The sequence below is a fragment of the Cupressus sempervirens genome, chromosome 9 (genome assembly GCF_028749045.1).
Source record: "Cupressus sempervirens isolate cs-2001-9-10 chromosome 9, ASM2874904v1, whole genome shotgun sequence".
NCBI lineage: Eukaryota > Viridiplantae > Streptophyta > Pinopsida > Cupressales > Cupressaceae > Cupressus > Cupressus sempervirens.
Window position 1 is genome coordinate 107386700 of NC_143126.1, and position 144179 is coordinate 107530878.

Below are 144179 nucleotides of genomic sequence, written 5' to 3' on the forward strand. Positions count from 1 at the left end.
GATCAAAGACTCCAAAATGGTTGAGTCAAAACATGTCACAACATGACATCATCAAGAAATAAATCAATATTTCAGTCCTTATCATGCCGACTAGAAGCAATCTGAGGATAACTAATTGATGACTCAAAAATGGTTAAGTCAAGTGTCTTAGATACATATAACTAAGCTTCGCTCAAGAAGACTGATGAGCAATAATAATTGAAAAATACAAACATCTCATAGAGAACACCGCCACATTACCATGGTTGGGTTTAGAAAGATCTATACCAAATAACATCAACATGCCATCACATTTACATAACTCCCAAGCCTCTGGTAGATGTCCTAACTGGTCAACACTCTAAGACCACCCCAAATCCCAAGATACAGGTAGCATGCAGAAACAAGATACAAATACATGTTTTAGTTTGCTTACACAATCACATGCAATGTGGGGTAAGTAACCAAAGGAAACACATATGATATTAACCACCTAATTAGTCATCATCAACATCTAAAATCACTAAATAATCATCAATAACTAAAAACACTAAGTATTCATCAATATATGAAACACTGAGTAATCATCAATTTACCTACATGAAATATAGAGTGCCAAATGATCCCATTATGTAACAAACTAAATGAGAACAATCATATCAATTTAAAACTCCATTATATTACTTACCTAACGATTGAATTTAATCAATTCTACAATAAAATCAATCAATAATTACATCACTATATTATTAATTGAATGATTATCAGTCACTCAATATATAACAATAACTTCATAAATTAAAAATCAACTTCTTTAAAAAAAAACCAAATGCCCATCTTTATTAACTCCATTCTCAAATAATCATTAGGCAAGTATTATTCATTTGTCTCATTCAATGATTAGATAATACCAATCCTAGACCATATCACAACATTTATACAATTCTCATGTAACTATATATGTCATCAATTTAATTAAAATTAACTGATGTTCACCCAAGTCCATATACTTATCTCAACAAATATTATTCACGAGTAATTAATAAAATTTACCTTTTAATTTTATTAATTGAAACTATAATAATGAAACTTCATTATCAATTATTAATAACTAATCATAGAATTCTTATCAAAGCAACTTATTAAATAATTATGGAATCAATATTGAGTTCATTTACCATAATAGGAAAACAATTTAAGATGTGAAAATATCTTCTTAACCCTCATTTAAATTTCAATTACTTAAATTGTCCAATGACTAATTATGCTCCTTCTATTATTGACTAATCTTAAACTAAATTTAATTTAACTAGATTAGTTAGTAAAACTAATACTTAACCATAGGGTCCCATTTTCCTAGGGGAAATACAATTTTTTATCCAATGAAATTTAACTCTTTCTTATTTACTAGATGAATTTAGAGTAGCAATTAAAAAGGATGGCTCACCAATCAACTTTTCTAAGTAATAATTTTGATTAACTTTGTTCAATGTTAGCAATCTTATTAATTAATAATTATTTCATAATTATTAATTAATGCTTCGACAACAATTACCAATTTCTTAAATGAACAATATACATATTTGTATCTTCAATTAAACCCTTTTCAAAGGAATGTTATAGACCTTATTGTTTATGTACTACATAATAATTATAAAATTATTATTAGTAATCCATTTTTCTAACCATTTTAGGTTGAGGGATCTGCAATGAGTTTCATCCCAAAAAATATATGACTTTGTTTGGATTGATTGGATATTATTAATGTTAGTAATAATACAGTTGTCATCTTGATCCGAAAATTGGATATTCTTGTTGGTATTGAACTCAACTGTTAACCGATGATTGTAGAAAAAGTCGATGTACTCCATTATTGGTGTTGGAGATCTCATACAAATTGATATGCATAGGTGTCAAAAAGAATGTGTGACCCATAGAAAAGTTGAAGTTTACTGGCAAACACTACGGAATCCATGATTGAGATAATATAAGGAAGCAGCGATAATTCGAAGCTCTCTCTTATGCCATAAACTAATGTGTAATCTACGGTAATCGATGATCAAATTTTCTATTGGGAATATAGTTACTATGAATAATATTTCAAACCTAATTACATAAGCTAGGTGATCAACAATCACTGCCCTTTTGCAAGAGGTTTGAACGCATTTGCATCATATTTTGTCCGTGTGAATGTGATTTCTTTTGTTAATGATTCACTGCACAAAATAACAATCCCAAAAGTACATAGTGGAAATAAGAATTGCGATTCATCTAGCTACAGATCATCGAGATTATTTGTTCTTCACAAGGATCCATCTATCGCTACTTGTGTGCGTCTGTACTTATTTATCTTTAAAAAGTAATCATGTGGACAAGATATATATAATATCTGCCATGGAAACCCTATTGCTGTAAAGAATAAGATTTTGCAATAGAGCACGCCCTGAGCATTGACTCGATCGAAAGTGCTCGTGAAAATTTAAATGTGATAATAATAAACAAACAACACGATCCAAGACCACCCATTTCTGCAAAACTCGATATGCGGCTATTCCATTATTCTGTACAAACCACACCAAGTAATCTATACTCTTGTTGCATATGTTCTCATTGAACTAGAAGACCCAAAGCACACAACCTACAAAATAAACACTTATTGACAAAATCTACCGAACTGGCTACAGTTTTATATAGATTCTTCACAAGATCCCCATGGATAGGCTTCAGGGTGATCGATCGATATATAAGAAGACAAGGAGAATAGATCCATTATCGAAAAACCAAAAGAACACAACAAAGAATACTAGGAAGAAAAATAGGTTCACATATCTAATGACCCATGCATTCAAAGGTAACGATGTGGCTAGTATGGTTTGAACAGTGTTAAGGGTTCGTCACAAGATGTGAGAGCATATAGTAAACATATACTTTGATCCCTCAAAAAAATAGTCTACATCTCGCCATGGAATGATTAGTGATGTGTAAGGGAAAACATAGATATCGAAGGCATCATTTATCAACCGCATACAAATTCTTACAGCAAAGGGAAAATTCAAGAGTATCATGTAAGAAAATAGTCATCTCCACATCTTTGAAAGTCCAACAATTGATTAGCTTAACATTGGGTTGTAGTGAGCTCACCTCCATAGCTGTTGCTCTACCTCTATACCCCTCTGTTCATCTCTCTCCTTCTTCAGCATTTTCCATTCCTCGAGCACTTCCACCTCACAGTGAGTAGGAGTGCTTGTAGAAGCATATCTTAATGTAGAGCTTTTCAAATCCATGTAAGCTTGACCAAAAACACTAGGAGAGCCTCTATTTAAAGGCCTCTAAGATGCATCTAGAGTGTCTCTAGAAACAACTAGAAGATAAGCATGACAACCAAGCATGGGTCTTCTCCAACCTTCTAGATAAGTCTTAAGGTTGTAGACACCATGTGCTCAAATAAAATGCTATCTCCTAAGTGTAGCCAACTTATGCATTCTTAGAGTTCAAACCCCTGTGTTGTCTACATGACAACTCTTGAGAATTTGCCAACTCCTATGTGAGAAAATATTAAAATAATGCACAATAATTAATTTAATATTTAATTTACTCTTTCCAATTTTATTTATTTATTTAATAAATCTCATGCACTACCTTTAATAATTCCACTTTTCAATCTTAATATATTTATATTTTAATCACATGAGATTTAGAATCTTTTAATAATTTTAATATATTTTCCACTTTTAAATTTCATTTTCCAAAACTTAATTTTCTAAAATATTTATTAGCTTAATAATAATATTATTTAGTCATTTATTTGAAAATGAACACTAAATATATTATTATTAAAATAAATATTGTCACATTCAAAATTTAAACTTTTAACTTTTATCTTCACATTTAATTATTTTATTTAATTAATTTCCCAATTAATTAAATAAATAAATATTCAAATATCATATTAATCTTCCATTAAATTAAACCATTAATTAAATATTTTAATTAGGCTTAATTAATAGAAAATACATCAAAGACTCACAATGTAAAAATATAAAAATCCATCATAGCCAAAATACATACAAAACCAAACCAAGGGTTAATATCATGAATTATGTCATCCAACATATTCGGAGGGTACTCAACTCAGATACTTGTCCTAATTTCCAATTAGAACAAATAGCTTAAAGGGTTGGGATTTGGACTTGAGAATTTATCTCCCCTCTCTTATCATTGAGATAATGTAATAGGGTAGGCTCATCTTGGCAATTCAGGGAAGTTGATACCTGGTACCTGCAACTTGCATAAAAACCATGCATGTACAAGCACAATATATACTAAACTAAACAGGAAATGGCAGGAAGTGGTGCATCGCATAGATCCCGACTAGTAGGTGACTATGACTCCCTTCCTTAACTACATCAGACACGCCATACAAAAGAAAACACGCAAAGCAAACAGACACACCATACACATGCAAGTATGGGGTAAGTATCCATAAGAAAACACATATAATAATGAATCATCTTACTAATTATCATTAATAACTACAAACACTGAAAATAATCATCATGCATACATGAAATGTAAAGTCTAAGTATCTCATCACATAATAAACTGAATCTATAGCACAATATCTAATAGTCTCAAAACAATGTTGCTAACCATCAACATGAGACTAGCCCCAAAAGAGCTCAACAATGACAGCAAAAATGTGACGTAGGGGCAGGAATTACACATATTACATTTAATAGATAAATTACAACTCTTCACTAAAACTTCGCATAAAGGTGTGAAATATAAATAGAACACAAATTATGATCAAAGCTTAACACATAACAAGAAGTATCTTATTAATTTGACAATACTAATGCCTCTCATTCATGGGAAACCATATATTGTGTACATCTCTATAATAGACTCATCTCTAGGTATCTTACGAGCTCATCAAGATAATAATAATAAGGAGAGATCGATTTAGTACCTTAGTGATACATTGGTCTTTTATAAGATGAATTACAAAATTATCAAGAAAGGTTTCTTGGGAGTTTTTTTCTTTCTTGAAAAGCTTAGACACTACATTCTCACTCACACTACATGACTGATTGCAAAGATTGAACCATTATAGTATTTTCTTAGCAAATCTACTCTAACAAGAAGGCTAGCTAGATGGGTCATGATCTTGAGTTAATTCAACATTGAATATATAGAATAGAAATCTATCAAAGGATAAGAGATCCTTGATTAACTAGTGGAGGCACCATTACAAAGACACCTACAACTAAATGTTAAATTTCTCGATGTGTTTATTTTGATAATGACACACCAAAAATGGGTTATGTTCTTTGATAGATCATTCACACAAAAAGGATATGGTGCTATACTTCTATTCACCACTCCTTGGAAATATTCTCTATCTAAGGTGTATAAGATTAATTTTCCTTCTACAAACAATCTTTCTAAATATGAAGCCTTGATCATTGGGATGAAAATCATCTTTGAATGGAGGGTAGAGAAATTGAACATCTTTGGTGACTCATAGTTGGTGATCAACTATGTTAATAATATTTATCAAACAAAAGATGAAAAACGGTTCCTTACAAGAGAATGGTTGATGATCTAAAAAAGTATTTTTGCACATGTTACTTTTTCGGAGACTCTAGAAGCAGATAGGAAAGTGGGCTATTGGTTTAGTTTTTCACATGTTAAAAATCCCTTAAAATTTGTTGTGAAAATTTTAGTTCTTTTAATTAGGGTTTATTATTCTTTTGATTTTTTTTCCCCTAGAAAATTCTTAATTACATTGCCCTAGTATCAATTGTTACCTAGGTTCTTTTTAAAAAACTTGTTATCATTGTTTACATTTTGAAATGTGCACAAGATTCCAATTTGAACCTTAATACCCTTTAAAAAAATTCTTATTGTATAGTTTTTATACAATGTTTTGAATATTTTTATGAAGTCTTACCTTTACCTTAGCAGATAACTCATCCTTAATCCTAGGTCATCTCATGGCTAGCTCACATATTATTTTTTCTTAGTTTAAAACCTTCCTGGTGACTTACTTTCATGATTATTAATTAGATGAAGATCGATGATCATCCCTTTCTCACATTTTCAAGATGTGCATAACCAAAGCAAGAATATGACATCTTGGCATATATCCTTGTAGGGCCACCTCTTTTTTTTCAAGCAATGTAAAATGAGAATTTTCCCAACCATGGATCAGATCAAGATCAATGCTTATTTCTTTCTTTTATTTTGAAGTATTCAAGGTTTAACAAAAGTGAGAATGATATGAGTTGACACATGGAAATTGTGGGATCAGACTAAGTTGTGGGCTGCAAAAAGGATATTGTTAGGATTGTTGTCCAAGTGACCTATTTTAATTGGTTATAGATGTTGACTACAACAAAAGATATTCATTTCAAGAAGCCTTCAGATCTTGTTTGATTGATAGCTCTTGCATTCTCATATTATGAAGTTGTGCAAAGTTTAGCCAAAATATAATGCAATGAGCCACCACGTGTCCATGTGGTCCTAGGCAAATATCTTAATTGTCCATTTAATAAGGATCAATAGATGTCTCTTTCTCACTTTATGAAGATGCATAATATTTATCCAAAGTGATAATGTGATGTATTGACACATGTCTCATTTGACCCAAATTTTAAAATGAATATAGTGACAGCTAGGATCTTTCATGATTGTTCATCAAATGAAGATTGGTAATCATTTCTTTGTCACATTTTGAAGTTTCTAAAACTTTAGCCAAAGTGAGAAAGAAATGAATTGACACATGTCCAACTTGCCAAAAAGGTAACACACTCGATATAGTTTAAAACAACATCATTTGATTGTTCCCAGATTGAAGGCCAAATTTCAAATTTTAGGTGTAACATTCATAATTTGAGAATTGGAGCATTGATAGTGAATCAAGGTGATTTCATGCAATGGAAATTTGCATAAAATTTATGATTCTATGAAGAATCAACTATAGAGAAAAAGGGAATCCAAGTATAGATAACCAAATCTTAGAGTGCAATTTTCTTGAATAGTGAATTGTTGTAGACAAAGTTTTTAGTTGAAGGAAGAAACTTGTGGGTAAGTACCAAAAAATTATGATCATTTGAGGAATTGCAATTTGAATTGAATTTTATTGATAAAATTCCTAGATGGGGAGATATTTCTCTATGAAAGTGGATTACTAGAAAAGGAATGTGCACAATGATTTTGTAGAGAAATTTCCCTTTTCAACCAATGAGATAGCCAAGGGGAAGGAGTTAGTCTTTAAAAAAACTCTGGATTATTGGCTAGTGAGGGGTTTTAGGATAAATAAATTTGGTTGAGAGATGATGAGACATCTATGGGTGGATTGGAATTATTTAGGAAATGGTTTTTAGAGAGGAAACATGATACTCTTTGAGTAATGAGTGGCAATTTGAAGTTAGAAAGTGAATAGATCCTAGTGTCTTCTTCGATGATGATGTGTTGACAATGATAGCCAAAAGGTATGATCTAGTGCTGAGGGTAGTAAAGAATCATGTGGGAGAAAACCTCTTTAGGGTTACACCTAAGGTAATTAGGGAGGTTTTTATGTTCAACCCTAACAACACACTATATGAAAAGATATACCTAGATGATCTCCATGTGTGATATGATGCTCAAAAGGGTTACTTCAAGAGAGGGCCACTACAAGAACATTTTGTGAAGATAAGGATTATGTTAATGGTAATAGATAAACCCTAGAAAGGTATGTGTAGGATCATCATGTGCCAAAAAGTGACAATCTAAAAAATATGTAGTTCTTAAATGAATCAAAGTATTTCAAAATCTATTCCAACATTTTTCCCACCCATCCTAGTACTAAATGAAAATAATTAATACCTTTATAAGGGATAATATATCTTTAGATACCAACCCTATATGTTCAACTATAAAAACATTCCAAAAATGTGTTTTTGGCATGTTCTTGTGTATTTTTTTCACAAAAAATTGATGAAATGAAAAGGGTTTCTTAAGAAATTTTCTAGCTTTCCAGAAATGCAAGGTTTGTCAAATTATGAGTTCAATAAGTAATTATTACTTATTTTATAATGGAGTTATGTATAAAGTGTTGACTGACACATTAATTAAAATATAACTATAACTTTCAAATGGTACAACATTTTTGAAATCAAAAAGATGTATCACATTTTATGTTTCTTCTACTATAAGAAAAAAAATTGTAGATTTTTTAATTAGTTAAGGTGGTCAAACACGAGAGCATTTATTCCAAAAATACTAAAACAAAAAATTAGTAATTAATTATTAATTTAGAATAAAAATACCCGAAAATATGTGTCACATCTAGGGAGGAGCCTACTTCTTATATCTAGAATATCATTAAAAAAATATTATCATTTTATTTTGATTAAGGTGGTCAAACATGCATCTACTTCTTATTTTTGTTCTAAAAGTTTTGTACTATTGCATTAAAATTCAAAATTTTGACCAATCAATTTTTATTTTTCTTAGATAAGGCCTAGTAGTTTAGAAAATAAATTCAATTTCCTAGAGATTCTTTTCTATCAATTTTTTGATATAAAGTTTATAACAAGTAGAATATTGCACATCAAGTTGACATAACCCCGATTTGCTGATTTTTAATAGCCATTTAAGAGCATAGTTTGGTTGACCATGATCCAAAACATATCCAAAACCATTGTTGAATAAATAATTCAATCCAAAGGCCCATGCACTTTGTTTCTCCCTTTGCAAACTATTTGGGATGGATGAGCAAGATCACATCCAAGGATCCCTAGTTTTTGTTATTTCTCAGACCCTATAGTATGGTATGAGTTCCATTTTTGAATTTAGAGGAAATCCATAATAGATTGATCTTCATTAGTAAGGCCAAAGTTGAGAAGCCCTTTTACTAGTACTCACTATGTTTGAACAAAGTGTTCTCTACTTTCTCTAAGGATATGAAGCTATAGTTGGACAAGGATGGAGAAAAACTATCAGTCCAAATGTAGAGTGCTGACATGATTTGGGAGGTCACTGATTCCAACTTTTATATATTTGATAGTTACAGTTTTTTTAAAAGGAAACAACCCTGAGATACCTTACTCCTTGCTAGAATTTATCACACCCAAGGATCATTCCAAGGTACTGAAAGTGAGCCATAACTCGGTGGAAATCATCCTATACTTCATTTCCACTATCTTCAAAGTGTATGGTTTCCAAGGGAAGCCCCATATCTTGCCATATCAAGTGACACTAAAAGTTGGAATTGCAAAATTCTTATGGAAAATAAGAGGGATTTAAGAGAAGTTTATGGGAAGATCTAGCAGTACAATTTTCCCTCATTTCAAAGTTATCCATAATTTTACATTCACCAAGGGAGGATGGAGGCATTTATGTAAGTTTTTGGATAGATACCATATGACCCAATCTCATTCAGATTTCATTGAGACTAAGGGTTTTTATGATATTTTTAAGGATAGGATTAAAAGAAATTCATATGAGCATTTTTCTTTTTCCTAAGGATATAATTAGGAATGAGTTTTCATTACAAGAGTAGAAAGCTAGAAAAGAGAAATGGAAAGTTTATATTAATAGAGTTCTTGATTTTATTAATGCATTAGATAAAAAGTATGATCTTCTAGACCATATAAAATATTAGGGAGATAAAATTAATAAAATTATGAAAACAATTTTGTTGGGTTCATACAAACCCTAAATTAGAAAAAGGCAATTTTGACACAAGACTACCTGGACTAGGTCATTGAAATTGAGAAGAGATTGCCAAGAGGAGACATCATAAGCCTAGGTCAGTATACATTGTAGAAGAAGGAAGGGTATGTTGTAGAAAAAAATGTAAGCCTACAACTTGTACCTCTATATAAAAGAAAACTCTTAGAAATCCCTGCTTCAACATCTGCTGCTAAGAAGCAGAAGTTATAACAGGGATTATCATCTATAGATGATGAGTACTCCCTCTTATAGACCCCCATTTGCATTGATGATGAAGACTCCTTGAGGGAGAAATTAAAACAAATGGGAGGCCAAGGGGATAGTATAATAACTACAACAAAGGTGGAGGAAGGAGTACCTAAAGACACCCTAATGCCACTTCTAGCTCTCATAGTAGAGGATTTCAAAGTGAATGAAAATGATCCTAATGTATAGTAGGAAACTAAAAAGATCCTAGATGATAATTGTTTTGTAAAATCTAGGGCATTTATTCAATTTTTTCGGAGGATCTAAACATTGAGATTTTTGAGGTGAAGTGCAAGTAAATAAAATATTGGCAACCTTCTAGACAAGACCTAGATATTGAATAGAAGGTTAAATCTAAACTCATTGAAGATTTTAATCAAATAACCCCTATAGGGGGAAGATAAATTTTGAAAGATTCAGGAGTCTTGATACTACTGGAGTGGGACATTGCTAATTCAATGATTTTTGATGCAATAAGGAAGGTGAAAGACACTAAATTTAGGACTAAAGAGGAAGTGATACAAGCCCATAAAGGGGTAAAGTATAGTGTTGACCATAAATCCCTAGTTATGTGGTCCATCCAAAAAAGAGACAAAGCCAGAATTCAAGAAATTCTAAACACACAAGGATCCTCAAGGTGTATAGAGTAGAGGAAGCGGATAGTGCAAAGGTGGCTTTGGTGAATAAGTAGAAAATTTTGGGCTGGTGGTTGCTACTGAAAATAAAATAAAAGTTCTTAGAATTGAATGAGAAATTTGAAAAGATGTTTGAGGCCTATGATGGAATGGGCAGGAATTTCTACCAATTGGAGAACAAAATTACAAATATGGAGAAACAATTTGGGAAGAGAAAAGTAGGCAGGCAATCTAGCCAGCTTAGAATTGTAGCTAGTCTTGTCTCCTTGCTATCTTTTAGTCCTATTCCTATTTTGGAGATTAGAAGCACACATCAACAAACACATTTCTGTACATTTGATGAGGTAAATGATTAGAAGGAAAAAATTTGGTCACCACATGTGGAATTAGGAATCCATCATGAAGATAACATTAGACAAACAATTTTTCTTTTAGTAGATAGTGTAGGTTGAGTCCTATTTCACCCAAAATTATCAAGGTTGGTGGAAATATGAAAAAATAATAATAATAGTAATGAATCCACCTTAAGGTCAATTTTGAGTGAATGGATCAACAAAGATGATGCCATCACTTCTCTTTGTTGCTCTATCATAGACAATTCTGATGATCAAATTGAAAAAACTTTTGATTAAGCACATGATTTGTTTAATTTTTATTATAAGAGGGGTGAACTATAGATAAAACTAAAAAAATTTCTCTTAAGGTATCTTAGTAAAGATTTTGATCTATTTCCCTATGCTAGCCTAGATTGTATAAATGACAAATACAGATGGGGTAATGATTTGAAGGAAATATTAAGTGTTAGGATGAATGAAGTAGTAAATAAAGAGAACTATATTTGGTTTGCAAGAACCATAGGAGAAATAGTTCTATGCCAATTATGCTTTGATTTTTTCATGTAGGATTTTGTTGAGCTAAAGAAATTGGGAAAAGATGTTTTGGAGAGAGATAAATAAATTGTGAGTTTTAACTAGCTAGAAAATACACTTTTCAACATGTGGATGATAGACTACTCTCTCAAAATATAGTTGTTATAGATGGAAGATGAAGAGAAAGTTGTGGACAAGGAAACAATCATAGAAAAATATAGTTGGCTAATGAAGCAATTCAAACATATGATAGAGAGAAACATCAACAAACTGCAACATTGGATATAGCCACCCAAATTGATGATTTGGTAGATAACCAACTATTCACAATAAATATCTTGATATTAGAGCCTAGCATAATAGACAAGGATTAAAAACCCGAAGAAAAGAAAAAGGAGAAAGATCAATCATCAGGTGTAATAGATGTGCAAGAAAATGCTACAACATAATTGACACCACCACAAGGTGACCAGTGAAGAAGCCATTCTATTACCAAGATAAAGATCACCAATTTTTTTCTCTTCTCATGCAAGTTTTGATTGTGAGAGTTTTTCTCTTTTATAAATATTTTTTTCTAAGGGAAAATGTCATTTTCCTTCTATGCTTGAAGATTTTCACAACTCAAACTATATAAGTGAGTTCCCAAGGCTAGAGGATGGTCTAATTATTTTTCATTGCATGAGTCTTTGTAATTTTTTTAGTTGACAGGTCTATGCATATTGTAAGTTTTAGAATTGAATATAAATATTATAGTTTCTGGTCTATGTTTGTTATTTTTTTTTCTAATAGAGATGATCACTAAATTGGATACACTTTCAAAGAAATTAATACAAATACAAAGAGTTGATTTCATCCTAGACCTTGTCTCTTTTCTTGTTTCTGTACTATTTTCTAAGATTTAATAGAAAAGTTTAGTAAAGTTTCTATTTTAATTCATTCTAAATTATATTTCAATTTTATTTTTCTGATAATATAATGGATTCTGTAATTACTTAATGTGAATTGGAAAATAAATTTGGTTTAAAAAACATATGATAAGTATGAGATCTGAAAATGAATATAGAGAAATGTTAGAAATATAAGGTAGGCTAGGTTATTGAGATGGGAGGGGTGAATCAAGAACCAATAATTTTTTATCTTACTACACCAATTAATCCTTCATATATTATTTTGATCTAATTGCATGCATGAAAGAATGAATGTAATACAACATCCATAACACTTTGACACATGATATGGTGACCTAGAAACCTTCTAATTAGAAAGTAAAATTAGGGTGGAGATGATGCACACAATCTTCAGTACTGTAGTATAAAGTTAACAATCTTAAGGTTTACAATTGATCACTTCTAGTGATTTTCCTAGTTAGGAGTAATAAGGACTATGAGGTCCACATTGTTAAAGGATTTCCAAACATATAATATAGTATGCACTTGGTTAAGAGAATTAGAAAAGGATTGTTAACTCTACCCTCTTAAAGGATTTGGCTAATGTACCTATTTTTGGTTTCACAATGCATGCCCCATTCGCATAGAAATGGGGACCCCTTAATTTTTAGCTTTTTGGATCCCTAGTGCAGGGTTTGAGCCTTTTTTAGGGTTTTCCCTAGTGTTTTCTCGCTAATCTAGGTCAGATGTCAAAAACCTTGTTTTGGAGATAGAAAATCAAATTTGTATAAGGGAAGGTGCACTAGTGCACCTAGAGCACCTCACTAGGTGGCTAGTGTGCTAAGTTTCTTAAGATAAAGTGCATTTTCTTGAAAATGTGCAACTATACACTTGCATAGCTATGCACCTCCAAGAGGTGCACTAAACCCTAGGCCTTCAAAATCCAAGACCCCACCCCCTTTCTTCATCATTTCTTTCCTCCCAACTTATCCTATGACACCTCTACACCTCTTGAGGTTCACAACTCCATGCCTTCCTACACACAAAGTAAAAAAAACATTAAATAGCAACACCTAAGGTAAAAGTGTACACCTTGCACACCTTTTTCATTAACTAAACAAAACTTAAACTTAAGATCCTCACCCAAGATAAAGGGGAGTAGTTGTGCACCTATTCAAGGTGTGAACTACACACCTTTACTAGAACAAAACTCTCATATCCAACCATGGAAAAGGGTGCACACCCCTTTTAACATTTCTCTGCCTTAAGTAAATTATAAGGGTGCACGCCTCATGCACACTCTTATATTTAAGAGTTTGGTATAAGGGAAAGGACTCACCTAGTGCATCTCAGAGGTATCCAATGTGCATCAAATTTTGTCTTCATGGTTTTTTAATAGGTTTTTTGGTGTTTTTTAGCAGTTTTGAGAATTAGGGATTTTGGGTTATTTTTTGTCATTATTAGGGTTTATGTTAAGTAGTTTTTCTCACCTCTAGATTAATGGATATTGATTTTGTGTAGATTCAATTTCTTCTTCATCATTTTCCCTCACTATAAAGATGGCCCCTATTGCATGAGTTTTTCACTAGGCATTCTTATTACAGTTCGTAGTGAAAGAATCATTAATCCCATGTCTTTAAAATTGAGAAATATATCAAAACCCTAGGTGAGATTATTAAAATTTCATCAAACCCTTGTTATGTTCCCTAGCATTTCAATTTTTTAGGAAATAAGTCTTATAAAAATTTTGCGGGAAGATCATTACCCTAAGGTTTAATCTTTTACCCTTTTCCCATTTTTATTTTAAGTCACTTTTTTGGAATTCATAAACCCTTCATTGTAAAACTTCCCTTAACCATGGCTTTATCTCTTTTACTTCCTTAATACTCTACAAAGTGTTTTAACCACTACTATTATTTTTGCTAATTGTTGATCTCCTCAAGATCAATGATGAAGCTTGACCACAACATGAATCTACTTGACCTTTAGCAAATGTAGGCAAGTGTCTGATTGCCACGTAACACTTGGTGATGTTGACCCTTTAATTCACTGTAAATGACTAAAGGATGTCAAATCTTTTTAGAGGTTTTCAAGTGTTGTCAAATCACATTGGAATTATCAGCTATCTCATTGGTCAAGTTGGGAAAAGGAATTACCATTTTTTTAATCATGACATTGCATAGTTGATCTTTGAAAAATCTATGGCATGTGTATTACCACTATATAAAGATGTGTGAACTTTAACCAAAGTTGTAAAGCACCCACTTTCCATGTGTACTACTAATGTCATGCCATGTAGTTGTAGAGGTGTTGGAATAATTGGTGACTATCAAAACACATTGGAAAAACCAATGCATTTTATTGGTTGACCTCACTGACTGGGTTAAACAAAAGTAAGATGTATGATATAGTCAATCTTTGAAAGATCAATAGAAGGCACTTCAACACAATATGAAAATTATTGAACTTTAACTAATGTGGTAAAGCACTTGCTTTCCATATGGACAAGTGGGGCTGGTTGTTCATATGGTTTCCTAATCATGCCAAGGTGTAAGGCCATGATTATATGGAACAAAAAGATAGGTGGGATGATCCATGTGTTTGCTGAGTTGGAAAGCAATTGTATCAATGTGCCCACATTTTTAAAGCTAGAGTTATGAAGATAGAATGATCTTGTACAATTATTGATCTTTGGAAGATAGACGATTGGTGCTTTATTGCTTCATGAAAGTGCTCAAACTTTATGAAATGCAGGAATGCACTATGTTGATGCATAACAAATTTCAAAAAGCATTAATGTAGCCATTTAGAATTCAAATTAGATTTTTTGATTCTTCATGATAAATGATGGGAATTTAAATTCATGGTGTGAAATAAAATATGAATGTTGAAGCATTAAAATCTTATCAATGTTATCTCCTATGGAGAAAAATATTGCTATATAATTCACAATTCTCCATTATCAAGCTATATAATTGTAGAATTCTCATAGTGTAGAGATTTCCAGAACTAAGGGCAAGATTTTCCAAGGTTTTCAGCACATTGCAAAGTGATTTACAAAGACAAAAAAGAAAGAAAAGATGGTTAAGTTGTCTAAAACCTTTGAGAATTGATAAATTGTAATTACATTAGGGTAACTTACAAAAAATACCTCCACACAAGGATTTTTTCTTGAAAAGTAGGTTACCTTAGGAGGGCAATGCACGATGATTTTTTGGAACAAATGTAACTATCAATGAATGAATTAGCTATGGGTAGAGAGTTGATTCTAAAAATCCCTAGGTTACTAGTTGATGAGGGTTTCTATGACAAAGTGAATTGGTTAAGAGACATAAAGATGTTTATGGGATGATTAGACCTTTTTAAAAAATGGTTTTTAGAAAGGAAATTGGATACGCTAGTAAGTAATGCCTAGAAATTTGACATAGGTAAATGGATTTCCCTTGTCTAGTACTCTTCTTCGATGATGATCTATTAGCAGACATGGCAAAGAAATATGATCTGATTGCTAGAGTGTTGAAGAAAAGATGGTTAAGTTGTTTACAACGTGATTTACAAAGACAAAAAAGCAAGAAAAGAAGGTTAAGTTGTCTAAAACCTTTGAGAATTGATAAATTTTAATTGCATTAGGGTAAATTACAAAAAATACCTCCACACAAGGATTTTTTCTTGAAAAGTAGATTACCTAAAGAGGGCAATACATGGTGATTTTTTGGAACAAATGTAACTATAAATGAATGAATTAGCTATGGGTAGAGAGTTGATTCTAAAAATCCCTAGGTTACTAGTTGATGAGGGTTTCTATGACAAAGTGAATTGGTTAAGAGACATAAATGTGTTTATGGGATGATTAGAACTTTTTAGGAAATGGTTTTTAGAAAGGAAATTGGATACTCTAGCAAGTAATGCATGGAAATTTGACATAGGTAAATGGATTGGCCTAGTCTAGTCTTCTTCGATGATGATCTATTGGCAGACATGGCAAAGAAATATGATCTAATTACTAGAGTGGTGAAGAACCATGTAGTAGATAACCTTTTTAGGGTTTAACATAACCTGACTAGAAAGGTTTTCAAGATAAACCCTAATCATGCTATTCATGATCAAATTGACATGGAAGACCTCCAAGACACATATGATTCATAGAGGACGTATCTAAGGGGAGGGCCATTATAGCAAAAAAAATTTTAAATGGGATTGTTTCCCTTGGTCACACAAAATATCCCTAAGCTCTTTTTGAAAAAATATTTTAACCCTATGGCATAGGCCTTGTACTTTTCTCTTTGCAAGATTTTTGGTATGGATGAACAAGATCACCTTCCAAGTTTTATTGTTCTCATTATTGATCAAAAAATTTAGTATGGAATGAGTTCAATCCTTGATCTTTCTACTTTTTTAACTAAGGAAATTCATAATGGTTTGATTGGAATAGAAAAGGCTAAAGTTGACAAGGCCTTCTCCTGGTATTCAATGTATCCAATGTTGATGTATATATGTTTATACAAAGGAGTTACCTTTTTATCCATGGAGATGAAGATGGAATTAGAAAGAGATGGAGAGAGACTCCCTATGTAATTATGGAGTGTAGAAATGGCATGGGGGGTAATTGATACCAACTTTGTCAGATTTGAAAGATACTTTGCCTCTAGGCTCAGAATGTTTTAGCAGGGGATAGCCTTAGGATACCATAGTCTCTATTAGAGCTAATAAGACCCAAATACCATGTTAAAGGACTATTGGTGAGACATAATTGGGGTGATATTATTCTATAACTTGTTTCCACTATCTTAAAAGTTTATGGCTTTTTGGTAAAAACATGTGCATTGCCTTACCAAGTGCCTTTGAAAGTAGGAATTGTTGAATTGTTATGGCAAATTAGATCAGTTGAGGAGAGGGATTTTCTTGGTAAATCTAAAGGTAATTTCTTTCCAATGATTACTATTATTCATAATTTATTTTAGTCAAAAGGGATGGTGGAATTTGGGAAACTTCTTAGACAAGTATCAGATGGCTCAATCCCATTCTTGCTTTGTTGACTTAGAAGGATTTTATAACCTCCTTAGAGAAAGGAGTAAAGAAAAAGCTCAAAAGAAAAAAAAATATTTTCCTAAGGACATAATTCAAAATAGCTTCTCATTGTAAGAAAGAGATCTCAAGAAGGAAAATTTGATAGTTTACAAATAAAGTCCTAGACTTTATAAATGCTTTTGAGCCTAATTATTATCCCCTATCACATAGAAAGTATTGGGGGATGAAAATAACATCAATGTGCTAATGGATAATTTTTTGGGGGATTATGCAAACACTAAATGAAAAGAAAGAAATCATAAAAAAATCATACCTAGATAGGGCTATTGAGGTAGAAAGGAAGATGGCCAGTAGAATGATTATGACCTCAAGGTAGTATACATTACAAAAATGAGCCTGATATGTGGTGGCCAAGAATATATAGAATGGTCCCCCATACAAGAGGCAAAGGTCTGAAATTCTGCCAGACATGCACACTCCCAAGAAGCAAAGGTTAGAACAAGGGTCATCTTCTCATGTGGAAGAATACTCACCTACCGAGACTCCATTCAGAATAGATGATGAAGTATCTCTGAGAGAACAACTGAGGAAAATTTGAGGGGAAAGGGACATTATGGTCACAACTACTGACATTCAAGGAGGAGCACCTAAAGAGTCTCTTGTATCATCTTTTGATCTTACTATTGCAAATTATAGAGGTAAGGAAATAAACCCTATGATAGCAAAAGCTAACCAAAAATTCATTGATGATGAAAATTGTGTAAAGAATAGAGCTTTTGCCCAATTTTTGTGGAGAAGAAATATTGGTAATTTTGAAAATAAGTATAAATTGATAAAAGTAGAGAAACCTAAAAGGTTGGAATCTAAAATTGAAGAGGAAGTTAAATCTTACTTCATGGAGAAATTTTCACAATTAACCCCTAAAGGGGGAAGACAATTACAAAAAAACATAGGAGTCTTAATCTTTCCTGAATGGGACATAGCCAATGCTATGATTTTTTATTTTGTTAGGAAGGAAAATGATACTTAGTTTAGAATTGAGGAAGAAAACCTACAGGCACATAGAGGTTTAAAATACAACAAGGATCACTGAGCATTGATGATATGGTCTATTAAAAAAAGGGACAAAACTAGGTTACAAGAAATTTCAAGTGTTGAGCATACATGAAGCCTCATGGTATATAAAGTAGATGAGGTAGATAGTGAAAAAGTGTCTAAAATAACTAGGGAGATGATGGACTTTAGGGTGGTGGTTGTTAAAAAAGATAAAAATAAATTCCTAGAGCTCAATTCCAAGTTTGAAGAAATACAAAAGGCATGTGAGGAGAGTGGAAACAAAATACATCAATTGGAGGCTCAAGTAGCTCAAATGGATAACCAATTAGGAAAAGTAAAAGTGGGAGAATCAAGCCAGCCTCAAATTACTTATCCTCACCCTATAGTTGAACCATTCAAGTTGACTCCCTTGGTAGAATTGCCTAATTCCCCATAAAGGCCAAAATTCTATACTGCTAAAGAACTTGATGAAGAAAATAATAAACTTTGGGCCTTACATGTTGAGCTGAATGATTTGTATAAAGATAAAATTAGGAAAACAATCTTATATTTGGTAGATAAGATTGATTTGCCAACATTTCATGAACAATTGGTGAAAATAACAAACATGGGATGAAGATGCTTTAAAATCCATCATGGGTAAGTGGGGAAACAAGAATAAAGATGTTACCCTTTTGATGATTTCGTTTATTAGTTCATCTTGTCCATATAGAGAAAAGACTTTTGATGTGGCAAGTGATTTATCTGATTTTGATGAAAAAAGAGTTATAGTTCAAAAGAAAATAATAATTTGTTTTTCAAAATATTTTGTTGATAATTTTGAATTCTTTCCCCATGCACTTAAAAAGATGGATAAATTGAAAGAAAATGAAGAATGGAGCAAAGAATTAGATGATTTATTATGTCATAGAATAAATGGAGTTATATGTGAAAAGGGGAATTTTCTATGGGCAATGACAACTGAGGAGATTGTTAAGGTGCAACTATTTTATAACTCCATTATAGCATATTTTGCTAAATGTGATAAGCTAGGAGTTTTGCGATTAAGAAATAGTGTGAGGTTCTGAATTTTGATTGGTTAGATGATACAATTTTCAATAAATAGATGGAAGATTTTGTACATTCAAAGAAATTAGTAATTGAAGAAACTAATGATGAGGAAATAGGCCATGATGAAATACAAATAACTAATACATTTGTTTAGGCCAAAGAAGAAAAATAAGAGAAAAAAACTATAGTAATAGGCATGATGGTCCAAAATGATGACATGGCCACAGAAAAAATAGATATAATTATTGTTTTAACTATACATGATGATGTGGATGGAGATTCTCAACTTGAAGTAACTTTATAGACATTTAAATCAGGTCCACCATGTGCAACTTCATTGGCTACACCATCCCAAGAGAGCCAACATCTTTGAAACCAATCATGAACCTCTTAGAATGAAAAGTGTATCAGAAAATGCCCCCCACAAGAGAATATTTTGTAAACTCTTTCTAGTGCATTGTTTTTTGTCTTTTATGGCAATAACATTGCATTTCCTTTTGTCTTAAGGAAAACTATCTATTTCTTGATGCATGAAGCTTGTTGCATCTCACATTATATAAGTGAGAGCCAAAGGCTAAAGCTTTGTTTAGTCTAGTCTTTCTTGATATCAACTCTTTGATGTATTTTCTCTGCAAATTCTGAGAATACATTGATTGTTCATGATCATGGTATCTTGTTTTGAATTGTTTTGAGTATTATCCATTTTTATACAATTCCCAAAGAATATTAATGCAAAGAGGAACTATCCCTATTATTATTTCTCTTTAAATCTTGTCTCTTATTTTAGTGGTTGGTTATTTTGAGATTGTATGAGAAAAGCTTGTTTAGTTTAATGCAACTAGGATAAGTTATATGTCAACTCATTATTGCTTTTTATTCAATGAATTAAGTAAATGCTTCAATGAATGTGACACGATATCTAGGCATTAGGAAGGATTTATGCAAGAAGAGTTGTAGAGAAAATTGTTGATTCTATTGGTTGTAATGTAGTCAATTGGGTCAAGAAAATTGGATAGGATCAATCAACTATTTTAGTTAGCACATGAAAGATCTTAGATATATGTCAAGTAAACATCTAAAAATCAATATCAATCTTGCTTTAAATGTATGAAGAATTTCATAGCTAGCCAATACTTGTTTACATTTAAGCTTAGAATCTTAGTTAGTTGCTAATGCCTAGACTTATTTGTAGATCTAAGAAGAATTGTAACCTATTTTCTATAAAGGATGAATATTTTTATAAAATTTAATGAATTGAATAATATGTGAATATAATATCATGTTGTAAATCTATTTATCACTTAGCTGAACTTGCCTTGGTTTTGCAGAGCCAAAAGAATAGGAAATCTCTTAAGATTTCATTGAAGTTAGGTCTAGAGCTAAAGGTCATCTAGCTGATTATGGGAAATAGCTAATCCTTAGGTTATTTTGATCTTTACTATCTTTGTATTAGGTATTTTGTTTCTTAATAGTGTAAAAACACCAATAGTCCCAAAACCAATAGTTTTTAGATTTTAAGGTTTTCTAGCAAAGTCATGCTTTCAAGATGAATAATCAAAGATCTAGGACATTGAGCTTGGCCATTTTGACTGGAACACATTCCTAGTTTTATGGAAAAAACCTACCAAGAGGTATCCAATGATATATTTTCTCATTAGATCAGGGCTAGTCAACCCAGTGTCTCACCTGGTATCATTACAATCTTCAAAATTCATCATGGCATTGGCAAAAAATTATGTCTTAGAAGAAAGGGTTCTGAAAAGTATATCAAGAGAGATCAAGCTAGATCTAATACCTAAGAACATAGAGAAGTTATTTCATCTTCTAAGAGTAGATCAGTATATTAGATTGACATATCACTAGATAAAAAGATGGTATTGAGAGCATGGAGAGAAAGCATCATAAATCATCCAATCCTTATATCTTATTGATAAAACTCCTATAAGATGCAAAGTAGCTAATGTGGATATGACAAGGGGCTATATGAAAAATGATATCAAATATTCTATGATATGTTTGAGTAGATTCATGGGCTTACCAGCATTAGGACACCTGAATATATGGATGGTACACTTTATTGAGACCATCAGAGTAATGAAGATGGCAATTGATTGGGCTACAATTCTTGGTGAGAATTTGGATGAGGAATTGGTGAAAATCAAGTACAATAAAAATCCTATTTGGTGTGCCTCTTAGTTGCAAGAGCAATAGACTATCCAAGATTGTTGAAAAAGGGCAACATGCAAGATGTAAATGCATGGTCTTATATGGTATACCCCCAGTTGGTGTAGAAAAATATTTTAGAGCACAATCAGGAGTAAAAAATAGTGAAAAATACCTTCATTTTTAAAATCATTTGGTTCATTGAAGGAAAATATGTGAAAATCATGTCAGATGAGGTAGCAACAAAGATTACAAAAATTGGCACCTACTACATCCAATATAAGAAATTCACCTATTTAAGGGTAGTGGGTACAACTGTTAATCCTAAGAAGATCCCCAGGTCTCCAAGTGATAGGCTCATATTTTTGGAAATTGCATGACAACTCTTGTTTTCATATGAGAGAGTAAGGAAGCAACACAAGAAAACCTAGGTTTGACCCATTTCTATAAGGTCATTTATTGTGGTCCAGAAATAGGATATTTTTACTTGTGATCCTGAGTGGGAACAACATCCCTTTAAGGAATATAACTCTCCTTGTCCCTATTTTATAACATTGGAAGAGTTTAGTACTTAGCAGGGAAATAATTCTAACATGAAGATGCCATAGAGGATCATTACAAGAATGTAGTGGATGACTACAAAATCTATATAAGGGATTATTATACGATGACTATCTATTGTATAGATAGTGCTTTGAAGATCAAGGTCATTTTAAAGATAGTAGAACAAGATACCAAAGAGGTCTTAGATCAATTATAATATAGAGATAAGATTTTTGATTGACCTATTATGAATGTGAAGATCAATAAAGAAGAAGATTCAGATATTAATCATAAGGTGAGGCACATCATCCAATTGACTAAGGATTGGATCAAAAGACCATTCAAGCTGGATCCAATTCCTTAAACTCTAGTTTTCCAAGTTACAACCCATGTAGTGAAAGGTAGAGGAGAAAAGGTGACAATGCCCACTTTTAGAACTCAGTCCCCATTGAGGCTAGAAACTGTGCAACAACTTGACAAAGAAGTTGTATACTATAGGGCTCAGAAGGGTAAAGACAAGAGAAAAAGAACTTCCCCCCAATAAGCTAAGCCTAAAGAAGAGTCAACTCGAGCACCAGAACAACATGGGGTAGAGAATGTACAAGGAGTAGAGAATGTAGAAGTCATGCAGACTCAAGATAATCCTTAAGTGCCACCACTAGAATAAGGGCAAGGAGTTGAGATAGAAGTATAAGAAGTTTCTCTTCTTGAATAAGAGGTAGAATCCTCCCCATCATCTCCCAAGAGAAGAATGATCAAAACTCTAGTTAAAAAGACAAAAGGTAATAAGAAAGGTTATTCTTTTTCCATCAATTTTAGAAGTTATTCCAGAAGAGGAAGAAGAGGACGATGGAGACAAAGAAGATAACCTTCCCTTGAGTCAGAAAACTCATCTTGCTAGGGTAAGAGTTATAATATAGAAGAAGCTTCACCATTACACCACCATCCATTCCCACATAGCATATTTAGTCTATAACTTTTGAGGATGAGCTACAACAATGGATTGATGAATAGGAGGATGAAGGGACTAATGTCATTCAAATGTTAGATTTTTATTTCATGCTAGTAGGCACTAAGTTGGTAGGCGATTAAATAAGGGATACTCTAAAAAATCAACCTCCATCAGAGGCCTAGAGATAATTACCACCTCAATCACTAGGACCTTCAAGTGTTCCACCATCATTAAGTTAAGATTTATCTTTCTTGGATAAAGGTTTAGCTACTCCTCTCCCTCCAGGTGATGAAGAACAAGTGCAACTTGAACAAGAAGAAGAGCCACAACAAATACTCACTAATCAAGTTAAAGAGGAATAAAAAATATGCAAGGAGCCTCAACATACTTCCCATGATACAAAGGTGAGGACTATGGATTCAATAGAAACAAGGATGCCCAATGTGGATCTCTCACAAAAGGAGAAGACTTTGAAGAGGAGTTATAAGGGAAAAAGCCTAGTGGAAAAAAATCCTTCTTCTTCTAAAGGTAAATCTCTAATGATAATTACTCTGAGATGATTGAGGAAAGAAGTGATGGTTAGAAACAATAGGCAAAAATATTCTATTGAGGAAGAGGGAATATGAGAATTAATTGAAGCTCTTAAGAAGCTTGAGTCACTTGTAGGAGATGCATGAACACTAGCCTTTGTCATGAATGATCAGAATCAAAAAATTTTCTTCCATGTTTCTATCCCTCCTTTGCATGTAGATATTGAGGATTTGACCCAAAAATGTTATCAAATTAGTTAGGTCATGCTTGGAAAACCCACTATGGATACTGCCAAATTAAAGGTTATAATGTGAATCAAAGAGTGTTTAGGCACTTAGAATAGGATTAATATGAATTGACAACCCTTCAAAAGCAAAATAAGATCCTAAGAGGATATCTAAATGAAGTAGTTGGTCTATTGGATCCTTAAAATCCCAAGGAGACTCTAAATGTGGCACTTGAGAAGAAGGATAAGGAGACTATACAACTTGATCCATTTTTGAAGGCTTATTAGTAATGGTAGGAAAGTTATGAAGAGAAAGGTGTGCAGATCATACAAGGAAATCTTAAACTACTACACCATATTTAGAATAATGTAGATAAGCTAGTTGCTATATTAAAATAAGATTTTGGGTTAATGGATGAAGTACATACTTGGGGTAAAGACCTGCAAGTGTTACAGTCAATAAAGGGTCAGCGGTATCAGATGTTGATGGATGTATATACTATGGATGAGTTAGATGAAATAGATGATTGGATAGAGAAGATTGAAAATAGAAATAAAGCAATGGAAATATTATGTGTAGATATTCATAAGTTCAATGATCAAACCCAAGAGTAAATTTTGGAGGCAGAGAGACATTACAGTGATGCTTGGTTAAACATTTTTGAAGATGATTCAAGGGATAAAATGATGAATTTAGAAGTATTTGTTGAATAGTTTTAGAATAATTTTGAAGAAGCTTCCACTAATGATGATGCTATATAGGCATTTAAGACTGAAGAGACATTGCTAGATATGGATGCGAAATTGGGAAATTTCATAGAAACTCACATTGAGGTGGGAAACTATAGGAAAAAAGTGAAGGATAAATATGAAGCCTTAGATTCATTGGATGTAACTCAAGTCATCAATATTATAGAGAAATTCAAGAACAAATACCCAGAGATAGCTTTGGTATAAAGGGGAACAAAACCCAAAAGCTACAATTTCAGTTTTGACACATGGTAAAATTTTAAAAAAATTTGGACCTACTTCCAAGGTATACAAGCTTCTAAGGTGCATAGGTGCACAAGGTGTGCAAGGTGCATTGCTTCTAAGGTGCACTTCTTCTAAGATGTGCTAGAAGTTTTTGAAGAAGTTAAAGCTGCATTGATAGTTAATTACTAGTTCTAAATTTAGAGCTTTCCATGCACTAGAAATGCATTCTAACAATAGTTTAAATCCTACAAACATCTAGTAAACATTGAGCTTCTATTTTTGGCACCTCCAAAGACTCCCACATCATCTAATGGCTTTCTTCTTCTTATTTTATCATGATTTCTTTGTTTTAAGACATGTAAAGACTCATGCATCCATTTAATGATATAAATAAGGATGAAGTCCTACTAAGCACTAGTTAGAGGGTCAGTTTGTACATAAATATAATTTTTTATTAGTTTAGAAGAACATGTTTTCATAAAGAGATCTCTCACTCTCAACAAAAATTAAGGATAAGATTTCTTATAAATGTAGGAATGTAATATGTATTCTAGGCCATAGTTATAGTTATTCTTGCTTGAATGTCTTAAATTTTTTGAATGTATGTTCATGGAATATAATGGAGCCAAAAGTTTTATTGTGTTATTTTGAATGAGAAATCTTTTAACTTTGGTGTTTGCTATGGGTTTACAAATTTTGATAGTATACTTAGTTTGAGAAGAGATCACCTTATTGTTCCTGCATAGCTTTTTGTCTCACATTAGTGCACTCTCTATGGCCTTATGATTTGATGAAAAGTAAAACATATTATGGTTATTGAATTCTCAGTGATGATTGCATTAGTGGAATTAAGGAAGCAATGCTTCTATTTTCATTGGTTACCTACTGATCTTTTCAAAGGCTTAACTCATAGATGTATTTTTTTCATAGCTTATGTCCATTAGGAATTTAATTTTCAAGTCATTTTCTTTAACTTCTTGTTACCCTACCTTCATTATTTTCTTCTACAAAGACTTAGTTAAATCAGGAATTCATATAAATGCATTTTTAGATTACATTCATTAGAAAATAGAAAAATACAAAACTGTCTTTCTTTTGTATGATTTTTTCTTTTGAGATAGTAAGAAAATTCAAAATCTTATCCAAAATTGGTTGGAACTAGCAAAGGCCTCCCTATGAACAAATACATTTATCTTCAATTGAGTTGATTCTAGTAGGTCATAGGATTTCCCAAAACCTTAGAGTTGATCCCAAATTAGCTTTCCAAGAGAGGAGTTTGAAAGGATTCCTACCATCAAGTATCGTGCAAAATGAAAATTTAACAATATCTATTAGGATGAATTAGTGGATAATCTCTAATCTACAACTATGATTTTTTGAATGAGATTCCTTATATTAAAATGATCCTATGACTATGATGGATAAATCTCAGTTGTCCCTTATACTACTTTTAGGCTTCTTTGATTCACACTCATGTACTTCATAATCTTCTTTCATGACATAGCTAGATATGATACAATGCATTACATATATACCAATCCAAATAAAAACTTATTAGAGTCAAATAAAATATCAATTTCATCGTGATTCACAAAGTCTATCCAACTATTGTAACTTGGGTTCTAGAGAAAAACTTGATGATGTTCTAATACATAGAAAACATTGTCAACACTAAGAAAATTTTGGCATTCACTTAAAATTGAAGCTTGGTCAATACATATCACTTCCATGTATCTTAAACTTGGTCATCATTGTGGAATTTGATGAACACTAAGAAACTTGGTAGCTATTCAATTGCTTGGTTGACATGGCACAACTCAATCAACTCTAGATTCACATTGTTAAGATTGTGAGCTTAGTAGATATAGTAAAACTTGGTTAACATACTAGAGCTCAGTTAATACTATGATCTTCTTCACTTTTACTAAATAACTTGGTAGCCTCTTCTACATTTGGTTTGTAATATATATAGTCTTTGAAGCTGGGTAAACACTATAAGCTGATTCAAGTTCTTGGTAGAAATTGCATTATGACTACTTGGCCTGAGAGCAACTAAAACACTTTGTTAACATTGCAAGATAAATGATAAGCTTAGTAACAACTATAGACCTTGGTGGCAATGCAACCATTTGAATAAGTGTTGAGTCATTGATAGATAAATTGACCTAAATATCAAAAATCTCCCCCTTTGGAATTAATGACAAAAAAACTTATGAAACCAAAAACTTGACTACTCAAATTTACAAGTCAAAAACCATATTGTGCTTTCAACATAGTTTAGGCTTCTTGTAGTTGTAGCTAAGTAATATACTCTATTTTTTTAATTTTTTAAAATTTATTTTGTAAAGACATTTTATACTTATCTATACAAGTATCTACATAATACTATACTACTCCATCATACATATATCTCTCCTATATACATACATCAATCTCTCCTATATACATACATCAAGAGTATAGTAATATTTTTTGTCTTTGGAAATATCTTCTCCATCTTTATGAAATAATACAATATATAATTTCTTCTCTCACATTTTGACATAAAAGAAAAAGGCCTATAATATTTATAAGTTAATACCAAAATGTGACAATAAATTAGAATGTACCTTCAAAATTAGTATCATAGTCTTGTCCCAATTCTCTTGTAATAATTTACTTGTATGCAAGGCAATTTGAAATTCTATTGATAATTCCATCATGTGGTTAGCTATGGAGAGGTTGGTGTCATGGATGAGAGAATGAAAGCAATAAAACATTCATAACACTTTGAAACAAGATATGGTGACCCAGAAACCTTCCAATTAGAAAGTAAAAATAGGGTGGGGATGACACCCAAAATCTATAGTACTGTAGCATAAAGTTCATCTATTAGGGTTTACAATTGACTTCTGCTAATCTTCCCTATTAGGTGCAATAAGGACTATAAGGTCCACCTTGTTAAAGGGTTTAAACACATACAATGAAGTATGTACTTGGTTAAGAGATTTATCAAAAGATTGTTAAGTGTACATTGTTAAAGGATTTGACTGATGCACATGTTAGGATGAATCAATGGTTAATCTTAGATCTATATTTCTTATTTGTTGAATGAGATTATTTGTATTAAAATAATCACCTAACTATGATAGATAAATCTTTGTTGTCCCTTATTCTACTTGTAGCCTTCTTCAATTCGCACTCATGTACTTCATAATCTTCTTCAATGACATATTTGGATATGATACAATGCAATACATTAATACCAATCCAAATAATAACTTATATGAGTTAGCTACAATAAAAATTTCATCATAGTTCACAAAGTTAGCCCAACTACTGTAACTTGGTTTCTGAAGACAAACTCAATGATGTTCTGATACATGACAAACATTGTCAATGCTAAAATTACTTTGGCACTTGGTTGAACTTGACACTTGGTCCATACTAATCACTACAAAGTAGCTTGAACTTGGTCAATATTTTGTGACTCTGTGAAAACTAAGAAACTCAATAGCTATGGAATCACTCAGTTGACACTACATGACTTGGTCAACACTAGATTCACATTGTTAACACTTTGAGTTTAGCAGATATAATAGAACTTGGTTAACATACCAGAGCTCGATTAACAGTATGATTTTCTTCACTTCTATTGAATAGATCAATAGCCTTTACTACACTTGGTTTACACTATATATAGTCTTTGAAGCTTGGTAAAAACTATAAATTGAATTAGGTGCTTAGTAGACACTGCCTTCTAACTAGTTGGTTAGGGAGCAACTAAAACACTTGGTTAACATTTCAGGATGAATGACAAGCTTGGTAGCAACTATAGATCTTAGTAGAAATGTAACCATTTGACTAAGTGTTGAGTCAATGATAGAAAAATTGACCTAAATGTCAAAAATAAACCCTTACATAATGTGTTAAGGTAAGATCCATAAGTAAGTGTGTGATCTCTGTGAATTATAGCCCAAATAGATAAGGCACTAGACATCCTTATAAATTAATCTAATTGGAATGTTTTAGATAATGGATAAAACTTATAATCAATCAATATTTTAATGTTTTAATTTTTGAGTAATAATTGTCAGCTACTACTTGATTCATGGTGTCTAGGGTTTGGTAAAATAGCTAGTTATCATTTTTTTACCACCAAATTAGAAGAAAGAAGGATAAATAATTTTTTATTCTTGGATTTCATGTTGTAAACATTAGTTTTGAAGTAAGATTAAATTCCCAAGGTAAACCTACCTAAATCTTACAAAGTTCAAAGTGGAGAAGACTCTAATGTCTTATTAGTTGGTCCTTTTATCATGTTTTTAGAACACCCCCCAAGTTTCTAGCTAATTCCTAGGTTTTGCGATATCTTAAAAGGTAGTTTAAATTCTACTAAATTAGGAACCAATACGACCAATGCAATAGCTACTCTAGCTTCTATGTTACACACAACAAAAACTTACTTTGGATATGAGTTGCTAGTGAAGACATTATCCTAGCCTTCCTATGATTCTCTTGAATCCTAAATGATATTTTTTTTCATAGGACATGATTCATCTTGCCACCACCACATATAAGACTAGATTACTCTAGATACTTTGACCTAGAATGAGAAATGTCACCTTATTTGAAAGTCATCATAGTGTATCATCATCACTAATAACTTATTTAGGAGACCTCTCAATAGTACACTCCTTACGTTTCTAGAAACCAAAGAGTCAAAATATGCATTAGGTGAAGTATACAAAGGCATTTGTGGATCACACTCAAAAGTCTTGACACTAACTCACAACCTTATTAGGTATTGTTACTATTGGTAGAAATAGAGAAAAAGGTAATCAAATATACCAAGTCTTGCAAATAGTACAAGATTCACAAAAATATGATTCACGCTCTAGCTAGGGAGTTAATTACTTTCATCATAGTTTGGCCATTCCAACAATGGGCCTTTGATTTAGTGGGTTAGATTCATCCATCTTCTTTGAATGGACACAAATTCATCATAATAGCTACAAACTACTTTAAGAAGTGGATAGAGGTAGTCCTCCTTTCCAAGACTAATGTAAAAATTGTAACTCAACTCATTCTCAACTACATCATTTGTAGTTATGGTGTACCATCATCCATTATTATTGACGATGGAGGTAAATTCAAAAACAAAGATCTTAAAGAGGTATGTTTAAAAATAAAAATCATGCAACATTGGGTTTTGATATTCTATACCCATGGTAATGGACAAGTAGATGGATCCAATAAGGCTCTTCTCAAAATCTTACATCACACAGTTAAGAAATCTAGAAGGGATTGGCATCTTCAAATCAATCTAACTCTACGGGCTTATAGAACAAGTATTAGAACTCCTATGAGAAAAACATGCTTTACTTAGTATATGGAGTAGATGTTATTGTTCCAAATGAGGTCAATATTCTCACTCTATGAGTCTCTCTAAAGGGCTTAATTAGTGATAATTACTATAGAAGATCTCAACTACAAGAGGTAGAAATTAATGATGAATGTTAGCAAGTGACATTTGATCATCTTTGAGCTTACAAGGAGTGGATATCCAATAGTTACAATAAGTAAAACCATGATACTTCCAAATGGATAACCTCATTCTAAGGGTAACCCCTAAGAATTAGCAACATCTAGTATATAAGGGAAAGTTTTAGTCTAAGTGGCTTGATCCATACATCATCACTAGTTTAGATTAGGTGCTAATCATCTCTTCACTACTAATGGAGAATTTCTCAAGGAGTTGATCAATACCGTTCATCTAAAAACTTTCTACAATTGATATGTTTTTTACTCTCTTTGTACATATCTAAATGTCTTTAAAAAAAGTCTAAAATTTGGCAAATGTCCTAAAAAAATATGTTATCTTGGTGAAAACCTATCAATATGCACCTTGGTAATACCAAAATAGATGAAACAATACAAAATACATAAACATTGAAAAAATGAAAAGATTTTATTTTTAAAAACAAGAAAAGTTCCATTGATGAAAACTTTGCAAACATGCATCATGGTAGGAAAAATAGAATCTTTGCCAAGAAGGTGAAAACTTGGTAAATAAGAACCTCTTGTTTCAAATGCTACACCTTGCAACACATATTTTGGCTCTTGTATAGTTGTATACACTCTTAGTTATCTTCAAGACTCTACTTGAACCTACATGGATTGAAATTGGTCATAGTATAGGGGGAAATACCCTATGGTTTTATAGAATCTCCTTCTTGCATTAGTCACTAGTTGTCCTTACTATGTATGTCTACTATCACTTAGTCTATTGATGAGATCCCTCTAGCAGGAGATCTCTTTTGTGTTAGTCACCGGTTGTCTTAACTGTGTCTATCTACTATTGCTTTGTCTATTGATGATATTCATCTCATAGAATATCTCTCTAATGTTAGTCACTAGTTTTCCTAAATATATCTAGCTACTATCATTAATCTACTAAAGATATTTCTTATCAACATTTTGAACATCAATATTTGACATCAATCCCCTAACACTTAAATTGAATTGAGAAAACTGAAATTTTTTGAGCTATGCTAATATTTAATTTTTGTGTTTTCTTTCATTTTGTTTTTCTATTTGAGCAACTCAAGGATGTCTAATTTGACTATAAAGATGCAAGGAATGGGGACATGATCTTTTCTTTACTTTTTGTTCGATGGTTTAGTTCCAATGATCTAAATGATCTAAATAAAAGGGTATCCTTTATAAGAGCTTCTATCTTGTGTTGAATGGCCATGTGTACCCTGACTCATTTTATATGGAAACTTTAGTGAGGTTGGTATTTTCCATTGACTGTTTGAGTGAATTTTATATGCTATAGTAAAATACTGATACTCAACCTATGAACTAAGTGAATGCGTCATTAGATTATACTAAGAAACCTTCTATCTCAAGTTATGAATGCAAGGGACATTATTGAAATGATGTTTAATTATTACTTATCATGAGAAGGATATCTTATGTTTTTGGTGTTCTTGTGTGCAAGAAACACCCTAGTCATCCTAGATTTTATGCTCTAATGCTTATGTTCACTTTCTACATTAACATGAAAATATGTTCTAGTCATCCTAGTTTCTTGTTCCTTAATGCTTACATCTAATTATGAAAAAAATAATTCTCATACCATATTCATATTCTCATGATTGTGATGTCAATGGGGATTGTACAAAATTTTGTGGCCTTAATCAAATACTTTGTGATGAAAACTATATCTTACGAGTTTAGTAACTAGTCCTAGGATTTGCATCCAACATAGGCCTTCATTTCATATTAAAATTACATTAAGACATAATCTTGGCTATTTATTTGATTGTATTCTTTAACTGAGAGGTCAAAAATTTCTTATATGTATCTTTTGTATTCTTGATTGCACAAGTGTTCAATCCCCTAGTTGATCTTTTTGAATTTCATAGAACACCTATCATGAGAAACAACTATGAAACTTGCATGAGGTGTTAGTATATATTCATTTTTTATCATCATACCATTCATTTACATTTCCACATTTCAAAATCATGTCATACATATACATTACATATCTATAACTTAGCCATCATAGATACATCATAAATTACCTCTCATCTACACAATGAATTCATACATCATAACCATCAACATCAATCAAAATTATCTAGGGAAACATCTCATGTATGGACATCTTAGAGCATGAAAGTTGACACATGCAATGATATTGAAAAAGATCAATCATACACACACACATAAGTTCAAATGTGCAGTGATGAAAAAATGATTTCTATTCAAGTATTGTTTATCTCAAAATGATACAAAATGATATTGATAAATAGCATATATATTATCAAAAATAAAAAATGGATAGAAAATATTGAGCTAAATATAGCCTTTACCTTCATCCCTTGGTAGAGGAGGAGGAGCATCTCATCTAGTAGCAGAGGTGCACCCTTTGAAGCTTTGGCATACTCGAGGAAACTTGGCACCTTCTCTACTACCACTTGTACAACTCTGATGTATGCAGCATTGTGTTGTCTAAATATAGGCCTCCTCAAATTGTTTCTCTATTTGATATCAGAGCTCCTAGATCTCCTAATCATAGTCCACCAACCATGCATCTAGTACCACCACCTAGATATATAGCTTTCCAAGCTACCACTATGCTATCTGGACTCTATGCCATGACAATCATAGAACATCCCATGTATGTGCTAGTAGGTCTTTTCCCTTTCCCTAGGAGTAGGGTGATCTTGCATGATCACCTTGCTCTACCTATTTTTTCTATTAGTCCTCCACTCTCTATTTATGAGTGTCATTGTAGATGGAACTTAGGGTTCCCAAATCTCCCTATTGTCTCTTGTGAGAAAGCACACTCCAACTAGCACCTAGATCTACCCTCATCTACTAAAGTGGAACAAAAATTTGAGTAGTCCTTTGTCAAGGTTTCTTCTATTGTAGTGCCTATTATGTAGCCTATACTAGCTATATTGGTAGAACCATACCAAATGTTTCTATAAATTGAGGAAAATGATGACTGCCAAAATGGTCCCTAAACTTGGGAGTCATCCCTCCATCAACTACCTTGGGAGAATAATCTCATCCCACCATTACTAATATCTACACATTTATCATGGATCATGTAGGATCTAACCTTGCTAACCAACCATTCTTCATCACCTCAATGAAGTGGGCATATGTGTAATACTAATAAAAGATATTCTATGGTTGACCATAGTGCTATCATGCCCAAAAATTACATGGAAAAACAAAATTATTATTTCTTTTTAATTTTTTCTTTTGATAAAACTTAGAGAATCACACATTAACATATGCATCTCACAACTAGGTGATCAAACAAGTAGGATTTTAGAATGCTTAATAGTAGTGGTTATAAGGTTGCAACATACTAACCAAAGTGATCCCTAAATAGGTTGGTTGAATGTTTAATTCTAGTTGGCATGATGAATCAAAAGAGGAAACTTGATAATACAAAATCTATGAGTTAGTGGATGAAAACCTAATAAAGAAAGCCTTCAATACTAGCATTTATTAGGGTTCTAGGTTGTAAGTTATGCCATATAGGCTAGGAAATGATCCTTCTAGACATACATTCATTGTAGCATTGTTAAGGGAGTATACATATTTGAATTTTTAGACACATATGATTTTGAATTATGCATCAAGGATGTGTTTATGATATATGATATCCTTGTTATCAATGTATATAGTTTATCATCTCATGGTATGAACTATGGGTTATTCTCATTGCCAATCGAACCATGGTATAAGGATGAAAGTCTCACTAAGATATTTCAACTTGAGCATATGTGGTATAGTTAAAATATAACAATTCGATACATAACTATTACTACACTCCCCTGTGACAAGTGACTTAATAATGACCACTACAAAAGTTCCTAACCTTTAAATACACAATTAAAGTAACATACATCTATTTGTTTATCTACCAATCCTTAAAATAGTTATCTCTCAACAATTTTACTAGTAGCTTATATTTTAACCAAATAAATATATCTATCATCTAACATTGTTATTTCACTAAATTCAAACTATTTTATTTCTCTATAATTAGGTAGTGGAATAAGGTCTCACTCCCCATACATTTTCTAGAGAGCTTCTTGCACTCCCCCAAACTATTGTTTTGGGCTCACATAATTTAGTTTTCCATTTATCTTCTCATGTGTAATAACCTAATTCATTTTAATCTCTAGTAGGATGCTAGGATTTTTAGTTAAATGCCTTAAAATAACATTCAGTCAAGTGGCTAAGTGTATTATTTAGTTATTTATGAGAGCATATTGAGATGACATAGATTAGCCTAGGATGTATATTTTGGAATTTATATCTGCATAAGTTAAGAGATCTATATGAGATGTGTAAATTAAAAATTTAAGGGGCACACTATCTCATTTCAACATAAGTTCATTCATTGTAACTATGGACTTATTTACTTATTGAACCAAATGCATTATGAATATCCTCCACAAAATCAAACATACTTGAATGCACTTCCTCTTGACATTACATGAATCTATATTAAAATATTAATAATTATGAAACTACATTCTTTTCAATGAAAATGAATACAATGGAATAACTTTCTTAAATTTATTTCATGATGCATTGCAACTACACCTATCAATGATAGTTCAATACCTCACTTCATGGACATGAAAATGTAATACTCAATGACATAAATGAAGGTTTCATCTTTCAAATGCACTACACAAATGGCATATCCCTTACTTTCTACTATGCAATCAGTCATTGTAAAAACATGAATAAGATGGAGAAGGATTCTCCAATACATGTGTTAGAAATGTAATATAGCATAGGTGCCTAAGTGAGGGGGAGGGGGGTGAATTAGGAACCAATTAAATGTATATTTTAATACAGCTATTAAACCTTTGTGGTATAATATGATCTAATTTCATCCATCAAAGACTGAAAGCAATTAAACCTTTGTATCATATGACATTATTCGATAACCCAGAAACCCTCCAAATAGAAAGTAAAAGTGGGGTGGGGATGATACCCACAAGCTTTATTACTGCAATATAAAGTGATACTATTAAAGCTTACAATAGATCACTTTTGGTGATCTTCCATGTTAGGAGAAATAAGGACTATTAGGTCTACATTGTGAAAGGATTTACAACATACAATGAACTATGCACTCTATTAGGAGATTTAGAAAAGATTGTTAAGTCCACCTTCTTAGAGGATTTGACTGATGCACCTACTAGGATGAATCTATTTTTGATCACTGATCTACAACTTGATTTTCTAAATGAGATTCATTTGAAATTCAATGATCACCTTTCTATGATAGATAAGACTTTTCTTTTCCTTCTACTTCTTGCAGCCTTCTTAATTGACAATCATATTGCTTCTTGTTTGATTAACTTTTATATATTGGATATGATAAGACACATTATAGATATACCAATGCAATAAATTACCTTATGGAGTTGGCTATAATACCTAATTCAAATAATCTTCACTAAGTCAACTTATTGATGTTACTCGGGTTTTGAAAACCACTCAAGTGATATTTTGACACTAAAAAATATTGCCAACTTGGAAAAATGTGGCATTCATTTGATATTTGTACTCTAGCCACATTGATCACTCTAGAGTAGTAGGAGCTTGATTAGTATTGGATGACTCGATGAATATTGAAGAACTCAGTAGACTCAATTGACATTGAAGCTCGGTCAACACTACCTTCATTCTACTTCATTAATAAATTGTAGCTTGGTAGATGTTGATAAAATCAGTAGACACTATAGATCTCAATTTACACTAAAACCTTCATTGATTACACTAATGAACTTAGTATATTCTATGAATCTTGGTAGCAACTGATACTACTTATGGAGCTTAGTAGACTCTATTAAGATGGGTTTACATTGTACACTAATTGTGATGCTTGGTAGCAACAATCAATAGCTAAGCACTAAGTCACTAATTCACAAATGATTTTACCTTAATGTCAACAATCTACCCCTTTGGGATTAGTGAAAAAAATACTTATCATACCAAAAATTTGAATACTCAAAATATAAGTCAAAACTCCCCCTATCATCATGTTTGGGTCTACAATTTAGTTTTATTTGTTTTATGTTGTTGTTGATGTGTGATAAGCTCTAATTCTATTATTTCATTTTATTTTTCAAAATTAAAATTTTAAACATATTTTTTTCTATGTATATACATCTCTCTTACTTTACATATATTTCCATCTTGTATATATACATTCCCCTTGACTTTATTTATGATATACATATGATATACATTATACATTATACCTTGACTAGAGACAAATGCCAAAATTACATAACTACAAGGTAATGTAAAAATGTGAAAGGTAATCACTATGTACCTTCAAAAGTATGTACATTTTCTTGTCCTAATTCTCTTTCAAAAAATTTCAACTATGAAAAGCTATCTACACCTCTATTGATAGTTCCATCATGTGATCAACTATAGAGAAATAGCTGTCATGGATCAATGTTTTTGCATGTCCAATACATTTTTTCATTCCATCCATTTTCGAAAGTATCATGCCATATATTTCTTCTAGTGTGGCCCTTGTCTTGGCTTCTTCCCTCAACAACTTTACTTGAAGATCTATTAGATACCTAATTTTCACAAAATTTGCAAAAAACACTACTAGGATCAATTGACAACTTATGTGCACTTTCCTTCATATCAACATCTATCTTAGATAACTTATATTTTATTTTATTATAAATTTTTTATGTGGAACTCAACTTCACAAATAAAGTAACATTATTTACAGAATCTTCAAATTTAACAAGAATGATATATGATTCTACTTGATCCATGACTATTTTTTGAGCCACCTCCTCCAAACCTTTATTTTAAATTTCCTTTCTGCCTTTCTGCCCTCTATAGAATTTTTTCTTGTCCAATCACTTCCTCATAATACTTGTGAACAATATCAAAAAGTTGATCCAAAATTAGTTTTTTTCATGAACCTCAATGTTTAATGCATCAATAAATATGCCCTTGATATCTACAAGACCTTTATTATTTTTCTTCTCTTTTCTAAGATTTTATTGTCTAGCCTTTTTATTCCATAGGTCACCCAGTGTATCCATTTGATCAAAGGTTGGATTGGGAAGATCCCAATCTAGTATTATAATATCTTCCTCCAGATCAATTTTCTCATTAGAGGCTTCTACCTATTTACCCATTTTAGTAGAAGGAATAATCTCTTTTCCTTTACCCAAATCCTTTGTACTTGGTTGAGGCTTAACCTCAATTGTCATTGCACTTATTGTAGATACACTCACGCTAAAGAAACAATGATGCTTAATACAAAAATAATAGCTATAATAGAAGAATTACTAATGTTGGCTATGACTTGTGGTTCCATAATGTACGCCCCATTTTGACTAGAAATAAGGACCCCCTACTTTATTTTTTGGGTTTTTGGAACCCTAATTTGGTGTCTAAGTCTTCTTTTGGGTTTTATCTATTGTCTTAGTTCATGTCTAGGTCCTAGATTGAAACTCTAGATTATGGAAATAGAGTTCTCAAAGAAGATATGTCTTTTGCAAAATTAAAAAGTGCACCAACGCACCTCAATAGGTGTGCTAGTGTGCCAAACTACTAAAGAGAGGCATATTCTTTTGTGATGCATAGATGTACAACTACACACCTATGCAACACCAAAGAAGTTTGGGATCCTTGGGTCTATAAAACCTAGGGGTCCCATTCAGTTCTCCACTTGGTTTTTTCCCTCTTTGAGCTTGGGCACCACATATATCCATTAGTCAAGGTGTGCCTTCCTGCCCTAAACTGACTACACAAAAACATAAAACAATGTTAATTAAGATGTGTAATAGAGCACCTAATCAAGTTCACTACCACATACCTTACTCTTTCTTGCAAAGCCTTTAAACCTTAAAAACAAGTGCAAAAACTTATTATAAGGTGTGCAGTAGTGTACCTAATTAGGTGCACTACTATGCATTACTATACCCCATGAGGTGCATTGATGCACACCCTATATAATAGAATTTACTTATAAAAGGTGCACTAGCTACAGATATCAAGTGCATGAGGTGTGCCCTTTTTTGTAAATAAGGGTCATAAATTAGATTTTTTTGGTGATTTTTGAGCAACTTGGTTTTAAGGTTTTGTTCATTTCAAATCTAGGGTTTGAATTTATTGATTTTTTTCTTCAACTCCAGACTGGTGGACATCCTTTTATGTAGATTTGATGGAACCTTCAACATCCTCCCTTATCAAGAAGATTGTTCCAAAGCTAGTGGTATTCATTTTTCAGGGTGTGTTGAAGAAATCATGATTTCAAGATGAGTACTCATAAATCTAAGACACCAAGTTGGGTCACACACATTTGGGCATATTTCTAGCATTGTGCAATAAACCTATAGAAAGAAAATTGATAATATCCACTCTGATTCACTCTGGACTAGTAAATGTAGCATCATATCCAATTTCATTGCAGTCCTCAAAATTGATCATGACACTAGTGGAGAAATATGTTCCTGAGGAAAGGGTCATCTTGTATCTCTAACCTAAAAATATAGAGAAGGTATTCCATCTACCAAGGGTGGATCAATTTATCATATTAACCTACCAGCAAGTAGAGAGATGTTATAGAGAACACATTGATGAAGCTTATGAGATCATACAATCATCATACCTCATTGAGAAGACTCCTCTAGGGTGGAAGGCATGAAAAGTGGATATGACATGAGGGTACATGAAGGGAGACATTGGATATTCGATCATATTATTGAGTAGAGACATGGGTTTGCTACCATTAGGGAATTTGAACATTTTGATGGTGCATTTTATTGAGGCCATCAAGATGACGAAGATGCCACTTGATTAGAGCTCCATTCTTACCAAGAACTTGGGTGAGCAATTGGTCGTAGTGCAAAATAATAGAAAATTTTACATTTCATCATACTTGGTGTACCTATTAGCCATGAGGGTGATAGATTATCCAGGGCTCTATAAGAAGGGTAGCATGCAAGATGCAAAGGCATGGCCTTACATTGTATATTCTCACATGGTAAAGAAGAAGCTTTCAGAGCAAAGTAAGAAATATAGTATTATAAATGATGCTTTCATATTTGCAATAATCTAGTTTATAGAGGGGGATTATGCAAAGAGAATGTTAGTAGAGGTAGCTACAAAGAGATTAGAAGTTGGAGCTTACTATATCTAGTTCCAAACATTTACATATTTGAGGGTAGCAAGTACAACTATCAACCTTAAGAAGCTTCCTAGGCATCCTAGTGATAAAATTATTCTCCTAGAGATATCTTCACAACTCTTGTCTCCATATTATAGAGTTAGAAAGAAACACAAAATAAGTTGGATATGGCCTATGACTATAGGACCTTTTAGGGTGGATCAAAGGTATGATATTACATATTTTGAGTGTGAATGGGATTAGTATCCCTTGGATGAGTATAATTCCCCTTGGCCCTATTTTGATAACACTGGGTGAGTGCAATCCTTAGTGGGTAAAACATTTTAGAATGTAGATGTCCTTAAATATCACTAGATGAATACAATAGATGATAATGATGTCCAAATAAGGGTTTATTGTAGGGTGATTTTGTATCTGGTAGAGAGTGCTTTGAAGATAAAGATTCCATTGAAGATTGTGAAACAAGATATAGAGGAACCTCTCAATTTGTTGTTCCATAGGGATAAGATTGGTGACTGGCCTATCATGAATGTCGAGATTGAAAAAGAAGAGATCTTAGACATTACTTGTAGGGTAATACATCCCATCAAATAGATAAATGATTGGATCAAGAGACCTTTAAAACTTGATCCATGTGCTGAAATAGTGATCTTCCATACTCAAGCCTACCCTACTAAAGGTCAAGGAGTAAAGTTCACAATGCATACATTCACAACCCAGTCACAAGTAAGACTAGAAATGATGCACCAACTTGATAGACCAATTGGTTATTATTAGGCTCAAAAAGGTAAAGGTAAAGGCAAGAGGAAGATGAATTCTCCTCAAAAGCTGAGCAAGAAGAGGGAGCAACTCAAGCAATCAAAGTGCCTCCACAAATAGGAGAAGAAGATGTACAAGAGATAAAGAATTCTGAAGTTGCACAAGCCCCAGAGGGTCCCCAACTATCACTAGCTAAACAAGGCCAAGGGGAAGTAGAAATTGAAGTATAAGAGGTATCTCCTCCTCAAAAAATAGAGCAAGCCTCTCGCTCTGCTACTAAGAAAAGAAAGATCAAGATTCCATTAAAAAGGGGAGGAAAGGTTATTAGGAGAGTAATTCCTTTCCCATCAATCCCAAAACCAATCCCTAAAGAAGTAGAAGAAGAGGTTAATGAGGACAAAGAGAAAAAATCTACCTTTAAACTGAAGGACTCAACTAGAAAGAGCTTCAGACTTAGAAAGCAAAAGAAGCTCCACAATTACACAGTCATCTATCCCTGATGAACCCATCCTGACTACAACCTCAAAAGATGAAATGTAGAAATAGTGGATAGAAGAGTAGGATGTGGAGGGTACTGATGTCTTATAGATATTAGATTTTGATTTCATGCCTATAGGTATGAAATTGGTTAGGGATAAGATAAGAGATACTCCAACCAATCAACCTCAATAGAAGATTCGAGTCCACAACCATTGAAAGCACAAGGACTCAACATAGCACCATCATCACCAATACAAATCACATTTTGTGTAGATAAGGGATTGGCTACCCCTCTTCCCATAGGCATAAAAGTAGAATAAGTCCAAATAAAGCAAGAGGAAGTACCATGACAAATGTCTACCAAGGAAGTGTCAAAGGAAGGGTAGATAAGTGAATAGCCTCAACAAACATCCCAAGACAATGTGGTAAGGACTGTGGACTCTATAGACACAAAGAATCCTAGTAAAAATCTCATACAAAAGGAAAAGAATCTAGAAAAGGGAGATAAGGGAAAGGGCATAGCAGAGAAGACTCCTTCATCCTCAAAAGAAAAATCTTCATTGGAGCATATCCCAAGGTAGCTAAGAAAAGAAGTAATAAGAAATAAGAGGCAAAAATTCACCACTGAAGAGTAGGATAGAATGGAATTTATTGAAGTGTTGAGGAAACCTAAGTCACCACCAAATGATGCATAGGCATTAGCCTTCATGATGAGCAATTAGAGCCATGGCTTATTTTCTCACATGGCTATCCCTCCTCCACATACAAATGCTAGAGAATTGACTCCATGAGATTATCAGATCAGAGAAGTCACACTTGGGAAACCAACTATAATGTCCCATTTTAGGACATTAGATATTTCCCTTTTGAATTGTGTAAATTTGGTAATATTCTATATGATATCAAGTCTTCAATGCTTGAAATTCTATCTATCTATCTATCTATCTATCTATATATATATATAGTATTTCATAGGGATGTGTCTTTTCATTAATTAGATTTAATAAGGTAGTTATATTATATTTTATTATATTAATGATTTATGGCATATAAATATCTAATTATATATATATATATATATTGTTGGATACAATTGATTAATTGTGTGTTGTGTTTGATGTTACACAAATGTCATATCAATTGACACTTAGTTCTTACCAAGCTCACTCAATTAACTAAGGGAAGGTTGGACAGAGTTAGTATTCACTGAGTTCACTCGGTTGCCAAAGGATTTCTACAAGTTTGTAGTGTTAATCGAGCTTCTATTGGTTAACATAGGAAATCATTTTGAAGTTAGTTTCTACTGAGTAGGGTTGGCTTATGAAGGATTTGTCTTATTTTGGCATATGAAGCTTAATTACTTTATGTATTGATTGTAGAAGACTATGATGATGAATATTGGTTATTGTAATTTGAATTTGGGCCAACTTGATAATCTAGAAAATATAAATAAAAGGTCAAGTTGAGATTTCTAGTGTGTGTGCAAGTGTGTTGATTGGATTGAAAAAGAAAAGAGAGGGAGCAAACTTGAAGGATAAGCAGGCATCCTTGTGGAGAAGAAAAGTAATATTTGATCATGAAGGATCAATTTTAGGCAAAAAAGAGATTTGGATTCAGCAATTTAGTTGCATCACAATTAGATCATTTCATCATTACTCTCTAACCATTGTAGTAGTGATCTAAAATCTCTAAATAGAGTTAATTTAACAACTAGTTGTAAATCCTCTAAGAAGGTGGCACTTTTAAGACCTCTTGCAAGGCCACTCCTAGTAGGGTAATTAAATCCTCTAACAAGGTCACACCTAATAGTGTGTTTTGTAACCTTTAATAGGGTTGGCTCCTAACAGGGCTCACTTCAGAAGAGTGAAAAACAATAACTAGTTACATTGGTGGTTTTTCCCAAATTGGGTTTCCATGTTAAATCTTGGTGTCTCATGCATTCATTTTATTTTTGTTATGCTTGCAAGTTAATTACTGATAGTTTTTTAAGATATGCTAAAAGTAAATCACTCTACATTTATCAAGTTATAGTGATTTTTGTTTGTTTATTGAGAATTAGTAGTAATCATTTTTCTCAGTCTAAATTTTATTACTGACATCTAAGGAATCTAGAAATTATTTTAGTGGTAACTAATTCATGCCCCCTCTCAATTACTCCTTTTGTATTTCCAACAACTAGTATCAGAGCTTTTGGTGCTTGTAGGAAAGGTTTCAAGGACCTAATCTAAAGATTAGGATGTCTTACAAGAAAGAGATTCCAAAGCTAAACAGAGACAACTTCTTAGCATGGTAGAGACTCATGACACTTCATCTGGCCACCATTAGCTATTCAAGCTACAAATACCTTAATGAAGATTACAAAACTCCTATTGGTACATTATCTCTTGGAGATCTTGCTGAGAAAAAGAACCATAACATCATGATATTGATATTGCATATACTCTGAGCTATGATGAATTTGATAAGATCAAAGACTATAAAACTACTTTTGGTATGGGGAACAAGCTAAAGGATATCTATGGTGGTGATGAAAATGTAAGAAGAGCACAAGCATAAAGCGTTAGAGGATAGTTTGATTACATGAGAATGAGAGAAGATGAAAATGTTTCCAAATATGTGGAAAGAATCAAAGCTAGTGTCAGCGCAATTAGAGGTTCTAGAGGAGAAATCAAGGAAGAAACTATTATAAGTAAAGTTCTTAGAACTTTACTTCCAATCTATGCAATCAAAGTGTCTTCTATTCAAGAAAAGAGATGTGATTCAAATAAAAAGTTAGGCTTGGATGCCCTAGTAGGAATATTAACAACTTTTGAGCTAGAAAATTTTGACAATTATGTTTCAACTTCCAAAAATGTTGAGTTCTCATTTGAAAAAAAAATTTCACTCAAAGAAAAGGCAAGAAAACAAAGGACAATCAATCAAAAAGTGAAAAGGAAACTAAGGGAAGTTCTAATAGTGATCCTGAAGTTGTTGAATCTTTACTAGCAAAGAAATATTCTAGAGGTAGAGGAAAGTACAAGGTTAAAATTCCTTTAATCTATTTTTCTTATGAAGAAATTGGTCATATTGTTGTCAGGTGTCCAAATAGAGAAAGAAAGGATGATAAGAGAAGCCACAAGTACAAAGGCAAGAAGGAATCCAAAAGTCACAAATCCTTCAAAGAAAAAGGTAAGAAGACTTGTTTTATGGCTAAAGATTTCGATGATAGTGAAGATGAAATAGTGTACATTGCTATAAAAAATGAATCTAATCAAGAAGAAGATAAGATGGCACTTATCTTTCATGTTAGTAAAAATGATACATGGATCATTGATAGTGGATGTTACTAGAGACAAAAAAAAATTGAACACTTTGAAGACTATGATGGAGGTAGTGTAAGGTTTGGAAACAATGAAACTTGTTGCATAAAAGGGAAAGGTTGAATATCATTAACCAATGAACATGTATGTGATAATGCCTATTGAGGTGAAGGATTGAAACATAACCTACTAAGTGTGGAACAACTAATCAACATTGGATTCAAGGTAGAATTCATGCATGACAAGGCAAGACTGCTAGATGACAAAGGAAATTTGATTGGATCAGGAAAACAAATAAGAGGTAACCTATTTAATCTTGATCTTGGTGATTTCTCATGTTTTATTTCTCAAATGGAAGAAAGCTAGTTATGGTACAAAAGACTATGTCATGTAAACTTTGATAATATGGTCAAGATAAGAAAATTCAGTAAAGTAAGAGGTATCCCTAGTTTGAAGAAACTAAATGTTGGCTTATGCAAAAAAATTTAGATTGGTGAAATGGGAAAGACTAGTTTTAAGAGAAAAACTATCAATCTAAATATCTCTTGGAAATTGTGCATATTGACTTATGTGGACCTATTGGAATAGAAATTTATAGTGGAGAATTTATTTATTTATTTTTGATTGATGACTACTCTAGAATGATGACTATTATGTATCTTAGAGAAGAGTCGAAAGAATTTGAGAAATTCAAATGTTATCTGGAAAGAGTAGAAAAAGAAACTAGAAAAATATTGAAATGCTTAAGATTAGAGAGAGGTGGTGAATTCATCTCCAATGAATTCAATAATTTTACATTGAAATAGGAATCAAGTATCAGCCCCTGACACTCCTAAGTAGAATGGAATAGTTGAAAGAAGAAACAAATCTATCATGGATTGTGCAAGGACTCTAATGATTGAAAAGAATGTTGCTATCAAATACTGGAAGGAAGCCATCATCATTGGAGTTCATGCTTTGAATCAAGTATAGTTGGACAAGGACTTAGATAAAACCCCCTATGAATTATGGTATGGCTACAAACCCAATGTAAGTTACCTGAAAGTATTTGGTAGTAAATGTTATATCTTGAAAGAGTCTAGAAATGGAAAATTTGATGTGAAAGGTGATGAAGGTATATTCTTAGGATATTCCTACAGAAGTAAGGCATATAAATGTTTGAAGTTGTCTACTCATAAAACCATGGAAAGTGCACATGTGAGAATTGATGAGTTTGCAAAAAAGACTGAAGAAGAAAGCAAAAAGGAACCAAAAGATTACAAAAGATTTGTTTACTTCAAACTTAATGCATTACCATGCATATCTAACAATAAGGAGACTTCACCTCCCAATTATTTCATAGTTACCAAGTTGTAAGAAGTAAAAATTGAGTCATAGGGACCCGGGTCACATTCTAAAGCTAACGAGTTTGAACAAACCAAGCCTAAAGTTGAAATTCAAAATGAAGATAGTGCAATTCATTCAAAATGAAAAGAACTTGTATTGGCCAAGTACGTCAAAAGTCATCATGCACTTGATTAGATTATTGGAGATAAATTAGATTGTACTATGACAAGAAGAAAATTAAAATGTACATGTTTATTTGTTGATTTTGAACCTAGAAGTATTAAGGATGCTCTAGAAAATGAAAGTTGGATTGAGGCCATGAACAAAGAAATAGAACAAATAGAAAAGAATAAAACTTGGACTCTTGTTCCTAGGCCTAAAGATAAAAATGTGATTGGAACAAAATAGGTATCTAGAAATAAGTTGAATGAAGATGGACAAGTATCAAGAAACAAAGCTAGATTAGTGTGTAAAGGATATTCTCAAGAAGAAGGAATTGATTATTGTGAGACTTTTTCTCCTATTATAGGATTAGAAGTTGTTAAGACCCTACTTGCATATGTAACTCATAGAGGATTCAAAATATATCAAATGGATGTTAAATCTGCATTCCTAAATGAAATTCTTGATTAAGTATACATTGAATAGCCAAAAGGTTTTGTTGATCCTAACAAAAGGGACATGGTTTGTAAATTACACAAAGCACTATATGGTCTCAAACAAGCTCCTAAAGCCTAGTATGAAAGACTATATAATTACTTGATACAGATTCATTTTTTAAAGAATAAATGATAATAGTAGTCTGTACATCAAGGAAGGACTAGATAACAAAATTGTGTTGGTAGAGATATTTTTGATGATACTCTATTTATAGGAAATGATGACCTATGCAAAGTATTTTTAGAACAAATGAAAAAAGAGTTTGAGATGTCCATGTTTGGTGAAATAAAATTCTTTGTTGGATTATAGATATAGTAGAACAAAACTGGTATCTTTATCACTCAATCCAAGTATATAAAAGAGACACTCAAGAATTTTGGAGTGGAAGATTCAAAACCAATTGTCCATCTGTACTGGACTCAGGCTTACAAAAGATGGTAACTCCAAAGAAGTAGATCAAACCTTATACAAATAAATGATGGGAAAATTATAGTATGTAGTTCATGCAAGGCCTAATATTTCCTAAGAAGTTGGGATAGTGGCAATATTCTCAGCTAAACCCAGAGAAAATCACATGATGTCAATCAAAAGAATCTTAAGATATCTGAAAGGTAATGAAGACTATGGTTTATGGTAAAAACTTGGAGGAAACCTAGACCTAAAGGTATTTACTAACTATGATTAGGTAGGAAATGTTGATGATCAAAAAATCAATAGTGGTGGAGCTTTCTTTCTTGGTAAAAGGTTGGTATCTTGGACAAGCAAGAAGAAAAATTGCACATCCCAATCCACAACAGAAGCAAAGTATATGGTAGTAGCAGTAAATTATTCTAACATTTTTTGTTTCAAATAGTTGTTGGAAGGAATGAAGGTTGAAATCAAAGAGCCAGTACTCATGTATTGTGATAACACCAGCACAATTAACATATCAAAGAACCCAGTAATGCATTCCAAAAAAAAGCACATTGCTATAAAATATCACTTTGTTAGAGAATTGGTGTAGGACAAAGAAATTAGTTTGGAATATGTCCATACAAAAGAACAAATTTGCAAATATATTCACCAAGCCATTACCTAAGGATGCATTCTTGTATCTAAGAAGTAAGCTAGGGGTCATTCCCCTATTTGAAGCTCACTAAATAAAGTTTAGTGATTTATCAACAAGAATCAAGTTAAAGATCACTTGATGTAGCATAATCAAGAGAATATTGCATATGAATCAGTACTCAAGGTACATTGATAAAAATTTGGCATGTGTTATCTATGGCATGTGTTGTCAAAGAGGGAGAAGTTTAATGTCATATCTTTATCTTCCTAAACTTTTGTAGAGGGAGAAGTTTGAAAAGAAGATTATGCAGTTCCTTCACAAAGGGAGAATACAACATAAAGAATAATTTCTTGTGTAAAATCAAAGAGGGAGAAGCTTTCTATCAAAGGGAGTCTTATTATAAAATTTCATTCTACTATGACATGTTGTGTTGCCATCAATGCCAAAGAGAGAGATTGTTGGATACAATTGATTAATTGTGTGTTATCTTTGATGTTACAAATTTCATATCAATTGACAGTCAGTACTTACTTAGCTCACTTGGTCAATGAAGATAGTTTTCCTTATCTATCAAGCATTCATAGGTTTACTCTAAATAGATGATAGTGTCTACCAAGCTCACTTGAGTGTCAAAGGAATTTAGGCAAGAAAGAGTGTTAATCAATTTCTCTCAATTAATGAAGAGAAAGTTGGATGGAGTTAGTATTTACTGAGTTCACTCAGTTGCCAAAGGATTTCTACAAGTTCATAGTGTTAACTAAGCTTCTATTGGTTAACAAAGGAAATTGTCCCAAAGTTAGTTTCTACTGAGTAAGGTTAGGTTATGAAGGATTTTTCTTATTTTGGCATATGAATCTTAATTAGTTTATGTATTCATTCTAGCCAATGATGATGATGAATATTGGTTATTGTAATTTGAATTTGGGCCAACTTGACAATCTAGAAGATATAAATAAAAGGTCAAGTTGAGATTTCTAGTGTGTGTGCAAGTGTGTTGATTGAATTGAAAAAGAAAAGAGAGGGAGAAAACATAAAGGATAAGCAGGTATCCTTGTGGAGTAGAAAAGTAATATTTGATCATGAAGGATCAAGTTTAGGTAGAAAAGTGATCTAGATTCAGCAATTCAGTTGGATATCAATTAGGTCATTTTATTGTTACTCTTTAACCATTGAAGCAGTGATCTAAAATCTCTTAATAGAGTTGGTTTAACAACCAATTGTAAATCCTCTAACAAGGTGGTAATTCAATTGAATTATTTTAAGACCTCTTGCAAGGAAAATTTTTTCTCCCCTTGGCCTCAATGGAAGACATCAATCATCCAATGAGGTTTCCTACTTGGCAATTTCTTAACTAAATTAAGTTGACATGATGTCAAATTTTCTTAACTTGACCAATCAAAGCTGAAGAGTGAAACTATAGTGCTCCTAGCCTTGATGAAAATATTCTACCATTCCATCAAGGTAATCTACTTAGAAGTCCATCTTAACATTCTTTTCCTAATCTAAGCCCAAGAGTGAAACTTTGGCCCTCTTGGCCTTGATGGGAACTCTTTGGCATCCATCAAGGTGATCTACTTAGATGGAAATTTCATTCTTCTTAATTATCCTACCTAAGACCAAGAGTGAAATTTTGGTCCTCTTAGCTTTGATGGAAACACTTGACATCCATCAAGGGAGTCTACTTAGGAGGTAATTGGATTCACTAATTATTATAAATTTTCCTTTAAAAATGCATACATAAATTGTACTTTTCTTCCCTTGTGAATTGTACCTTCTCTCATTGAATCACTATTAAAATTGTAGCTCATCTAGTTCTTGTTGGTCTTTTACATCTTTATTACTCTCTTGATTATGTTCAAGATTATGCTTAGATCTCTTCTTCATCCTTTCCTTTTCTTCCTTATCAAATGTGGCACCCATTCTTTGAGCTTGGCTTCTCTTTCCACATATATGACCTAGTTCTCAACTTTCCTTGCAATAAAAGAACATTTTATTTTTCTTTTTAGTTCATCACGGTAGCTTTTGAGCTCTTTTATGCATTTATGGCCACATTCCCATGGTTCCTTGCAATGGTAACATAACTCATTTTTTTGGGATTCCTTGGAGTGATTTCTTTTTTTTTTACAATGTCGAGAATGTTTGTAATGTCCCATACTAGGTTTTATTCTTAATCACCTTAAAATTCTTGGTTTGAGGTTCTATAGGTATTTCAAAAATATTCTATACTTGGAAATAAATGATTTTTTTTCTTGAATAATATATGCATACCCTTAGGCGGTGATAATTTCATATACGGGAATAAATATATTGAATATTAGAAACCTCTCTTATTATGTTCCACTCTTACTTTCCCTCTTTAACCATATCTATTATTTATCAATATATATTAGGCTTTATCCTCAATAATCATTCCTAGGGAATGTGGCCCGAGAAACACCCTTAGCAACATTTGGTTATTCTTGTATATGCATCGGCCTTTACATATGACTTAGCTTTCATTCACACTATTTGATATGCCCTTTTTATTTTTAGTCCATGCTTGCTCACACTAATTTGAACTTGGTAATAATGTGTCTATCACACACAAGTTTTCACCTTTTGTAGTCTTTGATATGCCTTAGAGCTTTTGCTTCGCATCTATTTTTATGTCAGTGGTGTTAGTGAACAGTTTTTCCCATGAAAGTTTATATATATAAATAGAGAAAAGAATGTAAGCTATCAAATGAATTCCTATCCGAGAGGCTTAGGAATTCTCTGCTTAATATTTCCTCAACAAAAATAGGCGTAGCTACCTTTATTGCAGTTGAAGTTTTTAGTTTAAAGGATTCAACAAAAAGATCTTTACAATAAAAATGATCCGTTGAAAGTGCTAAAACAACTTATTTCATTTCATCAATATGAAACAAACTTTAATTCAAAAGAACCACTTGATTTTAACTATCAAAATGATCCACATAATTGAGAATTAAAACATCAAGCAGACAATAAAACCACTAGTTTCTCACAGCATTCCCAATACTCAGAATTCACAAATTCAGAATCGATGATAAGCATAGCTAAAAGCTTTAACTAGAATTTATAGAAATACTAAATGAAATAAGTAGATAATAGTATCCACTCACAAAAAAACTTCAGCCAAGATTCAAACTATAGAGTTTCAATATGTCTACATAAATTCTGAGTTGCTACTTCTAAACTGGAAATAAAACCATAAACAAAAATAGTTTTTTCTATTGGTCTATTGGAGAAATTCTCACCACTAAAATAATACAAATGATTACATTTATAGGCATGGGGCTAGACCAAAGCCAAAATTACCCTACCAGGAGTTAATCATCTTTTTGCCAAGAAAACTGTCATTCTTGAAAAGTAACTGAAATTGAAAATGACAAAGGAAAGATAAAGAAAACACTATCAAGCGTAACTGCTTGTAGCGCTATCTCCACTGGCCATGCCTTTAGCCATTCTCCATGTTTCATACACAGCCAAAAAGGCCAACATAATTGACTGATGTGGCAAGCTGATGTAGGGGAATCTCTACTTCCAGACTTCCTTTATCTTCTTCAACTCGGTGACCTTTGCCTCATGCATCTCTAGGTGCTTTAAGTTAATGATCAACATTGCCTCAGTATGTGCCAGATTAGAGAAGTCCTACTTAGCCGACATCTTTTTATCCTACCACTCCAAAAATGTCCTTTGCACTTCTTTAATTATTTCTTTTGATTGGGCAATGGAGTCATTATCCTTTTCCATGAACTACTTGGCAAACCATTTGAGATCATTCTGAATAATCTACTGAATGACTCTGAGTTCTTGCAAAGCTTCTTTGATCTCAGATATTCCCTATGTAAGCACTTCATTTCTCCACTCAATACAATCTTTAATGGCATACAGGGCTTTTTCATCAAGACTGGCTACAGGGCATTCAGCCTAAAACTTTTGTAGACCGAGCTCCTACACGTCTTACAACCACATAACTATTTTGGACCAATTATTCCTTTCCTTTTCATACCCATCATTTCTTCTTTCCACCTTCTTGGAGATATTCAATATTTCTTTTGATGCCTGATCTAAGTGACCTATGTGTTTGATAGTGTTATGTAGAACATCCATCACCCACTCAACTGCTATTTTTGCCACCACCTTAAACTTGTGCAAATTTTCCAGTGACTACTGGTTGGTCAGGGAAGACATGTCAACGATCGCTGACATCTCACTGATTGGCTTAGCCTCTGGATGAAGGATAGCGTTGATATAATGAGCCATGCTTTTAATCATTTCCTTCATCTCTTGCTCATCTTGCCCATCTTTCCACACCCTTTCTGCAATCTTCCTATTGGATACTTCAAAGAATTTTATATCTGTCTCGCGATTTTCCTTTCCAAGGTCGACCTTGGTTATTTGTTAATCTGGAGGAGCTACAGAGTCATGAGCACTTCCATCAAGTGGTGTGGCTATCTCTACCACCCACCACCCTGAAGTTTTGTCAAAGTTGATCCTCGACTCTATTCTCACTTTCTTCACTTTAGGCATCTTACCAAGGTACTTGCTAACTAGGTCATCAATTGGCATGGATATGGGAACAATGCTTCTCTTATTTTCCATTGATGTCTCTAACCATTTGGGAATCGCCTGTTCTTTTTCTACAGTTGAGGAAATATTGACTAGAGTGAGGTTACCCTGTTGATTGATGGCAATTGTTGACAAGCTTTGTGGCTCTGGTAAATTGTCTACCATGGGTGGGTCTTTCACTACCTTGAGGTCCATATTTATGGTGCTCTTGCTTTTAGCGATCAGTGCCTTCTTCATACTTGAGTGAGTTATCCTTTAACTTTTTGGAGTCTCCTCTTGAACCTAAAGTTGAAGTGTTTTTGGAATTGCTTCAAGTTTGACTTCAAGTGGACCTGCAACAAATTCTGGGACACTTTGATTAGTTCACTTTTGGGCAACCTTTTTATCCCTGCTCCTTGAAGATTTCTCAGAAAAGCTTGGAGTAACTGCCGCCTTTGACTTTATCCATTTGGAAGTTCTGGCTATCACATCCTTGGTATGGGCATACACATCATTCTCTTCTCTTTTCTCCTAGTTGATCTCTGAAATAGGCATGCATTCAATTTGATCCATGTAAAATTGATAAACTATATCCTCAAAATCATCATCCTTTAGCCCATAAGTATCCAGCTCCACATTGAACATGATGACCTACTTAAGGGTTAAGCATGACCAATGTCTCTTCCTCACCTCGTATTCATTGTGGAAATTCATATAGAAATCCTCTAGCTATGGGAAGTGAAATAGAGAAAATGCATTTTTGACATTATTTCCAGTAAAGTCGGTGTAATCAAAATCTAGCCGAGAGGTGAAAGGTTTAAGACACAAGCAGGTCAATGACTTGGTTGACAATAGAGCTTCTTCCACACTAGGGCATCTATAATGTCCAATTTCAATCAGGAAGAATACTGAAGAGGATTTTTTAGAAATTTGAAAGGACTCAACAAGAGAGGAAAACTATCTACACATCTCTGATAACACCATAGAGTCTGAACAGTAGCTTTGTAATTTCAAGGGCTCACCAGGAAAACCACCTACTCTGATATAGGTAAATCTAGGAAACTGAATAAAATAGCAACCATAAATTTGAATAGCTTGCATGGCTTCCTCTAACATCTTATCATTCTCTTGATCTTGCAGTTCAAAAACCAATTTCCCTAAAAAGACACCATTGATTTTCTTAAACTCATTGCATATTGTGTCTTCTTGGAGATCTCCGTAATACTACTAGATAGGCATGTCATCTACCCAAGGTGAATGTAGGAGATAGTCCCAATCTTTGGACACCACTAGGATGTAGATCAGGTAAGAAGACAAGAAGAATGGACCGCAGTTGGTCACATTAATCAAGCCCTCGTGCAAGTTCTCAGCTATGAGGTTTGACCAATCAATGAACTTGACTCCCTCAACTTTCTTCTATATAAAGAAATACATCCAAGATTCCCAGTGGAATGCATGCTCATTCCCTTTAATTATATTCAATCGGAGGACAATATCTACAATCTCTTTGATAAAATGTTTGATAGTCAATGGTTTAGGTAGCCTAGAACCCCCCTCTATGGGCTTCAAGTGCTAGGATTGAGAAATCTTGGTGTCATAGCTAGTTTTGTTTGCTGCATATAGGTGCTCAGCCTCCTCAAATGTCCATGGATCATAGGATTCTTTATGAGGGATCCTGAGGGCAGAATTTACATTCATTTTGTTGATTTTGACAACTACTTCCCTTGAGGTTTTCTCAACACACCCAGAAATAGGGTCGAAATGATTTGCACAGTCAAGGATACATTCAAGGTATTGGATAGCAGTGGGAAAAGCAGCAGCTTCTATTAACCCACTCTCCACTAATCTCTAGTAAATGAGACTTGATGGGGTGTTCTTGGCTCACTCTACTATTTAAGATAGGTTTCTATTTACCAGGAATGTGTCGCAAATTTCAGGGAGTGAGCTAAGCAAAGGTGGTTTTTCTAACTTAGGCAACTTTGGGTGAAAAAGCATCATGATTATCAAAAGAAGCTAAGGCTAGAAATGGCCCAAAACAAAGTAAACATAATTTGAAAGATAGAAGGGAATGAAAAATGCACTTACAGCTCAACAAAGACATAGCCTGCAATTTGCCCTTCCTATCCAGTATGCTGAAATTTCTATGGAGAAAATAGAAAGAGTGGAAAAAAGGCCAAAAATCAATGCATTTAAAGGTAGGCTTGTGCAAAAGATTATAGGGTAGATTCGGCAAGTAAGGGCAATAATTTTTCATTAATGTGGCATGCACTAGGAAGGATGCCGCATGTGCTCTCTTTTACAGACTCCATCAAATTTGCACGTACGCAGCTTGACTAGATAATCATGACATGACAATATTAGTCTTTTCCAATTTTTGCTATAGCTTGAGCACGTAAAACCTTAGATTTTTCTATTCATGACTTAACATGCCTTAGGAGATGTTGTACTGGGACCCACCTTGATCTGATTCGGTGAGTTAAAACCTGTATACAACTTATGTTAGCACACAAAATCAACACTGAACTTAAAGTTAAAGTTTTGGAGGGACAGGCTTCAACTTCTACTTCAGTTTTAATAAGGTAGACACAAGGAAAGAAACTAAGCTAGTGAATGATGATTGACACTGACCTGAAGTTGAAGTCAAAGTAAACAAAAATTCAAGTTCAACTTTGATGACAAACACGAGACCAAGACACCAAGATGTGTTAAAACTATAAGTGCTAACAATTAGCTCCAGTTGGGGAATGAGACTAAAAGGATCATGAATGAACCCAATGTCTAAGGTTTGCAGACTGACTCAAAAGACAATGACACAACACACCAAACACAACAAGAAAGGAAAGAAAGCCAAAAGATGATATTTACAATGAGATGTGACACAGACCTAAAGATGGTATAGTTTGAGATCTTGCCCATTGAAGGACAAGGGAGGTTCATCACCATTTGGATATTGCAACTTGAAGGCATTTGAACCTAGTTCCTCAGATATTTCATACGGTCCTTTCCATAAGCTTTCAAACTTAGAATGAGCTCCCTTCGGTTCTTTCCTTTTATCCCATAGCAGGACTTGATCTCCTTTCATGAGTTTTTGAGGTCTTGCTTTTTTATTGAAAATCTGTTTGACTCTTGCCTAGTGATTTGTGATATGATCTACTAGCTCCCTCCTCTCCTCTTCTATCTTTTGGAGATATAATATCGTCTTCTCAATGGAAAACTAAAATACTTCTCCTTTGATTGACTTCTATAAATTCAAAATGGCTAATTCTAGAGGTAGGGATAGTTGTGCTTCAACTCCATATACTAGTTTGAAAGGTGTCATACCTATGGCTCTTTTAGGAGAGGTTTTGTTAGCCCAAACTGCTTCATACAACTTCTTGTGCTGGTCTTTTCCTTTTTCATCCATCAATTTCTTCATAATGTTGACCAGGTTTTTATTTGTGGACTCCACTTATCCATTTCCTTGAGGAAAGTAATTCAAAGAATGTGTCAAATGGATTCCATGATCATAGCAGCATAACTAGATCTCTCTAGATGAAATTTTTTTTGCATTTTCCATCACTATTTTGCTAGGAGTGCCAAAGCGGGTCAAAATATTTTCAATCAAAAATTTGCACACTATTTGTGAAGTTGTTGCTTTAACAGGAACAATCTCCACCCATTTTGTAAAATAATCAGTAGCGGTGAGGATATGTGAATGTCCTGCACTAGAAATTGGATTAATAGGCCCTACAAAATCTAATCCCCATTGTTGAAATGGTTGTTCTATGATCATAGGTTTTAAAGGTAGAGCAGCTAACTGAGGTTTCCCTATGAACAATTGGCATTTTTCACAATTTCTAACCCAATGGTAAGTAGCTTTAAACATAGCTGGCCAATAATATCCACTTCTTAGGATCTTGAATGCTGTCACTGTTGATGAAAAATGTCCTCCACAAGCTCCATCATGGAAAGTTCTTAGCAACTTATCCTGTTGATCAGTGTCAACGCATCTTAAAAACATGACATCTAGCCCTCTCTTATATAAGGTATCATCAATTATAACAAATTTAGCTGCTCTAAGTTGAAGTGTGCACTGGTCTTTCCCTTTGAGGTGATTAGGACACCTTTCATATGTCAGGAAATAGGAAATATCTGAATACCATTCATCCTTGAGACCTATAAAAAAAATAGAGGGATATGATTCTTCTTTATCTCCTTTTGCAATAAGTTTACATGGGCCTTGTCCTTGAACTAATTTAGTTGGATGGATATCCAAGTCAAATTCCTGGACCTTTGCTACCCATGTCGCTCGATTGTTGACTGCTACATCTTATTGTGTGAGAATGCTTTTGACTGCTATGGATGGCACATATACTACAAAATGAGAGTGCAAAATGTAATATCTAAAGTACTTTACTACTTTTACTATAGTGAATTCTTGTTTTTCAAATAATGAGTAGCTAAGCTCATGCTTCTTCAGAGGTATGCTCATAAAAGAGATGGGTGTCTCTTCCCCTTTATCATTCTTTTGAAATAGCATGCCTAACAGTGTGTGCTCAGAAGCATAATAGTATATTATAAAATCTTTTTTAAAATCAAGATGAAATAGGGTTGGGGCTTTTTCAATAGCTTCTTTTACTTCTTTGAATGCTTTTGATGCTAGTTCATCCCATTTGAAGTTTTTCTTTTTGCTGAGCAGCTTGGCCATGGGTTTAACAATTTCTGCAAAATTAGGTACAAACTTTCTCAAGAAATTTATTTTTCCAAAGAAGGACTTAACACCTTTTTTATTGATAGGGAGACATAATTGCTGGATGGCTCTACTCTCTTAGGATCGATTTTGATACCTTCTTTTGAAACCATGTGCCCAAGCAATTTTCCTTCGGTCACAACAAAAATTGATTTTTTAGGATTTAGTGAAATTTTGTGATCCCTGCATTTCTGAAGCACTTTTCTCAAATCCTTTAAATGTTTCATCCTCCTTTTGGAGAACATAGTCATGTCATCCAGGTACACTGTGATGCATCTATCCAATAGGTTGCAAAAGGTTGAATTCATAGCCTGCTGGAAGGTGGTACCAGCATTTATCAAGCCAAAAGGCATTCCTTTATAGGAAAAGGTCCCCCAAGGTGTTTTAAATGCTATTTTGTGTTGATCTTCTTCAGTGAATTCTATTTGGTTATACCTTGAGAAACCATCTAAGAAAGACATCATTTCTGAACTAGCAACCATTTGAAGAACTTGATCCATTATTGGCAGGGAAAAGTTATCTTTCAAACTTGCTTGATTAAGGTTTCTAAAATTGACACAAATCCTTATCTCTCTATTCTTCTTCCTAACTGGCACTATTTTTTCCACCCACATGGAATGATGGATTGGGAAAATGATGTGAGCTTTCAACATTTTGTCTATTTCTCTAAATATTGCATTAGAAACTTTTGGATTATATGTTCTCAACTTTTGCCTGAAAGGGGAGATACCTGGTTTAAGAATAATATGGTGCTTGAATTTACCATTTCTGAAAGTATTTAAATCATCATAAGACTAGGCAAAGACATCTATATATTTAGACAAAAGTTTAATAAATCTTGCCTTTTCATCATCATCACAGCAGGTTCCCAAATTGATCATTTTAGGATTATGTTTGTCTCCTATGTTTACTTTTTTATAGTTGGCACTTGGATCTTCTTTGGGTATTCCATCTGAAACCAAAAAGGTATCTTTCCTATCAAAAAGTTTTTCAAGTTCAACAAGACCTTTAGGTATTACATTCCCTTTCAGTTGTAACACTTCATTTCCATCAAGAAAATCAGGACAAAACTCTCGACATTCTACCTCTGAGCCTTCAAAGTAATTCATCGAAAAAATTTCAACACTTTGCAAGAAGGTATTAATATGAGCATCATCTTTGAATACCTACCAATTGCTATTATTATTAGGAACACTTGGCTTGTGAATGATCTGCACTGAATACTTCTAGCCTATGAAATTAGGATGAGGAATTAACAAGGGAGCTAAAACCACTAAGGAGTCTGCTTTGTCATTTAGTTCTCGAGGAATGGCTTCAATTTTGAAGGCATCAAAACCTTCAATTTCATCTCACATGTGGTTTCTGTAATGTTTCAATCTCTAATTTTTAATTAAAAACATGCCTTTAACTTGTTTTACAATTAGCTCAGCATCTCCTCTGGCTTTCAATAGCTTGATGTTCTTCTTTTTGGCCTCTTTAATGTTGAGGAGTAGGGCTTCATACTCAGATGTGTTATTAGTATTTTCAAAGGCAAGCTTATAAGAAAAAGGGAATTTCTAATTTTCAGGTGATATGAGGACTATACCAACTCTAGATCCATTCAAACAATAGCTCCCATCAAACTCAAGAGTCCATAGCAGGCTTTCTAAAGACTTTTCACCTATTTTTTCATCTTCAGACAGGATCAGATAATTAGCAAAATTAGACTCTTGATAAATAATTTGAGATTTAGGATCATCAGATGGAAAGACTGTATATTTGGACTTTGTTTTAGGTAATAAGGTTACTTTGTCTTTTCCAATAGGAATTACCGCTTGAGACCAATCCATCTTAACTTCACCTCCCAAATCTCGACAGAAAGTTCTACTGAGAAGCATGCCATAGCTGGTGGGAATATCAGCTACTAATATGGTGAGTTTGATCTTTTTTTGAGGATAAGCAGCCAATGATACTTGAGCATCTTTAATTTGACCCACTAAAGGTACTTTTTTTGAATTCATGGAATAAAATTTACCAAATGTTTTAGTTAATGGGAGATCCAAAGCTTTTGCCACAGCAGCTAGCATTATATTATCTAAAGCCCCTAAATCTATAATGTAGTTACTCAACTTAAACCCATGTAGAAAGAGGGAAACATAAAATGGATCAGGCTTGAAATTATAAGAAGGTTCAAGACTAATAGAGTCTAGTTGAATTACCTCCTCCTGATCATGAGACTTTTGTGCTTCTGGTTTCTTTCCCTTGGAAAGATCTTTCCTGTGTTCAACAACTACTTCACTACCTTGTGAGACTTTGACTTCATTGATTTGCTCGGCTACTTTATCAGGGGATGATTGGTTAACATATTCAATCAACTTATCAAGTTCACTGGGATTCATTCTCAAATATTCCGCAGGAGAAATTTGTATCTTGGATGTCTTACAAAACTCAACAATGTCAAATGAGGAATCAAGATCAGATACTTTTTTAAAGATTTGAGGAGTAGTTGTAGAGACAGGTGATGACTTACTTTCATTTCCCCCTTTTACCTTTTTCTCTTTAGCCTGAGTTGGAACTGAAATACCTTTGCCATGAATATCAGCTGCTAGGTTAAGACCGAACATGCAGCTTCTTCTAAGGTTAATAAGATATCATTGCCTCTATCAAAATCAGATTCGTACTCAAGGTAATAATTTACAGAGTCTCCAGGTTCCTTAGAAGATTCTTCTTCTATTATCACATTAGTAGAAGCCACCTTTTCTGCTTCTAGTTGCTGATATCTAATATTTTTAGGGCAAGAAGTTCCCTCATGGTCATTTGTAATATGGAAGACACACATGTTGTTTTTTTCAGGTGGAGCTTCAATCTATAATCTTTTTTGACTTGAGGGTAATGCAAATTGTTTTCCCTGATAACTGCTTTGGCCTAGATATTTCCTAGGGATATCTTGGTAATGGGTGTTCATTTTAGGAAGTTGTTTCTTAATAGTCATCACATCATTAATAAGTTTCTAAACCAATGGGTCTAACTTTTTAGATGAAAGTGATTGAGCTTTAGGGTTTTGTACTTCTTTTTTTCATTTTCCTGTAGCCAAAAGATCATCTTCTAGTTCAACTGCTAATCTTTGGGTAGCTTTGACGTCTGCTACTACGTATCTTCTTAAGTAGAAACTAATGTCAGGAGGCATTGCATTAACAAAGAACCCTGTACGATTTTCACCATTAGGTCTCTTAGTGGTAGGAATATTGTGAATTATTTTATTGAATTTTTCTACAAAGTCTCTCATGGGTTCGTGTATTTCTTTTTTTAACTGAGTTAACTAAAGTAGCAAGGTATGTTCATCTTTAGAAGATTTAAATTTGTCTTCAAAAGTAGTACACATATGGTTCCAATCAGTCATAGACCCTTGAGGGAGGTGATGAAACTAGTTTGTAGCATCATCAATCAAGGTCTGTATAAATAACCTCACGGCTACATCTTCATGTGTAATAGCAAGGACAGCGCATGCAGTATTAAAGGCATTAGGATGTTCATTAGTTGATTTCTTTCCATCTCCATAAAATTTAGGCAAAAATTCTTTAGCACCTTTAGGAAGTGGATGAAGATTTCCCCCCAGAGCCAAAGGACCTACTTGTGCACCCCATGGGTTAGTCACCATCCTAGGAGAGATTAAGCTCAAAGGTTGGATATTTAAATGAGAGGGTATCAATGTTCTAGGTAATATTAAGGCTTGGAGGTTCATAGCTATGGGAGTTGATTTCTTAGGGGAGGTCGGTCTACTTTTACTTTGGGTAGGTTTCTTCCTTTTTTGGGAGAGATCAGGAGCAAAATTAAGTTTTCTTACAAATTCATATGTTTCATCAATGAATCCTTTTCTCTCTTCACTTTGAGTATATTTCCTACTAGCTAGTTTATCAAAATATAGACCAATGTTCAACACTTAGTGAGGCCTTGGGACTAATCTATCAACTATTGCTTCTTCATTAGCAATGGGTACACCTCTAATGAGTTTGGCTCTTTCTTCTTCTCTTTCAAGCACTTGGTTAACTTGTGTGAATTTCTCTAGGCTTGTTCTAAGTTTCCAGGCTTGTACACTTAAATCAGAAATGATATGTTCTTGTGTATTATCAAAACCTAAGCTTGGTTGAAGTATTGGGAAAACTTCATAATGAGGCAAAACCATTCTTTGTCTTCCCCAGTGGAGTCGCCAAAAACTGTTAGTGAATAGTGTTTCCCATGAACAAATGAATTCCTATCCAAGAGGCTTAGGAATTCTCTGCTTAATATTTCCTCAATGAAAATAGGCACAGCTACCTTTATTACAATCAGAGTTTTCAGTTTAAAGGATTCAACAGAAAGATCTTTACAATAAAAATGATCTATTGAAAGTGCTGAAACAACTTATTTCATTTCATCAATATGAAACAAACTTTAATACAAAAGAACCACTCAATTTTAACTATCAAAATAATCCACATAATTGAGAATTAAAACATCGAGCAGGAAATATAACCACTAGTTTCTCACAGCATTCCCAATACTCAAAATTCACAAATTCAGAATCAATGACAAGCATAGCTAAAAGCTTTCACTAGAATTTATAGAAATACTAAATGAAATAAGTAGATAATAGTATCCACTCACAAAAAACCTTCAGCCAAGATTCATATTATAGAGTTTCAACATATCTAAATAAATTCTGAGTTTCTACCTCTAAACTGGAAATAAAACCATAAACAAAAATAGTTCTGTCTATCGGTCTACCAGAGAAATTCTCACCACTAAAACAATACAAATTATTACATTTATAGGCATGGGGCTGGACCAAATCCAAAATTACCCCGCCAGGAGTTAATCGTCTTTTTGCCAAGAAAATTGTCATTCTTGAAAAGTAATTGAAATTGAAAATGGCAAAGGAAAGATAACGAAAAACACTATCAAGCATAACCGCTTGCAGTGTTGTCTCCACTAGCTCTACCTTTAGCTATTTTCCACATTTCATACAAAACCAAAAAGGCCAAGATAATCGACTGATGTGGCAAGCCGATGTAGGCAAATCTCTGCTTCTAGACTTCCTTTATCTTCTTTAGCTTGGCGACCTTTTCCTCGTGCATCTCTAGGTGCTTTAAGTTAATGATCATCATTGCCTCAGTATGTGCCACATTGGAGAAGTCCTACTTAGCTGATGTCTTTTTATCCTACCACTCCTGAAATTTCCTTTGAACTTCTTTAATTATTTCTTTTGATTGGGCAATGGATTCATCATCCCTTTCCACGAACTGCTTGCCGAACCATTTGAGATCATTCTGAATAATCTACTGAATGACTCTAAGTTCTTGCAAAGCTTCTTTGATCTCAAATATTCCTTGCATCAACACTTCATTTCTCCACTCAATACAATCTTTAATGACATATAGGGCTTTTTCATCAAGATCGTATACAAGGCATTCAACTTGACACTTTTGTAGACTGAGCTCCTGCACGTCTTCCAACCACATAATTATTTTGGACTAGTTATTCCTTTCCTTTTCATACCTAATCTAAGTGACCTATGTGTTTGATAGTTTTATGCAGAACATCTAGCACCCACTCACCTACTATTTTTGCCACTGCCTTACACTTGTCCAAATTTTCTAGTGACTGCTAGTTGGTCAGGGAAGACACATCAATGATCACTGACATCTCACTGATTGGCTTAGCCTCGAGATGAAGGATAGCATTGATATATTGAGCCATTCTTTTAATCATTTCCTTCATCTCTTGCTTATCTTGCCCATCTTTCCACACCCTTTCTACGATTTTCTTGTTGGATACTTTGAAGAATTTCATATCTGTCTCATTGTTTGCCTTTCCAAGGTCGACCTTGGTTATTTGGTAATCTTGAGGAGCTACAGAGTTGTGAGAACTTCCATTAGGTGGTGTGGCTATCTCTACCACCCACCACCCTAAACTTTTGTCAAAGTTGATCCTTGACTCTGTTCTCACTTTCTTCACTTTAGGCATCTTACCAAGGCACTTGCTAACCAGGTCGTCAATTGGCATGGATATGGGAACAATGCTTCTCTTTTTTTCCATTGATGTCTCTAGCCATTTGGGAGTTGCCTTTTCTTTTTCTGCAGTGGAGGAAATATTGACTAGAGTGAGGTTACCCTGTTGATTGACGACAGTCGCTAACAAGCTTTGAGGGGCTAGTAAATTGTCTACCATGGGTGGGTCTTCTGCTACCTCGAGGTCCACAATTATGGTGCTCTTGCTTTTAGCAATTAGTGCCTTCTTTGTACTCAAGCGAGTTATCCTTTTACTTTTTAGAGTCTCCTCTTGAACTTGAACATGAAGTGTTTCCAAAACTACTTCAAGTTCGACTTCAAGTGGACCTACAACAAATTCAGGGGCACTTTGATTAGTTTTCTTTTGGGAAACCTTTTTATCTCTGCTCCTTGAAGATTTCTCAAAAAAGCTTGGAGTAACTACCACCTTTGACTTTATCCATTTGGAAGTTCTAGCTATCACATCCTTGGTACAGGAATACACATCATTCTCTTCTCTTTTCTCGCAGTTGATCTCTAGAATAGGCATGCATTCAATTTGATCCATGTAAAATTTATCAACTATTTCCTTAGAATCATAATCCTTCAGCCCATAAGTATCCAGCTCCATGTTGAACATGATGACCTGCTTAAGGGTTAAGCTTGACCAAAGCCTCTTCCTCACCTTGAATTCATTGTGGCAATTCACCTAGAAATCCTCTAGTTGTGGGGAGTGAAACAAAGAAAATGCATTTTTGACATTATCTCTAGTAAAGTCGATGTAATCAAGATCTAGCCGAGAGGTGAAAGGTTTAAGACACAAGCAGGTCAATGACTTAGTTGACAATAGAGCTTCTTTCACACTAAGGCATATATAATGTCCAATTTCAATCGGGAAGAATAATGAAGAGGATTTTTTAGAAATTTGAAAGGACTCAACAAGAGAGGAAAACTATCTACACATCTCTGATAACACCATAGAGTCTGAACAACAATGTGGTAATTTCAAGGGCTCACCAGGAAAACCACCTACTCTAATATAGGTAAATCTAGGGAACTGAATAAAATAGCAACCATAAATTTGAATAGCTTGCATGGCTTTCTCTGACATCCTATCATTCTCTCGACCTTGGATTTCCAAAACCAATTTCCCTAAAAAGACATCATTGATATTCTTAAACTCTTTGCATACTATGTCTTCTTGGAGATCTCTATAATACTGATAGATATGCATGTCATCTACCCAAGGTGAATGTGGGAGATAGTCCCAATCTTTGGACACCGGTAGGATATAGATTAGGTAAGAAGACAAGAAGAATGGACCATAGTTGGTCACATTAATCAAGCCCTTGTGCAAGTTCTCAGCTATGAGGTTTGACCAATCAATGAACTTGGCTCCCTCAACTATCTTCTATATAAAGAAATACATCCAGGATTCTTAGTAGAAAGCATGCTCATTCCCTTTAATTCTATTCAACTAGAGGACAATATCCGCAATCTCTTTGATAAAATGTTCAATAGTCAATGGTTTAGGCAGCCTAGAACCCCCCTCTATGGGCTTCAAGAGCCAGGACTGAGAAATCTTGGTGTCATAGCTGGTTTTGTTTGCTACATACAGGTGCTCAGCCTCCTTGAATGTCCATGGCTCATAGGATTCTTTATGAGAGATCCTGAGGGTAGAATTTACTCTGGTTCTATTGATTTTGAAAACTACTTCCCCTGAGGTTTTCTTAACACACCCAGAAACAGGGTCAAAATGATTTGCACACTCAAGGATACGTTCAGGGTATTGGATAGCAGCGAGAAAACATGTGGCTTCTATTAACCCAGTCTCCACTAATCTCTAGTAAATGAAACTTAATGGGGTGTTCTTGGCTTGATCTACTATTTAAGATAGGTTTCTATTTACCAAGAACGTGTTACAAATTTTAGGGAGTGAGCTGAGCAAAGGTGGTTTTTCTAACTTAGGCAACTTTGGGCAAAAAAGTGTCGTGATTATCAAAAGAAGCTAAGGCTAGAAATGGCCCAAAAAAAACTAAACATAATTTGAAATGCAGAAGGGAATGAAAAATGCACTTACAGCTCAATAGAGACATAGCCTGCAATTCACCCTTCCTATCCAGTATGCTGAAATTTCTATGGAGAAAATGGAAAGAGTGGGAAAAAAGCCAAAAATCAATGCATTTAAAGGCAGGCTTGTGCAAAATATTACAAGGCAGATTCAAGAAATAAGGGAAATAATTGTTCATTAATGTGGTATGCACTAGGAAGGACACCACATGTGCTCTGTTTTACACACTCCATCAAATCCACACATACACAGCTCGACTGGATAATCATGACATGACAATATTAGTCTTTTCCAATTTCTACCATAGATTGAGCACGTACCACCTTAGATTTTTCTATTCATGACTTAACATGCCTTGGGAGATGTTATACTAGGACCCACCTTGATCTAATTCAGTGAGTTAAAACCTGCATACAACTTATGTTAGCACACAAAATTGACACTGAACCTGAAGTTGAAGTTTTTGAGGGACGGGTTTCAACTTCTACTTCGGTTTCAATAAGGCAAAAATGAGGAAAGAAATTGGGCTGGCGAATGATGATTGATATTGACTTGAAGTTGAAGTCGAAGTAAATAGAACTTCAAGTTCAACTTCGATGAAGAACATGAGATCAAGACGCCAGGATGCGTTAAAACTATAAGTGCTAACAAGTGGGATATCAATGTTTCCTCTCACAAAAATAGATCTTAGTCCTATTTTATGGAAATGCAAACTTGATGGTGATGCTTGTACCTTATTTGGATCTACTTTGATTCTTCCAATGAGATGATGTGTCTATTGTTCCTAAGTTTTGCACCTTCTTAAATGTGTGCAATCTCAGGTATGCTCCACAGCTTCCTCTATGTTTCCCTGTTGGTGTCCATGTCAAAACCTATTCATATGTTTCCTTCAATAATAGTCAAATACACATACTTTCTCCTCTCTTTTTTTCTTCCTTGATTTAGTCGATCATTCCTTTGAATATATATATATATATATATATATATATATATATATATATATATATATATATATATATATATATATATATATATATATATATATATATATATATATATATATATATATTCCATCCACACTTTGGATGATGGTGACAATTTTGTAATATGTGTATGGATTATGTCTTGTTACTCCAGGTTCATATTGTACCCCTTACCTTCGATTAAAAATATATTCATGTACATATTATATCAATTAAAAGTTTCATGTCTTAATTTCCTACAGAATGAAGAAATACTCATTTATTTTCTTTTCATTTTTACTTCCTTTCAAAACCCATATATGTGACTTTCCTTCTTAACAAGTGTAAGATGCTTTGACAATTTATCAGCAGATGAATTTCTCATCTCATCAAACTAGACCTATTATTTATTTATTTATTATTACATAGGGACCCTTGTTAACCCTAAATATTGTTAAGGATGGATTGAAAGAAAATTCCAACAAATGAACAAGCCATATGCTTTTGGCTATAATAAAAAATGCTTGTAGCAATGTCTCTAGCCAAGGTTTTGTCCAGTTCAATGTGGAAACAATCAAACTCATTTTCTAGTCACAAAATTGACTAAAAATTTCACTATAATATTTGGTTCCCTTATTGAGAACTTCATTCTAGTTTAAATTTCTTACCAAAGCATATGACGATAAAATTTCTTTACAATGTTCTTGTATATCTAGAATGCTCTATGTACCATTCTTTTGGAAGCTTCAATTCTCAAAATCTTGCAAGAGGGCCTGATTTATGAGAGATTCCAAATGATATATGAAACCCATTTTACCTTGGATGTAACACTAACATTATTAGGCTGCAAAAGTAGACTAAGCTTTTCCATTGCTTTCCCATCTAGGTATTGTATTTGTGTTACAAGTGTTCTACATAAATGCTTTATGGAAACCCTTGCTTCTAATACAATTTGCAGAAAACCTTCAATCATTGTTTTAGTGGAAACTGGCAAAGGATTTTGTTTATAGCCATTATCAAGCTTTCTATATAAGGTTGCATTTTTAGATTTTCTCATTCCAATTCTGTCACAATCTAGTATAATGCCATCTTGGACTATTTGATTCAATGCATCTTTGAGATCTTTTTAGTATACCTCTAATTGCCTTAGTTTCTTCTCAAGCTCATCTATGGAAGATATTAACTCTGTAACCTTAGCTACTATAATGTCCCTATTCTCATTAGCCTTAATTAGTTTTCATTTCAATGCATCTAATGTCATCACCCATTCCTCCATGCTCGGATAGAAAATGGAAGGCTTGAGCTTATTTTGATTTTACTAATCTTTTTCTTGGCTCAAAAGAATAGCCAATATTTGAGTAGATTGTTGCTAGATTTTTCCTTTCAAAGTACCACAAATGAGTCTTGGGATTTGTGTTTTCTTTTCCAAGAGCTACTGGTTTGCATCCATTCCATAACACACTACTTTCTATCTTATTTTTTGTTCTTTTCCTATCAATGCCCTCAACCTCACTAAGTATGGACAATTGGAGATTATTATTTCCTATCAAAGATAGCAAACTAGGAGCATGATGAGTTGAGGAACTTGTGCTTAGTGTTTCTAAATTAACTACTTTCCATAGGTTAGTAGGAAAGAATGCTCTGCTACCACTTGTAATGTCTTGTTTTAGGATATTAGATATTTCCCTTTTGAATTGTATAAATTTGATAATATTCTGTATGATATCCTCTTCAATGCTCAAAATTCTATATATATATATATGCACATGTATCCAGTATTTCATAAGGAAATGTATTTTCATTAATTGTATTTAATAAGATAGTTATATTATATATTATTATATTAATTAATAGTAATAATATATGATTATATATTATATATTATTATATTAATTATATATTATATTTTAATTAAAGATTATTTTAACATATATCAAACATATAATATCATATACTATTGTATACAAATGTATATTAATTATTTATGGCATATAAATATCTAATTATACATAAATATATAATAATATTCATCTATATGTGTGTGTGTGTGTGTGTGTGTGTGTGTGTGTGTGTGTGTGTGTAATTAATATTTATGATTATATAATATATAACAATTTATATTTGTATCTTAGTATGATAATATTTTACATAAATTATCAATTATTAATATTGTACTATGTATGATACTTTATTTATTAATTAATTTATATGCCAAAATGGGGATATCATAACAACCTTGGATACTACTAAACTAATGGTTACAATAGGGATCAAAGAATTATTGTGGAGCTTGGAGTAAGATGGGGTAGAATTAATCACTTTGGCAAAAAAATGAAATCCTAAATGGATATCTAAATGAGGTTGTTGGTCCCTTAGACCCCATAAATCCTAAGGAAACTTTGAATGTAACAATCGAGAGAAGAGATAAGGGGGCAACATATTTGGACCCATTTTTGAGAGGTTGTCAGCAATGCGAGAAAGTTTTGAGGAGAAGGGTGTATAGATTATGAAAGGAAACTTGAAGCTATTAAACATCATGCAAGAGAATATGGATAGGCTAGTAGCCATTTTGAATCAAGATTTTGGTCTGATGGATGAGATGCATACATGGGGCAAGGATTTGCAAGCACTTCAGTCTATCAAAGGGAAAAGGTATTAGATTTTGATGGATGTATATACAACTAAGGAATTAGACAAGATTGATGAGTGGATTGAAAAGATTGTGGATGACAATAAAGTAATGGAGACACTACATGTAGAGATTCACAGGCTCAAGGATCAAGCCCAAGAGCATATTTTGGAAGTTGAGAAGCATTATAGTGATTCTTGTTTAGACTTTTTTGAGGATGATACATAGGAGAAGTTAATACTAGTAGAGGTAGTAGTCAAGAAATTTCAAAAATCTTTGAAGGAAGCTACTAATGATGATGACATTATGCAAGAATTGCTAGATCTGGATGTGAAATTAGGAGATTTTGCAAAGACTTATATCAAGGTTGGCAACTATAGGCAGAAGGTAAAAGATAAATATAAAGCCTTATATTTTCTAGATGTGGTTCAAGTCATTGAGATAATTGATAAATTCAAGGGCAAATACCTAGACAAAGCTCTATTATAAAGGGGTACAAAACCCATAAGCCAAAATTTCAATTTTGATACTTAGTGAAATTTTACAATATTTGAAACTTGCTTCCAAGGTGCGCTACTATGCTAGGTGTATAGGTGCACTAGGTGTGCAAGTGTAGTTTTTTAGTACTGTTCTAGAAGATTTTGAGGGATTTAGATGTGTGCCAATAGTTAACTACTAGTTCTTAATTTAGAGCTTTCCATGCATCAAAAACACATCCTAATGGTAGTTTAACTCCTACAGATTCCTAGTGAAGAAGGAGTTTCTATTTTTGGCACTTCCAGATACTTCTACATCAACTAAGGGCTTTCTCTTTCATATTTTCTCATGCTTTCTTCCTTTTATGACATGAAAAGTCTCATGCATCTAATTAATGATGCAAATATGGATGGAATCCTACTTAGCACTAGTTATATAGTCACTTTGTACATAATTAGATTTGTTTTGTTAGTTTAAAACCATATGATTGCATAAAGATATCTCTCACTCTCAACACAAATTGAGGACAATATTTCTTATAAATAAGGGAATGTAATATGTATTCACGGCTGCCATTATTTTGATGCATTAATATATGTTGTTGGTGTGTGCATTTTGGAGTGTAGTGATTCTTTCTTGAATGTGTTATATTTTTTCAATGTATGTTCATGGATTGTAATTCAGCCAATAGTTTTATTGCATTATTTTGGTTGTGTGATATTTTAGTTTTGGTGTTTGCTACGGCTCTACAAATTTTGCTGAAATACTTAGTTCAAGAAGAGATCAACATATTATTCCTGTATAATTTTTTGAAGTGCACGAGCAAACTTTTTGTGGCCTTGCAATATCATACATTTATTTAATTTCCATTGATGATTACATTAGTGTAATTAAGGAAAAATTGCTCCTATTTTCATTGATTACCTACCAATCTTGTCAAAAGCTTAAATCTAGATGCATTTTTTCCATAGCTTATGTCCGTTAGAATTTTACTTTCCATGTTATTTTCTTAAAATTTCTTGTCACATTATCTTCATTATTTTCTTTACTAGTCCCTTGATTAAATTAGGAATTCATATAGCTGTAGTATTAGATTTCATTCATCTTAAAAATAAAACATACAAAAAAATATTATTTTTTGTGTTGTTATTCTTTTTGAGATAGCAAGCAAATCATACATCTTATCCAAATTATTTCAAAACTAGCAAAGCCCTCCTCATGAAAATTCACATTTATTTTCAATAGAATGAATTCTAGTAGGTTGGAAGATCACCTAGAACCTTAGAGTTGATCCTTGGATTAGCATTTCAAGAAAGGAGTTTGAAAGAATTCCTATGACCAAGCATCATGCAAAATGACAACTCAATAGAAGTTGTGCTAGAAGGAGGGCCTAACATTAAAAATAGAAGAAAATTTTGCAAGCTTCAAAATTGTACATTTTTACAAGTTTAGAAAACTTACCAAGTTTTTGAGCTTGTAAGCTTCTCAAGTGTGTAGGTGTGTCAGGTGCATAGGTGTGCCAAATTCTAAGGTGTGCCTTATTTATGAAAAAGTGTACTTCTACAGAGGTGTGCTTTTTCCAAAATTGATGCAAACTAGATGGTTCTGATCCATCATCCCTATTTCAGTGAGCTTTGAGATATTCACCAAGTGCACATGAGTTTCTCAAGCTTAGCAATTTCCATAAGCCTCATAGTTACAAAGGAATCCTATAAATTCTACCACTTCCATTCAACATTTTTTCATCTTCTTTCATTCCAACTCCACTACAACCACCTAACATTCCACCTAATCCTCTGATGGGCTTTATTTGCAAATGTTGTAGACTCACACATTAACTTGATAATTGTACTCAATGATCTTCCTAAGAATCTCGAGAAGCTTTTCCCAAGGTTCATCTATGAAGAGACATGAACTACTAAAGATCACATCAAGGTATTCAAGAAAATTTGCAACTGAAAGTATATTGCTAATGAGAATGTGGTTCTTTGCTTATTCCCCTACTCTTTGGCGGAAGTTCCCTTCAATTGGTATGTTAATTTGCCACCCAGATATATTGGAGACTAGGGTACTTCCAAAAAGTTGTTCTCAGAAAAATTCAAAACTTTCATCAATGCAGTCATGATACATCAACAGTTCATATCAACCAAAAAGAACCTAGTTGAGATAGTTTCATGCTTTAACCACCACTTTCACATGGCATACCACAAGTTAGAAATGTCATAACTATACTAGTTGAATCTTCTATTTAGATTTATCTTTAAAATGCTATGGACCATCTTACTGCTATTTTTTTAAGAAGACTTCCTGCAACAAATAATGACACATTGGAAAAACTCTTCATAGAAGCAATTACATTCACTAAACAAGCCAATCCTAATGGAGGAGGATTGATGCTTCCAACTCAAGCTATTACAAAGATGCCAACGTATCTAGTTGGAGCAGCTGTGATGCCTAGCCAATTTATACCTATGAATCCAATTCCATTATAGTAGACACCCACTCTGAAAAACTTCACTTTAACATATTTAGGGTATGAACCTCCAAGAGTTGCCTTCTTTGAGAAATAGGCAACAACTTCCACTGAGGTAAACAAAAATTTTTCCTCTAATTTTGGTCAAATGAAGAAGACCATTTTGCAAATGAACAATGAGCTAACTTGCTTAAGGTTGTGAGAAGGATAGAGTAACAATTTCTAAAGAACAACAACAACAATTACAATAGGATTTTTTCTAGGAACAACAATGTTGGAAAGAATAATGGAGGAAATAATTTCAATCCTCCCGATCATAAAAACAACTTGCAAAGACATAATAGACAATGGAAGACTCATCCAAACAATAGGAGCATTCCTGTAAATGACAACAACAATAATGCTCAATATGTCATAATCAATTAGTAAGATTATGGTTAACATGATATGATGGAAATCAAGCCATGACTTAGAATTCACAAGAAAATGGCAATATCTCTCCTATAAAATTTAATGATATGCTCCTATAATCTTATGATTTTACACAAAACACATAGGCAGAGCAACCAGCCAATGAAGAATTCTCTTTCCCATTTAGTCAGGAACCAGAAATTCAACTGGAAGGGATGTTTTCCTTTTGTAATGGAAATCAAAATACATACAACCTATGAATTTGAAAAGAACATATGATGGATGGAATTTCCCTAGCATTACAACCAAATCCTCCCAATCTAAGAGCAAGTAATAATTCAGCACTGGTCAGGTCACTTTATGGAGGACAAAAAAATTGGAATCAATGAAATGTCCCAACAATCTTGAAACTCTAGCTTGGTCTACTAAAAAATATAATGTGGTGGAAGATATGAAACAAACAAATGCCAACATTTCCATGTTCAACATGATACAAAACTATCCTCATCAACAAGAAGCACTAATGAAGACTCTCAATCATACAAAGTCACCCCATAATATGAGTATTATTCATCAAAAGATAGTGTCATAATAAGTCAATTCTTTGGAGGTAATGCCAACTATATTTAAAGACAATATTGAGGTGTCATTATTTCTTCTTAGGATTAGAATATATATGAATAATCTTCATAATTTCCTAGTTGATTCAAGAGCTTCTTGTAATGTTATGCTGCTATCGACAGCATAAAGTTTAGGAGTCAATCTTCAACTATCCAATCAAATAGTGGTACAGTTGGATAAAATAGAGGTCAAAATCATTGGTGTGTTGAAAGATGTTTAGATACAGTCTAAATTCAAGGCATCTTGATATACATGTGGTTGATATCCTAGAAACATACAAACTACTACTAAGTAGAGAATGAACCAAATGCCTAAGAGGATAGTTTTCTACAAATTTGACTCAATCGTGGTTGCCATGGAAAGGGTTGAATGGTCAAATAAAGATAGATGCAAAGCCAAAGTTAAAAAGAATGATTACAGAGTACAATGCTCCAAATAAGGTAGCATTCTTACAAATAGATTTGGACTCTTACAAGGTGATGGCTTTTGATACAACTTCAATCAAAATATTAAATAATCAAGATGTAGAATATAGGATTTCAATCCCAAAGGATGAGAACGTTATGCAATTCATAGACAAAATGATGGCTAACTTACAATGTCTAGAAGAAGCTAACCCCAATATATTCCTTCTTTAGGATTTTGATAGTTGCATAAAATTAGTCACTCAGAGTTTGAATGTTCATATTGCCAAGAGATAGCCACCTAGGTATTGACACAAATGATGAAACTAGAGAATAGTAATGGTCTAAAAGATGAACTTGCAAAGAACCAAAATCCTAAAAACATATCTAAATATGTAGAAAAGGTTGAAGAGGAAAGGGAAGAGCTAAATGCATCATACAATGATACCTCATTAGATGGTGGGGCTTGTGTTCTCCTCCACCTAAAATGATAAAAGTTCAAAGAAGAAGATGATATGTGAAAGGTCAAGGATGGACTTCAATAGTCATCCATCCCAAACCCAAAAATGGATGAAGTTGAAAAAATTGATGGGGGAAATTCAAGATAAACAAGAAAAACATACACTTCTCATATCAAGGAACAATAGTGGAGAATCATCAAGTCCACCCCACTAAATATTACAATGGATTCCCAAGAAAAAATCCTTTTAGGCCTGAGTGAAAGAACAACTAAGGATGAATAAGCATAAATTTAGGAAACCTAAAGAGGATCCAATTTGGACACTTCAATTTAGTGGCTCAGAATGAAAATTAGGATTTGATGCAGGTATTGAGTTGGTCAACCCAAAAGGTAAGTCTTTCTATGTAGAATATTGATTACAATTTATATGTACTAATATGGTTGCAAAGTACAAAGCATTGGTTTGAGGGCTCCTTTTTGCATTGGAGAAAGGAATCATAGCTCTCATAGTCAAGGGATATTCTTAGTTGGTTATAAGGCAAGTGAAGTTAGTATATTCTTGCAATGATAAGAAGTTTCTTGCATACAGGAAGAGAGTATAGGATTTAATGGATGATTTTGAAGCTTTGAATATAAGATCTATTCCAAGGAAGAGAAACATGGTAATAGATGTCGTCACTATTTTAGCTGGCACATTACAACCTATTGAGAGAACAAAATTGAATTTTTTTTTAGTCGAATTGGTTGTTGCTCCATCTATCCCTGATAACATTACAAACTTCCAGTTTTTTCAGGGTGAAAACCATATAATTGAATATATCATGTGCAATGGTCACTTTATAGGACAAGAAATTGATGATGCTCTTGAAAACATATTTTAAGATGATGAACTCAAAGATGAAGATGGGATCTTGAATTTTAAAACCAACACTATTCCTAAGGGGATGATTGATTTGGAACACATTTTTGATTGTGATGAAACAACATTTAACAAAAGAACGGTCTAAGAAAAGGGGATTGAAGAATGCAATTTGTACAATTTGGGTACTAATGAAGATCTTGAATGGTAAGGAGCTGAAAGGTGTGCAATGCACAAGAATGGGAGGATATGCTCAAATTACACACAAAGTATAAGGATGTCATTGATTAGAGATACAAAGAGCTAAAAATGTATGATCCTGAGATTATTATGCATGACATTCCATTAAAACCTAATGTAAAGCCTTTCTAGCAAAGGAAAAGGCCTATTAATCCTATCATTGAAGCACTAATAATGAAGGAAGTTAAGAAATTACTTGATGCCAATATCATCTTCCCCATTTTCCATTCTACATGGGTGACTAATTTGGTTCTTGTATGGAAAAGTACCAAAGAGAGTTTTCTTTGTGTAGATTTTTGTAATTTGAACCTTGCATCTTGAAAGGATAATTACCCCAGGTGCCTTCACTTGATGAAGTTCTACAAATTGTTAATGATTCAAAGATGATGTATTTCTTGGATGGATATTTAGGATATAATCAAATCATGGTCAATGAAGAGGATAGGCTCAATATGACATTCACGACTAAATGGGGAACTTTTTCCTTCAGAAGAATGCCTTTTAGACTAGTTAATGTAGGAGCTGCATTTCAATGAACCATTGAAGAAACTTTTAAGATATTGATAAACAAGTATATAATAATATACATGGATGATATAACTATCTTTTCAAAATATTGAAGCACCCACATTGCTGATTTAAGACAAGTATTCAATAGATGTTGTCAGAATGACATATCACTCAATCCCAAGAAGTATTCATTTGGTGTTAGTAAAGGGAAGCTCCTAGGTCATATCATCTCTAAGGTCAAAATCTACATTGATCTTGATAGAGTTGAAGCCATTCTATAGTTATTTCCTCCTCACAGTTGAAAAGAATTGAAGTCTTTATCTGGGAACATAAACTTTGTACAAAAGTTCATAAGTATGTTTGCAGAGATAGTTTACCCCCTTAATGATTTACTCAAAAAGGGAGCTAAGATAGAATGAGTACTAGAGATCAAGAAATCATTTGAAAATATCAAAGTGGCTATTTACATGGCCCTAGTACTAGTAAGTCCAAACTATGGACTACCTTTTAAAATATACTCTTTTGCTTCAGAACATTCATGTGCTAGGATTCTCACATAGAAGAAGGAAAAGGAAAATGAAATACCCATTTCCTTTATGAGTTGCCCTCTAAAAAATGTTGAGTTAAACTATTCCAAACTCAACAAATAGTCTTTTTCTCTAATCAAACTAGTAAAGAAGTTCTATCATTATATATTAAGGAGTATGGTATCTGCAATTGTACCTTATCCAATAGTTAAGACATTGTTGATGCAAAATGAACTTGATGAAAGACAAGGGAAATGAATGGAAATCCTTTAAGAGCTTGATTTAGAAATCCAACCCATGAAGTTAGTAAGAGGCCAAGGATTGTCAAAAATGATATCAAATAACCACATAGAAGATGAAAATAAATTCTAGTTTGATGGTGAAATAGATATGGATGATCGAAAAAGGATTGTAGTATCTCAAGTTGATATTGGTCAAGGTGTAATAAATGATGGTTGGTAAAAGGATATTATTTACTATCTTTTACAAAATTAGTATCCTAGTTGGATGAATATTTCACAGTGTAGGGGACTCAAAATGAAGTGTGAATCCTACATGTTGCATGATAGAAATTTATACAAAAGGAACTATAAGGGGATTTACTTGAAATACTTAGGGCATGAGGAAGTGAAAAAAGTTTTGGAACAATTTCACAATAAGTATAGTACAGGGCATGGTCCAACAAAAGTAACTCGTCATATGATTTTAAGATCATGTTATTTTTGGCCCATGATATTCAAAGATACTTTTGAGTATGTGCGTACTTTTCATATTTGATAGAGTAGTGCTAACAAAGAAAGACATCCTACAATGCCACTACAACCAGTATTTGAGATATGCCCCTTCACAAAGTGGGGACTATATTTTATTAGTCCTATGAACCCATCATCATCAACTAGACATACCTTTATTCTTATAGCTATTGATTACTATACATTTTGGATAGAAGTAGAGACATTAAAGAACTATATGACTAAGGTATTTATAGAATTTTTGGAGGAACACATTGTTACTAGATTTGAGATGTCATTCTCCATAGTGTGTGATAATGGATCAACTTTTGCATTAGTATTCTTAACTCAACGAGAACTAGAAAATTAGGTTATTATCAATTTCTCTTCAAGTTACTATACACAAAGAAATGGTGTACCTAAATCTATGAATAAGAACCTAATCACAGTAATAAGATGTTTTTTGAAGGAGATTCCTAAATATTGTCATACAAAACTCAAATATACATTATGGATAGACTGAGTAAGGGTCAAAATTTCTTTGTATACATCTCCATATCTACTTTTCTATGAGAAAGAGCCAATATTTCCACTTAGCCTTAGGATTCCTATTTCCAAGGTCATGTGTGGGTATGCTAAAGATGTTGACAGAGTATAAATCAAATTGATGAATCTTTTAGAGATGGATGAAAAATAGATAGCTACTTTGGAGCATATGGAAAAAAATCAAGGTATCATCAAGAGGTGGTTCTATAAGTAGGCCACGATAAAGTATTTCAAGATGTCTGACCTTATTCTAATCTAGGACAAGTTAAAAGAAAAGCTAGATAGCTATACAAAGTTCAAAAACTTGTGGATTTGTCCTTATGAGATCATGCAAATTTTGGGAGAAAACACTTTTAGGAAAAGTTCCTTATAGGGGGGAATTAGTTTCATTTCCAATCAATGGAAAATTTCTAAAGCATTATTTTGAGGCCTAAGAGACAAAAAAAAATGGATATTATTTCTCCAAGTGTGTTTATTTTCTACAAGTGTGTTTATTTCTGCAAGTGTGTTTCTTTTTGGTTGCATGTTTGCTTTCAATTGTGTGTTTTTTTTCTAAGTTGCATCAATTTAGGTGGTAGGTGCACACAAGATTTTATCTTAATGTGCCTTACTAACCATTCTTTTGGTCCCAATTTTTGGGAAAAGTTATTTCTTTTTCAAGAGATTTTTATGGTTCTATTTCTTATACCAACTAAGGAATGGATGTTACTTATAGCAATACATGACTTTCAATGTTCACTTCCAAATTAAAAATCAACAAGTTCTCAAAACTTTGCATATTTAATGATCAATTATCTTAGGTATTGTCAAACTAAGGATCTTCTTGAAATAATTGCTAAGATCATTGCTTGGTGTGAGAGTTTCTAAGAGTTCTTAAATGAGAAATGCAAGGGATGTTCATGAAAGATTGAATCTAGGAAACAAAATCAATGTCTTGGACATGCAGTCTAAGCATGGTGATGCAGGAGCATCCAGAGGTGTAAGGGTAATCCTGTGTCACCCAAAAAAAAATATACTTAGACTTAGTTTTTGTTTCATGTGTTTTCATTTCTAGATACCCATTTGGGTCAAATAAAGGTTCCAACTCTCACAGTTCCACTATCAGTGTTCTAGGATAGAGTATTTGAACACCTTGGGATATGTGTAAATGCTGAAAAATAGGAGTATGTAATTGAGCCATTATTTTGGTGAACTAGGAGGTGTAAATTGGCCAAATGAATGTAATTGCAATTTAGAGCATTCCAAAAAAAGAATCAGGTCAAAAGGCCCCACGGTTTGAAAGTTATCACAGTTTTTCAATTTTTGGAGACCTCCTAAGAATGCTTCAAAGTCAAGTTATGGACATTAAATGACCTCAAAAAGGTCTGAAAAATGGGGGATGATCGAAGCTGGTCGATAAGGTGTTGGATACAATTAAGTAATTGTGTATTGTCTTTGATGTCACACAAATGCCATATCAGTTATCAGACAGAGTCTACCGAGCTCAGTCGGTCAGTAAAGCCTTTTGCAGTGTATACCGAGCATTCCTGTATGTCACACGGTGAGTTAATCGAGTTCGCATGGTAAGCTAAGGAAAGTTTAGTTCTTACCGAGATTACTCGGGTATCAAAGGATTTTGTAGCGGACGGTTAGTGTTAACCGAGTTTGCACGGTAAGCTAAGGAAAGCTTAGTTTTCACCAAGCTCACTCGGTAGTCGAAGATAGCTTTTACTGAGTCTAGTTAGTTTCTAAAGGAAGTGGCAAGTTTATCGAATTCCCTGGTAATTGAAGTTTTTATTGAGTTCTTTCGGTTAACATAGGAAGCAGTTTTTTTTTTTTAGAGCAGCGTCGGCTAGTGAAAAATTTTGTTTTGATTGTTAGTTCAAGCCGACTTTGGAATATGTTTTGTCAAGTTGGTTGGGCCGACTTGGTATTATGTATAGTATATAAAGAGGTGCTCAAGATGCAGAAAAGTGTGGAATAGAGAGTGTATACGGATAGTGCAAGGAAGTGCAAGGAAGAGACTTGCGTGTGCCTAAGCAGAGTTGAGCAGAGGGAAATCTTGGAGCTGCAAAGATATATTTAATTAGTAAGGATCTTGTGGAGCTAAACTGAGATCTGTATTCAGCAAGATAAATTGCATGTATTTTCAGATCATTCATTATTGCTTTCTAACCATTGTAACAGTGATTCCAAAATCTCCTAACAGAGTTGGTTTAACAACCATTCCATAAATCCTTTAACAGGGTGGCAATTCAGTTGAATTGTTCTAAAGACCTCTTACAAGGCCACTCCTAACAGGGTGATTAAATCCTCTAACAGGGTCACACCTAACAGTGTGTTTTGTAACCTTTAATAGGGTTGGCTCCTAATAGGGCTCACTTCAGAAGAGTGAAAATTGGTGACTAGTTGCTGGTGGTTTTTTCCATATTGGGTTTCCATGTAAATCTGGTGTCTACTGTGTTCATGATTACTTTCTTTTGCATGGTCGCTTATTTCAGTAAATGCTTAATAAATTAACAAAACATCTATCAAGTTTTTAGTAGTAATTTATGTGTTTACCGAGTAGCAGCAGCAACTAAGTTTAAGGCATCTTTGGGACTGTTGAATTTGTTTTTGTGTTAACTGATTCACCCCTCCCCTCTTAGTTAACCCATCTTCATTTTCCAACAATTGGTATCAGAGCTTTTGGTGCTTGCAGGAGGAGATTTCAAAGATCTAAGCCAAATATCAAGATGTCTTACAAGAGGGAAATCCCAAGGCTTAACCGAAACAACTTCTCAGCATGGCAGGGATTAATGAGACTTCATCTAGCTTCCATTGGTGACACTGGTCTGAAATATCTTGATGAGAAATATGTAGAACCATCAGGTACATTATCAGTCAATGACATTGCTATAAAGAAGACTCATAACATTATGATGATTGATATTGCATCTGCCTTAAGTTATGAAGAGTTTGATGATTTCAAGGACTGCACTACTGCCTATGAAATGTGGGAAAGACTGAAAGAGATCTATGGTGGAGATGACAATGTTAGAAGAGCCAAAGCTAAAAGTCTAAGAGGACAGTTCGATCAGATGAAAATGAAAGAAGATGAAAAAATTGCCAAATATGTTGAAAGAATTAAAGCATGTGTCAGTGCTATCAAAGCTTCTGGAGGAAGTATCAGTGAAGAGACAGTCATAAGTAAAGTTCTTAGAACTCTACTTCCAATTTATGCCATCAGGGTATCATCCATTCAAGAAAGAAGGTGTGAGGCCAATCACAAGATAAACCTAGAGGCCATAGTTGGAAGATTGACAGCATTTGAACTAGATAGTTTTTATAATTATGTTCCAGCTGCAAAGAACATTGAGTCTGCATTTGAAGCCAAGCTTTCACTCAAGGACAAAGGCAAGAAGAAGAAGGAATCTTAGTCAGAGAGTGAAGATCAATCAGATCAGATTTCTGACAGCGACCTTGAAGTAATTGAAGCTCTACTTGCAAGGAAATATTCAAGAGGAAGAGGTAAATACAAAGGTAAAGTACCCCTAATCTGCTTTTCATGTGAAGAAGTTGGTCATATTGCTGTAAGGTGTCCAAACAAGAAAGATCTCAAATCATTTAAGGATAAAAATAAGAAATCATGTTTTATGGCTAAAGATTCTAATGATTCTAATGATGAAGAAGAGGATGAGATTGTTTACATTGCTGTAAAAGATGAATTTGACAATGAAGAAATGGCACTCATCTCTCACATAAGTAAGAATGATACATGGATCATTGATAGTGGCTGCTCACATCATATGACTGGAGATAAAACAAAGTTTGATCAATTTGAAGAGTATGATGGTGGCAGTGTAAGATTTGGAAACAATGAACCTTGTTGCATCAAAGGAAAAGGAAGAATCACTCTAACCTAGGAACTTGTATGTGATAATGCTTATTGGGTAGAAGGCCTAAAACATAATTTGTTGAGTGTGGCACAGTTACTCAAAAATGGACTCAAAGTAGAATTCATCCAAGGCAAAGCAAGATTGCTGAATGGTAAAGGAAAGCTGATTGGATCTGGTACTCAAACTAAAGGTAACTTGTTCTATCTTGAACTTGGTGAACATTCATGTTTTATTGCTCAAGTAGAAGAGAGTTGGTTATGGCATAAAAGGTTATGTCATGTGAATTTTGACAATTTGGTAAAGCCAAGCAAATTCAAGAAAGTGAGATGCATTCCTGATTTAAAGAAACCAGAGGTCGGTTTATGCAAGAATTATCAAATTGGAAAGATGGGTAAGTCTAGTTTCAAAAGAAAAAATTATCAGTCTGAAGATTTATTAGAAATTGTGCATACTGACTTATGTGGACCTATTGAAACTGAAAGCTATACTGGTGAAAAATATTTTATTCTTTTTGTTGATGATTATTCAAGAATGATGACCGTCATGTACCTAAGGAACAAATCAGAAGCATTTGAAAAGTTCAAATGGTATTTGGCAAGAATAGAAAAAGAAACAGGGAAAAGATTGAAATGCCTAAGGTCAGACAGAGGTGGTGAAATTATTTCACATGAATTCAATAACTTTTTTATTGAAAGAGGAATCAAAAGACAAGTTTCAGCACCAGGTACTCCTGAACAAAATGGCATAGCTGAAAGAAGGAACAGATCCATCATGGATTGTGCAAGAACCTTGATGATAGCAAAGAATGTTGCTATTAAATACTGGAAGGAGGTTATCAGTAAAGCAGTTCATACCTTAAACCGAGTACAGTTAAAAAAAGACTCATTCAAAACTTCCTATGAATTATGGTATGGCTATAAACCCAATGTAAGTTATCTGAAAGTATTTGGAAGCAAATGTTATATCTTGAAAGAATCTAGAAAAGGTAAATTTGATGTAAAAGGTGATGAAGGTATATTTCTTGGATACTCATGCAAGAGTAAAGCATATAGATTCTTGAACTTATCTACTCACAAAGTCATAGAAAGTATACATGTGAAAGTTGATGAGTTTGCAGAAAAGACTGAAGAAGAAAGCAGAAGAGAACCAGAAGATTACAAAAGATTCATCTTCAGTGAACTGGATATAATATCAAATGCATCTAAGAATTAGAAACCTTCTTCTACCGAGTCATCACTAACCGAGTTATAGGAAACATCTACCGAGCCAACGTCTATCGGGTCAGAGAATACCGAGTTAGAGATTACCGAGCCAGAGGTAACCGAGCATGTGCATACCGAGTCAGTTGATACCGAGCCAGACCAAACCGAGCATGAAGGAGAAATGCAAGTAGATAATGACAAGATTCATCCAAAAGGAAAAGAACCTATTCTAGCTAAGTATGTCAGGAGACATCATTTAGCAGATCAGATCATTGGAAATAAATCTGAAGGAACCATCACAAGAAGTAAGTTGAAAGGTACTTGTTTACTTGCTGATTTTGAACCTAGAACTGTCAAAGATGCATTAGAAAATGATAATTGGATTGAAGCAATGAATGAAGAAATAGAGAAGATAGAGAAAAACAAGACATGGACTCTTGTACCCAGGCCTAAAGACAAAAATGTAATCAGTACAAAGTGGGTTTTCATAAATAAGTTGGATGAAAATGGTAAAGTATCAAGAAACAAAGCTAGATTAGTGTGCAAAGGATATTCTCAAGAGGAAGGCATAGATTATGGAGAAACTTTTGCTCCCGTTGCTAGATTGGAATAAGTTAGAACCTTATTAGCATATATTTCTTACAAAAGATTTAAAGTTTATCAGATGGATGTCAAGTCAGCATTTCTAAATGGTATACTGGATGAAGAGGTCTACATAGAACCTGAAGGTTTTATAGATCCAGATAAAAAGAACATGGTTTGCAAATTGCATAAGGCACTGTATGGTCTGAAACAAGCCCCTAGAGCATGGTATGAAAGATTGCATAGCTATCTTATTCAAATTGGATTTCAAAGAAATAATGATAATAGTTGCTTGTATATCAAGGAAGGACCAGAAAATAAGATTGTCCTGGCAGAAATATTTGTAGATGATACTGTTTTCACAGGGAATGATGATCTTTGCAAAGAATTTTCAGAACAAATGAGCAAGGAATTTGAAATGTCAATGTTCAGTGAAATCAATTTTTTTGTTGGACTTCAAATTTAGCAGAACAAGAATGGCATCTACATCACTCAAGCAAAATACATCAAAGAGATATTGAAAAAGTTTGGTATGGAAGACTGTAAACTAGTTGGAACTCCCATGTGTACTGGACTAAAACTTACCAAAGAAGATGATTCAAAGGAAATAGATCAGACATTGTACAGATCTATGATTGGAAAGTTGCAATATGTAGTTCATACTAGGCTAGATATTGCTCTTGCAGTTGGAATTGTGGCAAGATTCTCAGCCAAACCAAGAGAAAATCACATGATGGCAATCAAGAGGATAATGAGATATCTGAAAGGAACTGAAGATTATGGATTATGGTATAAATTTGGAGGAAACCTAGACTTAAAAGTGTTTACTGATGCTAATTGGGCAGGAAACCTTGACGATAGAGAAAGCACAAGTGGAGGTGCATTATTTCTTGGAAAGAGGTTGGTTTCTTGGACAAGCAAAAAGAAAAATTGTACATCTCAATCAACAGCAGAGGCAGAGTATGTTGCTGCAGCAGTAAACTGTTCTAATATTGTTTGGTTCAAGCAATTGCTACAAGGCATGAAGATGGAAATCAAGGAACCAGTTGTCATGTTTTGTGATAATACAAGTGCAATCACCATATCTAAGAATCTAGTAATGTATTCTAAGACTAAGCACATTGCAATCAAGTATCACTTTGTCAGAGAATTGGTGCAGGACAAGGAAATCAGATTGGAATATGTCCATACAAAGGAACAGATTGCTGACATATTCACAAAGCCTTTACCTAAGGATGCATTTTTGTATCTCAGAGGTAAGTTAGGGGTCATTCCCCTATCTGAAGTTCACAAAAAATAAGTTTTAGTGATGCATTAGCTCTTACAAAATTGAACAATCATTAGTTGATGCAGCAAATCAAGGAAATATTGCATATGAATCAGTACTAAAGGTATAATGAAATTCATTGAAATTGGATTGTCTTTGGCATGTGTTGTCAAAGAGGGAGAGTTTTACTATCATAACTTTCCAAAATTTGATTATGTAATTCCTTCACAGAGGGAGATTACTGTAAGAGGGAGAGTTCTCTATCTTAGAGGGAGAATTGTTAATTGTGTTGTGTTGCTATAGACTTGCTTTCAAATTTCATTTCTGCTATGACATGTTGTGTTGCCATCAATGCCAAAGAGGGAGATTGTTGGATACAATTAAGTAATTGTGTATTGTCTTTGATGTCACACAAATGCCATATTAGTTATCAGACAGAGTCTACCGAGCTCAGTCGGTCAGTAAAGCCTTTTGCAGTGTATACCGAGCATTCCTGTATGTCACACGGTGAGTTAACCGAGTTTGCATGGTAAGCTAAGGAAAGTTTAGTTCTTACCGAGATCACTCGGGTATCAAAGGATTTTGTAGCGGATGGTTAGTGTTAACTGATTTCGCACGGTAAGCTAAGGAAAGCTTAGTTTTCACCGAGCTCACTCGATAGTCGAAGATAGCTTTTACCGAGTCTAGTCAGTTTCCAAAGGAAGTGGCAGGTTTACTGAATTCCCCGGTAATTGTAGTTTTTACCGAGTTCTACCGGTTAACATAGGAAGCGGTTTTTTTTTTTAGAGCAGCGTCGGCCAGTGAAGAATTTTGTTTTGATTGTTAGTTCAAGCCGACTTTGGAATATGTTTTGTCAAGTTGGTTGGGCCGACTTGGTATTATGTATAGTATATAAAGAGGTGCTCAAGATGCAGAAAAGTGTGGAATAGAGAGTGTATACGGATAGTGCAAGGAAGTGCAAGGAAGAGACTTGCGTGTGCCTAAGCAGAGTTGAGCAGAGAGAAATCTTGGAGCTGCAAAGATATATTTAATCAGTAAGGATCTTGTGGAGCTAAACTGAGATCTGTATTCAGCAAGATAAGTTGCATGTATTTTCAGATCATTCATTGTTGCTTTCTAACCATTGTAACAGTGATTCCAAAATCTCCTAATAGAGTTGGTTTAATAGTCATTCCATAAATCCTTTAACAGGGTGGCAATTCAGTTGAATTGTTCTAAAGACCTCTTACAAGGCCACTCCTAACAGGGTGATTAAATCCTCTAATAGGGTCACACCTAACAGTGTGTTTTGTAACCTTTAACAGGGTTGGCTCCTAACAGGGCTCACTTCAGAAGAGTGAAAATTGGTGACTAGTTGCTGGTGGTTTTTCCCATATTGGGTTTCTACGTAAATCTCGTGTCTACTATGTTCATGATTACTTTCTTTTGCATGGTCGCTTATTTCAGTAAATGCTTAATAAATTAACAAAACATCTATCAAGTTTTAAGCAGTAATTTATGTGTTTACCGAGTAGCAGGAGCAACTAAGTTTAAGGAATCTTTGGGACTGTTGAATTTGTTTTTGTGTTAACTGATTCACCCCTCCCCTCTCAATTAACCCATCTTTATTTTCCAACATAAGGCTATAGAGAGCTTCAAGATCTTTTTAGAAATGTAAATGGTTCATCAATCGCAGCTATGGTTCACAAGTTATGCCTCCCGAAAGTTTGATTACCATTTTTGGATTCTTCTAGACTTGTACCAACTTCTAACGTGGCTTCTAGAGCCTTCTACTTGGTCGGTGGATGCCTACTAGCACTTTCTAGAATGCACTCCTAGTCCTTAACCCTCTGGGGTCTATTTAAGGACTTTTTTGGCATTGTAAAAGGCAGTTCAGAGTGGAAATTGAGAGGAGGTACCAAAGGGAGAAATTATCTACAATTTTGTACTATTGTAAGCCCTTAGGGCATGTTTTGAAGTCTATTTTCTCTGTACTAAATGTACTAGCTTATTTTCACAGTTAATACAATTTCCCTTTTTCCTGTTGTGTCCATTCTGTGCTTGGGTTGTGTCCCCATCACATGGTCAGGATACAAAAAGAAAATAACAAGAGAAAGAAAGGTGTTAAGAATGAAGGTTTCTAAAAAGTCTAAAAAGGGTAACCTAATAATAGGGATACACACTCTAAATAAGCTATCTAGTATCAAAACCATTACATCATGAAAGAATCAAATGGTGAAATTGAGAGGTATGTGAAGCAAGTATTCAAAAGGTTACCTAGAACTTCAAATAAAAGTGACAACCCATCAAGAACCCTCAAAACTAATTCTCTCATCTAGTCAGGCAAATGATTAATAAACAACTTTCATGAATATTCTCGAAACATGGATCAAATGGGGTGGAAGATTTTTTCCAAGTTGTTGGAAGATTATGATAGACTTCATTCTAAGATTTCAAAGGAAATGAATACACTAAACAAACACTAATATTGAAGATTCTAAGCTTTTGAATATGAAGGGACTCAAAATTCTCCTGGAATGTTTAGAATTTAGTTGGTGTTTGGCACATATCAGAGAAATATTTGCTGATGAAGAAATGTCTTCATTATTTCTTCCATTTTGTTAGGGCTATTTGTTGTGGTTCCACAATGCATGCCCCATTTTGACTAGAAATGGAAACCCCCTACTTTATTTTTTGGTTTTATAGAACCATAGTCTAGGGTTTGAGTCTTTCTTGGGTTTTCATCTATTATCTTAGTTCATGTCCATATCCTAGTTCGAAGATCTAGATTCTAGAAATAAAGTTCTAAGAGAAGATATGTCTTTTGAAAAATCAAAAGGTGCAAATGGGAAACTAGAAACTGCACACCTACACAGCACCAAAGGAGTCCAAGATCCCCAACTCTATAAAACCTAGGGTGCCCTCTTCACTTCTCCACTTGATTTTTTCTTCTCTAAGCTTGGGCACCACATCTGCACACTAGTTGAGTTGCGCTTTCCCACCTAAACCTAACTACACTAAAACAAGAAACAATGTTAATTAAGGTGTGTAGTAGCACACCTAATCAAATGTGCTACTACACACCTTACTCTTCCTTTCAAATCCTTTAAACCTTAAAAACAAGTGTAAACAACTTATTATAAGGTGCATAGCAACACACCTATTTAAGTACGTTACTATACACACTCTAAAATACTACCCAAGTCTAATATGAGGTGCCCATCACCACACCCCATGAGGTGCACTAATGCCCACCTTGTATAATGGAATTTTGTTATAAAAATAACACTAGGAGAACCTATCAGGTGAACCAAGTGTGCTAAATTAGGTAATTTTTTAGTGATCTTCAAGCAACTTGGTTTTTAGGTTTTGTTCATGTTAGTTCTAGGGTCTAAATTTATTGAATTTTTTCTTTAACTCTAGATTGATGGAAATTTTTTTGTGAAGATTTGATGGCATCTTCATGATCCTCCCTTATCAAGAAGATGGTTCCAAAACTAGTGGTATTTAACTTTTAGGTTGTGCTGATGAAATCACAATTTCAAGATGAGTACTTAGAGATTTGGGGTACCAATTTAGGTTACATAGATTTGGGCATATTCTTGACATTATGTAATAAACCCATACAAAAATCATCAATTATATCTACTTTGATTTTCTTTGGACTTGTAAATGCAACATCACATCTAGTTTTAGTGTAGCCCTTGGAATTGATAATGACACTAGTGGAGAAATATGTTCCCAAGGAAAGGGTCATGAAGAGAATAATTGGAGAGATCATCTTGGATCTTTGACCTAACAATATAGAGGTATTTTATATACCAAGGTTGGATAAATTTATTAGATTAATCTACTACCAAGTAGACAGATGGTATAGGAAACACATAGATGAAGCTTCTAAGATCATATAGTCCTCATGCCTCATTGAGAAGACTCCTTTAGGGTGGAAGGCAAAAAAAGTGGATATGACATGAGGGTACATGAAGGAAGACATTAGATATTCAATCATATTATTGAGTAGAGTCATGGGTCTTCCAATATCAGGGCATTTGAACATTTGGATGGTGTATTTTATCAAGACCATCAAGATGGTGAAGATGTCACTTGATTGTGTCTCCATTCTTAGCGAGAACTTGGGTGAGTAGCTGGTAATAGTAAAGAATAACCAAAAAAATAAGATGACATCATACTTGGTGTATCTATTAGCCATGACAGAGATAGATTATCCAAGGCTCTATAAGAAGAGTAGCATTTAGGATGTAAACACATGGTCTTACATTGTATATCCTCATCTAGTAAAGAAGAAGCTTTTAGAGAAAAGCAAGGAATATAGGATTGTAAATTATGCTTCCATATTCACAATAATCTAGTTTATAGAGTGGGATTATGTAAAGAGGATATCAGTAGAGGTAGCTGAAAAGATATCATAAGTTGGAGCTTACTATAAATAGTTTTGAATATTTACATATTTGAGGGTAGCAAGTACAACTATCAACCCTAAGAAACTCCCTAGGTATCCCAGTGATAAACTTATTCTCCTGAAGATCTCTTGACAACTCTTGTCTACATATGATAGAGCTATAAAGAAACACAAAATATGTTGGATATGGCTTATGACTATAGGACCTTTTAGGGTGGGTCGAAGGCAAGATATTCCATCTTTATAGTGTGAATTGGATTAGTATCCCTTGGATGAGTATAATTCCCCTCAGCCCTATTTTGATAACATCAAGAGAGTGTAATACTTAGCAAGTAAAAAAATTCAACATGAAGATGCCCCTAAAGATCACTGGATGAATGCAATAGATGACTATGATGTTTGCATAAGGGATTATTATAGGATGACACTATATCTAGTAGAGAGTGCTTTGAAGATAAAGATTTTAGAATATTATGCAACAAGACACAAAGGATCTTCTTGATCTATTTTTCAATAGGCATAAGATTGGTGACTGACCTATCATGAATGTTGAGATTGACAAAGAAGAGAACTAGAACATTAATTGTAGAGCAAGGTGCATCATCAAATTGACAAATGATTGGATCAAGACACCTTTCAAACTTGATCCAATTCCTAAAATAGTGATCTTCCATGCTCAATCCCACCCAACTAAAGGTCAAGAATATAATGTCACAATGCTTACATTCATAGCCCAATCACCAGTAAGGCCAAAAATGATGCACCAACTTGATAGACTAGTTGGGTATTATCAAGCTTAGAAAGGTAAAAGTAAAGGCAAGAGGAAGAGGAATTTTCCTCAACAAGATGAGCAAGAAGAGTGAGTGACTCAAGCAACCCAAATACCTCCATAGATAGGAGAAGAAGATGTACAAGGGCAAGAGAATGTTGAAGTTGCATACACCCCAGAGCATCCCTAAATGTCACCAACTAAACAAGGCTAAGGGGAATCAAAAATTGAAGTACAAGAGGTATCTTAACCTCAACAAATAGAACATGCCTCCCCCTCCACTCCTAAGAAGAGAAAGATCAAGAATCTAGTCAAAAGGATAGAAAAGGTTATTAGGAGAGTGATCACTTTCCCATCAATCCTAGAACCAATGCCTGAATAAGTAGAAGAAGAGGATGATGAGGACAAAGAGGAAAATCTACCTTGTAACCCAAGGACTCAACTCACAAGAGCTATAGAATTAAAAAGGAGAAGAAGATCCATAATCACACCATTATCTTTCCTTGAGGAACCCATCCAAATTACAACCTTAGAAGATGAAATGCAATAGTTGATAGATGAGAAAGATGTGGAGGGAACTAATGTCTTTCAGATGTTATATTTTGATTTGATGCCTATAGGTACCAAATTGGTCAAGGATAAGATATGAGATACTCCAACCAATCAATCTCAATAGGAGGATTGAATTGAATAGCCACCTAAACCATAAGGACCTAAGGTAGTGCCATCATCCCCAATACAAATCACATTTTTTCTAGATAAGGGATTGGCTACCCCTCTTCCTCTAGGCACAAAAGTAGAACAAGTCCAAACAAACCAAGAGGAAGAGCCATGAAAAAAATATACCAAGGAAGTGTTAGAGGAAGGGCACATAAGTGAATAGCCTTAAAAATCTTCCCAAGATACTGAGGTAAGGACTATGGACTCTACATACATAGAGAGTCCTAGTACAAATCTTATGCCAAAGGAAAGGACTCTAGGAAGGGGAGATAAGGGAAAGGGCATAGAAAAGTAGACTCATTTGTCATTGAAAGGAAAATATCTATTGGAGCATATCCCAAGGTGGCTAAAAAAAAAACTAATAAGAAATAAGAGGCACTAATTCACCGCTAAAGATGATGATAGAATGGAATTTATTGAAGTGTTGAGGAAACTTGAGTCACCACCAAATAATGCATAGGCATTAGCCTTTATCATGAGTGATCAAATCTAGGACTTATTTTTCATGTGGCTATCCCTCTTCCACATTCAAATGTTGAAGAATTGACTCCACAAGATTATTAGATCAAAGATGTCATGCTTTGGAAACAACCTTGGATATTACTAAAATAATGGTTAAACTAGGACCAAAGAAGTATTTAGGAGCTTGGATCAAGATGGGGCAGAATCAATAACACTTCGGCGACAAAATGAAATCCTAAAAGGATATCTAAGAATTCTTTTTGGTCCCTTGGACCCCATAAACCCCAAGGAGACCTTGAACATAGCAATTGAGAGATGAGTTAAGGGGGCAGTAGAGTTGGACCCATTTTTGAGAGCTTGTCAGAAATGGCGAGAAAGTTTTGAGGAGAAGGGTGTATAGATTATACAAGGAATCTTGAGGCTATTACACATTATGTAGGAGAATTTGGACAGGCTAGTAGCCATTTTGAATCAAGATTTTGGTCTAATGGATGAGATACATACCTAGGGAAAGGATTTGCAAGCACTTTAGTCTATCAAAGGAAAAAGGTATCAGATGTTGATGGATTATATACAACTGAATTAGATAGGGTTGATGATTGGATTGAAAATATTGTGGATGGAAATAATGTAATAGAGACATTACATGTAGAGGTAGTAGTCCAAAAAATTTACAAAACTTTTGAGGAAGCTTCTAATGATTACACCATTTGGAAAGCATTTAGAATAGAAGAAGTGTTGCTAGACTTGGATGTGAAATTATGAGATTTTGTGAAGATTTGTATTAACATTGGAAACTACAAGTAGAAGGTAAAAGATAAATATAAAGCCTTAGATTTGTTGGATGTAACTCAATTCACTGGGAAAATAGATAAATTCAAGGGAAAATGCCAAGACATAGCTTTGGTATAAAGGGGAACAAAATCCAAAAGCCAAAATTTCAATTTTGACACTTAGTTAAATTTTTCAATTTTTGGAACCTACTTCCAAGGTGTGCTAGTGCACCAAGTGCATAGGTGCACTAGGTGCATAGGTGTGCTTTTTCAGTAGTGTTCTTGAAGATTTTGAGGAGTTCAGAGGTACGGTGATAGTTAATTGCCAATTCTAAATTTAGAGATTTCCATGCTTTGGAAATGCATTCTGATAGTAGTTTAACTCCTATAGATGCCTAATGAAGAAGGAACTCCTATTTTTGACACTTCTAGATACTTCTACATCAGCTAAGGGCTTTCTCTTTCATATATTCTCATGCTTTCTTTGTTTTATGATATATAAAGGCTCATGTATCTAATTAATGATATAAATATGGATGGAGTCCTACTTAGCACTAGTTAGATAGTTAGTTTGCACATAATTAGATTTGTTTTGTTAGTTTAGAACCATATGATTGCATAAAGATATCTCTCACTCTCAAAAAAAATTGAGAGAAAATTTCTTATAAATATAGGAATGTAATATGTATTCATGGCCACCATTATTTTGATGCAATAATATATGTTGTTGGTGCTCGCATTTAGAGTGTAGTGATTCTTCCCTGAATCTATTATATTTTGATGATGTATGTTCATGGAATGTAATTGAGCCAAGAATTTTATTGCATTGTTTTGGTTGTGTCATCTTTTAATTTTGGTGTTTATTATGGGTCTACAAATTCTACTGACATACTTAGTTCAAGAAGAGATCATCATATTGTTCTTGCATAACTTTTCATCTTACATGAGTGCACTTTCCATGGCCTTGCAATTTGATGAAAAGTGAAACATCTTATGACTACTAAATTCTGATTGACAATTACATCAATGAAATTAAGGAAGCATTGCTCCTATTTTCATTGCTTACCTACCGTTCTTTTCAAAATCTTAACTCGTAGATGCATTATTTTTGTAGCTTATGTCTATTAGGATTTTACTTTCCATGTTATTTACTTAAAATTTCTTGTCACCTTACCTTTTTTATTTTCTTTACTAACCGTTGGTTAAATTTGGAATTCATATAGTTTAACTATTAGACTGCATTCATATTAAAAATAGAAAATATAAAAATATATTCAGTTTTTTATGGTTATTCTTTTTGAGACAACAAGCCGATCATACATCTTATCCAAATCATTTCAGAACTAGCAAAGGCCTCCTCATGAACATTCACATTTATCTTCAACTAAATGGATTCTAGTAGGTTGCAAGATCACTTGAAACCTTGAATTTGATCCTCAGATTAGCTTTTCAAGAGAGGAGTTACAAAGAATTCCTATTGTTAAGCATCATGCAAAAAAAAAACTCAACTCGACTCAGTTTGATCCACTACTATAACAACTATAACTTACTTATCAGTAGATGAAGTGGTCAACATAGCACTTAGTAGGATGGTTCCAAATTGGGTGCTTGATGGAATAATGTTTAACACAATTGACTTAGTAGTGGTCTTCTCTAAGCTAGATTGCACTAAGGCTTTGCTCAAAGAGAGTGGAAGGAGAGGCCATTACCTCTGCTACCATCTTCTCAAGATTTGAGTCTTCAATACTCTAAATTTTAGGAAGATATTCTCCTATTATTTGGTCCTCTTCATCCTCTTCATTGTTGACCTCTTCATCTACATTAACAATTTCATCATCATTTATCTCCTCAAAACCTTTCTCAACATCATCTATTTGTACAACCTTCTCAGTAGGTTATGAAATCCATAAAAGTTTTTTCCATGCAATTGTATTTGACTTCACATTTGATTCAATATCTTTTGAAAAAGTCAACAATGCATTGAATCTGGGGGTTAAATTGTGTTCATTCTCCTTCAATGATTCTTTCATTTCCTTTTTAGAAGGACTTGACATAAGTTGTCTAAAATTTTGTTCTCTAATGTCCTTGGAAATGTTTACTACATTATCCCATTATGGCACAGCTGAGATCAGTAAGGTATCAAGAAATTCCTTGGTCAATTCCTTTGGAGAGTACTTCCACTTTTCTATCTTAGTCACTAAGGCTTTTTCAATTAGTTTCTGTTATTCCTTAGTTCTTGTTTCATACTTGAGGAATTTGAAAGTATGTTATGCCTCCTCCATTTTTGTCTTTTTAATCTTTCTTTAAAGGTAGGGGAGGACCTCCTAAAGACTACTTCTTGTTTTTCATGTTCATCCTGTAATTTTTTCTTCTTGGATTTTGTAGATCTCCTTTCGAAGACTACAAGAGAGGTTTTGACAAGTTTGGTTATGATGACCTTCCCCTTTTTCTTGGGAGGCTCCTACTCTTTAGGTTTTCTTCCTCTTCATGTTCCTCCTCTCCTTCCTCTTACTCAATGACATGTTCTTTTCCTTCTGTCAACAAAATAAGAGAGCTTGTCTTCTTGGTTTCCTTCAAGATTTTCTCAACTTTCTTTCTTCCTCTCTTCAAGGCTTGAATAACATTAGTACAAAAACAATAATATATTACTAAATAAACTACTAAAAATTGTAGATATGTGACTAATTTTGATCACATGACCAATGGTAGTTTATTGTCAGTCATTTATCTTCCAACCAAATTTATGACTAAACTATTTTAATAATTGATTAGGTCATTGATTTAGTCATTTATTGTTGTTACTTGGTAGTTTCTATGGTGGTTTATTTGGTAGTATATTTGGTAGTATAAATGGTAGTATATTTGGTAATATATCTGGTAGTTTATTTGATAGTTTATTTAATCATTAATTTAGTCATATTAGGGCACGATGGAATTGAACCACTATCCTCCTACTTATAAAGTTGGTGCTCTTCCGTTGAGCTAGTACCATTTAAAAAATAATGCAAAAAATTGACAAAGTTCTCTTCCCAACATTAGATTTACCATCTTCATGGTCACTATAACATGATAAACTATTCTCAAACAACACAAATTTTGGTTATTATGAAAAATAATAATCTAAATCTTTATCAATAACAATTCAAAAATTTTAAATTATTCTGTTCAAGCATTTTAAAATTATATTTCATGTCAATTACACTTCTCTAAATTTTTGTATTAATAGGCTCTTATAAAATATAATTGGAGCACTTTGGCAACACATAAGTATTGTTTCTTGTGCTAACTTCTCAGAAAAAAATACAAATGATTATGCAATTTATGTCAAGAAAATAGACATTTTCATTAAATAAAAACATCAAACCCTATTACAAAGTCACATCTATTAAGAACTACAAAACATAATCAATTGAAATACTCACCTTTTAACATATGGAGGTACTAAAGGATCAAACATTTCCTCTCTTTTATGCTTAGGTGGGTGCTAAAAGTGTTTAGCTTTTTATCCCATCTTGTGTTAAGGACCATTAAAAAACTTGCTGCCTAGACATCTCATGTTACCAATAGTTCCTTATCCCTCCATGCTACCACAACTAAACAATCCTGAGAAAGAACAACAATAGGACTAATTGTTAGAAAACTCATCAATCTTGAGGCATGAAAATTGACAATAAATATAGATTTTAGAATGAAAGATAATATTTTACCTTTACAAGTGATGATTTTACTAGCAATTTCTGTAAGAGATAGAGAAACTCTATCATCTCTACTCTAAAAATTCTTGCTAAAATAATCAATTTCTATTTCACACTCTATCTCCATTCTTCAAACAACAAGGAAGAAATATTTTATCTTCTCTTCTAATTTCTTAACCGTAAAATATTTTCTTTACCAATATTTGAAGCCCTTGGACATAAAATCTCTAATCAATATGTTGGATAGAGATAAAATCTAGAAGGAAAATAAGGATAATAATTGACCAATATTACTCTTTAGTAATCAAATATTTATATCAAACCAATTAGCATAAGCACTTATTGAAAAAGCAACAATCAACATTCAAGAGGAAAATGATATCAAATGATATCTATTTAACTTGCAACAACAAACTGAAAACATTGGAATAGCACCACCTCAATAAGAAAATCTTGTCATAAATGCAAAGGATTGCAAGTCATGTAGCAATGGATAAGAATAAATAAGTCTAAGGAAGGAATCTTAAGTCAACAATTAAGTAAAAATAAGTAGTGAACAAGCTAATAATAAAAAACAATCACAAATAGCAAAGGTAATTAGAGTTGATAAAAGACATGGAAAGGTGCAATCAAGGAAAAAGAATAGGTAACTAGATTATCTTCTCTCTCTTTAAAAAAATAAGAATTTTTTGGCTTTTCACTATTTGATTTCATTGGATTTGATTTGGGCATATACTATGCAATTTTGTTTTAGATTTAATATTGCCATAAACAAAGAATATTTCTAGTTATTTATTTTTCATGTTTAAGCCAATATAATCTGACTTTAAAACTTAACCAAGGATATAAGATCAAGCATATCTTTGGCTACAATTTGTATGGCTAATGCTTTCCATCTTTAAGTTCATGTTCATGTGTGTTTAATAAGTTTATGTGTTTTTGTACCTATTCAAGGATTGTATCTAGAGCAATTTTTTATGTCTAATATGTAGGTGGTGTTTCCTATAGCACATGTTGTAGGGAATAAATTGCCTAGTGGAGATGCTAGAGAAAAAAATTAAACATTGAATCTCATCTCTAAAAAATGAAGTATTTGTGGGTTTATCTCTACATTTGAAGAGTGCAAATTGCTTGAGTTTACAATTAATTGAACTAGATTGATCAAGGAGATAGTGATTTTATTGCTAAGGAATTTGATTGTGTTGATCTAAGCATACAACAGATGCTTTGTTCCTTGGGATTTTTGCTACTGTATACAACTGATGTTTCTTGTTGGTGGACAATTATTGGAAAAATTAATTGAGTTTAAGTCTCATCAACAAGACAACATGAATGAATGCACTTTCATAAAAATATTCCCATTTCTATTGATGTGTCACAGATAGAGGTCTCAATTTTAGGTGATAGAGAAGAGCTTGGTAACAAGCATATAGAGGTGGAGAATTTTCAAAATCTTGATCTTAACAAAGACCATCATATTTCAAAATATTTTGTTTCAATTTCTTATAATGTGTCCCAATTCTATTGATGTTTCACAAATAGAGGTCTCAATTTCTATTGATGTCTCCCATTTCTATTGATGTGTCACAGATAGAGGTCTCAATTTTAGGTGATAGAGGTCTTAATTTCTATTGATGTGTCACAGATAGAGGCCTCAATTTTAGGTGATAGAGAAGAGCTTGGTAACAAGCATATAGAGGTGGAGAATTTTCAAAATCTTGATCTTAACAAAGACCATTATATTTCAAAATATTTTGTTTTACTTTATGATTAGTCATGAAGTCCTTTGATTATTGGCACAAGAGTTTATGAGCTTCAAGTATATCTCTTTAGTGGAGGACTAATAAAGATGGAATAATTTTCTTTAGTAAGATATGTCTTCCATGATAGGACAATTTGATAGCCTTACTACACTCACTATGTGATGGAGCCCAGATTATGTGAAATTTAGACTTCCATTTTTCAGGTAATACAAAGGTTGTTATTGAGGTTATTAACTTTTCCCATCCATTTCATAAGTTAGAATACAAATAAAAGTCTATGATTATTGATAATTAAAATATTATAACTACATGAGCATTTGAAGAAACCTTGCAATAATAGTGCTAGTAATTTTTAGAATTGGAAGTTTTCAATTAGATAGTTGATTGGTTGGATATAATGTCTACAAGGGATATGTTGAAATAATGAAAATTATTAAAGAAGCTTCAAGATAAAGCTCAGGCTAAGGATAAGGAATTTATCTATTATTTCTTATACCTTTTTGAGAAATCCATACAATACTTTATTTATGATTATGAAAACTCCAATTCAAAATTGAAATTAAGTAGAAGAATCACAATTGAAACAAACTCTAGAAGAAAAAGTAATTCCTTTCTTTTGACTAGGCATGAGAACTTGCATGAAGATATGATTGTTAAACCCTACTAGTAGAAAATATATCATTGATGTAACAATATAGGGATATTAGAAAAGATATGATCTAGTGCATATGCTTGGAAGAGTTTGAACAACATATCAATATACACTAACAAATCAACAAAATCAAATAAAAAAAACTAGAGTGCTCTTATTTAAGGAAGGTGAGATATCTTTAGGATCTAATCCAAATATTCAATGAGTATATGTTATAAAAAATGGTTACAAATTGTTTCTTACAATTTATGTTTGGAAGAAATTACTAGAGTGGTTGTAATCTTCCTTGTCATTTGTTGGAATTATTGATATTATATGCTGGGACTCTTGTAAAATATGGCCTCAAAACTATGTCATTGACATGGTCACAAGGAAGTAAAGTGCTCAAGATTTGCAGGAATATACTAATGCATCATATAATTCATAGGGTTCCGACATTGAAATTTAGTATTCAAGATTTGCAGATCAAGGCACAACAAGGCTAGTTTGAAACATTTGATCTTTAGATCTTGTCTAATAAGAAAGGGAAGTACTTGTAAGAGAGTTAAAGAATGTCACATAATTTTGAATGTTATGATTGCTAGGTGCTATTTGGTAATTAAAAATCTTGACTCTATAGTAGCAAAAAAAAAATTTAATTAGTAAATTGAAGAAGAAAAGCTTCCAAAATTAGTAAACAAGCATGGCCTTTCTAACAAGTACCACCAACTATGTGTACATTGCTACTACTACTATAATTAACACTTGTTTATTTCATACAATCTTTTAAAGGAACACTTTTTTGAATTTTACAAACTCAATAGAGTGTGGAAAAGAATCATATACCAAGACTCTAACTAACTACTATCAAGTGTTTTGAGGCTTTGAAATTCTTGCATAATCTTAGTCTTCTTCATTATGACCTAAGAATGTGCATTAGTAAAAAATGTTGCTGGTGTCAGAAAGGTGGAAGAATTCTTTACATGTAAAAATTTGTTCAAAGTATAGGCAGGAAAATGGTTCTAGGTCCAATAGTTTGATTCTAGAGCCACTAGGCCTATCAGTATCTCAAGTTAATCTTGAGGATGTCAAGAGAAATAATTTTTTTTTATCAATATGCCCTAAATGTAGATGTAGAAGAAATGTCAAAATTCTTCACCAATTAAGTATTTGAAGGTTTGAGGATTTATTTGCATGAGCATGCTACACCCTCAAGTTTTTAGCATCATATGTATCAGCCTTTTATAAATAGATTAATATTATTAAAAAATATTCTCAAAAAGGTTTGGGCTGGCCCCATTAAAAATAGCCCATAATTATATGGGCTAACCCTCATAAATAATTTTTCAATGCTTAAAATACTAGTCAGCCCAACATATGTTAATTTTCCTAGCTTTCTGATTATTTCAGCATGCTTGTTATTTACTTTTTCCTAGTTTCACACAAGGCAAGACAAAGCTTCCCCTTTAGCAGTATCTCCTATATCAAAGGATATAGTACTAACCAAATCTAATAGGCCAACAATACGAATCACACATTAAAAGAAGGCAAACCACTGTGTCAATTATCTTTAACACTTGACATTAAAATAAAAATAATTAGCCATAATACACAATGCAGCTATAAAAACTATTGTACCAAATATATATGTAAAAAATGAAAATAGCCACACCAAATTGGGGTAAAGTATTAGAAAACTCTTGTACCTAAACCAAAAACTCAAGAGAATTAGAATTTTAAATTAGTTGAGTTTGATATTAATAAATATAGTTCACCCTTTGTGCCATCTCTAATCCAACAAAAAATGGAGCTGTAATATATTAATGCTAAAATTATTTTACTTATAATTTTGAGGTTTTATGTAGTTTGAATCTTCACAAAACAACCCCATGTTAAACATAACTATTGTTATGTTTCCTATGGAGTTTTGTCCATGGTTAAACCCACTCTACCTGCACCCCCATTTGCAAAACCTTCACCAAGTGTTGTGCCTTATAAACCATTTATTAGAAAGCCCATTAAGCTCATCAATAGATTTCAACCACTAACTATACTATTTTATTTCTAAATATCGTTGACATCTGATTCTATTACCTCTACACAATAGAGAAAATCATGATTTCAATGTTATTATATTTGATGTAAATGTTTTCCTAGTGATAGAATAAGATTGGATACCTAGATTGTATATGTTGTTAATAGGCCCATTTGCAAAAATGTGGTAGATGTAGTTTACTTACTAGATGAAATTATTGGGTATGATGTGTGAGATCACCAAGCCACAAGAAGTGCAACTTAGTTTATTCCAAGAGGTGGTATAAGAAGTTTCTCAAGAATGATGGGTTATAGGGAAAGAAGTTGGGTATTATTCAAAGACAATTTATGTAGTCTAAATCATGTGCAACAATAAACTCTGAGAGGCATCTCACATCTATGAGGTAACCTTGCATTTTTTGTAAGTAGAAAAATACTTTACATTGCAATAAATGAGCTAAACCCAAGGGATGTACTTTGAGATTTCAAACCAACTTTTTAGAGAACATGTATTCTTCTTTGAGAAATAAAAATGGATTTAAACACTATTGGTGTATCATCATGTAGGAAAAAATGTGTGACTATTGTGAAAAATCCTATTTTTAGTAATCTCTGGAATATAAGCAACAACATGGTAGAAATAGTTCAAGGGTATGATTTAAACATGATCTTAATATCTACCTTTTGAAGCTCCTCTAGTCTCTTATTCGCACATTGGATGATATCATATCTTTCAATTAAAATATGCTAAGCATGTAGAATCTTCCCCCCTCCTTCACTCCCTCCCTTCATAGCTCCCCTTCTCTACCCAGTTTATCTCCCTCTCACCATCAAATAGATCACTAAAAATTATTGAGATAGCAATATAGAAGCTACAAATGAAGACATAAGTAGGAAAGGAATAAGTGGTGAAGGTTATAGATATGTAATCTTCCTTAAAAGGATAGTACTAATTATTTAAATTTTTATTTCTAGGTTAAAGATTACTTAATAGAAGAAATTTTTTAACAATTATCTTTAACACCAAATAGAAATTAAATGGAGGGAATCTAAGTTTCAAAATTCAACAATTGATAAAATGTCACTCTTCCAAGGTATGCATATAAAACTATACCTCTCAGGCTCTTCTAGGTGAAGGCTACATTAAGTCATCATGGAAAATCATGTCCACTAAAAATTATCACTAATTATAATTCTCCATTACTAGAGGGAACATCTGACATGAGTCTTTTAGACATGTTGTTGTTGTCCAATCTACATAGTTATCTCAAAATGATTCTTGAGTGCTTCTTCTTCCATTGGATCTTAAAGACAATAGAGTAATATTATAGCACTACCTTTCATAGCCAAAATTTAAATGTGAATTCCTTGAAGAATATATTAGGAAAATATAAATATAACCCATATTTTCCATATTACATATTTCTTCACTTGAATTATTTTTTCTAATGTTCAAATTCTTATAGCCTACAAATAGCTATACTAAAATCTTCAAAAAAAATGGCATGCATGTCATTAGATTAATGCATATATAATAATACCTAGAAATATATTATCATCTTAATTCAAAAGTTGTATTTACAACACAAATATTTTGCAAGATCATGTCTTTGGAATTCAAGGTAAGGTAGAAGGGTAAGGCTGAGAAGAGCCCAAATCTTCTAGACTATCACCACCATCTCCACTGGTCCTCTCCATGAAACTTTTATTGCATTCTTTACAATATTTTTCTTTTTGAAAAATGAATCTAATGAGATCAAATTTCATAGGCAAAATTCAATCAAGAAAGTAAAAATCAATTCCATGAATCTATAAAAAATTGTAAAACTACACACCTATAAAATCAACACTATTGCTCTTCAAGTTCACAAATCATTATTATTTATTCCTATGTAAATTTGAATAATTGAATAAGCAAGAAATAGTCAATCCCAAGATAATAAATCACAAGAGCTTGATATTATAAAGAAGAATAAAAAATTCACCTTTATTTGCAAGATGATATTTATTATATCACTCACAAGTTTTCAATTAGGACCAACATTATGGACCAAAAAACAAGTTCCTGAAAGACAACATATTGGTAGGTAAGATCAATAGTGATGATACCATGAATGTTAACAATATATATTCAAATTTAAGACATTATTTTAACATCAAGTAGCTAATAACAACACCACCTGATCTTCAAATGTCAACCATGCAATGCCAAGTCCTATGTGATTGGCAATGACCTACATAGCTCATAAAGGTTTCATCCCAATCTCATCATATCCCTTGCTCATTAGGACCAAAAGTATATATTTATATTTATTAGAAGCATTGATTTTTTTTTTTTTAACTAGAATTTCAAAGCATATGTATTTTAAGTTTTAGCCATTGACATGAACATGCAATCTCTTCATTTTATATGCCAAAAGAAATGCACTAATTTTCTTAGAAGTGATCCATAATTACTTGAGAACTCTCCATTTCTTTGCCCACTTTATCTCTCTTCCACTATATTTTGTATAGTTTCATTGTAAACTTCTCATGAAATTTAGTATGTTTTACCTTATTTTTGTACTGGGAAGAGATTTTGAAGTATGGGCGGTACAATTTCCTCCTATCTCTAGAACACATTAGACTTAAATGCACAACAATATAGAAAGGCTCCTAGAAGAAACCACAAGCTAACAATAAATGGAGTAGATAAGGCCTTAAGAGAAAATAAACTTGATTTTTTTGTGGCCCTTGATATGTGGATCTATGATGTCCTTGGCTTTGTAGGGTATCCTAGGATCTATGATGTCTTGGGTTTTGCAAGGTATCCTAGAATAAATGTGCCTACAAGTTACAATAAAGTTGGTATTCCCTTTATCATATATTTTGGTGGGAAATAAGGTTCAAAACTTACTCTCATTGAAATTGCCTATGCATTTGAACAATCTACCAAAGTGAGGAAAAATCCTTTATTCAAGGAATGAATAGCCTATCAATCTATAGCTTCATGGCTATCCCTAAACTAGAAGTATCATTTCCAATTTCTGAAACACAAACATATATAGTAACAAACTATATAACTATTGTTAATGCATACAAGTTGTAGTAGATTCTCTATTTTTTAGAATATGGCACATCGATCATCTTGGAAAGTCCAAAATCTCACACATGAGCTTCAAAGTTATTGTCAAGTAGAATATTATTGGACTCTATATCTCAATGAATAATATGTGGTTTATAGTCATGATGTAAATAGGACAGCCCTCTACTACTCCTAGATTAATTTTGTATCTAGTTCCCAATCCAATATAGATGACTTTCCATGAAGTAGTTTGCCTAAGCTTCCTTTCAGCATATACTCATACAAAAGAAGATTCAATTCCTAATGATAAAAAAAGACCATATAGATTTAAAATATTGCAATGTCTCATTTTACCAAGGGTAGAGATCTCGACTTGAATCATTTTTTTAATTTACTTCCTTCTCCTTATGAAGCTAATTTTTTTACAAAAATCAATACTCCTAAAGGCATAGTTTTTTTATATATTGTTCCACATGCTTCTCTACCGATAACAACATCCTCATATAAATTATTTGTGGCTTTTACTAGATTTTGGTGTGTAAATCCCTCTTGTGGGAAAAAATAAACCACTTAAGTAACAAGATGATGACCTTAAAAAGGGACAATCACACACACTAGATGCCTAAGAAAAAAACAAATGCTACCAATAATAAACTATGAAATTCCTCCTAACATTGCAACATATATTGCCATGATTTGGCCAATGATGTTTTAGTTAATTCAAAAGAAAATATAGATAGCCATGAATATGAGCATTGACATGCATTCAAAAGAAATACTCCACAAAGTGATTGGTTTTCAATGAAATAGCTAAAAGGCATCTTGTGAAATATAGTTATATTAGGAAATAGCCTGGTAAGATTACTATATGAAATATTGCATACTATAAAACTTGAAAGTTTAGCAAATGAAGGGGGAAGTTGATAAAAAAAATTGATTATTATTGAGATATATAGATCTTAACAAACTCAGGTTATCTAGTTCAACTATTATCTACCAAAACAAGCTATTCCAACTTAGATTTAAAGCAATCTACAAACCTATAAGTTCACTGAGCTCTAGTGGCACATTTCTTGAAAAGTAATTTCCACCCATCTATAGTTTTTTCAAATGAGAAAGCCTTCCAATAATGTCATCAATCCTTCCAGATAGTTTGTTATTAGAAAGGATGAGAGCTCCAAAAAAATAAGATTTCCAAGTTCTTTTGAAACACTACAAAAAGAATTTCTAGATAAATCAAATCATTGTAGCTTTATACAATGGAAAGTTCTTTAATAGTTTTATTGATTCCCATCACTCTATTCTAAATCTTCCATAATGACACACATAGAGAGGATGAAAGGCGATGGTTGTTGGATTTGGATTTCACACCTACTGACGGTTCTTCTTCATAAGTTTCTTCCACCATTTAATAGTTATAAAAATTATAGATGACATATCTTTCTAGCATCAAATAAAACACATCTATGCATGGTAAAAATTTTCCATCTTGTCCATGAAAGGAGAGAATTTTTTCAATTATAAATTTTAGCAAAAATAATTTTCTTCATGCTTTGATGTGGCCAATTTACTATCACAAAGCCCCTGATTCTAACAAATGAGAAATGGATATGTCTCTCTTCGTCTAAAAAATTTCTTCAAACCTTTTTAAAACCCTATTAATTAATATGTATTTATGTTGTGCATATACTATTACCATTGTATTATATATAAGTTACCATTGTCAGATAGGGCAACATCCATATTGAGCTGACCTCTCAAAAGGTTAATATGTGCTTGATTAAAAAAGAGCTATGATATTTATATTTTTGCATTTTGTTTTATATTTCTAATACAGATTTGATTATAGTTTATAATTTTACTATTTATTATAAAATTGGGCTTTAAGAAAATATGTCATTAGAAATATACTTCAAAAAATGTGACATTTAGATAGACATTACATATTCAAAAATGTCATGAAATAGTCTAGGAGTAATATATTCATAGCACAATTCTATAATAAGATGTGGAGATGATTATATAAGACAAAAGTATTAATCTATTATATATTAATTATTAGTAAATATCTTGAAATATTTATTATAATTAGATTAGCAATAGAGCCATGACTAATCATTTGAGAAAATATTAAAATTCAACATAAACATGATGCATTTAAATAAATGTTTGAGAAAATCATGTAGTTTAGTTGTTGATAAATGTGTATTTGTACATTTTATGAAAAAAATTGGATCTACACATTGGATGGTAAAGATAACATGTTTGAAACATTTTATAGATTTAAAGTTGAAAAATGCTCTACTCCAAGATTTGTTGAAATGCAAAAGACAGAAAACTATATGATTTTTTCTAAATAATAATGGCATGTGTGAGTCATCGGCATTTTAAATCATCCTAAACAATATCCTCAAAATAAATTAAATACAAAATAATCTTACCTTGAATCCCTTGTTGATTGACATGACATATTATTAAGTATGAGCCCTAAGATTTGCTAGAAGGAAACTTAAATGAGTATTAATCTTCATCATACTAGGAGGTTTTAAGGCTAAATGAAAGGAACATGTCATATAATGCATCTACCAACAAAAAGACCATGAACTCACTAAAAAAAGGTTTGATCTCCATTATTTTTTTCTCGTGTTCAAGTAAAGCCAAGAGCGTACAACACAATGATAAATTGTGAGCCTCCTATCAAAGAGGTCTTGGGTTCGAATCTATTCACACTCAATTAATAATAATAATTAATCACAACACATAATAATTACCCTTCATTTCAACCTCTTATTGATCCATCCTCTCATGCACTTAATTACTCATGGGTTGAAGAATATAGAAAGTAGTTGGGTTTTTTTATCACTTCCCTCATAACTCTTCATGTAGCCTATTAAAAATAGAAAGTTTATTTTATATAAATCTATTAATTATAAATAGTTAAAATAGTTTTATTTTTATCTAAAAAAACTAAAATAGTAATTGAAGTACTTAAGAAAAAATATCTTAAAATATTTGATATTTAAGTATTCTTTATTTAGCAGTGTTTAGTAATTATATCATAATTACATAATGTAATTGAATGTTCAAAAGTAATTAAGAAACATAAGTATTATATATATGTGTGTGTGTGTGTGGGGGATCGCCCCGACCCATTATAGCATAGTGATACATTATTATTATTTTGATACTCACAACTTGAGATGTTGAGACATTATCAAATACTTGAACATATTATATTATTTCATGTTGTGTGATGTTTACTTTCAGATATTTGAGTTCGTCATTTAATATTTTATGAATATGTATGTTGATGAAATAAGTAAATGCAAGATTAACACTTTGATTATGAAATTTTAATGATTAAGAAAATGATTAGGACGAGAGAAAACCCTAATTTGATTTGAAAGATGTATGTGTTAATTTATTTGATTTCTTGATACATATATACATATGTGCATGTGATTTTATGGGACTACTGACATGTGCAATGAGTGTGTAGGATATTTTAGCCAAGAAACCTGATGGAGGAACATAATTGATCCCTATGTGCAATTCATGGAAACCTTGTTGTTCGTAACTTAATTGTATTGTGAGATGTATGAGTGTATGTTTCTGTGATTAGTAAATGTCAATGTTTCGTAACTATGTTTTTATAGTGTCACTTAACACTCGTGAATTTGCATATGCATTCCAACATGCTAGTTAGGGTTATCTGAGTAACCCTTGGACCTAAGTAGGATTAAGTTAGTATCATTTTTTCTAATGTTTTTTTTAATTGAGTTTAGTTACCCTAATCTAGATTAGAGCTTAATCTGCATTTTGGAGTTGTTAGATGGTCCTAAATATTCCAAGCTTTTGTTTGGTCCCTACTTAATTCCTAAGGCCTTAAAACATGAAATCTTTATACCCAAGGGGTATGGGTATGGGTTGGGGGCATTTTCCACCCCGTAACCCCCTTTTGTTGACTTTTGAGGTCACTCAAAAAGTCTATTTTTGCCTTTGTCCGAAAATTGAAAGTGGTTACCATGAGTTGCATAACCTCAACTCCACTTAGAGATTAACCTTAGGTTTGGTTGGGTTAGAAAATTCTAGATTTTTAAGTGGGTGGGGGAAGTTATTTCCCTTTTGGTGGATGAGTTTGGATATTATTTAGAGGCCCTTTTTGGAGTAGTTTTGGTTGTTACCCAATCTCTACTTTTGGAGAGAAGTCTTGGAATATTGAAGGAAAGGAAGGAAAATCTCTTCTCAATTTGATCATTTACCATAACCTCTTTGTGAAGGTAGGAGTTCTTCATCTCCCTTTTTCAGATTGTTCATGCTTGTTTCATGCTTATACTATTGTGATTGTTTTTTGGTATGCTTGTATGTATGTTGGGTATTTTTGGGAAGGATTGAAACTATGTTTTCTTGAATGCTTTTCTTTCATGTTTTTGTTTGAATTTTGAAGTTTTCTTGTATGGGTTTTTTGGAATTACTCACCCTTGGATGGGGAAGAAGTGGGAAATTTTGGGAAAGGTATTTAGTTGGACTCCAATAGTGTAGAGTCTCTTCTCAGGATGAGAAGAGGGAGAGAGGGTAGAGTATTATGGGCCCCTACCCATTAGCACAAACCTCGTATAAGTTTTGGCATGTAAGAATGGAAGAACAGAAGTTCTTGAATTATAGCCCTGATTGGGCATCTATTTTCATGTTGTGTCTAACATATCCTGTTGGAAAAATCCACCTTTCCCTAGTTTTGATTCAATTTTGAATCCTATTGTGGAAACCTAGAATGGATATTAATGTCTGATTTAGTTTCTTGTTATGTTTGTTTGTCACCTAGTCAGATTTTGTTCCCTCCACTATCTTAGCAATGTATTGAAAAAAATGATATGGGTCCCTTGATAAGGGCCATGAAGTAAATTTTAATTAATAACCTTGTTGTAATGGCAATGATTTTGAGTTTTCTTCCTGATTCTTTCTTGGTTGAGCCTTTGAATCAGGTTGTCAATAAAATAGTGATTGAGTATTATTGCTTCTCATGATATTTTGTAATTTTTCATCATATAGATGCAAATAAAAAATAAGATGAAATGATGATGTTTAATTAGGCAAAATTCAAGTTTCATATATGTTGAAATGAAAACTATGTTATGAACGTAGGTTTAGTTTCATGATTATTGAAAACAACACAATTCCTACATTGTTGTTAAAATGGATCATTTAAATTCTTGGTATATTTAGTTTGTAACAAGTCCTATTAGATTTACCTTGAAAAAAAATAGATAACCCCTCTTGGTTAATAAATCAACTTCAAAATTTATACTTAGAAAAATAAAGACTTAAATAAAATTTGAACCAAGAGAGCAAAAACTCTCTGGTTTTTGTATGGAGAACAAATTTAATTCTCCCTTTGGTAATAGAGAATCTTGTAAGATTCCCTTATATATTTAATATCATAAAATATCTAATATCATTCAAAATAATAATAATATAAAATACTTTATAACCTAGTATCCTAAATATCCTAAAATCTACCCATAAATTTTTTTGTCATAAATGTTGCTGCCATCCCCTTTGGTGCACACTTTTTTTACCTTGGTGTTAAAGTTGTATGTGATTGCAATTCCATTGTTTTAAGTATGGGAGAAGTCTTCTATGACTTTGGGAATTGCAAAGTCTTTTCCTCCACATGTTAGGCACATTAATGATGGTGCAGTCCTCAATCATCTCTCATAAAATTCGTAGCCACCTAGATTCTCGTGAATAGATTATGGAGGGAGCAAGTTGAAGTGTTATTTGTTTAAGTATTCTTCCACCCTTGTTACCATTCATCACCACTTTTCTTGAGCCTTTACTTGAGGTTGGTCTGCACTTGTTTGCTTTGGGTAGAGTGCCTTTGGAAAGCACTTGAGAAGTGCTGAGGTAATGGGGAGTAAGGGTAGTTAATGTTTTAGTTGGGTGCCACATGGGTGATAAGGGGGTAGGCGGTGTTAGGGATTTGGGATGGAAATCACATGGGTAGATTCAGCATAGTTTAGTTTATTTTAATGTTAGTTACATTTTTGTTTAGTTAGTAGTATTGGTATTTAGAAAGTTTCTAGTATATTTCAAGTAAATTTAGTTTAAGTATCATGTTTTTTCTTTTATTTATTTTAGTTTAAGATCTAGTTAGATTTAATGCTAGTTTAGTATTAATGTTAGGATTAGTTTTAGTTTAGTATAGGTTAAGATTAGTGTTATCATTTAAGTTTTTAGTATTTGTTAGTATTGGCTAGATATTAGATTTTGTTGTAATATTACTTAGATTTGTAGTGAGTTTAGTTAGTTGTTTTTGTGTTGATTGTTTTAATATTTATTTTAGTTAAAAATTTAGTTGTAATAAATATTAGATTCATTAGTAATGTACTATAAGTTTGGTTAGTATAAATATTTTAAATATTAGTTGCCTTAGTATGTTTTAGTTTAAGATTTCAATCTCTTGTACCCTAGTGAACCTAGTAAGTTTAATTGTTCTCAAAAAACAAAAAAATTGGCGTGTTTTTTCCCAAATATTTTGTGCATGAAATTTTGGTCTGAGAGCCTATGTTTCAACACTAGGAACCTTAAACCATTATGCTTCCAAAACATAACTCAAACATTTAATTGTGTAGATGCCTCCTATTACTCAAAGCAACCGGCAAGGTAGAGGTTGTAGGGCTAGGGGTTGTAGAGTGGGACAAGAGGATGGACCACCACCACCTCCACCACCATCTCCACCACCACCAAACCTCAACCAAGACATTATAGATGCACTTTGGACTTTGATTGGTGTAGTTCAGTAGAGGGTAGTACTTGTAGGTAATCCAGGTCAGTAGATTCCCATAGTGGAAGCAGAGGGACCCAAAGGAGGCAGACCTGGAGCCTGAGAGAGGACTAGGAGTCCCCCATTAAGACAGATAGAGGGATAGGGTGAGCACGTGGGTGAGTCAAGACACCAAAGAGGACCCCCACTTGAAAGACCTCCTCGTCATATAGGAGATGATATCAAGGAATTAATTCAACTCGAGCCACCATTATTTACCAGTTCCACTGAGGGGATAGTAGTAGAGACCTAGTTGTAGAGCCTATAGTGGTGCTTTGGATTATGTCCTTATGGGAGTAATCTAAAGGCATGTCTAGCAATCCATCTGTTTAGAGGAGATGCCTCCAATTGGTGGCATCAAGAGGAGACTATAGGAGGAGTGAGGATGGATACCCTCACATGGGAGTCATTCTTAGAGAGATTTTGAGAGAGGTACCTATCAAAGCATTTCAAACAGAAGCAGATAGAGGAGTTTCATTCTCTATATCAAAGAGGTCTTACAGTAACTTAGTATGAGAGTAGGTTTGTCAAGCTCCTTCCTTATGTGGAATACATGAAGGATGAGAAATTGTGAGTGCATCACTTTATCATGGGTCTAAACTTGTCACTTCAGGGTCTAGTTTGGATGGCCTTCCCTACCACCTTTAGATAGGTAGTGGAGATAGCACTAGTTGCAAAGGATACTTGAGGTAGGCAGGAGTCTCAGGATCAGTCTTAGAACTGAAACTCTACCCAACAAAAACACCCTTGGAAAGGGAATCAAAACTACATAGTAGGGTCCTCTAAGGGCCAACAGTCTCAACAGGCAAAATCATAGTAGAAGCAGTAGAAAACTTCTCAGGGTTATAAGGGCTCCAAGCCCAAGTAGTGGCAGTCACAAGGTCCCAAGTAGGATCAAAAAGTACAGGCCCCACAGTCACAATCAATGAAGACTCAATAGTCTTCTAGGGGTGGATACAGTGGATCTAGTATGTTAGGAGGCCCACAATAGTCTGGATCATAGGGTGCATGATCTTATACTTGGGGACCATACTACACCTATGGTGGCATGGGTCATATTGCTAGAGGTTGTTTGTAGGAATAGGCATCTAGTGGATAGAGAGGGGCTTTTTCAAAGCCAACAGTTGGTGACATGGGTAGATCCCAAAGAGTTATTGCAGTTGTTGACAACTGCCAGGTTGAGCATCAAGCCATAGTTATCAAGGCTATAGGTATTATACAAGGCCATATGGTTGTAGTTTTATTTGATTCCAGAGCTACTAACTCTTTTATATCTCCATATGTGGTGGAGCATTGTAGGCTAGTGGCAGTTAGATAGGATGTTAGTTGGGAAGTAGAGTTAGCTTTAGGAGCAAGAGTGTCAATTAGTTCAATGGTGTAGAATTGTCAGATGCAAATTGGAGACATGTCCATTGTTGGATACAATTGGTTAATTGAGTGTTGTCTTTGATGTTACACAAATGTCATATCAGTCATCAGACATAGTCTACCGAGCTCAGAAGGTAAGCATAGTCGTTTACAGAGTCTACCAAGAATTGCTGAATATTACATTGTAAAGATAGCTTCTATCGAGCTAGCTTGGTTAACGAAGGAAGTTCAGTACTTATCGAGCCCACTCAGTGATTGAAGGAAACTGTGACAAAGTGTTTACCAAGTTGAGAAGGTAACCAAAGAAAAGTTAGTGTTTACCGAGTTGGGAAGGTAACCAAAGAAAAGTTAGTTTTTACCAAGATAGGAAGGTAAGCAAAGGAAAGTCAGTGCTTATCGAGTTCACTCGGTGTCCAAAGGGAATTTGGCAAAAATAGTTTCTACTGAGCTCACTCGGTCACCTATACTTACCGAGTTCTCCTAGTGATTGAAGGGATGTCACGAAGTTTGCTATATTAATCGAGCTCAATCGGTTAACACAGGAATTATTTTTTGAATAGTATTAACCAAGCAGTGTCAGCCAGTAAAGAGATTTGTTGGTTTTTAATTCTTAGCTGACTAAGATAATTTGTAAGGTATATATATAAAAGATCAAGCTGTGAATTCGATACAAGCAAGAATTTGATGCATAAGAGTGCGAATATTGAACATATAAGCAAATGTTGAAAAAGTGTGATGGAAGATCAGATGCATTGAAGGAGCTGCACAGTTGTATGTGATTAGTAAGGATCCAGTCAAGCATAACAGAGATCTACAATCAGCAAAGATAAGTTGCACATTATATCAGGTCACTTCATTGTTTCTTTCTAACCATTGTAACAGTGAACTCAAAATCTCTTAACAGAGTGGGTTTAACAGCCCTATTGTAAATCCTCTAACAAGGTGACAGTTCAATTGAATTGCTCTAAAGACCTCTAGCAAGGCCACTCCTAACAGGGTGATTAAATCCTCTAACAGGGTCACACCTAACAGTGTATTTTTTGTAACCTTTAATAGGGTTGGCTCCTAACAGGGCTCACTTTAGAAGAGTGAAAAATAGTAACTAGTTACATTGGTGGTTTTTCCCATATTAGGTTTCCACGTTAAATCCGGTATCTCTAGTGTTGGAGTTTGCTGAATTGATTTGATATCAGTTCTTAATGATTGTTATTATTTGCTGCAATATCAAGTTTCAGTAATCTGTAAAATAGATCAAACTTTTAGACATCTAAGGGAATGTGAAATGTTTTTGAAGTAATTGATTCACCCCCTCCCCCTCTCAGTTATTTCATTCTCATTTCCAACAATTGGTATCAGAGCTTTCGGTACTTGCAGGAGAAGATTTCAAGGATCTAAGCAAAAGATCAAGATGTCTTACAAAAGAGAAATTCCAAAACTTAATAGAGATAACTTCTCAGCATGGCAAGGACTGATGAAACTTCATCTGGCTACTGTTGGTGATACTGGACTAAAATACCTTGAAGAAGAATATGAAGAACCTTCTAGCACAATGTCAGTCAATGATATTGCTGAAAAGAAAACTCACAACAACATGATGATAGACATAGCATCTGCTCTCAGCTATGAAGAATTTGATGACATTAAGGACTGCAAAATCACCTTTGACATGTGGAACAAGCTAAAAGAAATCTATGGAGGGGATGGCAATGTGAGAAGAGAAAAAGAAAAAAGTCTAAGAGGACAATTTGATCAAATGAAGATGAGAGAAGATGAAAACATTGCAAAGTATGTTGAAAGAGTTAAAGCATGTGTAAGTGCAATCAGGGTAGCTGGTGGTGGCATCAAAGGAGAAATAGTTGTAAGAAAAGTTCTTAGAACCTTGCTTTCTATTTATGCAATTAGAGTGTCTGCAATTCAGGAAAGAAGATGTGAAGCAAATCATCAGATAAATCTTGAGGCCATAGTTGGGAGATTAACTGCATTTGAACTAGATAACTTTGACAACTATGTTCCAGCTTCCAAGAACATGGAATCAGCATTTGAGATCAAACTTTCACTCAAGGAGAAAAACAAAAAGAAACTTCAGCCAGAAAGTGAAGATGAATCAGATCTAAGCTCAGACAGTGATCTTGAAGTAATTGAAGCTCTTCTAGCAAGAAAATACTCCAGAGGCAGAGGAAAATATAAAGGTAAATTTCCTCTAATATGTTTTTCATGTGAAGAAATTGGTCATATTGCAGCTAGGTGCCCGAACAAGTAGAGCAATGATGAAAAGAAGGATCATAAATGGAATAGCAAGAAAGATTTCAAATCATTCAAGAAAAAAGGTAAGAAATCATGTTTCATGGCTGAAAATTCTAAATATTCTGATAATAATGAGGATGAAATTGTTTATATTGCTGTTAAAGATGATTTTGACAATGATGAGGAAGATAAAATTGCTCTTATCTCTCATATAAGTAAGAATGATACATGGATTATAGATAGTGGTTGCTCACATCATATGACTGGTGATAAAACTAAGTTTGATCAGTTTGAAGATTATGATGGTGGCAGTGTAAGGTTTGGTAATAATGAAACGTGTTTCATAAAAGGAAGAGGAAGAATCTGTCTAACCAAAGAACTTGTTTGTAACAATGCCTATTGGGTTGAAGGACTCAAACATAATTTGCTAAGTGTGGCACAGTTACTCAATACTAGATTCAAGGTGGAATTCATGCATGGAAAGGCAAGACTGTTGAATGAGCAAGGAAAACTGATAGGATCTGGCACCCAAACTAGAGGTAACTTATTCTATCTAGAACTTGGTGAATGCTCATGTTTTATTGCTCAAATTGAAGAGAGTTGGTTATGGCATAAAAGGTTGTGTCATGTCAATTTTGATAATTTGATAAAAATAAACAAATTCAAGAAAGTAAGAGGCATTCCTAACATTAAGAAACCTGAGGTTGGTCTATGCAAGAACTATCAGATTGGTAAAATGGGAAGGACTAGTTTTAAAAGTAAAAACTATCAATTTGAAGATATATTAGAAATTGTGCATACTGATTTATGTGGACCTATTGGAATAGAAAGCTATACTGGAGAGAAATTTTTCATTCTCTTTGTTGATGATTACTCAAGAATGATGACTGTCATGTATCTAAGAAATAAATCAGAAGCATTTGAAAAATTTAAATGGTATTTGGCAAGAGTAGAAAAAGAAACAAGAAAAAGACTGAAATGTTTAAGGTCAGACAGAGGTGGTGAATTCATTTCACATGAATTCAATAACTTCTGCATTGAAAGAGGTATTAAAAGATAGGTATCAGCACCAAGAACTCCAGAACAAAATGGAATAGCTGAAAGAATAAATAGATCCATTATGGATTGTGCAAGAACCCTGATGATAGAAAAGAACATTGCTATCAAATACTGGAAGGAAGCCATCAGCACTGCAGTTCATACATTAAACCGAGTACAGCTGAAAAAGGACTCATTCAAGACTCCCTATGAATTATGGTATGGCCACAAACCCAATGTAAGTTATCTGAAAGTATTTGGAAGAAAATGTTATATCATGAAAGAATCTTGAAAAGGGAAATTTGATGTAAAAGGTGATGAAGAAATATTTTTGGGATATTCTTGCAAAAGCAAAGCATATAGATGTTTAAATCTATCCACTCAAAAGGTCATAGAAAGTGCACATGTGAAAATTGATGAGTTTGCAAACAAATTAGAAGAAGAAAGAAAAAAGGTACCTGAAGACTACAAGAGATTTGTTTACATTGAACCAGATACTATCCCAAGTATACCGTTCACTCAAGAATCCTCAACTCTTGAGTCTTCAGTAACCGAGTTGCAAATAGTTCAAACCGAGTCTCAGCAACTCTCAGACACTACCGAGCAAGTGTCTACCAAGTCTGAATCAACCAAGCCAATATCTACCGAGCCAGAACAGCAAGAATCTGAAGAACAAAAGGATAATAATGAAATTCATTTAAGAGGCAAGGAACCTGTATTAGCAAAATATGTCAGAAGACATCATGCACCAGATCATATCATTGGAGACAAATCTGAAGGAACCTTGACAAGAAGTAAGTTGAAAAATACTTGTCTACTTGTTGATTTTGAACCTAGAAGTATTAAGGATGCACTAGCGAATGATAGTTGGATTGAGGCAATGAATGAAGAAATATAACAGATAGAGAAAAACAAGACATGGACTCTTGTACTCAGGCCCAAAGACAAGAATATAATTGGAACCAAGTGGGTATTTAGAAACAAGTTGACTGAAGATGGTAAGGTATCTAGAAAAAAAGTTAAATTGGTATGCAAATGATACTCACAAGAAGAAGGTATAGATTATGGAGAAACTTTTGCTCCTGTTGCAAGATTGGAAGGAGTCGGAACCTTACTTGCATATGCTACTCACAAAGGATTCAAACTTTATCAAATGGATGTCAAGTCAGAATTTCTCAATGGAATACTGGATGAAGAAGTTTACATTGAACAACCTGAAGGTTTTGTTGATCCAGATAAAAGGAACATGGTCTGCAAACTACACAAGGCACTGTATGGTCTGAAACAAGCTCCTAGAGCATGGTATGAACGATTGCATAATTATCTTATTAAGATTGGTTTTCAAAAAGCTAATGATAATAGTAGCTTGTATATAAAGGAAGGTCCAGATAATAAGATTGTCTTGGCAAAAATATTTGTAGATGATACTGTTTTCACAGAGCATGATGATCTTTGCAAAGAATTTTTAGAACAAATGAACAAGGAGTTTGAAATGTCTATGTTTGGTGAGATAAAATTCTTTGTTGGTCTTCAAATCCAACAGAATAAAAATGACATCTTCATCACTCTGTCAAAATACATCAAGGAGATATTGAAAAAGTTTGGTATGGAGGACTGTAAACCTGTTGGTACTCCCATGTGTACTAGATTGAAACTTACAAAAGATGATGAATCCAAAGAGGTAGATCAAACATTGTATAGATCTATGATTGGAAAATTGTAGTATGTAGTTCATACCAGGCCAAATATTGCTCTCGCAGTTGGTATTGTTGCAAGATTTTCAGCAAACCCAAGAGAAACTCACCTGATGGCGATCAAGAGAATAATGAGATATTTGAAAGGAACTGAAGATTATGGGCTATGGTACAAATTTGGAGGTAATTTGGATTTGAAATTTTTTATTGATGCTAATTAGGCAGGGAATCTTGATGATAGAAAAGACACAAGTGGAGGAGCATTCTTTCTTGGAAAGAGATTGGTTTCTTGGAAAAGCAAAAAGAAAAATTGTAAATCCCAATCCACAGCAGAGGCATAGTATGTTGCTGCAGCAGTAAATTGTTCCAACATTGTTTGGTTTAAATAGTTATTACAAGGAATGAAGATGGAAATCAAAGAACCAGTTGTTATGTTCTGTGACAATACTAGTGCAATCAACATATCCAAGAATCCAGTAATGCATTCCAAGACCAAGCACATAGCAATAAAATATCATTTTGTCAGAGAATCGGTGCAGGACAAGGAGATCAAACTAGAATATGTGCATACAAAGGAACAAATTGCTGACATATTCACAAAGCCATTACCTAAGGATACATTCTTGTATCTCAGAGGTAAGTTAGGGATCACTCCTCTATCTGAAGTTCACTAAAATAAAGTTTAAAATGATGCATCAACCTATGACAAGTTGAAAATCAATCAAGTTGATGCAGTAGAGTATTGAAGTCATTGCATATGAATCTGTACATGAGGTACACTATAATCCAGTTGAGAAGTACTTTTGGCATACAAAAAGAGCTTTTACTATCTTAGATTGTCTTTGGCATGTGTTGTCAAAGAGGGAGAGTAAAACTGTAATACCTATTCTAAAATTTGTAAGCATTTGTAAAGGAAGAATAAAACTATCATATCTTTCTATTATATAAATCCTTCACAGAGGGAGATTACTAAAAGAAGGAGAAGTTTCTATCTAAGAGGGAGAAGTATTATGTTATCATATAGTGCTGCACTAAGAGAAGGACTTGTTTTCAAATTTCATTCTACTATGACATGTTGTGTTGCCATCAATGCCAAAGAGGGAGATTGTTGGATACAATTGGTTAATTGAGTGTTGTCTTTGATGTTACACAAATGTCATATCAGTCATTAGATAGAGTCTACCAAGCTTAGAAGGTAAGCATAGTTGTTTACAGAGTCTACCAAGCATTGCTGAATATTACATTGTAAAGATAGCTTTTATTGAGCTAACTTGGTTAACGAAGGAAGTTTAGTACTTACTGAGCCCACTCGGTGATTGAAAGAAACTGTGACAAAGTGTTTACCAAGCTGAGAAGGTAACCAAAGAAAAGTTAGTGTTTATCGAGCTGGGAAGGTAACCAAAGAAAAGTTAGTGTTTACCGAGATAGGAAGGTAAGCAAAGGAAAGTCAGTGCTTACCGAGTTCACTTGGTGTCCAAAGGGAATTTGGAAAAAATAGTTTCTACCAATCTCACTCGGCCACCTATACTTACCGAGTTCTCCTGGCGATTGAAGTGATGTCACAGAGTTTGCTGTATTAATCGAGCTCAGTCGGTTAACATAGGAATTATTTTCTGAACAGTATTAACCAAGCAATGTCGACCAGTAAAGGGATTTGTTGGTTTATAATTTTTAGCCGAATAAGATAATTTGTAAGGTATATATGTAAAAGATCAAGCTGTGAATTCGATATAACCAAGAATTTGATGCATAAGAGTGCGGATATTGAACATATAAGCAAATGTTGAAAAAGTGTGATGGAATATCAGATGCGTTGAAGGAGCTGCACAGTTGTATGTGATCAGTAAGGATCCAGTCAAGCATAACAGAGATCTACAATCAGCAAAGATAAGTTGCACATTATATGAGGTCACTTCATTGTTTCTTTCTAACCATTGTAATAGTGAACTCAAAATCTCTTAACAGAGTGGGTTTAACAGCCCTATTATAAATCCTCTAACAAGGTGATAGTTCAATTGAATTGTTCTAAAGACCTCTAACAAGGCCACTCCTAACAGGGTGATTAAATCCTCTAACAGGGTCACACCTAACAGTGTGTTTTTTGTAACCTTTCATAGGGTTGGCTCCTAACAGGGCTCACTTCAGAAGAGTGAAAAATAGTAACTAGTTACATTGGTGGTTTTTTCCATATTGGGTTTCCACGTTAAATCTTGTGTCTCTAGTGTCCGAATTTGCTGAATTGATTTGATATCAGTTCTTAATGATTTTTATTATTTTTTGCAATATCAAGTTTCAGTAATCTATAAAATAGATCAAACTTTTAGACATCTAAGGCACTGTGAAATGTTTTTGAAGTAACTGATTCACCCCCTCCCCCTCTCAGTTACTTCATTCTCATTTCCAACAGTCCATGATGTCTGATCTACACATTACCCCTCTACGTTCTTATGATGTTGTTCTTGGCATGGATTGGATTTATGCCCACAATGCCAAGATGGATTATCGATAGAAGAGATTAGAATGTGTGGATGATGATGGTATCTCTAGGGAGATCTTCTAAGTAAAGAGACCTATATCCATTTGTATGATTTCCACTATCATCTTAGACAATGCATGCAAAAGAGTTGTTAGTTGTTCGCTATCACCATTAGTGATAGAGAGGAAGATTTAGAGGGGGAGCCATCCCTTAATGATTTTCCAATCCTGTAGGAGTTTGCCAATGTGTTTCCTTTAGAGCTCCCTGGTATGCCTCCACCTAGAGTAGTGGATTTTCATATAGACCTTATGCTAGGAGCTAAGCCAGTTTTTAGAGCACCACACAGGATGACTACTCATGATCTCAGTGAACTAAAGTCTCAGTTGGAGGAACTCTTAGAGAAGGGGCATATTTGATCTAGTGTGTCACCTTGGGGTGCACCAATGATCTTCATCAAGAAGAAGGATAGGTCACTTAGGTTGTGTATTGATTATTGGCAATTGAACAAAGTAACCATCAAGAACTAATACCCACTTCCCAGAATCGATGATCTCTTTGACCAGTTGTAGGGTGCTCAAGTATTTTTAAAGATTGATCTGAAGTTGGGTTATCATTAGTTGAGGATTGTGGATAGTGATATCCCTAAGACTACTTTTCATACTAGGTCTGGTCACTATGAGTTCACCATGGTACCTTTTGGCCTCACAAATGCTCTTGTTGTATTCAAGAGCCTCATGAATGGAGTATTTTGTACCTTTTCGGATAAGTTTGTGGTTGGTTTCTTTGATGATATTCTAATTTAATCTCATGATGAGAAGGAGCATGAAGAGCACTTGAGGCAAGTATTGTAGAAACTGAGAGAGAATCAATTGTTTGGTAGCTTGTGAAAGTGGGCATTCTACAAACTTGAGATACATTATTTGGGTCATGTCATATTAGGTGATGGTGTCTCAGTAGACCCATCAAAGATTAGGACCATCATGGATTGACTAGCACCCACCAATGTCACTGAAGTGAGGAGCTTTATGGCTCTAGCAGGATATTACTAACACTTCATTTTGGTATTCTCTAGATTGGCACACCCAATCACATCTCTTCAAAAAAAGGGGAAGAAGTACGAGTGGATAGAAAAGTGTGATAGAACTTTTCAAGAGCTCAAGAGAGCCCTCACAAGTGCACTGAGTCTTGCAGTACTAGATCCTTCTATAGATTTTGTGGTGTGCACTGATGCATCTTTAGATTGTATAGGGGCAGTCCTTATGTAGGATGGAAGAGCTATTTCCTTTGAGTCTAAGAAGTTGAATACTCATAAACTCAATTATCCTACTCACAACCTAGAACTTGTGGTAGTGGTTCATGCCTTGGTGAGATGGTGACACTTCCTTCTAGGTCATAGATTTGAGCTTCATTCTGACCACCAGAGCTTGTAGTATATATTTTCTTAGTCAAACTTTAATGCTAGGCAAAGAAGGTGGATGGAGTTTCTTTGTGAGTATGATTTTGATGTTCATTACATCAAGGGAAAGGAGAATGTGGTTGCAAATGCCTTAAGTAGAAGGCATCATGAGCTTTCATCTGTGACTACTTGCACTAACTTGAGAGAGGAGATCTTAAAGTACTTACCCACAGACGAGATTTATGTAGAAGTGAGTCAGCTAGTGCATTCTCAGAGACCCTTGGAAGGGAAGTATTCAGAGTTTTCCTTGGAGTCTGATGGACTTTTGCATCATAGAGGATGTATGTATGTACCTTCCATTGGGGTTTCATGCAAGCTCATTTTACATGAGGCTCACAGAGCACCTTATGTAGCACACCCCAGTGTTAAGAAGTTGCATGTATATTTGAGGCAATTGTGTCATTGGCCAAGCATGAGAGTGTTGATTGCTAGCATAGTTGTGAGATTCCTTGAGTGTCAGAGGGTGAAGGCAAAGCACCATCATCTTGGTGGGCTTCTTTAGCCACATGAGATTTCAGAGTGGAAATGGGATGCTATATCTATGGATTTCATTATTGGTCTTCCCATGTCATCTTACCACCATGATGCCATTTTGGTGACTGTTGACACATTGACCAAGGTTTCCCATTTCTCACATGTGTGTACTACATACACAGCATGAGACATAGCCTAGGTGTTCTTACAAGACATTGTCAAAATTTATGGCATTCCTCGTAAGATCATCTCTGATAGAGATTCCTTGTTCACTTCTTCATTTTGGAGAGAGGTGTAGAAAACTTTGGGTGCTAGGATCAATTTTAGTAGAGTGTACCATCCTCAGACTGATGGTTAGACTAAGTGTGTGAATTAGGTTTTGGAGGACATGCTACATATGTTTGTGATGGACCATTAGGTCAAATGGGAGGAATACCTTCATCTTGTCAAGTTTTACTATAATAATGGGCACCATTCCTCCATAGGTATGCCACCTTATGAGGCCTTGTATGGAAGATTGTGCAGGAGGCCCTTGAGTTAGGATAGGATCGAGGATCGAGTATCTATTGGTCCCTAGTTAGTAAAGGAGATGGAGCAATAGGTGACCCTGATTAGACAGTGACTGAGAGAGGCATAGGATAGGAAAAAGAAGTATGTTGATGCAAAGAGGACAGATCAAGAGTATTAGGTCAGTGATAGAGTCGTTACCATATTTTTGTAATGGCAATGACACTGAGTTTTCTTCCTGGTTCTTTCCCGACTGAGCCTTTGAATCAAGTTGTCAATAAAATAGTGATTGAGTCTTATTGCTTCTCATGATATTTTTGTAATTTTTGATCATATGGATGCACAAAAAAAAAAAGATGAAATGATTATGTTTAATTAGGCAAAATTCAAGTTTCATATATGTTGAAATGAAAACTATATTATGAACGTAGGTTCAGTTTTGTGATTATTGAAAAGAAAACAATTCCTGCATTATTGTTAAAATGGATCATTTAAATTCTTGATATATTTAGTTTGTAAAAAATCCTATTAGATTTACCTTGAAAAAAAATAGATAACCCCTCTTGGTTAATAAATCAACTTCAAAATTTATACTTAGAAAAATAAAGACTTACAAAAAATTTGAACCAAGAGAGCAAAAACTCTCTGGTTTTTGTATGGAGAACAAATTTAATTCTCCCTTTGGTAATAGAGAATCTTTTAAGATTCCCCTATATATTGAATATCATAAAATAACTTATATCGTTCAAAATAATAATAATATAAAGTAACTTATAACCTAGTACCCTAAATATCATAAAATTTACCCATAAAACTTTTTGTCATAAATGCTACTCCCATCCCCTTTGGCACAAACTTTGTTTACGTTGGCATTAAAGTTGTATGTGATTGGAATTTCATTATTTTAAGTATGGGAGAAGTCTTCTATGAATTTAGGAATTGTGAAGTCTTGTCCTCCACATGTTAGGTGCAGTCCTCAATCATCTCTCATAAAATTTGCAGCCACCTAGATTCTAATGAGTAGATTATGGAGGAAGCAAGTTTAAGGGTTATTTTTAAAGTCTTCTTCCACCCTTATTACCATTGGTTGCCACTTTTCTTGGGAATTTACTTGAGTTTGGTCTGCGCTTGTTTGCTTTGGGTAGAGTGCCTTTGAAAAGCGCTTGAGAAGTGCTGAGGTCATGGGAGTAAGGGTACTTAATGTTTAAGTTGGGCACCACATGTGTGGTAAGGGGGTAGGGGGTGTTAGGGATTTGGCATTGAAATTGTGTGGGTGGGTTTAGTATAGTTTAGTTTATTTTAATGTTAGTTACTTTTTTTTTTTCATTTAGTAGTATTGTTATTTAGAAAGTTTTTAGTATATTTCAAGTAAATTTAGTTTAAGTATCATGTTTTTTCTTTAATTTATTTTAGTTTAAGATTTAGTTAGATTTAATGCTTAGTGTTAATGTTAGGATTAGTTCTAATTTAGTATAGGGTTAAGATTATTGATATCATTTAAGTTGTTAGTATTATAATGTAGTGTTAGTATTGGTTATATATTAGATTTTGTTGTAATATTACCTAGATTTGTAGTGAGTTTCAAATTTAGTTAGTTGTTTTTATGTTGATTGTTTTAATATTTATTTTAGTTAAAATTTTAGTTGCAATAAATATTAGATTCATAAGTAATTTAGTATAAGTTTGGTTAGTATAGACATTTTAAATATTAGTTGCCTTAGTATGTTTTAGTTTAAGATTTCAATATCTTGTACCCTAGAGAACCTAGTAAGTTTAATTATTCTCAAAAAAAAAAAAAAATGGTGTGATTTTGCCCACATATTTTGGGCATAAAATTTTGGTATTAGTGCCTGTGTTTCAATACTAGGAACCTTAAACCATTGTTCTTCCAAAACTTAACTCAAACATTTAATTATGTAGATGCCTCATGTTGCTCGAAGCAACTGATGAGGCAAAGGTCATAGGGCTAGGGGTGGTAGAGCAGGACAAGAGGATGGACCACCACCACCTCCACAACCACCAAACCTAAACCAAGAAATTATAGATGCACTTCAAACTTTGATTGGTGTAGTTTAGTAGAGGGTAGTACCTGTAGTTCATCCAGGTCAGAAGATTCCCATAATGGAGGCAGAGGAACTCGAAGGAGGCCAACCCAGAGTCTGAGAGAGGACTAGGAGTCCCCCATCAAGATAGATAGAGGGACAAGGTGAGCACGAGGGTGATTCAATACACCAGTGAGGACCCCCACTTGACAGACCTCCCAGGCGTATAGGACATGATATCAGGGAATTGATTTGACTTGGGCCACCATTATTTATTGGTTCCACTAAGGGGATAGTAGCAGAGGCCTAGTTGTAGAGCCTATAGTGGTGCTTTGGATTATGTCTTTATGGGAGTAATCTAAAGGCACGTCTAGTAGTCCATTAGTTGAGAGGAGGTGCCTCTAATTGGTGGCATCAGGAGGAGACTATAGGAGGAGTGAGGATAGATACCCTCACATGGGAGTCATTCTTAGAGAGATTCTGGGAGAGGTACCTATCAGAGCATTTAAGATAGAAGAAGATAGAGGAGTTTCATTCTCTATATCAAAGAGGTCTTACAGCAGCTCAATACGAGAGTAGGTTTCTCAAGCTCCTTCCTTATGTGGAATACATGAAGGATGAGAAATTGTGAGTGCATCACTTTATCATGGGTCTGAGCTTCTCACCTCAGGGTCCAGTTCAAATGGCCTTCCCTACCACCTTTAGATAGGTAGTGGAGATAGCACTAGTTGTAGAGGATACTCAAGGTAGGTAGGAGTCTTAAGATCGGTCTTAGAACCAAAACTCTACCCAATAGAAACCCCTTTGAAAATGGAATCAGAACTACACAGTAGGGTCTTCTAAGGGCCAATAGTCTCAACAACCAAAACCATAGCAGCAGCAACAGAAAACTTGTCAAGGTTATCAGGGCTCCAAGCCCAAGCAATGGCAATCACAGGGTCCCAAGTAGTATCAGAAGGTATAGGCCCCACAGTCACAGTTAGTGAAGACTCAACAGTCTTCTAGGGGTGGATATAGTGGATCTAGCAAGTTAGGACTTATACTTGTAAAATATGGTAAAACATTACTAAATTTTGATCATTTTTAGTCTTGTGACTATAATTTTTAGTCATGTAGTTATTTATTTTCCATAATTCTACTAGTAATAAAGATCTAAAGGCAAGTACAGACTAGTTGTCACTTGAGCCAAGCTAAAATTCTTCTCATTACACAAAGATCAAATTTCTATCTAATATGCAAGCATAATTACTAAGGGAAGAAGCTAGGATAAGGGCTACACTTGTAGATATACAAGGCATGATTCTTCCAAACATGGATGCATTGCAAAAACACATTGTACATGCAAAAAATCTCATCCATGAGAATAACTTCTCCATAGTTGATTACATGATGGAGTTATCAACATAACTTCAAATTGTGTTGCATACAAGCAAGGTGTTGCAAGAAAATTGGGACAAGACAATGTCACCAATTTTAAATGTATATTTTAAATTCTTGTCACATTTTCGAATAAACATATAGAATACACCTTTGGAATTTATGCCAAAAGGGGGAGAATATGTAAAAAGGGGGGAATATGTGATATTACAATAAAAAGGGGGAGAAGACAAGAAGATGTATATAATGTAAAGTATGTTGAATATATATATATGTACGAGGGAGCATCATAATGTTAGACATATGCATGTATAGATAAACATATTTCACAAAAGCAATTTTGAAAAATCTTTAAAATAGAGTATGTTACTGAGTTGAAGACACAAGATGGAGACTAAAGATTATTTTTGAACCTTTTGAGTTCAATTTTGATTGATAAGTGTTTATTTCACTAATGCCAAAGGGGAAGATTGTTCACATTATAGTCAAGTTTGTTTATTAGTCTCTCTCTCTCTCTCACACACACACACACAATTAGATGGTTAGTATCTACCAAGCTTATTTTTTAGTCTACAATGTTAACCAATTAATTTGGCCTATACCAAGTTCTATAGTTTCTACTGAGTTCTGGCAACAATATTCAGTTCACACCAAGTAGTATCCACCAAGTTGGTGATTATTAGTGTTTACTAAGTTTCTTAGTACAAAATAAGATTTCTAGTGTTTATTGAGTTTGCATCTTCAAAAATGTGAATTTAGTGTTGACCAAGATATACAGTGTCAACTAAGTGATTCAATTTATATGAAGCTCATAGTGATAGTGTTGATCAAGCTATGCAGTGTCAACCAAGTGATTTAGTTCATATATCAAGTTTCATAGTGTTCATTGAGTCACTAGTGTAGACAGAGTTTAGACTACTTGGAAGTGATTAGTGTGAGCCAAACTTCTATGTCTATCAAGGGGTAAAAGTACAAAGTTGTGTTAGCTTTCAAATTGACTTATCACAATGACTAAATTTAAGTATTTCTATCTAAAAAACAATTTTATTCAAACTTATGATCTATAAAAGTTCACTCTAGCAAAGTTATATATGGTCTCACACTTTTCCAAGTGGAAATATGTATTAAATGCATGTTTTATACTAGTTTGTATCCAATTTCTAAAGAAATAAAATTATTTCAAAAAATTAATGTTTCAATAACTGACTCTAGAATCGAAAAGTTCGTCTTCTCTCGATTCTGGCAATATATAACATCACTTATATGGCCTCTTGGAAACGTCCTGAAAGTTTGTTTGAAAAATAGTCCTTTGCTATGTGGTTTGAACCATATTTTGCAAAAATTTTAAACTTTTATAAAGTTTAAACTATATGAAGTTTTTAGACTAAAAATATGCACATTGAGACCTACATGAGGGAGAAGATTAAAAATTTAAAATTTTCCCAAATTTCCACCAATTCTATCCGAGTCAAACTTGTTGACCAGCCTGTGACACATGTCAACACGAGATTCATCCATTTGGTCATTGTGTCAGTGACATGTGTCACCTTCTCACTAACTCACCATGTTAACTCATGAGCAACTTCTCCTTGGCAAGAGAGCGAGAACCATCAGATCTATCACATGGCACGATCCAACGCATCTCAAGATCTGCTCACCACATCATCCTGGGCCATCCAGCTGATTGCCACTTGGCACTCTCTGATTCATCGAAAACATCTACAAGCAGGGCCCACATTATTGTTTCACTTTGGCTAGACTTTGAGGTTTTTCAGTGACCTCACTACCTTGCTAGCTAGATTTTTTGAGATTTCTCAGCTAGCAAAGTAGCGAGGCACTAGATTTTTGAGTTCTCCGATCACCTATAACTTGCTGATGTCATCCATTTGTTATGCGTGCATTCATTCAAAATTTGTATTTTCTCTGGCTGACATCATCAATGGACCCCACTACATGCTCACTAGCTTTCAAAAGCCTTCCACTTCAATTCATCTTATATGAGGCATGCTTTACTATTTAAAGACCTAAGAGTTCTTCCCCAAGGCAAATGTGGGATATCGGTTTTTATAGAGACATCTTTGACCTACGTGTTAACCTTTTAATATGCTCTTGTAGGCTTCTTTGTGGGCTTCTTTGACTAATGATGACTTTCATCCTTAAAATAGAACACCTTCTTTATTTGATGTTGCCTGTTCTTTTTTGGAAAATGCGTGATCTCCCTGAGCATTTGTTGTTGCTAGGCGTGGATTTCTTTGATAGCGTGGGGTTTTTTTTTATGTGCCTTCCTTGGAAGTGCTTTGTTTCATTGTGGGCATTTTTACAAACTACAACTTCTTTTAAAGGCATGAGTCTTTTTGTGATATGGGAGGCCTGGGATTGAGATCTCATTTGCTGAATGCATGACTATCCTACTCCCTATACTGGTGGATTTCTTTTTCAACGTTGCAGATGCATTTGCCTCTGGTGGCATGTGAACTTCATCCTTATCATAGCCGGCTGCTTGCTTCTCAAGTGCCTCCTCTGCTATTTTTCTCAAACCGGTGGCTTTAACTTCTAAGATGCGTGAGATTATGTGTTTGACTGCGTATTCAAGATAGCTGCTTCCTTTAATGCCTCATTTTAAGAGTTCCTGCTCTGCGTGAGTGCTTTTTCTAAAGAAATTGCTTCTACCTCCATTTCATGAGCCTCCATCCTGCTAACATTTTTCCTCACTTAAAATGTGAGGCTTACTTCTGAAATCCATCTTTCCTCTACTTTGTCGTAGAGTATTGGTTTGATTGTTGCCTACTCTTTTAGCATGAGCAGTTTCTTATCTTTTTGGAGTGTTTGATCTTCTTATGCTTCCCTCTTCTTTGGACAACATTTTTCTCTGTTTCATGGCATTTTGGCCTTGGATGGGTGTGTTCTTCTCGTGGACTTCTATGCTTACAGTAGATTCCTCTAACAACGGTGTGCTGTGTGGGGTGACTAAACATGGAGCTCCCTTTTAAACTTTGTGCTCTCTTTTTTACAATTTTTCCCTTTGATTGGACTTTATCTCCTTACCTGGCTTTTCCACAATAGCAATATCTTGACTTGCACAAAGACCGAGATGTGCAAGCTGCCAGTCCATGCTTTTCACCAATACTTGATAGTTTAATAAGTTTTGTGAGCAACTATGGTTTATAAACTGTGCAACGTTCCCATACTTAGTAGCATCAATAATATATGATTGTATCCCATCATCCAAATCACTTGCATCTATATTAACATCGATATCATCTGGATAGCTACAACCTTCATTGTCATACCTCTCCCTTCTTTCAAATTTGGCCCTTGAAGTACTCTCAAAAACACAAAAAAGATATTAGTGCAATAATGAAGAGAGCTCATGAAGAAATGTTGTGTCCAAACACATTTAGCTTGCCTAGTAATCATCATAATAATCACAAGCATCTTGAATCTTTAACGGCTTGTCCCAACTTTGATGAATTTAGTCAGGCCCCAAAGTGGGTCCAGCTAAAAAAAAATTTCATTTTCAAACAACTGGATCCTCAAACTGGCCTATTAACCTTTTAATATCCACTAGAAATGATTTCGAGCATTAATTAATCATTAAAACCTCATTTTATCATTTTTTTCAACTAGTCAAATTGGTGCCAGGAGGTCTGTTGACTGCCCTTAAAAACTAACCTAAACAGATAACTGAGCTCTGAAAACTGACCCACTAAGTCTCTGTTATGCACTCTTGCACCCTATCAAATCTCATCTCATGATGAATTCGAGGTCAAAAGATATTCAATGTCAAAGTTGCCCCTTCAGAATTACCTGCACAAAAATATGTCAGAAAACAACAAACTGGGTTCAAACTTGGCTTGGAAAACTGGGCAAATGAGCACTTGGGAAAATGAAACCTGGGACATTGGTTCTTTGCCATGAGGAAAGTATAAATCTATGATTTGGGTTGATGATGAATCACAAGACGCATTTGGAAATCAGTCAAAGTATGCTATTTGGATTTTTGCAGATTGAAACAATGTCAGGAAACACTTTTTGTGAATGAAATTGACCTGGAAAGTGTGCAGACAGATTCATCAAGACCTAAAAATTGACACACTTAAAGTATTTTTAGAGTAAAACAAAGGGGTACAATCCATTTGATCTCACCTATCATGAGCTAGGAGATATGACGTCCCGAACAGGGGTTCCAATCAATCTACAGTTTAAGATACCAATGAAAAGATAGAAATTCCATTTGGAATCACGTTTGGAAACTGATCAAACAGATTCATCATAGCTTGAAACTTGAAACATAGCAAGTCTCTAATATCTACAATGCAATGCAAAAGGAATTTTAGCATTTGGGTCAACTGGTCAAAAGTTACATCACGTCAAACAGGGCTTCCCAGAATTGTATGCAATTTGCGAAAGTATGAAAACAGTAAACTATCAACTTTGGGGAATTCAAAACCTAGTCAAAAAAACTCAAAATGACTCAAAATTTGAAACATAATTTCTCAGGTATGGACACTAGACACTCCCAAAGCATAAAGTCTTGAAACATTTTTGGGTGTGAGATATTCATTGACAAACACAGCCTCCTATCACTGTTTGACACCTAGGTGAAAATGCAAAATTGATAAGAGCTCAAAACAGAACTTTGCCAAATGACTTAAAAACTCAATCTAACTTCACGAAACACTTAAGCATGCTGAATGAAAGGTGTCAGAATCATTAGGCACCTTAGGTGTCTCAAATGGACAGCCAGGTACAACCAGGCACATATGCATTTTAAAAGCATTTAAGGGCTTGATTTTTTCAAAATTTTCGAGATGTGACTAAAAACGAAGCATGCAATTTTTAGTCCCAATAGTAGCTCTGTCTAGGGATGCATGCCCCTTGTGGGCATGGAAAGATTTCAGATCTCTAGAAGAAGCAGACCATTCCAAAACTTCAAAACTCTCCTAAACTGCAAAACTTTCTTGAACAACTTTATTGAAAACAGGAAAACTACTCTAACTATGTACAAGCGATGGCCCTGGACCACCAAAAAGTTTTAGAACTCCTTACCTCTGTCAAAAACCTGATTCTCATTTACATCCTTCTGCGGCAAACTGAAACTCTCTTTCCCATCAATTTCACCAATCAGATCAACACTTTGAAGCAAAACACTTGGCAAAATTGAATTCACACTTTCATTCTCATAATGCATACATATATCAGAATTACCCTTTACTTCATGCTCATTATGAGAGAACAAATCAGCATGCTCATAATTATACAAACTAGTTTTAGAATCAAAATCTAACAATGATTCATGCACGCTGATCGAAAACACAAAGACTTTATATTCTATATCATTCATCAAGTTGCACGTATTAAAGGCTTGCAACTCACGTTGTGCCTTCGGCTTCAAAAAATACAATAGATCTGAATCAACTTCATGTATCATGGTGTCACATACCAAATGAGATCTGAAACTTACTAAAAAATCATCACCATAGTCTTCAAAAAAATTTCATCAGACATATGAAAAGAATCTTCATTAAAATTCTCATCAGTAGGAACTCTACTGGCATCAATATTCTTATCAAAGAAATTGCTAAAGATACTCGTGAATGCATCAAACTCACTAGCATAAGACTCACCAACCTGTAGAGAAGATTTAACTATAGATTCATGTGTACCATTGTCGGTATTCACTTTACTGCATGAATCATCAAATCTCATCTCAAGTAACTGCAGATTACTGTCATATACTTCATCTGGATCAGGTAAAAAAAAGACTGATCTCTCATCATCATTAGTAACATCAATCATAGGAATTTCTTCATTAAATGTTAAATTAGAATCAAAAGATATCAACAACCTCTTGTTATCATTTCTATAACATAGATCTGATTTAACATCACTCATGATAGTAGTAAATACATCTCTACTGGTCTTCATTTCTTCAAACAAATCTTCATGCTTATGCTAAAAGTCTTCAAAAGAATAACAATGTCGATATGCAGGAGAAAAAACATAGGGGTATACATCATACCTTATATAATCTTTACGAGATGAACACACCAATAAAGGAGAGGTTGAATCACACATTGATACATACCTTTCAAACTCATGTTGCAACAAGGCTGAGACCTCATTTGTATTCAGCAGATCTCTTTCACAAACTTCTTCATCTTGATTGCAATTATTTCTTAGATAATCTGAAGAACTTATAATAGTGACATCATTAGTCATACAATATGAACAACTTGTAGTACTTTTACAATACATATCCTCTTCCTTGCACCACATCTGGACATTAGATGCTTCGCTACATTCAACTTCATTGCAGGAAGATATTTCAAGACTACTGTTATAACTCTTTTCATTCTCAAACATATTGTCATAGGACTCATCACTTTCACTATGGCTATCAACATTTTCAATTTCAACAATATAGTAACCATTCTTTCCTAAATAGCCTTCACATTCTCTAAATACTCTCTCAAAGTATTTGATCTTTTCAAATCTTGCTCTCGCTGTCCAATGTACTAAAATAGGCATGAAGACTAATAAAAACACAAAAACCCATGATAATTCACTAGGTCTTGCTGAAATGGGAAGCTTTAAGATTTCCAACTTGAATTGCATGTAAATCTGAATTGCATCTAAGTCATCTACATTTCCCACATTCCTTCGGATAGAAGAAATGACTTGACTATGAAGCTTTCCATACAACATAAACAAATTTTCATGTACCTCTTCATAGCTTGATAGAGTATTATCAGATCTACAATCTAAATCCATTTTGAGAATGAAATTTCTACCTCTTTATCCTAGTGCTAAAAACTACTGAATAGAGGCAACCCTTTTAAAACACTTGACCTTCATGAAAAGAAACATGAAAATCAAAATACCTCAAGTGCTTAATGCAAACTTCGATTTGCTGATTTGGCATAGGTGCAGGACTGAAAATCCTTTGCACCACTGGTCAAAACTTTGTAGAGCCATCACCTCTTTGCAAGAGGAATGAAATAATCACTCCTGTGATCTATTCTTACATTTCGATTCTTTATAATAGTAGATTACAACAACACTTTTTAAAAACTTATCAAGAATTTAAAACTTCTTTTCCAAGATCTATCAACAGTTTCAGATCTACCCACACAACTGAAAATCATTCAAAATTTTGCAATGAAATCAACTAGGAACAAACTGGTACAGAGATTTAAGAGTCGCCACTCACGCTTTGTGAGAAATAAAACATAAATTTTCACTTGACAAATCTGAACCAGACCTTCAATGTAGGAAAATCTTGCAGATCAGTGACATCTTGAAAAGAAAATATACTTTATAAATGAATTCTTGACTCTAAAACTTTCTCAGCAGTATTTGTAAAAACTGAATTGATTGAAGATAGACCTATGACAGTCATAGAACACAATTTTCATCCAATTTCAACATACTACTGATAATGAATAAATCTTAACTGGGGAACATGAAACTTCAGCAAGGAAAAGGAACACATCTTGCTATTGATATGATATATCCAATCTATTTCACATCAGAGGCTCCTATTCTTTCAACAAAATGGATTGCCATCTTATCTCCCTAGCAGAGTCACCATTTTTTTGGTGTTTGAAAATGTTACCCATTTCCAATTACCCTGATGAGAACAAAATGCATCTAAGGGGCAGCTAACTCCCATTATCAACACATCCATTCAGACACCAGGCCAACTATAAGGCTAGACCCTTCTTCTTCTTCAGGCTCTGCAAAACCTAGCTGGGTGGACCTATAGATTCCTTATATGGTACTAGTTGTCAAAGCATATACTGAATCTAATAGCAGATTGAAACCCCTAATATCTCCTAATGGCTTATGAAACAACATAGATTCTACAATAGCTAGGTGCAAACCTATATTATTCATAAATTGAGTGAGGGCATTCTATGATAGCTCTTCAACATGAAAGGGGAAAAGCATTTGATTTTTGATGTTGATTTCAATAACCCTCAGATATGCAACAGTGAGAAAGTAATGACCCTGTAGCTGATCAGTGTCTAGTCCATTGGGAAAATTCATGGATCACAAACATACATATGAATATCTAAGACATGTGTGTATCTCTAGATATAGATCTATCTATTTAACTTGTAAATAGACATCTATGTTCAGTTTAAAATCTTGTTCTTACCTAATATCCTCCTCAATAAATCTGCAACCCTGTTGATTTCTATGAAGCATTTACACAATTCCTAGAACTATCAGCAATAATGAAACAACATATAGTCTTAGGGGACTGCAACTATGACCTAAACTCTTTGTTCAGAGACCGTAAAACATTGAAATTCAATGAGAATGGAGACAAGATTCAACTGAAACTTAATTATCTGCTACTCTTTGCATTATTTCCTTGAAAATATATAATCATATGCATGAAATGAAAGACATGAAACAACCTAACAGATCTGAACTATATATATTTATCTTCCTACTGCTATTCACACGAGAGAAATTGCTAAAGAAATATGTGGTATCATAGTATGGGAACATATCAAAACTGGATCCAAAATCTAGTATCTCAGTAGTGACTAGTTTTTCTCCAAAGACTGGAACCCTTACAATGATAGAAAGAAAGAATGATATAGCCAAGATGAATCCTCGGATCTGATTTTAGAATGACAAGTGTCCACTTGAAATTCAATCTTGTGCAACTGAGTAACCTCTTTTTTCTTTCATCCCATCTAATCTGATTTTGTCTCATCGTTATCTGCAACTGATTTGCAAAATATCTATGCTTAGTGATTAAAGCTTTTTGAATCACCAAAATATCTAATTGCCCCATTAAAATGCTAGTGAAGATGAGTTTTTACTGAGTAAACCTAAAAAAATTTGACTTTAATTGCATTTCTATTGCCTCCTACTGATATTCAAGTCATTATCTTGACAAAAAATCAAAACTAAACTTCCTAGTCTAAATATGGTTGCAATTCAAGTATCTGATATAAAACCTCATGTAGCTCAAATTGACTGATACCTATGCAAAAACTAACTCCAGAATCAGAAAGTTTGCCTTCTCTCAATTCCGGTGATATATAACATCACCTATCTAGCCTCTTGGAAACCTCCTGAAAGTTTGTTTGAAAAATAGTCCTCTGCTATGTGGTTTGAACCATATTTTGCAAAAAATTTAAACTTTTATAAAGTTTAAACTATATGAAGTTTTCAAACTAAAAATATGCATGTTGAGACCTACATGAGGGAGAAGATTAAAAATTTAAAATTTTCCCAAATTTCCACCAATTCTATCCGGGTCAAACTTGCTGACTAGCCTATGACACATGTCAACACGAGATTCATCCATCTAGTCATTGTGTCAGTGACATGTGTCACCTTCTCGCTAACTCACCATGTTAACTTGTGAGCAACTTCTCCTTGGCAAGATAGCGAGAACCATCAGATCTGCCACATGGCATGATCCGGTGCATCTCAAGATCTGCTCGCCACATCATCCTGGGCCATCAAGCCGATTGCCACTTGGCGCTCTCTAATTCATCGAAAACATCTACAAGCGGGGCCCACATTACTATTTCACTTTGGCCAAACTTTGATGTTTTTCAGCAACCTTGCTACCTCGCTAGCCGGATTTTTTTAGATTTCTCAGCTAACGAAGTAGCGAGGCGTCAAATTTTTGAGTTCTCCGGCCGCCTTCAACTTGCTAACGTCATCCATTTGTTATGTGTGCGTTCACTCAAAATTTGTATTTTCTCTGGCCGACATCATCAGCAGACCCCACTACATGCTCGCCGGCTTTCAAAAGCCTTCCACTTCAATTCATCTTATATGAGGCGTGCTTTACTATTTAAAGACCTAAGAGTTCTTCCCCAAGGCAAATGTGGGATATCGATTTTCATGGAGGCATCTTTGACCTACGTGTTAACTCTTTAATATGCTCTTGCGAGCTTCTTTGTGGGTTGCTTTGATTGATGACGACTTTCATCCTTAAAAAAGAATGCCTTCTTTATTTGATGTTGCCTATTCTTTCTTGGAAAATGCGTGATCTCCCCGAGTATTTGTTGTTGCTAGGCATGGATTTCTTTGATAGCATGGGGTTTTTTTTATTATGTGCCTTCCTTACAAGTACTCTATTTCATTGTGGGCATTTTTAAAAACTACAACTTCTTTTAAAGGCATGAGTCTTTCTGTGATATGGGTGGCCTAGGATTGAGATCTCATTTGCCGAATGCATGACTATCCTACTCCCTATACTGGCGGCTTCCTTTTTCAATGTTGCAGATGCATTTTCCTCTGGTGGCATTTGAACTTAATCCTTATCATAGCCGACTGCTTACTTCTCAAGTGCTTCCTTTGCTACTTTTCTCAAACCAGCGGCTTTCACTTCTAAGATGTGTGAGATTATGTGTTTCACTACATATTCAAGATAGCTGCTTCCTTTAACGCCTCATTTTAAGAGTTGTTGCTCTGCATGAGTGCTTTTGTTGAAGATGTTACTTCTACCTCCATCATGTGAGCCTCGATCTTGCTAACATTTTTCCTCACTTAAAACATGAGGCTTACGTCTGAAATCCATCTTTCCTCTACTTTGGCATAGAGTATTGGTTTGATTGTTGCCTGCTCTTTTAGCGTGAGCAGTTTCTTATCTGTTTGGCATGTTTGATCTTCTTATGCTTCCCTCTTCTTTGGACAACTTTCTTCTCTATTTCATGGCATTTTGGCCTTGGATGGGTGTGTTCTTCTCGTGGACTTCTATGCTTACTAGCAAATTCCTCTAACAACGGTGTGCTGTGTGGGGTGATTGAACGTGGAGCTCCCTTTTAAACTCTGTGCTCTCTTTTTTACAAATTTTCCCTTTGACTGGACTCTATCTCCTTAGCCGACTTTTCCTCAATAGAAATATCTTGACTTGCACAAAGACCAAGATGTGCAAGCTGGCAGTCCATGCTTTTCACCAATACTTGACAGTTTAATAAGTTTGGTGAGCAACTGTTGTTTATAAACTGTGCAACGTTCCCATACTTAGTAGCATCAATAACATATGATTGTATCCCATCATCCAAATCACTTGCATCTATATGAACATTGATATCATCCAGATAGCTACAACCTTCATTGTCATACCTCTCCCTTCTTTCAAATCTGGCCCTTGAAGTACTCTCAAAAACACAAAAAAGATATTAGTGCAATAATGAAGAGAGCTCATGAAAAAATGTTGTGTCCAAACACATTTAGCTTGCCTAGTAATCATCATAATAATCATGAGCATCTTGAATCTTTAATGGCTTGTCCCAACTCTGATGAATTTAGTCGGGCCCCAAAGTGGGTCCAGCTAAAAAAAAATTTCATTTTCAAACAACTGGATCCTCAAACTGGCCTATTAACCTTTTAATATCCACTAGAACTGATTTCGAGGATTAATTGATCATTAAAACATTATTTTATCATTTTCTGCAACTAGTCAAATTGGTGCTAGGAGGTTCGTTGACTGCCCTTAAAAACTAACCTAAACAGATAACTGAGCTCTGAAAACTGACCCACTGAGTCTCTGTTATGCACTCTTGCACCCTTTCGAATCTCATCTCATGAAAAATTTGAGGTCAAAAGATATTCAATGTCAAATTCGCCCCTTCAGAATTACCTGCACAAAAACATGAGAAAAATAACAAACTGGGTTCAGACTTGGCTTGGAAAACTGGGCAAATGAGCACTTGGGAAAATGAAACCTGGGACATTGGTTCTTTGCCACGAGGAAAGTATAAATCTATGATTTGGGTTGATGACGAATCACAAGACACATTTGGAAATCAGTCAAAGTATGCTATTTGGATTTTTGTAGATTGAAACAATGTCAGGAAACACTTTTTGCGAATGGAATTAACCTGGAAAAGTGTGCAGACGGATTCATCAAGACTTGAAAATTGACACACTTAAAGTATTTTCAAAGGACAACATAGGGGTACAATCCATTTGATCTCACTTATCACAAACCAGGAGAGATGACGTCTCAAATAGGGGTTCCAATCAATCTGCACGTTAAGATACCAGTGAAATGATAGAAATTCCATTTGGAATCACATTTGAAAACTGATCAAACAAATTCGTCATAGGTTGAAACTTGAAACATAACAAGTCTCTAATATCTACAATGCAATGCAAAAGGAATTTTAGCATTTGGGTCAACTGGTCAAAAGTTACATCACGTCAAACATGGCTTCCCAGAATTGTGTGCAATTTGCAAAAGCACGAAAACAGTAAACTACCAACTTTTGGGAATTCAAAACCTAGTCAAACGGACTCGAAACAACTCAAAATATGAAACATAATTTCTTGGGTATGGACACTAGACACTCCCAAACTATAAAGTCTTGAAACATTTCTGGGTGCGAGATATTGATTGACAAACACAGCCTCCTGTCATTATTTGACACTTAAGTCAAAATGCAAAATTGATAGTAGCTCAAAACAGAACTTTGCCAAATGACTCAGAAACTCAATCTAACTTCACAAAATGCTTAGGCATGTTGAATGAAAGGTGCCAGAAGCATTAAACACCTTAGGGGTCTCAAATGGACAGTTGGATACAACCAGGCACATGCATTTTAAAAGCATTTAAGGGCTTGATTTTTTCAAAAAAATTGAGATGTGACTAAAAATGAAACATGCAATTTTATGTCCCAACAGTTTTAATGCTTTTAGTTTTGCATGCATGCAATTAGATCAGAATACATATGAATGATTAATTGGTGAATTAATATTAAGTTTTATTGATTACTGATTCACCGCTCCCCTCTTAGTAATATAGCCTATCTTATATTTCCAATAGGTGCATCTTCTAGCAAGAAATATTTATATTAGTACATCATTTTGTGGGTACCATCCCCACCAAGGTTTTCCCTCTAATCAAGGGTTTCCTAAGTTAAAATATTTGGTGTTATTATGTATGAGTATCTTGTTATGGTCGCTGATTATATTGCTCATATGATTAAGGATTTATAAGTTTGATAATGTTGATAATAGTTGGATAACTAATTCAACCCCCTTCTCCTCCCAACTTCCTTCTTAGTTATATTGGTTGACTTTATATTCTAACATCTCTTTTATAGAATCATGGACTCAATCAACAGTTAGGATTAAACCAGATGTACGGTCCAAAATAGAGGAAAGATTGAGTCTTCCATTTTGGAATGAGTTAGATTAGATGAATTTGGAAGGAATGTTGATCCATTCAAATATGACCTCATAATATAATATTATAAATAATTAAATAATTAGTCTCAATAATAATGCAATATTGTAAATAGTTTAACAGACAACTTAGTCAAGGAACACGTTTTTTTTACTAATGAGCTTGATTATTATTTTAGTAGTGCATTGATAATATTTGTATAGATTATATATGTGTCCTAATTGATATGAATATAAATTATATAATATAATGTGATTTAATGAAGGAAACTTATTAAATGACCTAATGGAGAGATAAGGACTCATATTTAATGAAATTTTATTGTGGATTGTAGTCATCATTTTTTATTGTTATCTAAATTTTCCTCATTATAATTGGATTGTTAGCCAAATGAGTGTTGTCGTTCTTGTTATTTTCAGCACTAAGATTTTGGAAACTCTCTTAATTTATTTTAATTCCCTATCAACCTTTAACAAGGTCTTATATATTGTAGTGCATTATCTAGTTGGTGAGATCCCTACTTTGGATTTTTCCCTAGCATGGTTTCAACATCAAAATATAGTGTTATGTTTTCAAATTCTATTTAAGGTGAATTACACTTAATTATTTAAGTATATTATATTGTGAACTTTTTACATATAATATAATTAATAAAATTGATTTGTACCCCTCTTAGTTGTGTAAATTCTAAATTTGTATTCCTAACATCCCCATATAGAAAATATATTACCTCTAGAATTATCTTTAATACACATTATAGGGTATGTGTAGGATCATGGTGGGCCAAACTGTGGTCTTAAGTGGCAATGAAAAATAAGGACATTAGTGTTAGTCAGCCTGATGTGAAAATTGAACTAGTTTTGAACTAATATAAAAAAAAAATTAAGAATGAAATCTATAGTAAATTGAATTTATTATATAAAATTCCATCACCTTTTTAATTAAAAAATAATCTAATAGGTGTAAGCCTGACCTCCTTAATCACAATCAAATGATATTATTTTTTCTTAAAATTATAGATATAAGAAGTTAACTCATTGCATATTGTTTCATTGTTTTATTCTGATTAGATCATTAAATTTTTTTTTTTTGCTACAACAATTTTCGGAATAAAAAAATATAGCATTTGACCACCTTAACTCATTCAAAACTAGATATATTTTTAAAAATATATATATTCCTTGTACTAATAAAATTATAGAATCTAACACATCTTTCATAGTTTGAAAAGGTTATACCATTTTAAAGTTATAACTATTTTCAGTAAGTATGTAAATCAATAGTTTATAAGTAACTCTATTATAAAATAAGTAACAGTTACTTATTGAACTCATAATTTGACAACAATTATATCAATGGAAAGATGATAATATCCTTAAGAAACCCTTTTCATATCATCAATTTCAAATGAAAAGTGAATTTTTTTCATATTGCCACTTTTTGGCCCCTCATGATTCTACACATACCCTACAGTCTCTACCCAACATCCAATGGATGTCCTCTAGTTGATAAACCCACTTCCAAATTTCAAGTCTTTCTTTGCACTCACTGGGATCATAGATGTAACATATCCCAAAGGTAAAACGTTTTTCTTTCAAAAAAATTCTTGATACTCTATTAAAAGGGGGAAACCATAGCTAGATATTGCATTCTTTCATCTAACTCCCAAAAGTATTCTATTTACACACTTCTACGTTCTATGTTTTGTAAAGAATGCTAAGGCATTACACCAAGTAAACTTATGATTAATATACAAGTGAAAGTGAAAATACACAATACCTTCTTCTATGGGAAATCTCATGTATTTATATGGTTTAAAGATCCTTTTGCAGATACATTTTCTATCAACAGATCCTAGACCCCTAACATTCTAGGATGCACACTTTGGCCTCATGGGGTAGTACTTATAGAGGTTCAAATTTTTTTTAAACTTTGGAAAGAACTTGGGAATAGGTATTTTCCCATGTGGGAAATAGGGATCTTCATCTTTTCTAGGCCACTTTAAAATCTATATAATTCTCAACAACTAGAGAGGTCTTGAATGATTCCTAGTCCTTGGAATTTCTCTATACTAAGGGACATCTATTTAACCATTGGATTTATTTCTTTACTTCTTATTTTGGCTATTTTAAGAGTAGATAAGGCCTCAATTGTAAGATCCTCATCGAAAGATGTTGTTAGAATATATAGTCCAATATATAACTAAGAGTGGGGGGGGGGTGTGAATCAATTTTCTTTAACTAATATCACAATTATCAACCTTATTAAACTTAAACCATATGAGTAATATAATCAGAACCACAACAAGATACTCATGAATAGTAACACTAGATATATTAACTAGGGAAACCCTAATTAGAGGGAAAACCTTACTAGGGATGGCACCCACATGATGATGTAATAATATAAATATTCCTTGTTAGAGGATGGACCTTATTAGGAGTCTATAAAAACATTTAGTGTATATTGGTCCCTATTAGGAGACTATGAATCATTGTTAGGAGATTCTAACCCTATTAGGAGTTATGCTAATCTTGTTAGGAATTCTAGAAGACAATTGAACCCACTCCCAAAATAGCTTCAAGGGAAAGATAAATGAACCTGCTATCCAAATGATCTTTGTATCATTCCTTTTAGAATAATAGAAATGAATAGTATTTTTGGTTTCTCTTTCTCTTTCCTATCAACCTATCTTCTACTCCTTCCGATCTTGAAACTAGATCACAAGTGTCACATCCAATAATTCCTTGAATTTCTTACTCACATTCAGTAGTTACTCTGTTCCTTTTCACCCTTCACACTCAATATAATGATCCCAACATGCATACTCTTTTTACAATAAAGGAAAACATCTTTCTTTTATATCACTTCTTCAAAATATTTCCTTTATTGAACCTTGATGCTTTTGGAATTAATTATAGTAAGATAATTAATTAATTTACACTTACAATAGCACTATAGGCTCACAATCTTTACAACTTCTCACATACATGAAACTAAGGCTTGCAAATCCAGTGATGTCATCATTAGCTTATCATCAGTAAATGGTTGAACATGCACCAACTGATTATATCACTATTGAAAGATATAATACAAACATCATAAACTACTTCTTAGGATCTATGTCTCTATACTTCTCTCTATAAATTAGGTACAAGTTTTGTAGATCTTTGACTTACATGTTGCACATTGATCCTTCACATCAAAACATACTACTAAACATGTCCATGAACACTCATCACTAGATAATCAAAACATTATCCATACAACTAAGATCTATGTTTTCTACTCTGTCACTTTTCACAAACTTAGTCTTATGTAGACATCAATGAAAAACACAATCATGAATCTAACATGTGAATACTCTTTGATTCTTAGGGTACTCCCCTAATTTAGTATCATTAGCATTTTATGATAATAGATGCAACATGAGAAATAATAAATTTAATACTTTGCCAAACTTCTTACATTTGTAATCTATATGTATATACCTCAATGATTGAGTAAACTAGTTGGAGAACCTCCCTCTCTATGAGGAGGGTAATTAGAGCTACGTTAATCACATATAGGGTCAATCAATTGGGAGATACCAACCTAGGAAGAATCCTCTCACAAGGATAACAATGATTTATTAGATAGAAAAATATCCTCATATTTGACTCATTTGAAACGTTTAAAGCCTCAAGTTTATCCTTACCTTCTTCCAAAGAAAGGAGGTTCTCAAAATAGCTCCGACAAGGAGACCAAAATTAAGAGGGTTTGGAGGAAATTTTTCAATGTGAATAATATTCTTATGAAGCCCACCCCTAACAAAAATAATCTCTAGTTTGTTAATTTAGAGATAGGTCTTTCTCTCCAACCATACCTTCTTCTAGGGTCATCACTAGGCCACTTCTCTAGCCTATTAGGGTCTTTCACTAACCCTAAAACAAGAGTATCGTATTCTCAATCCTCCACTTCTTCAACTTGTCCACACAAATGATGAGATCTAATCAATCCCAAATGCATTTCATATATGCTTTCTTTTTTCACTTAGATCATCTATTTAAATATGACTAAAAAAGTTAACATCAATAGAAAGGGAAGTGTGTTTTAGAGAATTGGATACCTCGCAATGCTCAAAAACCTAAAATACAATAAAATCCCTATCAATTTTAAGAAATTGCTCCAAAATTAGCCTTTGTACAGTGCGTTGTTGATTTAAAACCAAAAATAAGGGTTTCCAAATATGTTGTCAAAATTCAAAATGCTATGTTCAAATCCCTAACAAAACATGTCACTAGGACTTATCTTTGTGCATAGGACTTCTCTACCCTCATATCCTTCTATCCATCCACTTGGATTGATGAAATCAATGCACTCAGGACCATCAAATGTTATTCCAACCACTATGATCCCTAACCATGCTCACTTGGCTTGCCTAGGGCATCACTATAAAAAGAACAAACTTGCACACTTATAGTACAAGGAGTCATCTCACACATTCCAAAAGACCATACAAATGACAAGGTGGAAAGGTGTGTTATGACTTCATCTTTCAAAACTACATAGTTCAAGCCAATGATAGTGCAAAAACAAAAATATTTTAAAAAGTACAATGAATTGAAACAACTACCTATCTCACCACACACATAATTAAGTAATTAAATCTAAAAACCTAGAAATAAGTTACATTATGAAATTCAATCCATTAAGTACCCTAATGAAGAAAAAGACTCTAACTGTGGTAACATAACTCAACAAAAATGCTTGTTCATTAACCACTTTTTTTTCAAAGTGTCATCCAACCCATGCCACAAGTTGATGAAAGCCTTATAGAGGTCCAACACATCAATTAAAACCTCTTTGAGGTGGTTATTCCACCTATTTCTTGAAAATACACTTTTTGCAATAAAAGTTGTCATGACAACTTTACCAATTTTGCAAAGTTGTTATGCAACATGACAAGTTTTTGCCTAATTAGACCAGACCTTGTCAAAACCCTATGAAACTCTCTACCAAATACTAGGATGTGTCACTTATGACATGAAACCATCATGTCACGCCTTATTTTTCTAATATATCTATCTAAATGCATAATTTCCACCTTTTGTAATGATGACATTAAATTGCACATCATGTAGCCACTTTAGACAAACAAGTAGCATTGAGGACCTAATTAGACCTCCTAATGGCTAAGTCATACTCTAGTGCACATTAGCCCCTTTATTAGACTAGTTTCTTTGGTAAGGCCACTACAAGACAAAAAAAGACTAGGAACCTAAGTTACTAATGCAAGGAGGGATGTGATAGCTAGGGCCAAAGGAACACCTCTCCATCTAAACTTCCTATGACAGTAAAAATGGAGAAAAAAAATAGAAAAATAACAACAACTAGAGGAGATAGAGGAGAAAAATGCATTATAGATTGATCAAAATAGAAAATACATGGTCATCTCTAAGTCCTTTTAGGTTATGACCAACATTATAATTCAAATTCGATCCACAAGGATAAACCTTGCATTCCCAACCTACTTCTTCTCTTCCTCTACTACCTCCCTCTAACTTCTTACCAAAACATCTACCAAAGACCCCTTTAAATACATACTCAACCACAAGATAGCCTATTGTTAATACCAACTAGTTAAACCCTTACATTAAATGCCAAAATAAGCCACAAATCCACTCTTAGCAAATACTTATCACAAAATTTAATGCAAAGATCAGCTTCAAAAAGAAATTGCACATGGACAACTCAGTAAAAGAAGGAACAAATAAAAATGTGGCAATTCAGTGAATTTGGAAATCAAATAAACTCGACAACCACTTTGAACTTGGTGACCAAAGAGAACTCAGCTACCAAAGGAGCTTGACAACCAATGTAACTTGGCTACCAAATGAACTCAAGAAACATGTAGGATAGCAATGTAACCTAGGATGCTCCTATAGTAGATAACTAGGGCTGAAAAAATTTATTCTCTTGAATCATTGAGATGTCGCAACCTAAGTTGAATCTAACTTAGATTGGGAAATCAATATAGCATCTTCAACTGGTCTATTTTTCCACTTTAAAAAATACTCATAGTAATCTTTTCCTCTTGTGCTCTTACCAACCTTCTAATCTAATATCTATTCAACCTTTTCAATATGTTTGTTAGGATAATCATCTATTACATCATCTTCATCATCTAAATAATGATATTCATATAGATCAACAATATTGAATATAGGATACATATCAATGTCATCAAATAACTCAACGTCATAAGCATTACCAATGTGAAAATTTCTCAAGATCTTACAAGGTCCAAACTTCCCCATCTTCAACTTACTATAAGTTCCAATAGGAAATCTTCCTTTCTTCAAATGAACCATCACCTCATCACCAATCTTAAAAACATGATGTCTTCTAGACTTATCAAGATTCTCCCCATACTTTAGATTGCATTGTGCCAATCTTAACTTTACTTCCTCATACAAAGACTTCACAAAAATAGATAACTCTTCTCATGCAACACTTCTCTTCACCAAAAAAATCCCATAAATCTTATATCCCTTTAAGTTGTGCATTCTAGTAACAATTTCAAAAGGTGTCTTCCTTGTACTCCTATTCATAAAATTATTTTATGCAAATTCAGTTTTTGCTAATACAACCTCCTAATTACATGACTTATCTCCAACTAAACATCTCAGAAAATTACCCAAGCTTCTATTCACAACCTCTATTTGTCCATCTATCTATGGATGGAATGTAGAACTAAACTTCAACTCAGTACACATCTTCTTCCACAAAGTCTTCGAAAAGTAACCAACAAACTTACTATCTCTATCAAAAATAATACTTCTTGGTAATCCATGCAATCTAAAAATCTCTTTAAGGAAATTTTCAACAACATGCTCGAAATTTGATGTCTTCTTACATGGTATGAAATGAGAAATCATAGAAAATCTATCCACAAAAAAAAATATAGAACCATACCCCTTTACTATCTTAGCCATCGAAGAAGAAAATCCATACTAATGTCACTCCAAGGTTTCTCAAGAAGAAAAATATGTGTATAAAAACTAGTATTTTGACTTACTCCTTTGGCAACTTGATAATGTTGGATACAATTATCTAATCATGTGTTGTCTTTGATGTTACAAAAATTTCATATTAGTTGTCAGTCAGTGCTTACCAAGCTTATTTGGTTAGCAAGACAATTTTTCTTGTCTACTAAGCATTCTTGGAGATTACTCTATGAAGGCAGTGTCTATCGAGCTCACTTGGGCATCGAAGGAAATTATGGTAGAAAGTAGTATTAATCAAGTTCTCATGGTTAACAAATAAAAGTTTGTCAAAGTCAATGTTCACTGAGTTCACTTAGTTGCCAAAGGATTTTGCAAGTTCACAGTATTAACCAAGTGTATGTTGGTTAACATAGGAAATCATTTCAAAACTAGTGTTTACCTAGCTGGGTTGACTATTGAAGGATTTTGTTGATTTGGGATATGAAGTTTAATTGTTTCAAGTATTGATTCTAGCTGATTATGGTAATGATTATTGATCATTGTAATTTTTAATTGAGCCGACTTGATAATCTAGATGATATAAATGAAAGGTCAAGTTGAGATTTGTAATGTGAGTATGAGTATGAAAGTGTATTGATTGATTGAGAAGGAAAGTGTGTGAGAAAACTTGGAGGATGGTCAGATATCTTTGTGGAATAGCAAAGTAATATTCAATCAGGAAGGATCAAGTATGAAACAGAACAGAGATCTATAATCAACAATTCAGTTGCATCTCAATCAAGTCATTTCATTGTTACTTTCTTACCATTATAGCAGTGATCCAAAATTTCTTAACAGAGTTGATTTAAAAGCTAGTTGTAAATCCTCTAACAAGGTGATAGTTTCATTGAATTGTTTTAAAGACCTCTTTCAAGGTGACTCCTAATAGGGTAATCAAACCGTCTAACA

The 144179-nt window shown here is 33.6% G+C and overlaps 2 pseudogenes; one reads left to right on the forward strand and one right to left on the reverse strand.

Moving 5' to 3' along the window:
- Positions 1-65870: 65870 nt before the first annotated feature.
- LOC149537788 (IRK-interacting protein-like) lies at positions 65871-92103 on the reverse strand (annotated as a pseudogene).
- A 392-nt stretch (positions 92104-92495) lies between these two features.
- LOC149537789 (putative amidase At4g34880) lies at positions 92496-101471 on the forward strand (annotated as a pseudogene).
- The last annotated feature ends 42708 nt before the right edge of the window (positions 101472-144179 follow it).